Here is a 144,179-nt window from a genome sequence, read left to right on the forward strand (position 1 = left end):
GACATGATGAGACATGTGATGAGACGTGTGATGAGACATTTGATGAGACGTGATGAGACATGTGATGAGACGTGATGAGACGTGATGAGACGTGATGAGACGTGTGATGTGACATGTGATGAGACATGTGATGAGTTATGAGACGTGTGATAAGACGTGATGAGACGTGATGAGACATGTGATGAGACATTTGATGAGACATGTGATGAGACATGTGATGAGACGTGATGAGACGTGTGATGAGACATTTGATGAGACGTGTGATGAGACGTGTGATGAGACATGTGATGAGACGTGGGATGAGACGTGATGAGACATGTGATGAGACGTGTGATGTGACATGTGATGAGACATGTGATGAGTTATGAGACGTTTGATGAGACATGTGATGAGACGAGATGAGACATGTGATGACACATTTGATGAGACATGTGATGAGACATTTGATGAGACGTGATGAGACGTGTGATGAGACATGTGATGAGACATTTGATGAGACGTGTGATGAGACGTGATGAGACGTGTGATGAGACCTGATGAGACGTGATGAGACATTTGATGAGACATGTGATGAGACGTGATGAGACGTGTGATGAGACGCGTGATGAGACATGTGATGAGACGCGTGATGAGACATGTGATGAGACATGTGATAAGACGTGATGAGACATGTGATGAGACATGTGATGAGACATGTGATCAGGTGTCGTCCTCTGAGGTCTGTTTACTGCAGCTTCAGTGTGTTCGTCTCATATTTCCTTTGACAAAGACTCGTCGGGCCCAGCAGTGATCTGACGGAGCCAAAACAAGCAGAGCTGCAACACATAATTACTGTCCTCATCCAGAAATGTCTCAGTTATTTACTTGATTAATAATCGGTCGGTCCAAAACATGTCAAACAGAGAATAATAACAAAAGTCTCTTCAAATACTTTACTAAGATTTAACATCAAACCAGCAAATATTCATCTGAGAAGCTGAAAGTAATGAGTTTTAATTTTAAAAATGACGACGCGATAAATTAAAAAAGATGGAACATTTCTGTGTTTATGTGTACGTTTATTCAGGTGAGGTTAATATTAGTCATTGTCTTTATCTCCAGAGCATCATGTCTGATTCGGTTATGAAAGAAAGAAATATACTCAGCTCTCACAGGAGGATCAATAATCTTTGGATCAATTATCAGAATTTAATGAGTTTAAAAATTAATTCCAGAGATGCAGAACTGTGAGCTGTGACTCCTGAGAGGCCACGAACAGCAGGTCCTGGTTTTCAAACCAGAAACACACGAAGAAGAGACTGAAGCCAAAGAGAGGAGGAGTAGCGATGCAGTCTGAGGCAGTGAGGAAGGCTCAGCGCAGGTCAGCAGGTATCAGCTGACTCCAACTGCTCTAACGACGCTACAGCCGGCAGCGCTGACGACCCAGGTGATGTCAACGAGGTTCAGTACCTGAGAGTCCCCCACTGTCAGCCCTCCTTGGAAAACCAGGTCCTGGATCATTGAGGGTCTCAGATATTTTCTAACAGTCGTTCTGATGATGTAACTGGAGAGTTTTGTGTCCATCAGAGACTGAAGACACTGAATTAAACAACGTCCATGGAGGACATGAATGAGACTGTTAGAGAATCCGTCCTCCCACACGACTCCATAGAACCACTGAACGGTCCAAACCTTTATTGATCTTCACTTATTACTGAAAGACTTTGATGAATGCAGGAGACACTGAGACATAAAACACAGGTAGAAATGATGTTTCCTTACAGAACAAACAGCGTCTGACGAGACAAACTAGAATAGAATATATTAATTGAGACGGAGCTGCAATTAAAAGCTGCTGCTGCTCGACAGCCCGGACGCTGCGAGCGCACATCACGGCGATCTGACAGCTGGAATTAGACGCGTGTTTGTTAATGTGCCGCCGTTTTCTGACGGCCGGGAAAACATTTGTACGAGCGCGTCCTGTATTAATATCCTCTCCTGCCTCTGTGCTGCTTTGTGAGGGAGAAAAAGAGCCTGAGTGCACAGAATGTGTGTATTAACTGTTCGGGTGTTGGTCCACAGAGACTTCAGGTCAGGAGCAACATTCATCTCTCAGCCATTTTTCTGCTGAGCTGTAACATCGCCTGGAAAACACACACGCGCACACACACACACACACACACACACACACACACACACGCTCTCACATACAGGCACTGGCTCACTGAAATCCAGCGTCAAACAGCAGCTGTAGAAGCTGTATTAATACCTGATGTCATCCAGGAAGTCACTGTTGAGTTTTCCTGTTTTTAAAAAAGACGGCCATCTTTCTCTGAGCACACACACAGATTCACACACACACACACACACACACACACTGTCACATTGTCAGTTAACATTTTTCCACCGTGCACAAAAGTTCATTAACATGTTTGTAACTGAAAAAAACGACGTTCAGCGAACATCACATTTCTCTGGACACGTATCAGCTTTCAAATCAGAGAAATAAAATGTGCAAACGGTCGGAGGCGGAGCTGTGGAATCAGTTTTATTCCCTCATCGCTTCCCGCCGGTCTGATACTGTGAAATATGTCATTACCGAGTGAATTTCAGCCTCAGCCCGACCGCGGGGGTTCGGGTTGACCTCCGCGCCGGCAGACACTGAACTGGAAGCTCATATCTGGAAATGACCCAGTCTGGATGGATCTGAACGTCATCATGTGCAGAGCGAGCGGAGCCGCAGTAATCAGGAGGAGGCAGGTCTACCTGTCCGCACGTCTACCTGTCGCTCCAAACCTCATTCCAACCTCGTCTCATTTACATTTTAATGTTTATCTCAGAAGATTTAGACCGCTGAGAAGAAACTGAAGACAGGAATGATCTAATGTGGAAAAATCTCACAGCAGAGACGTAAAAACTGAGGTTTTACTGCACGGAGAGAAGAGTACTGCAGTACTTTAACTGCACAGAGAGAAGAGTACTGCAGTACTTTAACTGCACAAGAGAAGAGTACTGCAGTACTTTAACTGCACAGAGAGAAGAGTACTGCAGTACTTTAACTGCACAGAGAGGAGTACTGCAGTACTTTAACTGCACAGAGAGAAGAGTACTGCAGTACTTTAACTGCATGGAGACAAGAGTACTGCAGTACTTTAACTGCACGGAGAGAAGAGTACTGCAGTACTTTAACTTCACAAAGCTCAGAGTACTGCTGTACTTCTACTGCAGATACTTTAACTGCACGAAGCTGGGAGTACTGCTCTACTTCTACTGCAGATACTTTAACTACAAGAAGCTGATAATAGTTTTGTACTTTTACTTAATTTTAATTGCAGGACTCTTGTAATAGAGTACTTCTACATTGCTATATCAGTACTCTTAATGAAGTACAGGGTTTGAGGCAACCACAGTACTAATACACAGACATGCAGTTCTCACCAGTAAATCATTTTTATTCATAAACGTCTTCCACTAATTAACAGTGTTTGCTGACTTAATTTCCCAGGGTGCCGCTCTGCAGATGGTCAGCATAAACCGTTCGGTAGTCTCAGCTGTTCGCCGTCATTATCTCGCTGTGTGTAAACACACACTCGCAGGTCAGCGTACGGGAACAAATCAGGAAAATATTTTCCTCCTCAGATCCTTCACTGAAGTAAAAGTACTAATGCAACACGGTAAACACACTTCAGTTCAAGTGAGAGTCAAATATTGCAGTTTTTTTATTTGACAGTGTAAAAGAAAAACAAAATGAGATTATTTGTTTTATATGCAGTTAGTTAGTTTAGTCCAGTGGTGTCCAACCTGGGGGTCCGGCCCCTCCAGAGGGTCGCCAGATAAATCTGAGGGGTCGCAGACTTTTCTCTATATCGACCCTTCGAGTACATTAACGGTGAGCACTCCACTTAAATTCAGTGCAATTCTTATATATTAGCAGGAAACAGCAGCCTGTGATCCTGCAGCCCCCGCAGGCTGATTCCAGAGCAGCTCTCGCCACCACGTCTCCAACTGCACTGACGAGCAGCCTCCGCAGTTACCCTGACGATAGGTGTGATTTATTTGATTATTTCAGAGAGGAACACCGTGTTACCAGATAAAACCATTTATAGCAACAAATGGGCGCACGCGGCCGCGTTTCTCATCGCGTGGCTCCGCACCAAGCCGCCACCGCCGCCACCGCCGCCGCCTGCAGCGAGACTGCTGAAGGAGTCAATCTCCTCCGGTGATACATACAGAGCAGAGCCAGGGCAGCGGCTCCGTGCCACACGATCACTTTAACAGCCATGGCAATCTCAACAGATCCTGTTAGAGCAGGTGGGGGCTTGGCAGATCGCACATTTCAGCAGTTGGAGCAAAAAATCGGAGGATTCAGAGGATGCAAGCTTCTTAATGGAGGTCACTGAGCTAATCTGAGCTGCTGTTGACCTCTGTGGTTTAATCCCTGCAGGTTCTCCTGAATAAAACTTCACGAGCAGTAAAACAGGACGTCCAGCTGCAGCCACCGCGGACAAAGCTTCCTGCGTTTCACCAGCGGGGGTGCTGTGGGACGCTGTGAAGCCTGCTGCCTGCTGATATTCTGCTTCCCACCGCGCATAAAAGTTTCAAAATGTTCAGCTTCCTGGTCCGGGGGAGCCGAGCGGCGTCTCCGTCACCTTCAGGTCGCACGAGGACGGTGGAACTTTTAGGTTCCTGCCGGAGGACGCTTGTGCTCGCCGGAGAGGTCGCGGCCGGCGAGCTGCTCGCATTCTGCTGAAATCTGATCCGACTGCAGATGATGAGCACTTGGGCTGTCGGCCAGCATCCACGATTTACATAAATTATGTCACACAGCATCTTTGTCTGACTTCACACACTGAGTGTGTTTGAGGGACGAGTCTGACCCAGAGCAGCCACACACACACACACACACACACACACGCACACACGCATGCACAGACACACACACACACACACACACACACAGACACACACGCACACACACACACACACGCACGCAAGCATGCACACACACACACACACGCACGCAAGCATGCACACACACGCACACACACACACACGCACGCACACACACAGACACACACACATACACACGCGCACGCACACACACACACACACACACACACACTCAGAGCGTCATATTTCTGGCTAACGTGTGAAAAATGTGTCGTTCAACGTTTGTTGAGACAAAACAAGACATTTAAAGACGTCAGAGACGAATCTGAGAAATAAAACATTGCTCACGCTGCAGCCAGCTCCTCTGATCCTCTCATGTTTTTAGGATAATCCTCTGACTTTTCATCTAGCGCCACCATCAGGTGCATGGATTCATGATGCAGGTGTGCAGGCAGCCTGTGGATCGCGGCGCCTCCCTCAGGAGGAGGCCCAGCGGAGAGGAGGTGGTCGGCGGGTGGAGGTTCACCTGGGCTCCTCGTCCCTCCTGCTCTCAGCTGTGTTTGCACAGATTGTTTAGTTTCAGGCTGTCAGACTCCTTCAAAGGATCCTCAAACAGAGAAAATCAGACATCAGACGGTGCTTTCACTTACCGTCAGGTTTATTCGTTAATTAATTATTTGTGTGTATATGTGTGTGTGTGTATGTATATGTGTGTGTGTGACAGTTTTGGAGTCTGGTCTTTGACAGAATGATTTATAACTTCTTCTCTTCACGTCTTCCTCTCTCTAACTCCGGCGCCCCCCCCCCCTCGTCCTGCTCGGGCTTGGCTGAACATCAGCTGCGACTGTTTCTCGCCTGGATCTCCTGTCTCGTTAGCGAAGCTTCAGTATCTTTTATGCTAAGCAGAAAGCTAACCTTTGAAAAACAACCAGCACTCTTAATGTCTCTGACGTTTGCTTTTCCTGGCAGACGGCGCTCTGACGCCGAGCCTCAGAGGCACAACACAACCACTTATATTTGAACATTTACGAGGGGGGGTCTGCACCAAAACCCACCACTGGGAAGGGCTTTCAAACTCCTCTCTAATTCCTCCCCTCTCCTCCCCGCTAACCACACTCCCTCCCGTCTCTGTCCTCGGGGCAACATGCTGCATCACTGCTCTGTTTCTGGGCTATTTCAGGAACAGCGGCGTCGTGTTACTGCGCTTTTATTTCCCAGCAGCAGCCTTCAATAGGACACACGCTTTATTTGAGGCACACTGAGTATTTAATAGGACGGCGGGCACAGCGGGCTGGTAATCTGGCCCCGCAGCACCGCGATCCAGCTCTGATCACGCTGATATGTGCAGCAGTCGTCTCAAAGGGCCGCGCTGCACCGACACCACGTCAACAGCCTTTAACACAGTTTGGAGTTTCATTTCACACCGATTAGCATAGAGCTGCGTTTTAAACAACACCCTCCGCAACAAATAAGGAGAAATTCAGTCAGGATTCAGCCAGTGTAAAACACACACACACACGCACACACACGATGGCAGAAACTGGTAAATTCAATTCACTCACTGTCATGACTAAGTGAGGTTTGTTGTGCTGAATACAGAAGAGATGTTAGCGGCGCCTCTCAGCCTCCGCAACACCATCAGCAGAATACAGACGCATTAATCACTTTTTACACCGAAGCGTCCAGTTCAGCGGGTTCGCTGTGCTGCAGGTTGTATACAATGTTTACAATATTTAGCATCCAAAGGTTCCAACAAGACCGAGACTGATGGCGTCTTCAGACAGAACGCGGACTGAATGTTCGAGGCCGTGCGAGTGGACGGTCTGCAGATTAAACGAAAGACGAGATCGAGCGCGGCTGCAAATGTTGATGCGGTGTCGTTTTTTCAACGTGAAGGTCCTGCAGGGATTACACACGCACCGTGTCCATCAGCTGCTAGCGTGCTCACAGCTAACATGCTCACGGTAAACGGGCGGTTTGGGGTGACAGCTAAGCTGGCAGCTCTGTGAGGCCATAAAGCTGTTAGCATCAGCATGCTAACATGCGCACAATGACAGTGCTGATATTTAGCAGGTATACTCTTTACCATGTTTGGCATCTTAGCTTAGTTTGTTAGCATGCTAACATTACTGATTAGCACTAAACACAAAGTACAGCTGAGGCTGACGGGAATGTCATGAGTTTCAGATTAGCACGGCGGCCATGTTCCTCGCGCTGTTAGCCTGATGTCGCAGTGCTGTGCTCCAGGTTGCTAGCTTGATAACGTCCAGTCTGTTGCAGATGTGCAGTGACATTTCAGAATTAATTAACCTTTCCTATCGTGTAACACTTATCAAACGGTACCGTTAGCTAGGAAGTGGCTGAATGCTAACGTTAGCTCTAAAAGTAACAGCAGCAGTATTATCTGAGCTTCCCACCCCATCAAAGAACATTACCATCTCCTGAGCTAGCGGCGTGGCTACTGTGCTAACTTTAAGGCCATAAACCAGACACATACAGGAAATTAAAACACACAAAGCAGCAACATACAAAGCAGAAGCTAAAAAACACAACACGAGGTCAAGGTTGGTTTTACACAGCCAGTACAAAGTGTGTGTTTGTGTGTGTCTGTGCGTGTGTGTGTGTGTGTGTGTGTGTGATGCAACAGAGTCTGTTTAAGTGAAGAAAATAAATGGGCAGCAGCAGGAAAACAGACAGCGGGTGAAGAGGGAGCTGAGGCACACTGTAATCTGTACAAAATAAATTGCTCGTGTCTTTACCTGAACGCTGAGATCGTCTGACACCGTGACACCGGTAAGTAGGTCGCTCTAAAACCGACGGGCCCTGAAGGAAAACAGCTCCGCTCCCCGCCGTCCTCCGTCTGACGGAGGAAACGAAGGAGGTCCGCGGAGACCGCCGAGGAGCCGCGGAGCCTAATTGGCCGACTGGTAGTTTTTATAACAGAACTGAGAAAGCTCAGGTGTGAACCGAGACAGAACGCAAGCTGATCAGACGTAACTGGGCCTTCTTCCCTCCTCACAAGTTAATATTATAATAATCATATATATGCAGAAACCTGCTCTCTGCAGAGACATTTCATCATCAGCACGACGGTCCGTGTTGTCTGATGTGGGATCAGCTCAGACCTGAGGAGTCCTCAGGGAGCAATTAAGGCAAGGAGGTCTGAAACAGTGTGGAGGTGAGCTCTCCTCAGCGGGCAGGTGTTTCCACATGGAGAGCTTCAAGTCACACATCTGTAATTTCAAACTAGCAACTAGAAATATTGAGGAATGTAAATGTTTCCTGCAGTACTCCACCTGACCACCAGGGTGACACACATGGCGAGAGGTGATTGGTCAGCACCTGAGCAGCGTGTTAGCGTAACCGTGCTCAGTCACACTCTGTCATTGGCTGGTTCAAACTCACTCGACTCTGCGTTGCGTATATATTTTTTAAAGGAGTCGAGAAGCTGAAGTGTCTTTTTTTCGTGCAGTTTATCGGGCTCTGGCGTCTCGTGCACAGCACACTACAACAGGAGCAGCACATTCATTTACGCTAATGCTACTGGATAGCTAGCATACAGAGTATCTCAAACCTCAAACTCCTCGGTAACATCCTTAATGGAGTCGTATTAAATATCCCCTCACACAGCCTACCTCAAGCACGCCTCTCGGGAACTGACAGTGCTACACCGATCCGGTGGCACACTATAGCTCCCGAGGGGGGCGCTATTGAGCCAATAACAATAAAATAAATAAAAACCAAATTACAGCAGGTGGAATAATTTAACATTTATACCCTGTTACATTAGGCAAAGACGAGAGGAAGGGGGGGCAGTAATTGTGATAGCAGCCATGCAGCTCTGGCTGAGCCAATCACCGTGGAGCACAGCGCAAACAGCTGAGGTCCAGCAGCCAATAGGAGCATGAGCAGTGGCGTGCACAGACTTTTTGAAGGGCAGGGGCGGAAAAAAGGAAAAAAAGGGCACATATAGCGTGTCCTCGCCACTGAAGAGGGCACTTTAGCACGCATTTTGGCGTCCAAGAGGGCACTTTAGAGCGCGTTTTGGCGTCCAAGAGGGCACTTTAGCACACGTTTTGCCTCCATGCCTCCAGCGAGTTACAAATCCCCGTCTTCCCCTCATGAAGCCCCCTGAAAGAGTCACAAGAGGACTGAGGGGCTTCTTCATCTGGTTTAGGATGAGACATCGTCTGAGGAAGAGGAGCAGCGTGGAGAATAACCAGCAGAGGTTTGAGTGACAGTTTACCAAGAGGCAGAAAATCCATCGTTATGGATACGGCGTGACCCGCAGAGACCGCTGCCATGGCAGCTTTCAGGTCTTGTGACGAGTTAAAGGTCCTGAAAATGTATTTTCTCCTTCAGCGTCTGACTCTGAGGATGAGGATCCTGCGTGAAGTCACGATTTCTGCCGGGAAGAAGAGCGTCTGTTGGGACTATTTTCAGCGGCGGATGAATCCACATTGTGTGCTATGAGTGTTTATGGCAGCAGGATGGTGTGTGTGTGTGTGTGTGTTCATGGTGATGAAGGAACATGTCAGTCAGAGTAACACTGATGGGTTTTAATGGAGCTCAGAGGAAGAAGATCCATCAACCTGTGATACAGAGAACTGTTAGCGGTTAGCAGTTAGCATCCACATGGGACCACTGCAGTGCTTTGTATGACTGCATGTCCTGCAGCAGATCTACGGCCGTCTGGATCCGGATGGTCTGGGTGGACGGGAGATGCTGCTGCTGTTTGTGTGTTTGACGGAGGAGGAGTGTTAGTTTACAGCAGACACTTAAACACGTCAACCAACCGATGAAGAGATCCATCAATCCATCAATCCATCAATCCCTAATGATGTTTCACACTGAGACCAGGAAGTACTCAGAGCCTTTACTGAAGAAAACTACTGGTACCACAGTAAAATACTCTGTTTCTGCTAAACGTGTGTGTGTGTGTGTGTGTGTTTGGGGTGGGGGGGTGTCTGTGTGTGTGTGTGTGTGTGTGTGTGCCTATGTGTGTGTTTGTGTGTGTGTGTGTGTGTGTGCCTGTGTCTGTGTGCCTGTGTGTATGTGTGTGTTTGTCTGTGTGTGTGTTTGTGTATGTGTGTGTGTCTGTGTGCCTGTGTGTGTGTGTGTGTGTGTGTGTGTGTGTGCCTGTGTGTGGGTGGATGTGGGTGGATGTGGGGGGGATCAGATAGAGTGGCGTAGATGAATTGTTCCCTCTGTTCATTTCCTGACTCAGGATCAGGAGCCTCGTGTTGTTCTCAGAGTAAACACACTCTGTTACAACCTCTCGTCTCGTCTTTCTTTGCTCTTCACCTCCACTTCTGTCTCGTCTCTCTCTCACATCTTCCCTCCGCCTTTTCTCCGACACTTGTAGCGAAACACTCCAATGTTTTTCTGCCGGTAGCACAACAGGAAGTGAAACGTTAGTGATGTACTCAGCAATCGTCTGCGTGCTAAACGCGTGCTAAAGTGCCCTCTTGGACATCAAAACACGTGCTTAAGTGCCCCCCTGGGAGCCAAAATGTGTGCTAAAGTGCCCTCTTGGTGCCAAAACACGTGCTAAAGTGCCCTCTTGGGGCCACAACACGTGCTTAAGTGCCCTCTTTGACACCAAAATGCGTGCTAAAGTGCCCTCTTGGACACCAAAACGCGCTCTAAAGTGCCCCCTGGGAGCCAAAACGCGTGCTAAAGTGCCCTCTTGGACACCAAAACGCGTGCTTAAGTGCCCCCTGGGAGCCAAAACGCGTGCTAAAGTGCCCTCTTGGACACCAAAACGCATGCTAAAGTGCCCTCTTGGACACCAAAACGCGTGCTAAAGTGCCCCCTGGGAGCCACAACGCGTGCTAAAGTGCCCTCTTGGTGCCAAAACACGTGCTAAAGTGCCCTCTTGGGGCCACAACGCGTGCTAAAGTGCCCTCTTGGACGCCAAAACGTGTGCTCAAGTGAAGTCCTTTTCGCCCCTGCCCTTCAAAAAGTCTGTGCGCGCCACTGTTTTTGGCAGTACGTTTTTATGGCAATTTTTCTTACAGTTGTATAAAATGTACATAAATATAGCCTGCTTTTATTTTGTATTTTGTATTTCTCTATTTCTGTTGCAATTTTTTTTTGAACTGTCAGTACCTGCTGCTGTAACAGCTGAATTTCCCCAGCAGGGGATTAATAAAGTCTATCTTATCTTATCTTATCTGATTTCGTCTTTGGATAAAACCTGTGCTCACTGGAAGGACATTTGTCGTTTTGTTTTGCAGCACAAACGAGGAGGAAACCTTCTGTTCTCTCAAGGTAAAGGAAGTTAAAAAGCTTGAGCAGCGACAGTCGGCGTTGGAGCGGAAAAAAAACATCGTTTTTTCTCAACCAAAGAGAAAAGTGCCACCTGGAGAGGGGGGGCCGGGACGATATTCTCATTAAAACAGGAAGTGGTGAAGAAATCAGCTGCCTCGAACACTCACACATTTTTTCATTGTAGATTTTGTATTTTTAGTCTAAATTACCACCTTTTGTCTCCCCTCCTGGGAGTTTTCCCTCCCCGTCGCAGCTTCTTCATCCAGCAGATATGTATCACGCGGGTGACGGATGCTCTTATTCTTTCCTCCAGTGCTTGAGATTTAGCTGATACGACGCCTTTAAACACAGTAACTTATCACGCTGATAACGCCTCTCAAAGAGCAACAAGCTGCACTTTGAACGTGCAAAGAGAGCGAGCAGACAGTCAAAGCGATGGCGCTTCTCTTCTTCTGCTTTGTAGAAAACGCGGAAAATGTCACCTTTAAACAACACGCGGAGATGTTTACCTGTCCTGAAGCGAAGGCGGCGTACGGCCCGGCCTTGATGTTTCCAGCCAGGGAGGAGAGAAAATTAAACAGCGAGGAAGATGAAACAGAACAAAGAGGAGCGAAATGAAAATGAAGACATTCAGCTCAGCTGGTGGTGATAGCGAGCGAGCCACAAAATCCACGCTTCTCTGCAGTAATGACGGCGCTCAGTGAGTATCGATGCAGAGAGGGAAGCATTGGATTTATTACCTCCACACACTCGCAGCTCTGATCAATGACCAGCAGAAACACGCAGATCACACACACACGAACAGCAGATTTAGTCTTCCTCCTGATCTGAAACCAAAGCCAAGAAAATCAGCTGAATGTACGGATTAAAGCTGCAGCTGGAGCCCAAACACGATCCCTTCACACCTGCAGGATCACAGGTGTCAGGGCAAGTCTTCATGTCTCCAGGTCAACACGTTCATGCGTCCAAAATACCTGCAGGACTAATGACATCAGCCTCAGCTGGACTTCGACTTTACTGCTAATTAGCAAACATTAGCATGCTAACATGCTAAGATGTAACATCTGCATTTTAGCACTGTAATTGTGACCACATTAGCATGCTGATATTAGCAATTAGCAGCGTAAAAAAAGCAGCTAGCATTGCTTTCGATTCCTGGAGTAACATCCTGGAGTCTCTGCTGGTTGCCTGGCAACTGCTCCCTGACAAGAAAGAGTCCAGCACGAATAACAAAACCTCTTTCCGAAACAACTGCAAAAGATGTCAATCATATGAAACGATACCACTGAGGTGATGCTAGTTTGGGAGCAGGATTTAAGTTTTCAATTTTCTGTCAAAGAACTTTAAACCACAGATATTGTAATGACCCCGCAATGTTTTCGCTGTTTAGTGTTCCAGTTTCCTACCGTCAGTGAACGCCTCAGGTATGGATGCGTGCATATTGGTTGGATGAGGAGGAGTGGGCGGGGCGAGAGTGAGGAAGTGTGCCTGTGTGTGTGTGTGGATGGGAGCAAATAGCTCGTTTAATGATTGTTTGTTCGCCGTTTATCCTGCAATAAAAAGCAGGTGAGACCAACTCTCCGTCCGTTTCCTGGATCCAGTGGGACGCTACAATATATAACTTCAGGAAAAAGTGGGGGGTATGAAATCATCTGGTGGTAAATCCCCCACGGGTGCGACGCCCGTGGGCTAACTGTTTCCAGAGTGAAACAGACAGACGAGCAGCCTGTGTCAGCCGCGGCTAACGCTAACGCTAACGCTAATAATGTCCGACTTTGTCTCTCTAATGTGGTTTAGCTCCTCGTCTGTGACTCTGGCTCGAATAAATTCGTTCGACCATCAAAGTGAATGACTCTCCTCCTAACTGTCCTTCGAGGGTTTTGAGTTTCCTGAGGTGTCACCAAGCATCCAGTGTGCTGGGGGAATGTGGAGGGTGTTCAGGAGATCACATGGTAGAAACATGCTCAGCCTCTCTTCTCCTCTGCAGCTCTCTGTGTTCCAGCTTCATACCCTGCAGACGGAGGATCTGGACCCGGCTCTCCACGTCCAGGCCACCTCCTGAGGACCCCGGTCTGTCTCAGGACCTCGGCCTCTGCCACAGCGCGCCGTCCTCAGCAGTGATCACAGCTTCCTGTCTGAAACACTGGAGCCGGCGCTGCGTTCGCGTACCACAAACGTTTCATTGATTGGGCTTATTTTGAGGCGCTGCTGCTGACGTTTCACTCCGTGGTCACCCTCGCACACATCCTCACTGGAGCTCTGTCGAATATATAAATGACGACCTCCCGTCAGCCACGTTTCGCCTTTGGCGTGATGAGTGGCGTGGTGACGCGGTGTGTGTGAATGTGTCACTGCGGCCGTGGTGATGGATGCTGACATCCTTAGACTGCTTTCACAGCCCTGTCGCCTCGCCTGTGTGTGTGTGTGTGTGTGAGAATATCTGCATACAGTAAACATCTCCCACACTGCCTCACTTCCCATGATGCAAACTGAATTTCTCCATTCTGATCGTCAGCATGTGTCGCCATGTCGACAGCTCTCTGTTCGATGTGCTCGTCTCCGCTCAGGTCATCGGCCTCTGTGCTTTCCTGTTTGGATGTGTGATTTAATGTTGGGGAATATTTCCACCAGCCATCACCTCCTTCCCGTCTAGGTGCTATTTCCAACCTTTTAATCCCCCCTGCCACCTCTCACTTCCTCCCTTCCAATTTCACAGTGTCAACAGCAGCCTGGTGTGTCGCAACACAAACACACGTCCTCAAAGGTAAAACACACCAACGATAGACCTGCAGAGTGATAACCTGCTCATTAGACGTGAAATTTAAAATCACTTGATTTCGAGGTCGTCACAGATCAAAAGCTCTGGTCAAGTGGAAACTTTGGCCTGAAGGTGGCGCTACAGGTCAGAATTGAATCTCCAGTGATATTTCAATGTCATGTGTGTGAAGTCCAGCCTGCAGGTGGCTTGAACACGTCCATCTTTTCACTAAACTTCCTGGAGTTTGAAGGATTTCCAGCTTTCCTGAACACATAGAATCCAGCAGACCCTCAGAAAAGGTTTCGGGTCCGGGTCCTCATTTAATCGTCTCAGGTTTAACGTGGACAAAACTTGATTCCTCGACATCCATCGACTAGCAGGACATAAATCTTTGCTTCAGGACATTCAGCATGCCTTCATGTGTCTGTGTGATACGTGTGTTTGAGCAGTCCTGCAGGAGGTTTATCACTTCTTCATTCTGCACGTTAGCATTCCGGCGGCTGCCTGCGATTGGCTCGTCTCACCGCGTGGAACACAGATGGACGGACTGAACCGTCGGACTGAGCATTAATGAGCCGCTGAAGAAGGACGTTTAAATATTCTCTCTCCTCGCCTGCCGTGTTGCTCTCCTCCTTCTGAATCCTGTCTGCACCTCTGCCCTCCCTCTCTCTCTCTCGTTTCATAATCACACCCCCCCACACACACACTTGTTGCTATAGTGACAGGCAGAGAAAGAGTGTCCCTTTAGTCACAGACATTACATACATACCGTTACCAGCGCGTCTTACACAATCGCCTCTTTCGCTGCATTTGTCTTTAAAGGACGGTTCCACCAACACCAAGCTCCAGACCCCCTTTAAGGCCCCTGAAAACCTACACACACACATATCATGTACACCTCCCATATTTACTCCAAATGTGTGTAAGTATAGAAACTGTGTCTGCGACCACGTCTCCTATAAAATATTCTGTCACAGAGGAGGTTTGGTGTGGAGGTGGATTCTCAGCAGCACAGACAGAATGATCATAGACATACTACTGAAATACTACAGGAAAACTGCAGGGCAACTACTTAAATACTACAGGAAAACTGCAGGGCAACTGCAGGAATACTGCAGGAATACTACAGGAATACTACAGAGCAACTGCAGGAAAACTGCAGGGCAACTACAGGAATACTACAGGAAAACTGTAGGAATACTATACGAAAACTACAGGAAAACTACAAGAAACTGCAGGAATACTACAGGAATACTCCAGGAATACAACAGGAATACTGCAGGGATACTGCAGGAAAACTACAGGAATACTACAGGAGAACTGCAGGAAAACTACAGGAATCCTACAGGAAAACTGCAGGAATACTATACGTAAACTATAGGAATACTACAAGAAAACTGCAGGAATACTACAGGAATACCACAGGAAAACTGCAGGAATGCTATACGAAAAGTACAGGAATACTACAAGAAAACTGCAGGAATACTACAGGAATACTACAGGAATACTACAGGAAAACTGCAGGAAAACTGCAGGGCAACTACAGGAATACTACAGGAAAACTGCAGGAAAACTGTAGAGCAACTGCAGGAATACTGCAGGAATGCTACAGGAAAACTACAGGAAAACTGCAGGAATACTACAGGAAAACTGCAGGAATACTACAGGAATACTACAGGAATACGGCAGGAATACTGCAGGAATACTACAGGAATACTGCAGGCAGTGGTGTGTCTATATGATCCTCTCACTCTTCTGTGACCTTGATCGTGAAGGCGACTCTCCACTTCCACTTCCTGGTGTGATCAGGCCACGAGTGACGACTGTCCTGAGTGTGATACTACAGAGTCATGTATGATCCCACAGACAGCACGCACAAGAGTGTGACTGCAGAGGCACGCTGATGTTTTAAACTGGGACCTGCCTCTTCCACATACACATACACACACACACACACACACATTAACATGGTTAAATATGTCGCAGCTAAAGGCTACGAGTCGGGCTGCAGGGCTCAGGTAGTCACTTCATGAGTCAGTGGGCAGATCTTTACCTCTATTTTCACACAAATTTAAACTTCATTATTCTGATTGGAGGTGGTTTGTCGGTGTGTCAGCTCTCGTTAAGCACAGCCCAGACTCCCCCCCACCCCCGCAGCCACGCCCGCACTCACCTCACCTCATCTGGTGGCTGATTATGGCCTCTTCCCCGGTCCCTCTCCAGCCACCCTGTCCTGACGGAAACGAGGTGGAGCAGTAACTCTGTCGCTGCGAGCCCATCTGACATGAATCATTACAGTAAACGTCCCACACAGTTAGACTCTCACCTCGCTCACCGCCAGCCTGCTGTGTGCAGTGAAGACGAGGGCAGAGCGAGGAAAAGCAAAACACAAGAACAGAAACAAAAAGGAAAAGAGGAGATCTCTCCATCTTTTACTGAGAGTCGCAGAAGGGAAAATGTTTTAGATGGATGGAAAAAGCAAAGAAGAGAGACGGTGAGATGCTTATTATTTTTAGTTATCGACATATTTGTATTTGTATTTCATCGTCTCCAGGTGGTCCTCAGAGAAACACCTGAACCACATGAGAACTCTTCAGTTCGTAATCCTCCTGCTTCTTCTATAAAACAGATTAAAACAACATAATCAACACTGACACTGGAATTCTGAGAGGAAAAGGCAGAATTTAGACACAAACTAAAGCTATAAACACTCATAAATGAATAAAAATAACAGACAAAAACCGTACAAGGGACTCTGACGTGAGCATGTTGGATTGTTTTGTTCTGTTTCACTTCAGGTTTTCTGGGTCTTTAACTTTTAATTCGGCTCTGATGGGAAAAAGTTAATGATCAATTTAATGAAGCTGTCACACCGCGGTGAGGTTGTCTCGTTTTGGGTTTGTTGTCTTGTCATTTCCTGTTTTATTTTGAAGGTCTCCTCTCGTGTCAGAGCACTTGCCCTTCCTCATGGGTCACCTGTGCGTCCGCCCCGATCACCTGTTGTCTCCACCTGTTCCTCGTTACCCTCCACGTGTTAAATAGTCGGCGTCCCCCTTGTCTTGTGCCAGAGTGTCTTTGTCCTTTGGTCGATTCACCCGTGCTTCCCTTGTCTACCGCCACAGCCACAGTATCGTTGGCTTCGTGTTTATTGATCCTCTTTGTGAGTGTTCTTGTAAGTTCTATAGTCTAGTTTTGTTATATTGTTCTCGCTAGTTTTAGCCGATTTGGAGCGATTTTTGTTACTTTATTGTGTTTATAATCCTGTTAATATAGTTCTAGAATAAGTTTCATAGCCACTTTGATTTCACTCTGTGAAGAGATCTCTGAACCGTGTGAAATAAATCTGTGGAACTTGCGATCTCTGCATCTGAGTCCTCACTCACAGTGTCGGCCTGACAGAAGCTACATTGTTTAAATAGTGTTTGTGTTCGACTTCCTGTTAGAGAGACAGCAGAAAGACAAAGTGAGTCAGGAGAGAGTGATCGGCAGGATGGACGGAGAGGTTCAAACAGGTTGATCACAGAAATGAAGATGTGAAGGAGGACGAAGCAGATGTGACGGAGACAGATGGAGAGAGTCAGATTTCACACGACCTGCTATCAGTGTCGTCTGAATCCAACTGAGAGAGTAAGAGCTGGGATTAGGCAGAGCGAGGCTGAGGAGGAGAGGAAGAGGAGTGAGAGGAGTGACAGAGCTGTGTGAAACAGAGAGATAAGAGCTGTGAAACACACACACACACACACATACCAGCACACACACACACACGCACACACACATACGCACACTCACACACACACACACATACGCACACACACACACATACGCACACACACACACGCACACACACACACACGCACACACACATATGCACACTCACACACACACTCACACACACACACACACACTCACACACACACACGCACACACACACACACACGCACACACACACATACGCACACTCACACACACACACACACGCTCGGTCAGCAGATTGTTTTATTCACTGTATTTAATCGTCCGTTTGATGTCCGATGGTCGAAAGCGGCGCAGCCTGTCAACACGTCCCGCCGCCTGTCTTTCAGTGTGTCCACTAATCTGTGTGAGTTCACGCAGGTTTTAATCGGCGCGACAGCGTATCATCGTCTTCATCGGCGGCTCGTCTCCTGGCTGCTGCTCAGCGCTGATGACGGGACGGGACGCGAGCGGTCGAGTCAGAGGTCACGTTTTTAAAAGCCCCTCACTCGGCCCTCTGGGCACGCTGCTGGAGGAGGAAGCATCGCTCGAGGGCCCGACTTAAAGCAGAGCGGAGCCGAGAGAAGACAATAAGAGTCGAATCTGACAAAAACACATAAAGAGTAAAGAGTAAAGAAAATATCTGTGACTGTAACAGACAGACAAAGGTGGAGTGTCAGTACTGTCAGTACTACTGAAGTAAAAGATCTGAGTTCCATAAAGAGAACAAACACAAGTGTGTCTCTCATCACTGGCTGCTCGCTGGCTAATTTGTTTAAAATGTCATAATTAAAGCCAATTAAGGCAAAACTTCTATTCTAAGCATCTATGAGCCCGGAGGTGAAGCGGGAGCTGAATAATCGCTGGATGCTCGGTGGATGACAGGCCCGCTGTCAGAGTCTGAGTCTCTGATCTGTGAGCCGGATGAGCACAGTGACGAACCGCTGCGGCGACTTGTCACCAGACGTTTGTTCATGCCATCTGTGTGATAGCTGTGATAGCAGAAGAAGACAGTCATCTGAGTCTCCCAGGGGGCACTTTAGCACGCGTTTTAGCGTCCAAGAGGGCACTTTAGGCGCGTTTTGGTTCCCAAGAGGGCACTTTAGGCGCGTTTTGGTTCCCAAGAGGGCACTTTAGGCGCGTTTTGGCATCCAAGAGGGCACTTTAGCACGTGTTTTGGTTCCCAAGAGGGCACTTTAGCATGCATTTTGGAGTCCAAGAGGGCACTTTAGAGCACGTTTTGGCTCCCAGGGGGCACTTTAGTGCGCGTTTTTCAAAAACTGGGCCACGGGGGGGGCGGTCTTCTTCCGTGAGCTTGACTTGCATCTTGTCGCCTGCTGGCTGAGAGTGCGCCCTCTGCTGGCACCCTAATTTGGTGGCACCTGATTTTGACCACCCACCTGCAGGAGAACACGACCCTTCAGCGCGCTTCATCCTGCACTGCCGAGGGTCAGCGGGAGTCGTTGTGTGAACGGGGTCCTTACCTTTCTTTCCCCGCACATGATGCTGTCACAGCACACACAGGCAGGACACAGCTGTTGTTACAGATGTTACTTTTATTAGATCTCCAGACACATATTTCAGTTACACTGCTGTAGCGCTGTTAAAGTTTACAAAGATATCAGCAAATTTACAACCTCACTTTCACCTTTTTCCTCCACTCGTCTGCTCATTCTTCTTTCCCTCCACATCGGAACGCGTGAAGCCCCGCCAGCGGCCCCTACATGCTGCAATGCTCATTACAGCCACCAGTGTAATCGTTCAGGTCAGAAGAATATTCTGATCGTTTAGCTTTTCTTTAGGACATCACCAGTAGTTGGAATTTAAAATGGACAGTTTATCCTGAGGCGCTTCTCAACCGCTGATTTTGCATACGAAGTTATCACATTATGGCTTCAAAGAAACTGACTGACATCATCAAACTACATCACCGCTCAGAAACTAATGTAAATGTTCTCATTTGGCACAAATTACTTGAGGTGTTCCACAGGGATCAGCTGTTGGACCCTTTTATTTCCCTTCCATTAACGTCTGATCACTGAATCATTGGCTGCTGTTATTTTTGGCTGATGGTGGGGTCGGGGTCAGGGTTTGGTGCCCATCGATCAAACACGTCGTACTTCTTCATGCTGCTAAATTAATTCAGATAAATCAACCTGAGAGGGAAATTTTCTTGTTTGGCTAACTGAAACCTAGGGGGCCAATCCACCAAAGAGCCTGAGCAGAAGACTCGCGGCATCCTCACGTTAGAAATATCTTTTGTACAAAGCTGAAATTTGGCCTCAATATGATGTTTGAGGAAAGCTGGACCAGAGAAGCCTCATCACTCATCAGCTGTCACATTCGATCTTTACATTTCTTACATACAAGTGAAAATATTTGTTTTCTGGTGGAACCGGTCCAAACGGGAGGAGGAAACAAAAACATCCAGAGGGGACCACGAATATCTACAGCAACACTCACTGAAAAGCAGACAGAGATCCTGACTCGTGTCCAAACTTCGTATGCTAGCCAGCTGATGACGGAGGTGCAGCTATCCTCTGGGGACGATGAATATCTACAGCAAACGTCGTGGAAGTCCAACAGTTACAGTAGATGATTTGGTCACGTTAGCCAACTTGAGATTTTATCCAACAGGTGGTGCAAAGGTGCGTTTATTGAGTGTCGAAATGGAAGGGGTTCATTCTCTGGGGAGTATGAATGAGTCATTTTAGCTTTTTATGTTTCCGTCATGTGATCCTGCACAGGGTCGATCACTTTTATTCTTTTCATTTATAGAATGAAATTTAAAATTTAACTCGGTGATGGAGCGAGAGGAAACATTTCGATTTCTCCTTCGGGGGACAATGAACATCATAACGATCAATTGGGTTTGTTTAGCCTGGAGGTGGTGCTACAGCTGGGATTCATCCTCTGGGGCGCTTGGATCCTCCTGAACTGTGCTGAACTGAACAGAACGGCGGTCTGGTTTGGACGACCTCGCTCTGGACCAAAGCGTTGGACCTTGCGAGTCCTTTTCCCGGCCGCCAGCGGGGCAACAGTAATCACTCTCCACTTTCAAGTATGTAAGAAAGACAGTAAAGTAAGGCCACACCATAGTCACAGAAACTGATCTCTCTTTTACTTCCAGCTGATGGGGGGGGCAGGAGGTGACGAGCCACCCGACACCCTGACCTGGTCTTACAGAACGCCAGACCTGTGTTCGTGTTCCACATCCTGGTAACTTCTATGAAACATAAAAAACACCCCACAGAGTGGCCGGAGATAAACACACACACACACACACACACACACACACACACACACACAGGTTGATGGAAGCAAAAGAAGAGCATCATGACTGAATCCTACGTGTGAAACTGAATCTCTGCTGAACGCTTCACGTTGAACTGGGAATTTAGACCAGTAAAGATTTAACTCTTTACTGGAGTCTGACCAGTCTTGACTTTCTTTGACCACGAACCTGATTGGACAGAAGTCTGATTGATTCATGATCATCTTCCAACAATCGTAAATATGGATCCCAGTGCTAATCTTGACACAGCTGGGATGGAAAATTCGTGTTCGTGCACAGCTTCGTCATCATCACGGGAACAGACGAGAGTCCAGGTGTGAAGAATGCACGGGAGTCACGTTTCTACTGTTTGCAATCACGTATCAGATCGATGAATGATCGAGTATTGAACAGAAAGTCGTTTGTGTCTGTCTCAGACATCAATCACCACAGCAGGAGACCGGTCAGCGATCACTTACCTTAACAGGTGAACCCTGATTTGGGCTGCTTCCTGCACAGTTTGGCAGTGAGCTCAGTAGACTCAGGTCACGTCCCCTTTAACGTTCGACATGTCCTCCATGAGATCTGCTGCAGGTACCTTTTCAGTAACTGTGGTTTTGGGAAGGAGGAGCCTCTCCTGAATGGACAGCGTTCATGGAGGTTTAAAACTCTGATTGAGCTACTTGGTGTCACACCTGGCGACACTGAGGTTAGTAAAAAACTGTTAAATCCAAACTTAAACTACAGATTAAGTATGAGAACTGCTCAGACCAGTGGCGTGCAGAGACTTTTTGAAGGGCAGGGGCAGAAAGGAAAAAGAGGGCACATATAGCATGTCCTCGCCACTGAAGAGGGCACTTTAGCACGCGTTTTGGCGTCCAAGAGGGCACTTTAACACGCGTTTTGGCTCCCAGGGGGCACTTTAGAGCGCGTTTTGGCGTCCAAGAGGGCACTTTAGAGTGCGTTTTGGCGTCCAAGAGGGCACTTTAGAGTGCGTTTTGGCGTCAAAGAGGGCACTTTACCACGCGTTTTGGCGTCCAAGAGGGCACTTTAACACGTGATTTGGCTCCCAGGGGGCACTTTAGAGCGCGTTTTGGCGTCCAAGAGGGCACTTTAGCACGCGTTTTGGCGTCCAAGAGGGCACTTTAACACGCAATTTGGCTCCCAGGGGGCACTTTAGAGCGCGTTTTGGCGTCCAAGAGGGCACTTTAGAGTGCGTTTTGGCGTCCAAGAGGGCACTTTAGCGTGCGTTTTGGCTCCCAAGAGGGCACTTTAGCACGCCTTTTGGAGTCCAAGAGCCCGCGTTTTTAAAAAACTGGGCCACGAGGGGGGCGCCACTGGCTCAGACCCTATCGGAGGGGAAACCGACGCCCTTCGGAGTTGAGTTTAAAGTTTTGTTCAAAATGATCCTGTTCACGCTCATTTCTGTGTTTTTCTGGGGTTCGGGTCTACGAAGTCCACGAAGGTGACCGGCCTTTTACAAACCGAACTGCGATCACCGCTCACTCGCAGGGACTTTTTTCAGACCCGGCGACGCGATTTTCATAAAATGTGAGATCTCTCGCTCGTAGCTGCGTCTGAATCGCCGCGCCGGACGCCGCACGACAGAGCGTGATGTCAAGTCATCAGAAGGAAACGCTGCAGACGGACGGATGACCACGAACACGAGCGCGTTGATGAGCGGCCTCTTTTAGCTCGCTCGTGCACGACATCAACAACGTGGACGATTCAGAGGTGACGCAGTTTCACACGTCTGAGATCAGCTGCTCATAAGATCCTTACAGCCTTCCTTTGCTGCCACACACACTGAGCATCCACACACACTCCCCAACAGACACACACGTAAATAAAGACACACACCTGCTCACACAACTATACACCGACAGCATGTGAAATACACACGCTTCACTTTTTTCATATTCCACGTCAAATGAAGTTTGTACAGGATGTCGACAACAGAAAGCACACTGGTGTACAGCACGAGTGTTTGTGTCCGTGAGGGGACCCTGTTTGCCCGCTAACGAGGTGAGGGGGGAGTGTGTGTGTGTGTGTGTGTGTGTGTGTGTGTGTGCGGTATAGATTCTCGCCCCCACAGAGGTCCAGGGAGTGGAAGGATCTGCCCCAAATGTCGGGGCGTCTCTCTCTCTCTGCTGCTGATTTTAAGACTCGTTGTCCGAGTGTGTGTGTGTGTGTGTGTGTGTGGTTCTGTCCCTGTGTTTCCAGCCCAGCTGTCTCAGATCCAGAAAAGCTGGAGGGGGGGGGGAGTCAGAGCCAGAGCTGCACACAAAGCACACAAAACCCCTCCAGACACAGAGCATTGGAAACGAAGTCCGTGTGATCCAAAATCCCCCGAGTGTCTCTGTCTCTGGCTTTGTTGTCTCCCGCCCTCTCTCAGTCCAGCCTCTTCTTCTTCATCTTCCTCCATTCTGCTGCTTCATCGCCTGCGTGTGGCCGAGAGAGACGGCTCGTCTGAACGTCCTCGCTGTCCCTCCTCCGACGGCCGCCGTCGATGTTTGGACGCCCGTTGGTTGACATCTTCCCGCAGCGGAGGGCGGCGAGTCACTGTTGCCGTTTATGAGTGTGTGTGTGTGCGTGCGAGTGTGTGTGCGGGTGTGTGTGCAGTATGTGTGTGTGGGTTTGTGTTTATGAGACGAGGAGCAGAAACGCCGGCAGGACGGACGCGCACACGGTCACGGAGAGGCGGCGCGGGGGCGGAGCCGATTGCCGGCCGCTGCTCTTCGGCTCGCCGGAGTCCTGAGAGTCTATCGACCCCTGAGCCAACAGAGCCTGGAGGGGGGGGGGGGGGGGGGGGGGGGGGGGGGTGGAGTGATGGAGGGGTAAAAGCATCAGTGGAAAAGAAACACAACCGTTGCTCTGGTGCAGCGAACACGTGAAGGTGCGAGAAAAGTAACCCAGCAAACATTTGACGGGTGTTTTAATGCTGGGGAGGGAAACAAACTGCTTCCCGTGGTGCTCAGCAAACGGATGCTATCAAGTAAAGTTTGTGCATCTATGAGAATTATGTACCTCTGATCCTACCAGAGAGGAAAATCCTGGTTTATTTCGGAAGTCAGCACATTCAACCCCGACAGGAAGTGCAGAGAAATTTTCAAACTAAAACGCCCTGCGCAGACTGATTGTACATCAACAATAAACAGACAAAAAAATAAACCGTTTAACTATGAAGCCCTCTCAAAAATACACGCCTGGTGGGATCTCAGGTAGGATTTCCACCGTCCTCCACGTGGCTCCACCTCCCGCTTTACCTGCCGAGCTCATTTGGTCATTTTTCCTTCATATTTGTGCTTCATTTCTTTTTTTGTCTGTTTTAACAGCAACCAGTGCTCGTCTCTGCTTCTGTCAGTCACCTCAGGACCACGAGTCTGCCCCTCACACCAGCTGCTCCGTCCCTGCACCGTCTCCTGTCCGTCCAGACCTTCAGACTTCACTCTGGAGCGGCTGTTTCGAAGCCTTTCTGTGCAGAATTACAGGTCTGATGGTTCTGGAGGAGGTCTAACCCGTGCTGAACGTTCTAGTTAAAACGAGTCGAACTGAAAAAGCCAAAGCTTCGTGTTGTTGGCAGGACGTGTTTAACTCACACCTGCCCCCCCCCCCCTGCACATTAAATCCACACACAGTCTTCTCTGCTGGTCAGTCAGTAATGAGAAATCTGTTTCTATACATTCCTGTTATTTCCTCTCATATTTTTTGCCTCCAAACAAGAAGAAAAACACAAACTGCATGTCGGCGTCCATCAAATGGTTGCTGGGAAAACCCCCCCACAACAGATGAAGGATGACAGGGTGTGTGTGTGTGTTTGTGTGAGATGAAGATGGCGGAGCTGCTCACCTCCTCGCACTCAAACTCGTCGGAGGAGACGCACTTCTGACCTCCGTCCTGGAAGACAAGAACTCGTTAGCAGAGAGAAAGGAACGCGCTACCTGCTCCTCATCGTCGGCCCGCGAGGCGCCGCACGAGGACGAGGAACTCGTTAGACCAGGCTGCTTCTGACTGTCGGCCGTTCACAACGCTGTCTGTGATTGGCCGAACACGTAAACTCAGTAAATCAGCTACGACTGAACTTCTGTCCACATTTACACAAGAATGCCCGAAATGTGTTGCTCCGCCCATTTTACCCAGCATGCTTTGGGAGCTGAATCCTATAATAACAACGTTAATAACTAAAAGTATGTGCAGACAGAGAGCTGAGATGATCATTCGGCCATATTTATTGGACAAACTGCGGCAGAGTTGTGTCTCATAAAATGACAATGTGAGGACAACAGGAAGCGTCTCCATGGAAACTGTTCCATGCCTCACATCTGGGATGGAGAAGAAAGTCTCCTGATGTTCCAACATTCCAACAATTTCTGGTCCTCCCAGGGTGCATTGCAGTCAGAAACATCCAATCACAGAGCGTCACATTTAGCTTCAGTGAATTATTTCAGACTCTGGATGATTTCAGGAGCTGTGACGGTCTGTGCAGGTCCTCAGTCATCCAGGTCACCGTTATCCAACGAGGGTCCAATCCAGGCCTAGACTGGACCGTAGAAACCCGACAACTTTTAACAGATCGTTGTTCCAACACACAAAGACAGAAACCTCGACGCCTATCTGCAGTTCAAAGCAGCGAGGATGCAAAACACAAGGCTCAACACCAGTGGCGTGCACAGAGGGGGGGCAGGGGGGGCGACCACCCCCCCTCGTGGCCCAATTGTTGAAAAACGCGTGCTAAAGTGCCACCTTGGAGCCAAAACGCGCGCTAAAGTACCCTCTTGGACACCAAAATGCGCGCTTAAGTGCCCCCTGGGAGTAAAAACGCGCATTAAAGTGCCCCCTGGGAGCCATACGCGTGCTAAAGTGCCCCCTGGGGTCCAAAACGCGCATTAAAGTGCCCTCTTGGGGCCAAAACACGTGCTAAAGTGCCCTCTTGGACGCCAAAACGCGTGCTCGAGTGAAGTCCTTTTCGCCCCTGCCCTTCAAAAAGTCTGTGCACGCCACTGCTCAACACTGGACGGCCGACCACTCAGGTCCAGACTCAGCTCACCTCCGCCAACTTCAACACACCTGGCCTCAGGTGAGTCTAACGACTACCGCTACAGCCAGAAACCACCCAGGTGGCATCAATGACCTTGATGACCCACAGAGGTTAAAAACCTGAGACTCCTGAGTCAGTCAGAACTGAAGCTTCTTGGTTTAGAGGTGAAATCTTTTTAAGTCCAGCTGACTCTGATTCAACCCCGCTTGACTGACACCTCTCAGCAACAGCAGCAAAGGCTCATGGGTAATGTGCTATTTAGAGCTTTGTCAGAATGACAGAAAAACTCAAGACTCCTGAGGAGAGAGGCTGAAATAATTAAAAGTGACGGCTGTCACATAAATCTATATGATCGTCATCCAGCAGAGTCTCTATACGTTTATTCTGAGTGACATCATTAGAGAGGAAGTTCAGAGAGAAACCCAGCACGTCTCCGCCGAGGACGCCGCGGCTGTCTCACAGAGACCAGCGAGCCTCGCCGTCATTCAAATGCAGAGCAATAATATCAACGTGAACAAAGACACACACACACACAGCATGACTTATCTCCGTTCTCCATCAGCCTCTTTGTCAGCCCCCTCATTAGCATATCTCCTCCCGGTACCTGGGTGGGAGAGCCAATCAGATCTTATCGGTCGACGGAGCGAAGAAAGCTCTTTTCAGTGACGGGAAATCATCAAGAACAGGAAGAGAAGCTGGAAACGCCGCACGCCGGATCATTATCGTTTCCTCCAAAACACACGTCCACAAATCTGCATCCGTGCGCGAGCGGCAGGTTGTCACGGCGATCATTAACCCGCGCGGGTGAATCATTATCATATTGACTGTTGCCGCAGTAACCTCCGCTGACACCGAACGCCTCTGCAGATCCGTTTCCTGTAAACCGACTGCTCAGCGCTCAGATTTGGGAAAATGGTAGAAATCAGGAGAGAGATTGACGGCAGCGTGCACGAGGCGGCGCGCAGCGTCCAGAGGGACGCGGCGTCTCGCATCATATCTCTGTCTCTATCTGTCTGGTCGCACATGAAACTCCATCCCTGCTGCTGTGGGAGCTTCACGTTTACTGGAAGCACGCAGGCGGATATTCCAGGCATTCAGAAACGGTTTTTGAGTGCCGGCAGATAGCGGCCTGCAGGTGCTGCTTCACGGACCTGATGGAGGGCTGGTGGGGGGGGGTTCAGGGTGGAGGTTAAACTGTATGCAGGAGTAGTCATTAAAGTGGGTCGCGGAGCCTTTTTCTGAGGTTGTTCTTGTTTTCGCAGACTTCACGTAGCTCCTGGAGTCAAAGGTTTGCTTCCTAGCAGCTGCCAGCTGCGAGCTTCTCTCTTCGTCTTTCTCCACTTTTCTCCTCCTCCTCCTCCTCCTCCTCCTCCTCTCTTTTCACTCCTCTCCTCTGGACCATCTCCCTCCCTCCGGGGACCTTCTCTCTCCTGGCTGCTGGTGCCTCATCCAGATGTTTGGCTCTGGATCATCGTCCTCCAGGAGATTCAGCCTCCCCCTTCTCCCCCAGTCTGTCTGTCTCTGTCTGTCTCTGTCTGTCTGTCTCCCCCTCTGCATGTCTCTCTGTCTGTCTCCCCCCTCTGCATGTCTCTCTGTCTGTCTCTGTGTGTGGTCTGCCCTCCTTCCAGGTGATTTCCATGATGAAGAGGAGGTCATGTGATGCAGGTTCTACCTGTGTGAGGCTTCTCAGCAGCCTGCTGGATCCACACTGTTCTCTACACACATCTGTGTTTTTCTCATCAGTGTTTGTGTATATTCTGGTGGTGGGGGGGTCAGGTTTTCTTCAGTATCACAGTGATCCATGGGTACAAACAGGAGCTGCTAACAGATAATTCAGCAGACGGTTAATGGAGACAAAATGTGAAAGAAAACCCACAGCTAACGTTAACTCACTGTCTCCATAGCAACGTGTACTTCCTGTTTACAGCCCAAAATGAACAGGAAGATGATTTCCCCCCAAATAAAAGCGAGAAAAATCATTTTAAAATCCACAAATATTAACTCAAAACCATTTGGCTGCAGGCGAGCATGTGCCAACCCCTCCGTCTCCGCCGGGTCGGCCACGTCAGCTGAACGGAGGACGGCCAAATGTCCAAAACCCCCCGCAGTGGATCGAGGCTCCGTCCCCGTACTACCGGGACGTCCGCAGGCTCGACCCCGAGGCACGGCCGAGTTCAGAGAAGCATCACAGTGAGCCGACAGGAGACACGAGCTGACGGAGGGGGAAGAGGGTTTTTCAGTTTTCTCATCAGCTCTCTCTCTCATGTTGTCATGACAGCGTTTTAAGCTCAATGATTGGATGTTGCCAAAATGCACCTTGGGAGTCGTAGTTAACTTCTACTTTGACTGTTTGTATGCACGCAGGCTTTTGCGCAGGTGATCCGACCTGCAGAGTTTCATGCCGATGGTGAAATTCGATCCTCCACCTCGAGTCACGTCATGTTGTTCACGCAAAGTCAACTCCAGAGACAGGAAGGACGCACCAGAACCAGGGCCCCGGAATAGCGGTGCAGCACCTAGTAGTGGTTTTGGTCTCTTATATTCTATATGCTTCTACACAAGCCCGTCAACAGGGGGGGGCAACCGGGTATGTTGTCCCGGGCCTCAGGACCATAGGGGCCCCTGAATGACCCTTAATTTATTTTACTTTACATTCACATATTTCTTTTTAATTAAATCATTGCCTGAAGAATTAAATATTATTTTCTACTCAACATATACTTAAAAACTTAAACGTATTAAATATTTCAAATATATATATATATATACATCCCTACCCCCCGTCTTAGCAGAGAATGGTTTGACCCCACTCTGGCGCACTTAAGGCTACGCTACATACGAGCCCTGAAGCGGGAAATTTACGTAAATCTGTCATTGTTATAAACTCTAAACATGCTGGGGGGGCCCTATGATGGTCTCTTTTCCCGGGGCCCCAGCAAGTCTGTTGACAGCCCTGCTTCTATATATACATATTATATCTTTAGAATTTATTATGAATATGAACGACTTGAGTAACTTAATCTCTGCAACAAAAATATAAAATAGTGAAGAACAGTCCCGTCATGTGTTGGCGCTCTATAATTCATGCTTTAAATCTCTTACATAATGGATAAGCATTTCGACTGGCCTTTGACCTCCAGCCTTACACCTCCTCCCTGTACATAATGGATGGGGTTCCACTTTGCCTGGATGCAGACAGGATGATGCTAATGTGTGCGAAGGTCAGTCCGCACGCTCCTCGTCCTCAGTTTCCAATAAATACGAGACAAAACCGGAGCGTTTTATTGGTGTTCGGCCTTCAGGAGCAGTGAAATGAGGAGAACTGGTTTCCAGGCTGTCAGGAGGTTGTGATGCTTTGGTTTAGCTTCATTATTTTACCCAAAGAAACGTGTTGAAATACACCTACACCTGCCTTCTTCTAACTGAAGACAGCACTCTGATTCTGGACAGTGATGATGTTTTTCAGCTTTCTTCTTTTTGTTATTTACAGTTGTTAGTTAATTTAAACACAAGATACTTGTGCTCAAAAAGAGGATTCATTCTCAGTGAAGAACCTTGGAGCTCTAATCTGCCTCTATACCTGCCAAAGAGCAGTGATTCCTAACACGTCTCTGGGGGTCATCAGGTGGAAACCTCCCTTCAACAGTGTTTCGCCTACTTAGTCCCACTACACCTCCAGGAGGTTAGGCAGTGAACTCCGGCGTCCCAGAGTCACCCCCCCTAGTGCCAGTTCACACTGCTCCTACACAATCCAAACAGCACCGCCACGTTCAACTGACCCAGAGATGCTCCAGGTAGTGGCCAGTACCGATGCTACCATTTAACTATTGCTAATGCTACTGCTAACCACTAGGAAGAACAGAAGAAGACAATACAGTTCCGATGCTACCATTTAGCTAATGTTATGTGCTAACCGCTACCTGCTAAGAGGAACAAAAGAAGACAATAACGCTAGATTCACCTATACTGTTAATGTTAATTGCTAGCTACCAATACTAACTGCTAAGATACTATCATACTCTCACCGCTTTAGCTATTGTTAGCTGCTACAATGCTACCACAGGCCTAGATGCCACATGTAACTGCCGATTGCCACACTACCATCATCTACCCCTGCCTCTCACCAACTGCACCAAGAAAAAGCGGGGTGGGAATACAAACCCTGGTTCGGGTAGGGGATAGAAAATAAAGAGGTAGAGTCAAAAGATGAAAGTAGGGATTGGATACAGACCCTTGTTCGGGTAGGGGGTGGAAAATTTAGAAGGTGCTGAAGGTGGAGGCCTAAACCACAGACTAGATTTAACAGCCTCTTCTAACATTTCCTTCAAGAAGCAGCAAACCCTACCATTTCCTTCAAAAAGCAAACAGAGCAGGAAAACAAACCCTAACATTTCCTTCAAGAAGCAGACAAAACAGGAAAACAACCAAAAAGATCAAAAAACAAGCCAACTCTGTGTCTTACCACGCAAACTCACCTGAACAGGCCGCATGGTCCCAAAGAGAGACTCTAGCTGGCCACACCCCCACCTTATCTAAACTTCCTGGTTCTCTTCCTATTGGCAGAGCGAGAAGATGGGGCGGGGAAAGCAGAGCAGAGGAGAGGTGTCTTGTTCAGACTTTAACCTCTTCTCTTGCCGGGTTAGGCATGCATGTCCTCTGCCTGCCCCCCCACTGTCCCTATTTCACCCCCCAACTACTATTATTTCTCCTGATCCATATCCACTGACTAGACCTAGCAGCCTCATCTGACATCTCCCTCACTGTCTTTCTTAAATTTTGCCCATGCACTCCCAGCTCCCTCAACAGTGAAACAGCTGACCCTGCAACAAAACCTCTACACCCCACTTCAACCGGACAGACCCTGGTCTTCCATCCCCTCTGCTCAGATTCTGTCTTTAAATCTGCATACTTAGTCTTCTTCCTTTCATAAGCTGCCTCCACTGAATTTTCCCAAGGGACTGTTAACTCAATAAAATACACAGTCTTTTTACTCATGGACCATAAGACAATGTCTGGCCTCAGATTACTATAAACTATTTCCTGGGGCACAACTAGCTGTCCTCCCAAGTCGACCTGCATTTGCCAATCATCAGCCCCTACCAGGCAGCCACCTCCCTGCTTTCTCCCTGACTTAGCAGCTTTATTTTTCTCCCCCTCTCGAACAAACTGCACATCTAACCTCTCCTTTCTAGAACTTCCAGAATTCACCTGCTTCCTTCTCTCCTCAATGCCTGCGGCTAAGCTTCTCAGCACCTGATTATGCCGCCATGTATACCGGCCTTGTGATAAGCTAATTCTACAACCTGACAAAATGTGCTTTAAACTTGCTGTACCTGAGCAGAGTGGGCACGATTGATCGCCCTGTACCCAGAGACTTAGGTTCTGCGGGGTTGGCAACACATCGTATGTCGCCCCTATCAGAAATTTAATACGGCCTTCCTCCATATTCCACAGGTCCCTCCAACTAAGTTTCCTCTTCTCAACACCTTCCCAATTCAACCATTGTCCCTGTTTGGCTTGACCAACTGCTTTTGCCCCTCTTAACAACTCCTCCTGCCTACGCACCTGTTCCACTACAAGCTTTCTTTTCTCCTTTAGACCTGCTTTATTCCACACTGGTTTGCCTGGGCCAAGCCCCAAGCCTCCCCGGCCAAATTGAACATTTCCTACTATTTCTGCATGCCTAAGAGCTGCCTCTGCCTCCTGCACTGCTGCCCTTGGGTTCCATTTCCTCCCCCAGAAGGATTCGGAACCACATTGCTAACTAACATGTCCTTACTCCCAGATAATAAAAGTTCTGTCCTAACCTTAGTGCATTTAAACTCCTCTGTTAGACTGGATACTGGCAGCTGAAGCATTCCTTTCCCATACAAAGCTACATTGCTTAAGCACCTGGGAGCACCCAACCATTTTCTAATATAAGAGCTAACTAGCCTTTCCATTCTCTCTGCTACAGATAATGGGACTTCATATACTGACATTGGCCACATTAACCTAGGATACAAGCCAAACTGCAAGCACCACAACCTCAGTTTTCCTGGGAGCCCTGATTTATCTATTCTCTCCAGCCCTTCTGCAACATCCTTTCTAAATTGCACAACCTGTTCAACATCATTCAGGTCCACATTGTACCACCGTCCTAGACTCTTAACTGATTTCTCCCTAATTGTTGGGATTTCCTCACCATCTATAGCAAACTTTCTATCACTTACTTTCCCTCTGTATATTGAAATACTCCTTGACTTACTAGGCTTAATCTTCATACTAGCCCACTTGAGATTCTGATTGACTTTATCTAACAACCTCCTTGTACATGGCACTGTTGAAGTTAGCAGTGTCATATCATCCATATAAGCCCTAATTGGTGGAAGACGCATTCCATTCTGCCGTCTCTCTCCACCTACGACCCACTTGGAAGCCCTAATAATTACCTCCATAGCCATTGTGAAAGCTAGCGGGGACACTGTACATCCTGCCATAATACCAACCTCCAATCTTTGCCAGCCTGTTGTGAGCTCTGCGATACTTGCACACAGTCTGATGTCTTGGAAATATGCTTTCACCAAGTTAACAACTATCTCCGGCACTTTAAAGTAGTCAAAGGAACTCCAAATAAGGTTATGTGGCACTGACCCAAACGCATTAGCCAGATCTAAAAATACAACATTCAAGTCTCTTTTCTCCCTCTTAGCTGTCTGAATCTGATGCCAAATCATGCTAGTATGCTCTAAGCATCCCGCAAATCCTGGTATCTCTGCTTTTTGCACTGTCGTATCTATCATACCATTCCTTTCTAAGTATTTAGCCAGCCTCTGTGCTACGATACTAAAGAAAATCTTTCCCTCAACATTTAGGAGAGAAATCATCCGAAACTGGCTAAGGTCCGATGACTCCTTCTCCTTAGGGATGAAGACACCTCCTGCCCTGCGCCATGCTCTTGGAATACTTTGTTTCTCCCAAACTATTCTCAGGTATCTCCATAGTGTCCTTAAGATGCCAGGTGCACTCTTATAGACACGGTAGGGGACTCCATTAGGCCCTGGGGCCGAAGAAGCCTTTGCACGCCTAACCACCTCCACCACTTCTCTCCACCTAGGTGGGCTCACATCCATCTCCTGCTCCACTTCCCCTAATGGTGGCATGTCAGGTGGAAGACCTATGTTCCTATTCTCCTTTGAATCTGAATACGTCGACTTCAAATACTGTTCAATCTCTGATTTCGTTGCCTTAAGTTGCCCTCCTTTTTCTTGATTAAACAAGCCTTTCACAAAATTAAAGGGGTTCCTAAAAAATGCTGACCTTGCACGTTCCTTCTTCTTTCTCTTCTCCCTAAGGTGTTCTGCCCTTCTGAGTACTGCTAACCTGCTTCTCAGTTCCTCCTGCAACACCTTAATTCCCTCCCTTTCTTCTTCTGTCGCCTTCCTCCACTGCTTTCTTAACTGCCTCCTTTCCTTTACTAACTTCTCTATTTCTCTTTGCCGCCTAGACTTGCCGACCTGCACCCTCTCGCCTTTCCTTTTGACAAGCACCCCAAATCTCTCTCGACCATAGGAGTAGATCACATCTCCAATTTTATCCAATTTCTCCACTACATCTCCTCTAAGCCTGCTTAATATGACTGATAAATCTCTATCAACTGCCTCCCACTCTTTGCTATCATTAGCCCTCGGCCACTTAACTCTAGCTTTCTGCTCCATGCTTCTCTCCTTGGCTGGCCTGTTGCCCTCAACACCAACTGCATCCCCTCTCCGTACCTCCTCCTCTCCAGGGATCGTGTTACTGATATCCTGCGAACTGTGGTTTTCTACCTGTCGCTGGACTTCATCCGACTGATTCGACTGACTTCTCAAGAAATACTGGTCGATGCGGCCACTCTGCCCTTCCACCGCTAAACACTTCCTCCTTCCCTGATGAGTTCTAAGGCCTCGGATTGATGTTATTTTCTGCCAGCCACATGGGCAAACTTGAAGCTTCTTATCCTCTGCTGCACAACTTTTGCTCTCCTTAGTTGCCTTCCCTGTCACCTGAGTACTGCTACCTCTGGCCCTAAGAGATGGGTCCGTGCCCCCATCCCTCACTGAGTCATGTATTCAAGGCATAGTCATATCCGTTTTCCTGTTCGTTACCATGCAATCCACCTGTGAGTCATCTTCCACCCCTGCTCTCGCTGACTCTTGGGGTATTTTCCTTATATTGGTTGTAGCTAAGTCTGGTTGTAGCAAGGTTAAGGCATGCCACTGCTGCCATGGGTTGCTAGCCCATACCAGCACCTGTGGGGTCTTTTCCCTCCTGTCAGCTGTCTTTCCAAGCAGTCACATGGTCTTTCCCATGTTGTCAGCTGCTCTATTCACAACAGTCACTAGCCAAGCTAGTGGTGAGTTAATTTAAACACAAGATACTTGTGCTCAAAAAGAGGATTCATTCTCAGTGAAGAACCTTGGAGCTCTAATCTGCCTCTATACCTGCCAAAGAGCAGTGATTCCTAACACGTCTCTGGGGGTCATCAGGTGGAAACCTCCCTTCAACAGTGTTTCGCCTACTTAGTCCCACTACACCTCCAGGAGGTTAGGCAGTGAACTCCGGCGTCCCAGAGTCACCCCCCCTAGTGCCAGTTCACACTGCTCCTACACAATCCAAACAGCACCGCCACGTTCAACTGACCCAGAGATGCTCCAGGTAGTGGCCAGTACCGATGCTACCATTTAACTATTGCTAATGCTACTGCTAACCACTAGGAAGAACAGAAGAAGACAATACAGTTCCGATGCTACCATTTAGCTAATGTTATGTGCTAACCGCTACCTGCTAAGAGGAACAAAAGAAGACAATAACGCTAGATTCACCTATACTGTTAATGTTAATTGCTAGCTACCAATACTAACTGCTAAGATACTATCATACTCTCACCGCTTTAGCTATTGTTAGCTGCTACAATGCTACCACAGGCCTAGATGCCACATGTAACTGCCGATTGCCACACTACCATCATCTACCCCTGCCTCTCACCAACTGCACCAAGAAAAAGCGGGGTGGGAATACAAACCCTGGTTCGGGTAGGGGATAGAAAATAAAGAGGTAGAGTCAAAAGATGAAAGTAGGGATTGGATACAGACCCTTGTTCGGGTAGGGGGTGGAAAATTTAGAAGGTGCTGAAGGTGGAGGCCTAAACCACAGACTAGATTTAACAGCCTCTTCTAACATTTCCTTCAAGAAGCAGCAAACCCTACCATTTCCTTCAAAAAGCAAACAGAGCAGGAAAACAAACCCTAACATTTCCTTCAAGAAGCAGACAAAACAGGAAAACAACCAAAAAGATCAAAAAACAAGCCAACTCTGTGTCTTACCACGCAAACTCACCTGAACAGGCCGCATGGTCCCAAAGAGAGACTCTAGCTGGCCACACCCCCACCTTATCTAAACTTCCGGGTTCTCTTCCTATTGGCAGAGCGAGAAGATGGGGCGGGGAAAGCAGAGCAGAGGAGAGGTGTCTTGTTCAGACTTTAACCTCTTCTCTTGCCGGGTTAGGCATGCATGTCCTCTGCCTGCCCCCCCACTGTCCCTATTTCACCCCCCAACTACTATTATTTCTCCTGATCCATATCCACTGACTAGACCTAGCAGCCTCATCTGACATCTCCCTCACTGTCTTTCTTAAATTTTGCCCATGCACTCCCAGCTCCCTCAACAGTGAAACAGCTGACCCTGCAACAAAACCTCTACTGAACTTCTGAATGAATGAATCTATGAAAATGAACATAATGTATGAATGCAGGTTTCAGTACATTTAAATTATTTAAAGGTATCTTGAGATCAGGTCGCAGTCTTTAGTCTTGTAAACGGCTTTAGCATAAATCAAGCTAACCTCTGCGTTTCTCGTGTTTTTCTACAGTCAAATTTAAGAGATTTCTGTTAAATACAGCATTTTTTCATACATTTTCTTCTTTAAATCATGTGATAGTGCTGCTAGCTAGCATCTTCTACATGAATCAGCAGCCATTTTTTTTTTTTTTTTACCTGGGACCTGTTAGCTTTAGCCTCAGCCTGTAGCCATAATAATATATATATCTTATAATGTATGTATCCATCAAGTCCAAAACATGTTCAGATGTGTCAGCAGGGACAGTGTCGTCCTCTAACTTATGGAGTAAGCAGTGGCGTGCACGGGGGGGGCAACCCCCCCCCTCGTGGCCCCAAAAACGCGTGCTAAAGTGCCCCCTGGGAGCCAAAACGCGTGCTCAAGTGAAGTCCTTTTCGCCCCTGCCCTTCAAAAAGTCTGTGCACACCACTGGGAGTAAGTGTTATAATTAGCTAGCTACAGCTAATAAAACCTGCTAGCGACAGTTGTCATTCGTTGTCTTGCCTTCGTTATGACTGTAAATGAAATCAGAGGGTGTTTAAGGGGCCTCCCTGACGACCACCTGAGAAAACTCACCTGCAGGTTAGCACACGTGGAAAACACACAAGCGCTGTCCATGGGTTTGATTGCGTTGCCGTGTAGCGAGGGGGCCGGCTTGGAGATGATTGGCGGCTGAGCGGGCGGCAAGAAGGTGGACGTCGGCTCGGTTACCGGAAGAGCTCCTCCCTCGGAGCCGTAACCGAACGACTGGATGGCGTTTTCTGTGGCGAGGGATAAAGAAAGCAGAGCTGACAGTAAACATGGGAAATATGCAAAGAGAGAGAGCAGCGGGGGGGTGGGGGGGGTGGGTGGGGTATCAATATTAGACCCTCTTTACACCTACCATTATCCAAATTACACAGTGACAACTAAATTGTTGTTTGCTCACCGAGCCACCGTCACTCATTTCACTTCCTGTCCTTATTTTTGCTGGGGGTGTAATCTGTGTCTGAATCACTTTATTATTTCAAAGTGCAGAAAGCTTCTGCTCACAGATCAGTTCCAACCATACACCTGCAGTAATCAATGAAAAAGAAGCAGGTGGAGCTGAATGAACACAATAAAAGTAGGTTTGAAGAGTGGAGACACGAGTCGGACTGCGTGTCCTCGGTTCAGGAACTGGAGCTGGTGTTTGTGACGGGAGGAGGTGAAGGTGAACGTACGGCCGCTCTGAAGTGTCTTTGATAGAACATGTGAGCTCAGTGAGTGTGTTAATCTACATGAAAGAAGGACGTGTGTGCAGCGGGCAGAGGTGGAGGTGAAGATAAAGCCGGTCTGAAGCGTCTGTGACACAGCCTCATTTCAAAACTCCGTCCCCGTCTCTCCCTCCCGGCAGCAGAACAACTGGTCCGTGCCTTCATCTCCACGAGGCTGGACTACTGTAACGGGCTCTTCGTCGGGACGCCTGGCAAAACCATCCAGAAGCTGCAGTACATCCAAAACAGCGCTGCCAGGGTCCTGATGACAGGCCGTAAATACGAGCACATCGCCCCCATCCTCAAATCACTGCACCGGCTCCCCGTTTCATCCCGGATCAATTATAAAATCTTGCTGCTCACCTATAAATGCATCCGTGGACTTGCACCCACATACCTCCAAGAACTCATGACCCTACAGTCCACCACTCGCACTCTCAGATCCACTAACACCCTGCTCCTCCAAGTCCACCAGGCTCTCCATGGCGCCTCTGGAACAGCCTCCCAACCCAGCTGAGGGCTATTCAGACCCTAGACTCTTTTAAATCAGGCCTCAAAACGAATTATTTTATTCAGAAAGACCGATGAATGTTGATTATGAACTGATTTTAGCCTGATAATAATAATAATAATAATAATAATAATAATAATAATAATAATAATAATTATTATTATTATTATTATTATTATTATTATTATTATTGTTATTATTATTATTATTATTATTATTATTGTTGTTATTACTATAATTGTTGTTTTGTTGTTGTTGTTGTTGTTGTTGTTGTTATTATCTCTCCAGCATGTTGTGGGTCTGAAGCTGAAGCTCCTCCGGAGGAGGCTGCCCCGGAGGACCTCACCTGGCTCCTGTCAACATGAAGGAGCACCGGGTCCACTTCGAGTTCCCCCCAGATCCTGAGCGACGCGTTCAAGTGTTTTCAGAAAACGGGTGTTAAAATTCAGTGGGTCACTGTCTTCTACATAAAACAAAGAGATGCTGGCTCTGCATGTGGACCTGGAAAAGACCACTTTGTGGAAGCTAACGAGGATCTGAATAAAGAACCGGCGAGGCCTCCTCATGCAGCACATTTCCGTCTGAAACGGGAGACAAACAACAACCAAGCTTTGAAGTGAACAGTCAAACACACGCCAGCGCGGTCGTTTATCTGCGCGTGGTTTCATCCACTCAGCGTTCGGTGAATGATTGATGAACACAGTCCACTCGACGCGAAGCGAAGGCCGCTCCTCTGCCTCTGCAGAGAGCTTCGTCTTCACGTGGAACCAACTGACCGAGGCTCGTCACATCACGAAACCTGCTCGTCCAGCTCTCGTTAGCTCCGAGCTGTCGGTTTCTGTCTGCGCCTCCTGGTCGGATGTGATCGCACGCAGCAAAATCAAGCTGCAGCTTCCCGTGTGTGACACGTTTTCACCTTCAGCCTCAACCAATTCTCACCTCAAACACTGCGACACCTGAACGAGACTTTCTGGCAGAACGGTTCAACCAAATGAAGTCTGGGTACGTAACCCCGGATTCTACGAGTACAGCCGGTTCATTCACTCTGATTCTGATTGGTGCGCGATGCTTGTAGTGTTGTCTTTGTGTGTGTGTGTCTGTTTGTGCGTAAGTATGCGATGGTCATTCGTCTAATTTTAATAATTGAATTTTTTAAATTATTATTACTCAAGCTCGCTGGAACACGCTGGCGCGGAAACAACGCTCTCTCGATCCACGGTCGAGCTAGCGAAGACAAACACGCCACATCCGGTCGCACAGATTCTACATTCAAATACACGAAGAACGACTCAAAGGTCCAGTGTGGAGGATTTAGTGCCATCTAGTGGTGAAGTTGGAAAAAGGCCAATCTTTGCACACTCTGTGGTGTGAATGATTAGATTACAGTCATGTTTGATACAAGATTAAATAAAGCTTTGCATATGTACAGGATATTATGCAGGCACTGATTGGTTGTTCTCTGCCAGAGGCTCGTTTCACACGTGAACATGCATCTATATGTTGACATTAAGACGGAGGAGGAGAAGCTGTTCGTCGACGGAGGAGGTGCGGAGGTGATATCTGGGTCACTGTTATTTAAAGACGGTATCAGGGGATCTTCAGCACATTTTCTCACAGTCTTCCTCCTCCACCTAACCTTTTATCTCCCTCGCTCACACTTTCTTCTCCTCCACCACAACACACACCTTCAGGTTACTGTCCCGTCTCTTACTCAGCTTCGACTCTGGACGTAACACAGGAAGTGAGGACTCACTGAGGCAGGTGTTGTGTGTGAAGTCCCGGTGGAAAGCCTCACACTCTGGCTCCTGATTGGCTGTTCCCCTGCAGGTGCACCACAGGCTGATGGTGATGTTGGAAGGACTGCTGTCGCTGTAGTTAGGCGTTACATCCGAACCTGAGAGACAGACAGACGGAGAGAGAGACGGAGAGAGACAGAGACAGAGAGAGGGAGAGAGAGACAGACAGAGAGAGAGAGAGACAGAAAGACAGACAGAGAGAGGGAGAGACAGAAAGACAGACAGAGAGAGGGAGAGAGAGGGAGAGAGACAGAGAGAGAGAGAGAGAGGGAGAGAGACAGAGAGAGACAGACAGAGAGAGAGAGGGAGAGAGAGGGAGAGAGACAGAGAGAGACAGACAGAGAGAGAGAGATTTTTTTTTTATTTTTAAGAGTTACTTTATTCCATCAATTCTTTAACGGGCTATTTACAAAAAAAGAATAAAATGACAAACAAAAACAACAACAACAACAAACATCCTCAAAACACAAATAAATGAATAAAAACTCAAACTACAAGAATAAATAAATCAGTTCAGCTCCTCAGAGAAGAAAACCTGGTTTTCTCTCACAGAGCACAAAACATCACTGTGAGTCCATCTTTCACTGAACTGATCGACATCTTTCATTTGTTTGTAATAATTGAAGTCAATCATTATTCTGGCTTTCACCATCCTGGTGAACAGCAACGTCACATCAACGTCCACTGAATCCTCAGTTTTCCTCTTCCTGCTGACATAAATCGCCATCTTTGACTGTCCCAAGATGAAATTCATCAGTTGGCATTTATGTTTTTCAGACTTTCTGTATTTTACACCAAGAATAAAGTTTTGCTTGGAGAAAACTTCTCTTAACTTTCTGAATAAACGCTCCAACAACATGAACAGAGGACTGAGACGAGAACACTCTGAGTAGCAGTGGAAGACAGTTTCTCTGTGAGGACAGAAAGGACATGTATCACTCACACTTTGATCAATAAGAGACAGAAAAGCATTGACAGCTACGATCCCGTGTAACACTCTCCACTGTAAGTCGGCCACCTTCTTTGTCAGTGGAGGTTTGTATAAAACCCTCCAGGCCGGTTTGACATCGTCTGGCAGGGCCAGATGACGTCGCCAAGGCGTGTCAACCCGATCCTGGAGTTTGGTTTTGTTGAGACATTTAACCATCATTTTGTACAAATCTTTACTTTTTGTCTCTTCCAAGTTCAAAAAAATGTGACTTTTGTCACCTAAAAAACAACCAGTACAACCATCAAACCTGGGACGAACACCTAAAACAGGAAAAGGATCATCAGTGTGAGGCACAGTCACACCTTCACCATAGTCCTTCAGCAGAGTCCACTTGTGTCCTGTCAGACGGTGTCTCCAGTGTTCCAGCAGCCTGTTGACGGTCCTCACAGATCTGACTCCCAGGCCGGCTGCCAGAGCAGCTCCATCGTCCAGTTTTGGTCCAGCAAAGTTCAAAACAGACCCAAAGGTCAGAATCCCTGCTCTGCAGAACAAGTCTGTAACCGCTGGCCCGGCCCAGGAGGGGGTGTCCAACCGTTCGCCATGCACCACTGGTTCCTGCAGCAACCAGTGCAGAGAGTTGTTTTCTGCTGTCCTGTCCTTTACCAGCTTGTTCCACACAGTGAAGACGCCACGGTAGAAGGGAGGCAGAGTCTGGAACTTCAGAGTCCTCAAATCCATCAGGAACAGCGAGTCATGAAGTCCCAGACCACTACACTCCTTCAGCAGTACCCGGGCCAGTGGTCTCCACACCAAGTCTTTTGGACCGTACAGCAGTCTCTGCACATACTGGAGGCGGAAAGTAGCACCCCTGCTGGCCAGATGTGGCAGCCCTTGTCCTCCTTCCTCTTTTGGAAGATGGAGAATGGCCTGAGGGATCCAATGCAGTTTATCCCAAAAGAAATTAATTAAAATCGCTTGAAGCTGTGAGAGCAGGTTTGAGGGAGGATCTACGCAAGCGAGTCTGTGCCATAACGAGGAGGACACTAGATTATTGATCACCAGTGTCCTCCCCCTGTAGGACATGCTTGGTACGAGCCATTCCCACTTTTTAAGACGGCCCTTTATTTTTTCCAGCACATTGTCCCAGTTTGTTCTTAGCACAGACTCTTCACCTAAAAACATTCCCAAGTATTTTATCCCCCCTTTTTTCCATGTCAGCCCTCCTGGTAAAACTAAACTGTCCAGCAGTTTATTTCCCACCATCACAGCTTCACTTTTTCCCCAGTTCACCTTAGCAGAGGAGATTTTGTTAAAAAGCCCCACATTCTTTTCCAGAATGTCAATGTCTTTTTGCGTGCTGGTGATAATCATGACATCATCTGCATAGGCCGACATTTTAACAGCTGAAGCACAACCTGGAAAACAAACACCTGAGAGTTCCTGTCTGAGTCTGTGCAACAGAGGTTCAATGGCGAGTGAATATAACATGCCAGAGAGAGAGCATCCCTGCCGGACCCCCCTCTGCACACTAAAAGGTGCAGCCAAACCACCATTTATTTTTAGTATACTCGCAATATCACGGTACAGAACCTGGATCTTGGCTATAAAACCTGGGCTGAACCCAAAAGCACTCATCGTCTGCCACAGATACTGGTGTTCAACCCGGTCAAAAGCCTTTTCCTGGTCTATGGAAATAAGACCAGCATCAATGCCCAATAAGCCAGAGACGTCCAAAACATGCCGAATTAAAGTGATATTATCACTTATTGACCTGCCGGGCACACAGTAGGTCTGGTCCACATGGATGACCCTACTCATCTCCTCTCTCAGTCTGGAGGCCAGAGCCTTGGAGAGGATTTTATAGTCCCCACACAGCAGATAGACAGGCCTCCAGTTCTTTAGGTCCTGTAGATCTCCTTTTTTTGGCAGCAGGGTGATAAGTGCCCTCCTGCAGCTCAGTGGCAGCCGTCCTTTTTCCAAGCTGTTCTTGAAGACCTCCAACAGATCTTCACCCATCACTGACCAAAAGGACTTGTAGAACTCCACAGGTAACCCGTCGATGCCAGGTGCTTTGCTGTTTCCCAGGCCCATGAGAGCAGTGTGCAGTTCGTTCAGTGAGAGTTCTGTTTCCAACACTGCATTGCTGTCAGCATCCACCTGAGGCAGACCAGCATAGAAATCATCAGCCAACTCTGCATCCTCCACATACTCCTTTTTAAAGAGTTCTTTGTAGAAGCAGGTGGCATGTCTGCGAATCTCTGGGGTTTCTGTTATGGTGGATCCGTTTTCAGCACGTAGGGAGTGGATGATCTTCCTCTGGCCGTTCTTCCGCTCCAGACTGAAGAAAAACTGAGAGGGGGCATCCATTTCGGATGAGGTCATGAAGCGTGAGCGGACCAGAGCGCCCTGTGCTGTCAGGCCCAACAGGTTGGCTAAGGCAGCCCTTTTGGATTTAAGGGCTTCAACATGCCCTTGATTTCCTGTAGACTCCACTAGACTCTGTAGTTCTACTACTTCAGTCTCCAGGTCTTGAAGAGATCTGGAAATGTGCTTGGTGACATTGCGAGTGTACTGCTGACAGAAATGCTTGATCTGGATTTTTCCCACATCCCACCATTGCTGCACTGAAGAAAAAGCAGTTTTGCTTTTTCTGTGTAAAAACCATAAAACCTCAAAAGCAGCTCTAAAAGATTTGTCCTGTAAAAGTGCAGTATTAAAATGCCAGTATGCACTGCGTACCCTCACCCTCTGAATATAAAAGGAGCACTGAACAAGACAATGATCGGAGAAGCCAACAGGAACTATTCGACACGATTTAAAAATACTGAAGTGATGTTTAAAACAGTAAAAACGATCGAGTCTGGCCAAAGACAGCAGATTGTCTCTGCAGTGACTCCAGGTGTACTGCCGCTCGGTCCTGTTAAAACCTCTCCAAACATCTTTCAGATCGTGGCTTTCAATCAGCTGCTTTAGTCTGGCAGATGAAGCAGGATGGGGCTCCAGGTGATTCCTATCGAGTTTAGCATTTTCTGTACAGTTAAAATCGCCGCCCAGGAACAGAAACTCATCAGAACAATTATTAAGAACGTCGATCAGAATATTTAAGAAGCTCATTCTGTCAATGTGTGAAACTGGAGCATAAACAACCACAAAAACCATTTTGACATTTTCATGTTGTGCTTCAACTTTTAAAATGTGACCACACATTATGTCCTCCACCTGTACAGCACAGGGACTGAAGCCCTTTGAAAAAAGCAGGCCGACTCCACCACTGTTGGACGTTTTGTGGCTTAGGAAGACGTCCCCAGGCCACTCTGTCCTCCACTGTCTTTCATTATCAGTGTCACTGTGAGTCTCCTGGACAAAAGCCACATCTAGCTTTTTAATTTCTATAAGTTTGAACAGACAAGCTCTTTTCTCATCACTTCTGGCTCCATTTACATTTAAAGAGCCTATTTTTAAGTCACACATGAGAAAAGAAGAAAATGTCACTGCAACCAAAAAACATACGTGTAGTATGTGGACAGACATTTCAGATTTAATCATCATCTTCGATCAACTGGGCTCTGACTTTGGTCACAAGTTTTTTAAGACGGTAAACCTCCTGTTCACTGAACACATCGCTCTCCTTCCTCAGCTGAGTCACAGATTTGACAAAACCTCTCAGATCAGGGAACTAAAGTTCAGGTTTAACGGCTCTCTGGCCTTTAGTTTCCTGCAGAAACTTTCTCACTTTTTCAACTGGATAAAAAGTGAACTCATTCTCTTGTGATGGCGTCCACTCACATTCCTCCTCATTATCTGACAGGTCCTCTGTCACTCTTTTAGCTCGAGCTCCACTCTGTTCTTTGTCACTGCTGTTTTTTCTTTTTCCAGGTTTATTTGTTAGACTTACATCATCTGACATATGTTCATCCATCAGCACCTCACTGATCACACTATCAACCACCTGACAACTGTTTCCACTATTTCTGTTACTTTTCTGTTTCTCTGATTTCTCAAATGTCTGAACGTTTCTTCTCTTTTCAGTGTTGTCAGTCTCAGTTTGATCCTGATCTACACTCTGCTCCTTGTCCTGCATTTCTGCCTCTGTTTCCCGTCTTTTCTCAACAGACTGACACACACCGAGCGAGTCTGACCCGGGCCGCGGCGCATCAACTGACTCCGAGCTGCCCGCGGGGCGGGCCGCGGGTCGGGTGGCCGAGCCCGCGGCCGCCCCGGCCGCCGGACCCGCGGGCCGCACCGGCCCGCTCCGCGGCCGCCCCAGCCGCCGGACCCGGAGCCGCATCGGCCCGCTCCGCGGCCTCAGGGCAAGACCGAATCAAATGTCCCTCCGCACCACAACCGAAACATTTCATCGTCTCTGAGGTAGCAAACACGATGTAATTAAAACCTTCAACCCTAAAACTGAAGGTCAGGTTCAGGTCTTTGGAGCTGTCTTTGAGGACCATGAACACCTGTCTCCTGTGACAGACTACGTGCTTCAGTTTTGGAGACTTACAGCCGAGCAGAAGCATCTTGATGGGGGAAACCAGCTGTCCGTAACGCGCCAGCTCTTTCGCCAGCTCTTAATTTTTAATAAAAGGGGGGACGTTAGAAATCATTATCTTTTTTGCTGGGTTCACCAGCGGCAGGACGGGGGTGAAACTTTCACTTATTACCACGCCAGATTCAACCACTTTTTCCACCTTTGCCACGTCATCCAAAAAGATGACGATGGCGCCGTTCATACGAGACGCGGACTTTATGCTTTCAAAGCCCACCACCTCTCCAACCGCACAGCTGGCCTCCTCCACCGAACAGCCGACATTCGGGATTAATTTCACCGTCAGCTTCTCCAGCTCAACCTCACTGCTGACAACGGGCATAATGCCCGACTGCCAAAAAACCCCACCACCTAACCAACCCCACCGACCCACCACCAACTAACACCAAAAACCTACACCAGCACACTAACACATCCAAAAACCACAAAACAGATAGAAAAAAGAGTAAAGTTTGCACAATCACTCACAACGTCCGACACTCACTTCCACGCTCACTCCAACCTCACGCATGCGCTCAGAGAGAGACAGAGAGAGAGAGAGAGAGAGAGAGACAGACAGAGAGAGAGAGAGAGACAGAGAGACAGAGACTGAGAGAGAGAGAGAGACAGACAGAGAGAGAGACAGACAGAGACAGACAGAGAGAGACAGAGAGAGACAGATAGAGACACAGACAGACGGAGAGAGACAGACATTGAGACAGAGACGGGGGGGGGGGGCAGCAGTCAGTGTTGGGGAGGAATAAGAATTAGGATGAGATTATCCAGGGAGGAAGGTAAAGAGGATTTTTGTAAATTGGGAATTGAATCACTCAGTGATTTCCAGCGAGGACGTGAGTCACACATGCTGCCGACAGAAGAGCAGCTTCTACTGTAAACTGTCAGAGCAAATAACTCTCGACTCGCAGTGGGAGGTGTGAAGGCCGGTCCCCGCTGAAAAACCACGGCAACGGGGACGCGTTCGTCTCATTGTTAACAAATAAAGTCTGTGTTCATTCATGGGGGCTTCACAGGAACATAGTTTTCATTCATTATTCGATTGATTGAACCTCCTCCAGGCAGGGACTGTCAAATCACAGCATAGCAACCGTAACTAGGCACAGCTAGATTAGGTGTTTTTCCACCAAACCGGACCTCTGTTATCTCCCAGGGCGAGTAAAAACCGGTTTCGGTAGCTCGTGATGATTTGGGCTAATCGCAGCATCGATTTCCCCTGATGGAAATTCATAAATCAATAACCAGTTCCTGTGACTGACAGCCAAGCCCGTCGACAGGGGGGGGCAACCGGGTATGTTGTCCCGGGCCTCAGGACCATAGGGGCCCCTGAATGACCCTTACTTTATTTTACTTTACATTCACATATTTCTTTTTAATTAAATCATTGCCTGAAGAATTAAATATTATTTTCTACTCAACATATACTGAAAAACTTTAACATATTAAATATTTCAAATATATATATATATATACATCCCTACCCCCCCGTCTTAGCAGAGAACTCTGGCGCACTTAAGGCTACGCTACATACGAGCCCTGAAGCGGGAAATTTCTGTAAATCTGTCATATGTTATAAACTCTAAACATGCTGGGGGGGCCCTATGATGGTCTCTTGTCCCCGGGCCCCAGCAAGTCTGTTGACAGCCCTGCTGACAGCATCACTCAAATGATCAATCAGTCACAGAATCGCAGCTCTGTGATGAAGCTTCAGAGTAAAACTGAGTGATGATGTGATACAAAAGACTTGAAATGTTCACTGTGTTGTAAACAGGGACCGCTGGATCACAGGCCTGTTTCAAATAAAGGCCTGATTCGCGGCTTCAGAAACAAATGCGCAGAGAAGCTGATGGACTCACCGATGAGGCCGACGTAGGACATCAGGCAGCCGTGGTAGTTGTCGTGGGGGCAGCTGGTGACGGCGTGAGACGTCATCTGGCAGTTCATGTGGAAATCTGCGAGTCGAGACCTGCGGCGACACAACAGAAACACACCTGTTAGCATTAGCATCGCATCTGAAGGCGCATTGTGGGTAATTTTGTGGGTTGTGATACGCTGATGCTGAACATGGTTGAAACATTTGATTTTGAGGGTTTCAGGGTTTGACTGAGCATTTATTTCCACTTTTTATTACATATTTTCATATTTCTTTTCATTTATGTCCTCACTTCTCCTCCTCCTGCGCCGCCACGTTGCGTTATGGTTGAATAAAATCCTTCTGAAATGCAGTAAGACAAGTAAAATGATCTAAGGCAGATCAAACAGCTGCGCAGGAGCTCTCCTGAAAGCTGACGATCCTCGTGGAAAGGAAAGGCTGATTCACGCAGTAGTTTGGGAGATTATCTCTGCGTCTCCAGCATGCGTGTCCTGCAGTCTCTCCACCGCATCAAGCATATGTTAATGCACGGGAAGCTGTCACAGGCAATAACTGCGCAGCAGCCGAGCTTAATCTACCGCCTGTCCTAGTTCTGTGTTTCGCCATCCCGTCTCTCTTTGTCTCTCTTTGTCTCCGTCTCCTCTCTCGCCGCCTCGTCTCCTCTTCCTCTCGCCTTGACGAATGTTGTGTTGGGTCGGAGGGACGGGGGGAGGAGACGAGGGGAAGGAAAGTGAAGTGCGTCGTATGGTCGAATCAGCGGGGTGACAAGAACGTGTGATCCTGTCGCTATTTGATGCCACATGATAGACGCGGTCCAACTGTGTGTGTGTGTGTGTGTGTGAGTGTGTGTTTGTGTGTGAGTGTGTGTGTGCACGAGTGCTTCACACACACGCAGCTCTCACATGTGAAAGTGTTTGTGTTTGCTCGTCTGTCGGCTGCAGAGGATGATGTGGTTTGACAGGTCTGACTGCTGCGCATTTGACTTTCACGCAGAGGTCAGTGTGTGTTTCTGTGTGTGTGTTTCTGTGTGTGTGTGTGTTTCTGTGTGTGTGTGTGTGTGTGTGTGCTTAAGTAATCCTGTCAACGATGTCAGCTCTAGACAAAAGACACAAACATGATCCACACTGACAAACACACACTTTCCTCTCTGACTGTGTTTCTCTACATGACAAACACACACACACACACACACTCAGTGACACCTTCATCCTTGGCTTGTCAGGGCAGATTGCAGCGTGAGGGACGACCGCTGTGGACACGCGAGCGGAGCGTCTTCACACATGTGACGAGGATTTTAAAGGACGATCCCACCACGTTTGCTTTCTCAAACTTCGTTAATTTTGCGTTAATTCCAGCCATCGTCTCTTCACCTGCCCGTCCTCAGAGACTCGTCTCGTAGAGCGTCACGTCTGAGGGCTCGGGTGTTGCTGCCGTGGTGCGTTCGAGTGCTGCTGACCTCAACATGTGACTCGACTGTCGAGTCAGGCATTAAAGAGGGAGTCCAGTGGTTTCCAGGTGTTTTACTGCACATGTGATTAAATCTGTATAAAGTCTTCAGTGTGTGTGGAGCTAAACGACCTTGAGTGATGTCACTTGAGTCAGCGAGTTAGAAACACATGTGTGGAGTCAGAAAGACGCGAGGTGAGAAGTGATTTGTGTTTCTTCAGTCGCTGTTGTTGTCAGTGGCGTGCACAGACTTTTTGAAGGGCAGGGGCGAAAAGGAAAAAAAGGGCACATATATTGTGTCCTCGCCACTGAAGAGGGCACTTTAGCACGCGTTTTGGTGTCCAAGAGGGCACTTTAGCACGTGTTTTGGCGTCCAAGAGGGCACTTTAGCGCGCGTTTTGACGTCCAGAGGGCACTTTAGCACGTGTTTTGGCGTCCAAGAGGGCACTTTAGCGCGCGTTTTGACGTCCAAGAGGGCACTTGAGCATGCGTTTTGGCTCCCAATCGCTTTAATGCGCATTTTGGCTCCCAGGGGGCACTTTAGCACGGATTTTGGCTTCCAAGAGGGCACTTTAGCGAACTATTTGGCCCCTAAGAGGGCACTTTAGTGCGCGTTTTGGCGTTTAAGAGGGCACTTTAGCACACGTTTTTCAACAATTGGGCCATGCACAACCGTGTACGCCACTGGTTGTTGTCACACTTCACTGTGACTGGCTCAGCCTCCTCAGAGTTGTGACATGATTGGCTGAAAGTGTCTTTTAATCACCACCCCCTGTGATCTCTTTCCCTCCCCGGCAGCACTTTTACACTTCGCACATTCGTGGAATAAAACCTCATGTGGAGACTCGCTGTGGACTCCGTGGACCTGGTGGACAAACGGTGTCCTCTGGTGTTCCAGTCTCTTTCTGTCCGTTTCAGCGACAGCAGTTAAAAACGAGCGACTCGTTCGTGGAGGTGCGAATCTCCTCGTCTCCTCGTCTTCGTTTCAAACCACGGAGCTGTTACTTTAAAACCTCACTCCATCGACCGGCCTCACGTTCCCGCTGCTGACTCTGCAGCCACATTCAGTCAAGCTTTTATCCCCGTTACAACACTTCCACAAAATCTGGATGAATTATTCAACTCCTCCCGTCCCCGGCACGTCGCTCTGATGGAGCCCAGAAATCAAACACCCTCCTCTGGCTAAATGATCGCGCTCGATCCCTGGAACGACAGTTTGAACTAAATGAAATGAACTGCGGTTATTTGCGACACTCACTCTTCTTTCAGGTTATCAGCTCTGAACGGACCAATCAGCACAGCTCTTCAGCCTCGCAGTGATTGGACAGAGAAACCTCGACCTGTGTTTCAGACGTGGTCCTGACGAAGTCTGTGAAGAGGGCTTTCCACACGTTTGGCTCTTTATTTCATTTTATTAAGGAGTTTTATTAACACTCGTCCGACATCTTTCCACATTATTTAAATCAAGTATTCGCCTGCTGCGGCTGAAGCTTGAGCCGGATCCTCGACCCGTTTCTAAAATGATCATTGTTATCAAAGGTGCTGCAGAGAATGTCAGCCAGATCAATAAAACAGTAGAGCTGTCCAGACCTGATCTCAGATCAGTCTCAATCAAAGCCTTTTCTAACTGATCCGTATTGTTGTAATGAGCAGAATCTCTGCGTCAGCTGTCACACAGGACGGAGAGCTCGGCTTTTAGCTGCGGTGAAAAAAAAGAGACGTGCTAACGATGCTGTCAATCAAGACGTGGAGAAGATGATTTTTTAATGTTCCGCTCAGCATCAGATAAACCGAGCAGACAAAACCACCACCAGCTCTAAAACATGCACATGTACGTTTATTTTCCTGCAGTTAGATTCTGACTGGCCGCTCTCGTTCTGAGCTTCTCATAAATAAAATGAAATGTATTAAAAAACACGAGCCGACAGTGAACGCTGCGCAGCATGTTTTCAGTCGGTGGAGACGTCCTGAATTCAGCGGCTGTTTTAGGCGATGTGGCTGCGTGGACAGACCACGTCAGGTCCGGGTGATGTTGTGACTTGAGGTGTCTGAGGTGGTTCCCTGTCTCCCCTGCGGTCCCGCCAGTCATGAGCTGGGCGGAGTTCCTCTGCTCCTTCTCCAATCAGCTGCTTGGTTTTTCTGGCGTGCAGCTAGAGGCCGAGTGTCAGGTTCTCCTTCTCCTCCCAGCTGGCGCTCATCCTGACCCGAGATCAGGTGCAAACAGTGGCATGCACAGACTTTTTGAAGGGCAGGGGCGAAAAGGAAAAAAGGGCACATATAGCGTGTCCTCACCACTGAAGAGGGCACTTTAGCACGTGTTTTGGCTCCCAGGGGGCACTTTAACAGGCGTTTTGGCTCCCAGGGGGCACTTTAGAGCGCGTTTTGGCTCCCAGGGGGCACTTTAGAGCGCGTTTTGGCGTCCAAGAGGGCACTTAAGAGCATGTTTTGGCTCCCAGGGGGCACTTTAAAGCGTGTTTTTGTTCAATCAAGGAGATTAAGATTATGTCTGTAAACTGATCACAGTTCACCATCATCTGGGCAAATAATAGGTTCAGACCAGCCTCCAATCGGCTACACCCCCACAATTGTCAGGAGGGCCAATCAGATCCATCCTGTGGTGTGTGATGAATCCTGCAGCTATCATATGCATAAATTAATGTCCTCCATGTGTTCACACTTGCTCTGCACTCTAAACTTCTTCTTCAGGGAAATAATCCCAGAGTCATGTCTTATTTAAACGTGTTTATTTTTTCATGTAGTTTTGGTCCAAAGTCCTCTTTCTATTACAGCTCAGAATCTGATTCAGAGGAAGAATCTCGGGTCAGAGAAAGTACAGTACGCTCTCTGTCCCGGCTGATGATTAGCTGAGATGAATCTTTAACGAGCCCTGAGGGAAACGACGAGGCTCAGGCAGGATCTGATCAGGCGGTTTCAGGCGATCTCTCTGCTGTGGCTCTCCGGGCCGTCTGACCTTCATTTGTCACCGGCGCTAACATCTTCTCAGACAGTTAAAGTGCATCGTTTAAAGATCAATTAGCATCTTGTGTTTTCATTAGTGCTAATATTAGCTGTTGTATGAGCCTCTGTCACCAAAACTCCAACAGTGAAGACACACACACACGATACCAGTCTGGTATCGTGTGTGTGTGTGTCTTCACTGGTCTGGACTGTTTTGAGCTCCTGCTAGCAGCTCCTGCTTGTAGCTCCTGTTAGCAGCTCCTATTAGCATAGCAGCAGACGAACAGACAGCTATCACTGGATCACTGTGCATACTACAATTAATATTCAATTAATCTAATTGGATAATAATTTTAGTATTATCAATAACTCCTTCCTTCATCATTCTGTCTTCTCTCTGCCCTCTCCTGTCAAGTCTGCCCCGGCAACAGATTGTTCATGTACCTGATTGGTCAGCAGTATGTTTTTATTTCTTGGGCTGTGTTAAACTGTTTGTTAAAGGTCGTTAATGCTTCTATGGATTTGTCTGTTTAAGTAAAAAATAAGATCCTGTTTTTGATTCTTTGTGACCTCAAAACCCTCAGCTGGAGGTGAACTCAGCCCAAAACTCCAGACCTGCAGCTCGTCGCACGCAGGTGACAGCACCTGGACCCTGACTACTGGACAACGTGACGTTCAGTCGAGCGGCAACGTTTCCTGTAAGAGCAACTGAAAACAAAGGGTCACCTCAGTTTACATTTCTAAAGAGGAGGTGAAGCAGCGACGTGATAAAAAGGATTTTCCTCCCACGCTGAACTCCTGGCTCTGCTGACACTTCCATTCCTCATTTATGTGTGTGTGTGGTCGCTGTGTGTGCAGGAGAAGGTGAGGAATATTAAAATGAAATTACAGCGAGGCTGAGCGAGTCCGAACGGCCTCATTACTGACTGTTTGGCGGCGCCGCGGCCTGAGAGTGACAGGGACACATACATGCAGCCAGAACGAACACGTGCAATTGTCTCCGATGTTAGCGCGCTTTGAAACCTTATATTATCCTTTATAATAGCTCCTGTCCACTCACACGTCTGTATGCATGAGGAGTGTTTCCTGTCAGGCTCAGACCCCCCCTGTGTCATTCAGCCATCACGTGTGCAGTAACAGGACAGAAAAACACACATCCTGTCTAATGCTCTCTTCAGTTTTTTAACCCGTCTCTGCAGCCATAAAATGACATTTGGCATTTGCACGCTGAAGTAGTGTCGGGGCATTTGAGTGTCTGGCTGCCTCTAAATGCATCAAGCATTTCCAGTTGCAGTGGCGTGCACGGGGGGGACAATAAAAATAAAAATAAAAGCACACATGTATACATGCATACATACATAGTACCTATATAAATAATAATCATCATAAGTAATCATAAGGAAATAAGTGCACATTCAAAAAACAAAAAACAAAAATAACCCACAAAACAGTAACATCTCATCAGCAACGTAGTTACTAATAATGTAATAATAATAATAATTAATATAATAATTAATTTTCATAACACTATGTATCATTTCCTGCCACATTTTCATTTAAATAGCAAGCAAACACCTTGTGTAAATTATTCAGTGTACCTCTGGAGAATCATTTCTTTCTGTCTTTTTTTAAACAGAATTGTTCTCAAACTGTTTTTGATTTCAGTGCTCAAATTATTCCACAGTTTTACTCCACAGATGGTGATACAGAAACTTGTCTTTGTTGAGCGAGCTCTGCCAACCTTTAGATTTGATTTCCCTCTTAAATCGTAACCTTGCTCTCTTTCATGAAACCTTCTTGGTAGCAGATAGTTCCTTGCTTTATATAAAACTTGGGCTGTTTTATGCTCCACCAAATCAAACAGTTTTAAAGTTTTATCGTCCCAAACTATGAAGCTATGAGCTACATAAAGCTGATAACTGGCTAAATGTGTGCTATTTTTTATAACAATCAAAATGCAAAACATGATGAAGACTAACAGTCAAAAAAGCTGTAACTATCAACCAAACTGCAGCAGTGAGTCTCACCAGAGTCTGCAGACAGCAGGATTAGATCCACAAACTAAAAAGCTAACAGGCTAACGAGCTAACAGGCTAACGAGCTAGACTGTGGTGCATGAATGAATGACTGAGCTCTGACACCCTGACGCGGACTCTCTGATGTTCTCTGGCGTGCTCAGAAGTGCGGGTCGGTATCAGCAGCAGCAGCAGAGTCGAGTCCGGTCACGTCACGTTTGCAGGTGTGAACGGTCTCAGCGGTGAGATCATACAGCTACAGCGAGCCTAAAACTTTAGATTTCTGAATGATTGTTATTTACTGTTAAAGAAACGCACTCAGTCGATGTTCACTTCCTGTCCGGTGATGTTCACCTTCTGTCTGTGTAGTTTTTGTAACACGCTTCTTATGTTTTTATTGTTTTATAAGTTACTTCCTGTTTGCACTTTGGATCTCCGCTCGTTATAAATAAAGTTTCCTGACTTCAGGCGGGACGCGTCGGGCTACATTTGCTCACAAAACAACCACGATCTCAGACTTCCTGCAGCCCGGGTGCATTGTGGGTAATGCAGGTGCTGGGTTTTTCTTTAGAAATCGGCCCATCGTAAGTGTGACGGTGTTACAGGACGCATGTGGAGAACTTTCTTTCGGATCCAGATCTCATTGATTCCAGCTGAAGCAGTGAAATCAGCGTCACTTCTCGAAGTCGCGTTTGTGGAGATAAATTGTCTGCGGGGCTCAGATCTCATTATATCGTGCAAATACAGCACAGAGAGGTTCTGTTTGTTCTAAATCTGAACATGAGCAGCAGCCGGCGGGCTGCTGTGAACCTCTGCTCTGATTTATACTTTGTGTTCTGTTGTAAACGATATGAAAAATGACGCTGCTGCGCGGCTGCTGCTGCGCGGCTGCTGCTGCGCGGCTGCTGCTGGAGCTACATGTCGAGACGTCTTTAACCTCGGTGCACCTGTCCCGAGTTTATTCATCTTAATTCATTTCTCTCCCTGTGTGTGTGTGTGCATCTGTCTGTGTTTAATGATTAGCTACTTTGTTTTGTCTTGATGTTCTCCTTAATTAACAGTCCCTAAGTGGGACTGCTCATTTGCATATTTACATATTTGCATAGCTGACGAGCTGCTGCTCTCCATCAGCCCCGGCAGAGATTGCCTTCGGTCACACCTCTGGTTATATTGCTTTCTGCTCCATCTCCTGAGGGTTTGCTTGCCTTATTTCCCCTCGAAGACTCATCCCTCGCTCCTCGTCGCTCCTGTAAACCAATCGGACGCGTTCGGACGAGCGCAGAGGAAATGAGATGAAGCCTTTGTGTAAACTCGCACACACACACGCACGCAGGGAGAGTAAGTGAGAGGGCCTGTTGCGTTGCCGGCGTCCTCTGTGACCTCCAGAAAAGAGGCAGCTATTTCCATCACGCCACCACCTCACCTCACTGACCGTGTAATGGAGCGATGCAGTCGCTAGATTGGCTTGCACGCCTTAAAACACCACTCAGCTGCTGCTGGCGGCTTTGGAAAAGCAGTTCAGCTCCTCATGCCTCAGTGCACGGCGTGCGTGTTTGCATACATACCACTGTCATTAGTGGAAGCGTTCTCAGTTTGATGGGGGTCATAAGGAACCCGATACACATAAATCTTCACATCCACCAGATGTGTCCTGATGGAAACCTCCGACAAGTCTATTAGAAGTCAGGCTGTGTGTTCTCTGTCTGACCCTGTCGGAGGTCAGGAAGGGTCAGTTCACACAAATCTCACATGTGTACATTTCTCCTGGAGTGGGTGGATTGCAGTGGTGTGCACGGGGGGGGGGGCAGGGGGGCCCAAATGTTGAAAAACGCGTACTAAAGTGCCCTCTTGGACACCAAAACGCATGCTAAAGTGCCCCCTGGGAGCCAAAATGCGCGCTTAAGTGCCCTCTTGGACGCCAAAAGGCGTGCTAAAGTGATGTCCTTTTCGCCCCTGCCCTTCAAAAAGTCTGTGCACGCCACTGGTGGATTGGTATGATGTTTGACTGGTATCTAAAACCTGAGCACATAAAACTGAACCTGCAGGACCAGGTATCTCTGGAGGTTTACTGGAGAACGAACCCTGAACATCTGTTGAAACCACGACACAGGAAACGCTCCTGCGCCACCTCACAGGGATTAGCGACGTGAATAAAATGAAAATACATTTAATAAACTCACACGATTCTTTACTTCTCTCTTAGACACTTAAAGTATCAATCTGGAGATATTTTATACTTATCAACATGTTCAGACTCAAACCAGCAGTGAATGCTAACTGCTAACTGCTAACAGTTCTGTGTATCACAGGCTGATGGATTTTCTTCCTCTGAGCTCCATTAAACTCCATCAATGAGCCTCACTATTACTCTGACTGAAATGTTTCTTCATCACCATGAACACACACACTGTTGTTTATTCTGACTCACACACACACTCACTACATCACCAAGTGTGGTGTGGATTCATCCGCCGCTGAAAATAGTCCCCAACAGACGCTCTATTTCCTACAGTGAGCAGCTGTTTGAGGAAATGACTGAACCTTTTTTTAACAAAACTAAAAAAGTCCCACTAAATGTTTAGAATATTCACTTTAGTTTAGCTTGTTAGCATGCTAACACAGGCTATTTGGGACTAAACACAAGAAAATATAAGAATTGGTTGAAGAATATGACATTAATTAGCTGTGGGGTTATTTCAGTCTGGACTGTAGGCAGATTTTAAACTGAAATTTAACATCAATTTTAAAGCAATTTCTAGAAAATCAGCCAAAGAAAATGATGCTTCCACAGCTCGGATACATGATGTGATGTGTGAGTGTTCATGCTCAGGCGTGTTTCAGTGCAGGTCGAAGCACATGAATGAACATAGAAAGAAAATCCTTTCATGTTAACAGAAAGTCTCAAGACTTCACTTTTCAACTTTCGATTTTCAGCACGAAACTTTAGTCACTGCTCGTGAAGTCCAGACAGGAAGTTTTACAGGAGGAGGTGAAATTATTCAAATGTTACTGGAGCATCCCTGTGATTTTAATACCACCCGCATCAGTCAAACCAGTATTTTTTTTTACAGATTGCATGCAGCAAACTTTCTTTCATCTTTTACATCCTGTCAGATTTCCAGTGAAACTAACCTCAGGCAATAAGCCCCATAGGAATTCAAATTCTTGGTAGTTTTTATTAACTTTGCAGTATAGACGAGCTCAAAAACTCTGCTGCTGCTACGTCAGTCAACTTTCCATTTCAGCACATAAACAGTTTACATTGACAACCTTCATCAAGCAGGGCTCTGGATTCAGAAGCAGTTTCTCACCTCCAGCCAGCGACCATCGGAACAGCTGTCGAATATTAGCAGCAGTCGCTAGCATGCTAATATGACGTCAGTGAGTTGGCTGAAAACCTGACTCCCTTTCAAACAAGAACGTATGCAAATGTAAAATATGCAGATCAGTGGCGTGCACAGACTTTTTGAAGGGCAGGGGCGGAAAGGAAAAAAAGGGCACATATAGCGTGTTCTTCGCCACTGAAGAGGGCACTTTAGCGCGCGTTTTGGCGTCCAAGAGGGCACTTTAGAGCACGTTTTGGCTCCCAGGGGACACTTTAGTAAGCGTTTTTCAAAAACTGGGCCACGAGGGGGGGCGGTCGCCCCTCTGCCCCCCCCCTGTGCACGCCACTGATGCAGATGATGGTGACATGACGTGATATCGTGCTAACAGACTGCGGCTAAAGCTCATAGGGCGTCATCCTCACCAGAAGACGTGGAGGTAATGATGCTGATCTCACGCCATTTTATTATTTCTAACGTAACCTCCTCCAGCCTCATATAATAACGTATTTAGCTAATGGTACGCTAACTCTTGGCTTTGGAAGCCGAAGAAGAAGTCTCGTATACGAGCTACTGTAAGCTAGCTACCTGGGCATGCTAACGCTAGCAGCTTACATTAGAGCAGAGGAGCAGGAGGGTGTCTCCGTGACAACAGCTCCACGAATGCCACCTGAGCATGTGGAGACACACGACACACCTGCCGAACAATACTTTACTTTCGCGAGTTTCTGACTGACGAGTGAAACCAGGCAGTGAACCGGACGTTTGCAGTTAGCCGATAACTTGCTCATCACATCTCCTCCTCATAGGTCTCTGACAGTCTGACTCATGGCGGCAGCGAGTGGTTTTAAATCCTGGATAACTGCACTGAAGGTCTCTGAGTTGGATCGCACACAGTCTGTTAATGCTGCACATTTACCAGCTCGGCTCAGAGACACAATCTCATTAGCGGCTGTTTTCACACCTGCGTTAGTAGCAGTTTGTTCTCCCTTTGAATCGTCAGTGCAAACAGCAGATTGACCTTTTGCACAGTGAACATGATGAAACATGACCTGCTCTCTTGTTCTGCTGCTGCAGCTGCAGGTTTAGAAACCAGGACACGGTGTCAGTTCAGAACACGGAGGAGGCTCATAGAGCATCTGGATTAGTTTAAAGCTTTTTTTGTTTGTTTTTGCAGCAAAACTTAAAAACATGATTGAAAAATCCCTGCGAAGGTTGTTATTGTTACGTATATTCAAAGAATCTACTGCCACGCTAGCAGCTCTGTGAGGCTGTAAATGCTAGCACCAGCATGCTAACATGCTTACGATGACAATGCTAAGATGCTGTAATATAATGTGAAAAGTGGTTGAAAAGTGTTTGGCATGCAGCAGTGGCGTGCACAGACTTTTTGAAGGGCACTTTAACACGCGTTTTGGCGTCCAAGAGGGCACTTTAGCGCGCGTTTTGGCTCCCAAGAGGGCACTTTAACACGCATTTTGGCTCCCAGGGGGCGCTTTAGAGAGCGTTTTTGGCGTCCAAGAGGGCACTTTAGAGTGCGTTATGGTGTTCAAGAGGCCACTTTAACTCGCGTTTTGGCTCCCAGGGGGCGCTTTAGAGCGCATTTTGGTGTCCAAGAGGGCACTTTAGCGCATGTTTTGGCTCCCAGGGGGCACTTTAGCACACGTTTTGGAGTCTAAGAGGGCACTTTAACGCGCGTTTTTCAAAAACTGGGCCCCGAGGGCGGGGGGTCGCCCCCCCTGCCCCCCCCCCGCACGACACTGGCATGCAGCATCTGTTTCACCTCATTGTGTTGCAGCAAGCAGTGACTGCTCACTACTGCACCCAGAGGCCGGAGGGCCTTACTGGGTCTCGTGTGTGTCCAACAGTTGAAAACATACGTTGACGAGTGAAGCAAAGATGAGATTTAGGTTTTATCAGTGTTATTGTTCGTTTAACTGGAGAAGAGGTTTTCAGGATGAAGACTGACGGCTTGGTTTGGTGAATATTCGCTCCCGCTTCAGTTAAAGAGCAGCAGCATCTGCTTCACGAGACTTTCCACTGGGAACCATCTGAGAGCGTCTACCATGAGACGCCCCAGCCTGAATGCAGACTGCTTCACATTCATAACAACGCTCGTGATCATACCTGTGATACCGACTGACTAACTCGACATCCGGCCTCCTGTGCTGGTTTGATTACAACTAACTATTGTTCACATCACATCTTAATTCTGGTGTCGGACGACATCTCAGACACGCTGTTATACACAACTATTCAATTTGTTCTCAACCCACTAACAAGTAAACAGACTGAGATAATTGTGGGTCAAACACAAAATCAGCCTCTCTCACACGCTGCGTAACACTAAATTACTTTCAGTAATTTATGAGCAACAATGTTCGTTCCAGCAGAGCTCGAAGCGGGAGCAGTTATCAATCAGCAGCCGAGGAAACGTCTCTCTGATAATTAATGGACAGCGGCAGAAATGCATCTAAAGTAATCAGCAACACTTTCTCCTGTTGCATCCTGCAGCTGCATCCAGTTCCAGCTTGTCCAGGTCTACCTGAGCAGGTCACCTCTACCTGAAGCTGTGCCCTCTGCAGCACGGACAACTTCATGCTTCTTTCTTAGTCATTCTGGCGTTGTGACACGTCTTCACATTGAAGCGACTGAAAACGACGTGAACATTACATCATTGTATCAGCAGCAGCAGTGGCGTGCACAGAGGGGGGGCAGGGGGGGCGACCGCTCCCCCCATGGCCCAATTGTTGAAAAACGTGTGCCACCTGGGAGCCAAAACACACGCTAAAGTGCCCTCTTGGACACCAAAACGCGTGCTAAAGTGCCCTCTTGGGCACCAAAACGTGTGCTAAAGTGCCCTCTTGGACACCAAAATGCGTGCTAAAGTGCCCTCTTGGGCACCAAAACGCATGCTAAAGTGCCCTCTTGGACGCCAAAACACGTGCTAAAGTGCCCTCTTGGACGCCAAAACACGTGCTAAAGTGCCCTCTTTGACGCCAAAACGCGTGCTCAAGTGAAGTCCTTTTCGCCCCTGCCCTTCAAAAAGTCTGTGCACGCCACTGAGCAGCAGTACCTGTGCAGGTGTAGCAGACCTTCAGCGAGGTGGTTAAAGATGGTTAAAGTAAGTTAATTCCATCACATACGTGACGTAAGTTATGTCCGTTGGCCCTCAAAGGATTTGGTTTCACACAAAACAAACTGGTTCTACTGGTGCTTTTAATAATGGTCCCAGTAAGGACACGTACATTAGAAACTGCTGAATTCTAATAAACTGACTTAATAATCACCGATAACCTTGTTGATGGGGACCCGATAACTGATTGATTGAATAGTTAAAGAGAGGAGTGGGAACCGTGGGACCTGAGTATTGTCTGCAGGTCTTCCTCCGAGCTGCACACAGCCCTGTGAAACGACTGCGCTGCATTCAGTGTTTGCTGAGTTCTTCTGTTAATATGGACGTTCAGCGTCGAGGCTTCAGCCTTGTTGTCGTACAGCAGCTCACACTTAAAGCCCCCCCCCCCCACCCGCGGAGTCTCATGTAAACAAGCATTCGTAACAGATGCTGCATCCTCGAGCTCTGACGACTGTGGTGAATGTTTTTCCTTCCTCAGAAAACATTTCCACTCCTCTTCCTCACCTTTTACCCGCGGCAAGTCTTTTATCACACGAATTACTTCGCATTTATTCACTGTGTGAACAAAAGAAACTAAATATTTGAATAAAAGTTAATAAATGAAACTTTAGGATTTGTTGCTTTTAAAAGCAGAAACAGCTCTGAGGTCAGCCGAAGAAGTTAAACAACAGAAGATGCAGAACGCTGATTAAAACTTTCCTCCTCTGAGTCTGCTGGACTTGAACTGGACTTGAACTGGACTTGAACTGGACTCTCTAATCCTCTTCTAGCTTTGCTGTTTGCTGGTGTGAACGTCCTCCGATCAGCTCAGGTGAACGTCTCTTCTGAGCTTCTCATTGGAGATGACCTGTGAATTAAAGGTGTGACTTCGCCTTCATCTCTCATTTGAAATGCGACGAAATCGACTTTTTTATTTTTAAATAAAACCCTCTCAGAGCTCTCTGTAGGTTTCTCATGAATTACTTGTGGCAACGACCACATTTAATTACTCTTTCTGTCAGTCAGCGCGGTCCCCGAGCAGCCGCTTCCTCCTGCCCGCTCACATCCTCAGTGGGAGATGAGACCCCCGCCGAGGCTGTCGGGACCCAAAGGACCTGCGGGATCCCCGTGATTATGCAGCTCTCTGGCCTCCATCTGAGGGTAATGGCAGCTAAAATGAAAAGTCTGCTTTACATTCCTTTTCACAGGCGGTCGAACGTGATCCGCGCCGCATGCGTGAAGCTGGAGGCGGGATGTAAGCCGTGTGGGTGTCCGGGGGAATCTGGGCCAGAGCTCGTTAGGACTGACGGGTTTGTTTGTGGTGGTCTGGAGGCTGTTCTGTGTGAAGGAACACTGAAACATCACACGAAGAACAAACAACACCAGCAAATCACAGACAAGGTGTGTGTGTGTGTGTGTGTGCGTGTGTGTGTGTGTGTGTGTGTGTGTGTGTGTGCCCTCTGATGAGACAGGGAGGGACAAACTGGGGTCCACAGATTTCAGACTCAGTTTGGGAACAGAAACCAGAAAACCTGCCTGAACGGGCTGTTAGCATGCTGATGTTAGCATGTAGCCTCTCAGAGCTGCTAGCACGCGTGTAAATGTGGGTGTAAAGCAGAGGAAACGTGAACCAGCTGCTCACAGTCTTCTTCTGTTGGGGGGGGGGGAGCTTTTTTCAGCCTCGACTCGGCCTGAAAACCGTCTGCAGTCGATGTCGTGAATTATACAAGCAGGTTAAAAATTAAATGTACAAATCTGTGATGGAAAAAATCTGGATGAGAATCAGATTTTAAAAATGAAAAACTGGACCGTTAGTTGTTTTTTGGAGGGCTTTCAGCTGCTCTGGTGCATAACGAGCAGCTCGTTTTCTTCTTCTCTCTTTGACTTCCTGAGCTGTTGTTTACTGCGAGCCTCCGACAGCTGCTGCTGCTGTGGGGATTATTAATAATAAACCATAATGAATAAAATAAAGAGGATGATAATAAATGTTGAGCTTCTTTGACAGATCTGGTCAGAATGTGTGAGAGCTGAAAATGCTGAGCTGTACATGTACTACGTGTACGACGTGTACTACGTGTACTACGTGTACCATGTGTATTTGTACACAGGGCCTTCAGGGGCTTCACACCACTAACCCTCCCCTCAGTGTCTGCAGCCTGAACCAGAGGAGGCTCGCCGTTTGAGCTCGACACGCCGGACGACAGAGAACAAATACAGAAAACACACACACACACACACACACACACACACACACGGCTTTACTGTTCGTTCACCTTCACCCTAAACGAGCCCGACACACCTCGAGCTTTCCAAACCACCTCTTCTAATTTAAATCTCAGATATTAACCTGCCGAGTGCAGCTATTACTGACAGATAGCTGCTATTAGCATAACACACCTCACTCTCACACGTTGCATTGTGGGTAATGTAGGTGCTCAGGAAGGAAGAAGACGATTGTAATCCCTTAAACTGAAAAAGTGATCTCGCTGCTCAATGCTGGTCTGACTGATGGAAATGAAAATGAGACTCTGGAGGAAGAGGAGACCTGGATGTGTTTTACCGGCTTTAACATCGCCGTGGAGACGCCTGCTGACGTTACATTAAGTCTGGACGACGCGTCAAGTTAGCTTGATAATAACATCAATGTCAAATCTCCCCGTTCGGTTCTGCGTGAGTCCGGGTCCCGGCTGTCAGATGGGGTCCGGCTCCGGTCTGGGTGGTGCAGCCACGCATCCACATGCCGATGAAGATCTGAGGTGAGAGGGGGAAGGGACTCGTTCATATTTAGCTCTGTAACTGCTGAAGGTGCTCGCGATGGCAACGGATGAAAGTACTGCAAGTGTGCAGCAGAATAGCGACCTGTTAGCTTTAGCTGCAGTCTGTTAGCACGATATCACATCATGTCACCATCATCTGCATATTTTACATTTACATACGTTATTGTTTGAAAGGGAGTCAGCTTTTCAGCCAACTCGCTGACATCATATTAGCATGCTAGCTACTGCTGCTAATATTCGATAGCTGATGGTCGCTGGCTGGAGGTGAGAAACTGCTTCTTAATCCAGCGATCCGACCTGCTGCTGTTTCCATGCGTTTCCTGCTCGGTCGTCTTCCGCAGGGCGAGAAACATCCAGAATCCAGAAACAACAATAATTATCACCTGCGTTCTTTTCCTAACGAATCAGGAATCATGTCGGTTAAATGTCGGACGGCGGTCAGAGAGTCCCGTCTATAATATCAGATGTTCTTCGGATGTGTTCATCAGTGAGCTCTACAGGTGCTCCCAGGTGGAGTCTTTATGCTAAGCTAAGCTAACAGCTGCTGGATGTAGCTTCATATTTACCACTAATTTCTCCTTGAAATCAGAAAGATCAGAATAATTAGTGTAATGTGATGTGGCCTCAGATAGCAGCAACAAACTAAGTTAGCTTAGCATTAGCTAACTGATGTTGTAATGTGGCTCCTGTTCCGCCTCCTTTAAATAAAAAGGTGAAGTACTGATGAGCCTCAGAGCTTTTCGTCGCTTCAGCAGGATCAAGTATCTTGTTATGCTGCTATATGCTATCCCTCACTTTATGTTAGCCACAGTTTCTTAGCAGAAGGTGTGACGGTCTGTGTTCCCACATTATTTCTGACAGGTGAAGCTCTCGCACAGCTCAGCTGCAGCAGCCCGGCACGCTGACAGTCCTGCACCTGTGCTGCTCGTCACCTGTCAGGACCTGGACCCCTTCATTCCTGAGGTTCCAGGTGTTCTTCAGCCTCTTCGCTGCCTGCAGAAACCCTCATCTGATCCCACCCCCCTGTGCTTTTCCAAGCGCCGCTCCTTTCTCAAGGGCACCTCGACTGCACTCACCGAGGGAGGGGGATGAGTGCTCGCTCACTTCCCCACTTCAAGCTTCTCTAACCTTTAAAGCCAGCAGTTATCAATCAAACGTGCAATTTAGGCCCAAGAGCGAGCTGCACTTCTTCCCAATTAAACCCTCCAGCAGCTGATTTCACTGATTAGTTCCCCCCCCCCCCCCCGTTTGATAATAATCAGTGAAACGAGCCGCATCAAGCTGAGAACTCCTCCAGAGCTGCGTGCGAATGCATCAACCGGCAGGTCACGATCGCACCCGATCGGCCAGCGGCAGCCACGCGTCTTACCTGCAGAGAGCGTCGGAGCGGCAGGTGCGTCTGAGCTCCAGGCAGGTGGGTTTGTGCCTCTCCTGGTGGGAGCAGGAAGGAACGATGGTGCGGCGGCGGCGTTCGGCGCACGCCTGATCCGGGCACGAGCAGAACAGCAGCGGGTAGCTCAGCTCCCACGAGACGCGCTCGAAGAACTGACGCAGGGCCTGCGAGACAGACGGCGTGCACACAGTCAGTCCTCATGTCTCACACTCCTTTAAATGTCTCCACAGTTAAGCTAAATGGGGGGGGGGGGTTGTGTGCAATTGATCCTAAATTAAGGTAGGATGCAAATTAGCGACAACAGGCGTTAATGCTGCATTCAAGCATTCATGTAGCTAATTTGCATAAAAATACTTTTTTTTTAAATTCATAAATGTGCATCATAAAAGCTACAAAATTGGCTCACAACCGTTACATTGTAGCAACAATTAGAACAGGGGTTCTCTCACTTTGACCGGTCCGACGAGAAACCAGTGCTTGCTAAAGGTTCCCAGGTGTGTGTTGAATATGCACAAACCGCAACTCGGCTGCGATGTGGATTAAAGCGGTTTGATGCGAATTCGCCACAATTGGCATTAAAGGATAACTTTGGTTTTTTACAACCTGGACCTTATTTCTAGCATTAAATACGACCATTTACTCCCCCAGACAACTTTGGTGGCATTTGGAGTCGTTTTGAAGAAATTAGCCCCAGAGGAGCGGCGCGTATATCCGTATAATGCGAGTACTCGAGGCATCCATGCGCAGCCTCTATAAACGCATAATCTGCAGAAACTCGTTCATATTCCAATATTTTGTTATGATATGCTGCTGCTATTCCCCTCTGAGCCCGTGGTGGCATGTTATCAACATCCGGCGTCTCTAGACAACTACCTCTGACGTGGATGATGTCATTACCGAACGCTGCGCGCTGCGAGCAGCCGGCCACAACACGGCTGACTCTGCGGCGGTCGGCTACGAATACGCAATAACGAACCACAGCTGTGCCAAACTACAGCTAAACTAGCCGACCGCCGGCTCAGAGGGGAATAGCACCAGCATATCAGAACAAAATATTGGAATATGAACGAGTTTCTGCAGATTATGCGTTATATAGAGGCTGCGCATGGATGCCCCGAGTACTCGCATTATACGGATATACGCGCCGCTCCTCTGGGGCTAATTTCTTCAAAACGACTCCAAATGCCACCAAAGTTGTCTGGGGGAGTAAATGGTCGTATTTAATGCTACAAATAAGGTCCAGGTTGTAAAAAACCAAAGTTATCCTATATGTTTGTCCTGTGAGAACCTCGTATCTCAGAAAAACAGCCTGTTTTCAGCTCTGTGACGATGAATTTTCAGCTGATCCGAGAGGCTTTTTATTTATTTAGCTGAAGAAGACATGAAGGAAAACCTCATCCTTCAGTTTATCACGAACATCTGGAGATACATGCTTTTCACTGGGCGGGGAGGAATCTGAAGAGTAACTAAAGCTGTCAGACAAATGTAATGGAGTAGAAGTATAAAGATACATAAAATGGAAATACTTGGATTTGGTGATGGTGAATTTTGTGTCTTTTTCATTTTTAATGAAGCACTTTGTGATTTCTTTCTTTCTTCGAGCTGCATTTCTTGTATGCAAAGGTGCTGCACAAATAAATTATTTATGACTATTATTATTTATTCAAATTGTCTTGATTGCATTGGATTACAGAGCTAATATTTGCACCGAGGATGAAGAAGTGAGCTGCAGACGTTTGGAAGCTGGACAGATTTCTGACGATGATTCTGTTTCCTCAGCTGACTTTTTTCTTCTTCACACTTATTTGATTTATTTAATCTCGTTACAGCAGCGATCTTGCCAGAGGAGGAAAACACGTGTTTCCAAATTTATCAACATTTCCTCACATCGAATCTTCACTCTCGTGTCAAAGATGAGCTCTGGAGTACTTTTAAAACCAGTTCGGTGCAGAAACACGTAAATACGACCGTGCACCCACCTTCTGACATCTTTTCCGACTGCACGGCTCCTGATTGGCCAGAGAGGGCTGCGGGGGCGTGGCCTTGCTGCAGATAGAGTTGTAGGCCGATCGCAGACGTTTACACGTCTCGTTGAGGTTACAGGCCTTGGCTGCGTCCAGACAGGGGTTACAGGGTTTCCCTGCTTCAGAGCAGGGGCTCGTCTTCGACAGGGACGAATCTGAACAAAGAGAAGAAGAAGAAGACTGAGCTGAGCGTCCCGGACAGAAAACACCACACTGCTGCCCTCTAATAAATAAAGTCTTCCTCAGTTTAATGGAATCTGAGCGAACAGACTGAAGAATATTTACAGAAACGAGCAGAGTCTGATAATAACTGGGGGGGGGGGGGGGGGGGGGGGGGGGGACAGTCCTGGACGCTCTGCAGCCGCCGAGCAGCTGCCTGCAGTTTTTAACTCATCCATTTTTTACAAGCTCCAGTTGTTGGTGAACACAAAGAGACGCACGACGGCCATTAAGAGACCAGAAGACCAACAAAGAGACAGGTAAGGACTGCAGTCACAAAGGGACAACAAAGAGACTTAAAGAGACGTAAAGAGACATAAAGGGACAACAAAGAGACTTAAAGGGACAACAAAGAGACTTAGAGGGACAACAAAGAGACATAAAGGGACAACCAAGAGACTTAGAGGGACAACAAAGAGACTTAGAGGGACAACAAAGAGACTTAGAGGGACAACAAAGAGGCGCAAAGGGACAACAAAGAGACATAAAGGGACAACCAAGAGACGTAAAGAGACTTCAGACGCTTCCACATCTGGTCTGAGCTTAGATGAGAGATCATTCTGTGGCCTCACAGGTGTGGGGGGCGATTTACAGGTGCTGCCTTCGCTGTCTGCTTCGTTAACAGTCCTGCTCCTCGTTAGAGGGGCAGGTCACGTCAGTTGTTACATGTGGAACACAGTTATGACCTCATGATGACCTCACATTATGTCAATATGTTAAAGCATGAAGCAGGATGTGACCTCACTATTGTTAAATATATGTCACCAACGATAGCATGGAGTGGCTGAGAGGAGACCCTGCCAGACTAGCTGATCCTGAGTCAGTGAAGCTGTCTGTAACATCTGAAGTGGAGCTTAACTGGGCCGTAATAAACCGACAGAGAGCAGATGAAAGTGTGGGACAGATCTCTGCTCATTGGCTAAAATACCTCACAGGGACAGAGGGTCACTTCCTGTGACGTGGAGGTGTGTGAAGGATTAACGTCTCAAACGTCTCTATGTCTCTAGAAACTGAAGAATGATTGTTTATTAGTCAGAGTTATTGATCTGACTGTGACCTCTCATCCACAGAGAAGATGTCTCACTCTGCTGGAGCTACAGAAACCGTTTCTGAGTGGAGCTTCTTCCCTCACAGATGATCTTTGTTTTCTTCTCACTGAATAAACGCTACCAGCTGATCATCGTTCACCTTTGTTCACTGATCGCCATCCATGCTGCTAACGTGGTAAACATTAAAGCCTGTTAGCATCGTCATCGTGTTAGCATGCTGATGTTAGCATTTAGCTCAAAGCGCAGCCGTGTGACAGTGCAGCCTCACAGAGCTGCTAGCAGTGAACGAAACGAGTGAAGAGCGGCAGCCGTGATGAACGTTCAGCAGCGGATACGCTGACCCATCCTTTACACCCGGAGGGGGGGCGTGAACATTTGAAGCGACGCACCATTCAGTCGTGCACAAACTCAAACAACATGTCACATGACACATCCGCAGCCTGTATCAGCAACTTTAAAGCACATCATGTTTGAGTTGTGGTCTGAAGCCATTATACGCACGGACTCATAATCAGACCTGAATCTGCGTATTAACCGTAACACAGTCTGTCTGTGAAGAGGAGGGGGTCTGACACGCGTTTAAATCAGCATGATGAAGAGGGATGATGTGAACCGAAGTGGATCTGTAGGCTCCTCTCCTCCTACAATCAAACTGATGTGAGAAGGTTTCTCAGTCCAGCAGACAGCAGACTCGAACTGCAACAGACCGTTTGTCAAAGCAGCCGCAGCAGGAACTAATGATGAAGAGGAGGGGCGGCGCCGGGGCCAGGCTGGAGGTCATGTGACCCCCGAGCAGTTCATCGTAGTCTGTAATGAAGCAGCTAAGCGACGAGTGAGCCGAGCGAAGCCTCAATGTGGATCTTTGTGTGAGTTTGTTTCACTGATGAACTGCAGAGGAACATCAGTCTGTCCTGGTTTGAGGGGGTCCTGCAGCCCCCTCACCCCCCCCCCGACCACCTGCATCCAAACCTGTATTCACGTTGTTTGTTGTTATTACGATCCCATCATTTGGTAATGAAGTAACATTACTATTTTCTATAATATCATATTGTCCCTGCGGTTTCCACATGAGACGACGTCCACAGCCTTCACAGATCCAGACACAGGCTACAGAGAGGAAGAGGGTCTCTGCTGGGGGGGTCCTGCAGACAGATCACATGTGATGTGAACGTCACGTCATGGTGTCAATCATCACAACACATCCAATTACACATGTCTAATGGAAGAGACAAGTGTAACCTCGACCTATGGAAAAGCTGCCGTGATGACATTTGAGGAGTCAAAGCTGCATTATTACATCTGCACCCTGGAGAGAAATGTCTTCTGTCGGGGGGGGGGGGGCAGAGACATTAAAGGATTCCTGGTCAGAGAAAGCTCAGAATGGAACCTGGAGTTACTGTGCGTCAGTTGATTTTATGTAATTTGATTAACTGTAAATTTGTTCTGAACGTGCGCCGCTGAAGCACAACGTGAAGAACGAGAGTCCGGGATTATGTTTGTTTTACGGTTCTCTTCTGGCTGTTCCTGCTGTCGTATTCTATCTCTGACTGTTCTCCACGGCAACAGCTGCTTCCTCCTCGACCGTCTCTACTCTTTAATCAGCTCACAGTGAAATCTGAGTCAAACTGTCTCCATTAACAGTCTGCTGGGTTAGCTGCTAGCTGCTCCTGCTAGCTGCTCCTGCTAGCAGCTCCTGTTAGCAGCTCCTGCTAGCAGCTCCTGTTAGCAACTCCTGTTAGCAGCTCCTGTTAGCAGCTCCTTTTAGCAGCTCCTGCTAGCAGCTCCTGTTAGCTGCTCCTGTTAGCAACTCCTGTTAGCAGCTCCTGCTAGCTGCTCCTGTAAGCAGCTCCTGTTAGCTGCTCCTGTTAGCAGCTCCTGCTAGCTGCTCCTGTTAGCAGCTCCTGTTAGCAGCTCCTGTTAGCGGCTCCTTTTAGCAGTGAGTTCCTGGCTGTTCAGACAAACATCACATCAGACATGGGGGGGGGGGGGCAGACACAGAGAGAGAGAGGCAGAGTGAGGTGACAGAGAGGCCACCGCTGTGAGCTGTCATCACCTCCGTCTGTCATGTCAGATATTTTTAAATTTGAAAATGGCCACAATTAACGTGTGTGTGTGTGTGTGTGTGTGTGTGTGTGCGTGCGGGCATCATGGTGTTTGTTTGCAGTATCAGTGTGTTCACTTCGAGCTTCACACCATGTCGCTTCCCCTGCAGATAACCTCGGTGCCTGTCTGACTGAATGCAAACACTGACAACACACACACACACACACACACACACACAGTCTGTCTGTGTACATCATATGACTGAGTTTATCAGACGGGACATACTGTAGTGCTTTGGAGTATTTTATTATCACTGACAAAGTCTCCTCTGGTGGAACAGATTTTTCTTCAACTTCAAACATCTACTGGCAGCTTGACACACACACACACACACACACACACACACACACACACACACACACACACACTCACACACACCCCTGGCGACTGAATGGAAGACTGGCCGACACGTCCAGCCTCGTGAAGACGTTCGTTACAGACGAGTCTTCATCATCGCTGTCAGTTCAACAAGCTTTTCAAACCTGCCGTCATCAGCTCGACGCTACCTGACAAAGCGCCGACTCCAACGGTGCCAGTAGAGGGCGCACTATTAGTGATGGTGTCCACTTCAGCGTGCGGCCTTCTGCTGCTGACATGATTCAACGGCATCATGTGACCATGTGTGACAGGTGTGTGATGAGTCAGGTGTGTCTTCGATTCCATGAACTAACCACAGAGCTCAGCTGTCCTGCTGTTATTACAGACAGTGAACTAACCACTGACGCTCAGCTGTCCTGTTGTCATTACAGACAGTGAACTACCCACAGACGCTCAGCTGTCCTGTTGTTATTACAGACAGTGAACTAACCACTGACGCTCAGTTGTCCTGTTGTTATTACAGACAGTGAACTAACCACAGAGCTCAGCTGTCCTGTTGTTATTACAGACAGTGAACTAACCACAGAGCTCAGCTGTCCTGTTGTTATTACAGACAGTGAACTAACCACAGACGTGGTGTGTCTTCGATTCTTCGTTCACGCTCCCGGATGGATTAGTTTTTGTTATTGTGGTCTTTGCTCACCCTGAATGTTGCACATGAACGTCTCAGTCTGTCTCCATGGCGGCGTTGGACGTGGACAGGTGAGTCTTCTCACATCGTGTCATGTTTTACACATAATGCTGAGTGTGCATGTGTTCACTGCCTCTGCTGGGACGCCTGACTGTGATCAGCTGCGACCAACCGTCTCCAGGCGACACATAATGAGTCGAATAGAGTCCACCTGTGTGCAATTTAATCTCAATATAAATACACCTGTTCCCTGAAGGCCTCAGGCTTTGTTAGAGAATGTTACCAAAGCCTGCTGTAAGGGTCCAGTTCCATCATTTCTATTCATAAAGGTCTCCTACAGAAGCTGCCTCACATTTAAAACCAGAGCTGATCTCAGGCCTGTTTGACACCATAATGAACATTCACACCTCAGAGCTGGAATGAACGACAGGGGAGCTGAGCACTTGAACGTGTCGTCCCACTGGCTGATTTTAAAGGGATGCTTGAGTTGAGATCTTGACCTCGGTGAGATTTCCCGATTAAATAAAGGTTGTTTGAATGAAGATTCAACAAACTTTCAGGCTTCTGACGTAAAAAGTCAAAAAGCCAAAGTAAGAACGGGCTCGTTTTCTTCTCCTCCACGTCCAAACAGAGCAGACTTTGAAGTCGACAGAGAGGAGAGCGAGGATTTAACTGCGTCCGTCCACAAAGCTAAATGAAGGAGTTTGTACCGCTGAGGCTCATGAAGAACTTGTTATGCAGAGCATTTGACGATGCGTTCAGAGGCGGATGGGAAACAAGCGCTTCACGCTCATAAATAAATTCTCCAGCCACTTCAGTGTTTCCTGCCTTCATGCAGTCACTTAAATGAGCATGCATGGTCTCCGAGGAGCAGCGCACACCTCCTCACACCTCATCTTATTGATTGTGTGAACTGAAACACACCCGGCTTAATGCTCTGAGCAGTTCTGCAGAGTTACAGTGTGAGGCAGGTCTTAATGACTGCAGATTAAAGACCTCGCAGCAGCTCCAGCTGTTCTCGCCCGTGCGGGTTAACGCGAGTACATCAGGCTCAGATCGCATTTTGTTTAATGTTCCTGCCTCCTGTTGAAACCTGACATGAAATACTTCATTAACAGAAATAAATCAAGACATCCAAACACATTATTCAACAAAGCTGAGCCACAAGCTAATATCCACACTGAGTTACCAGATGTTTGAATATAAAATCCTGTCTGTCCTTTAACACGTGCTTGTTTTCCTCTCTGGAGCAGTTTCACCACCAGCCACAATTTATTTAAAGTTCACATTTGTTGGATGTTTGCTGTTAGATATGAATAAAGTTCCAATTAAAACTCAAAATGAGTTGAATTCCACCTGTGGAGCTTTATTGGATATTTATTGCCTCCTCTTCCTTTGCATGAACACACATCTTATGACTCTGAATAAGCACAAGAAAAACAAGAAAATATGCGACTAATTTCTCCTTTAAAGCTTTTGCTTTTGTGTTTGTGATCATTTATCCATTTATGACATTTTAATTAGAATTGCTGCATGCCATTCCAATTTCACAGTTTCATTTCATGTCCATTCAGTGCACAAACTTTCATCAGTCAGAATCACGCTGACCAGCATATTACAGACAGTGAACTAACCACAGATGCTCAGCTGTCCTGTTGCTATTACAGACAGTGAACTAACCACAGACGCTCAGCTGTCCCGTTGTTATTACAGACAGTAAACTAACCACAGATGCTCAGCTGTACTGTTGTTATTACAGACAGTGAACTAACCACAGACGCTCAGCTGTCCTGTTGTTATTACAGACAGTGAACTAACCACAGACAGACGTGTGAAACCATCCAGACAACATTCAAATCTTCACTCTTCCTCGTTGTGAAACGCTTCACACATCAGCTCACTGAAACCTCGCTGCTCACAGACTGGATCCAAACGGTCTTCAAACAGACTCGATTCCTTTTTCACAGCGGTGTTTTCATTAGTGCCGCCCTCGCTGTTTAACCCTCGCAACCTGAGGCACCTCCTCTCATCTCCCCCCCACCCCCCTTAATGCATCGCCTGGCTCGCACTACCTCACCGCAGATAGTAGAAGAAGAAGCAGCAGCGTTTGAAAGGGAACAGATAAATATAGAGAGAAAGAGAGCGAGTATCCGGGGCAGGAGTGCAGGCCAATTAGAGAGTTGCCCTGGGTTGTCCTGTTATCTTCCTCACACACAACCTCAACAGGATCCACACACAAAGCCCTGCCCTGGGGTGTGCGCACACACACACACACACACACACACACACACCACTCACTCACATGATGTTTTATTAAAACACTGTGTGCTCCGTTCTCCATCACACACACACACACACAGATACTGTATACACACCGCTGAGACATGATCTAACAAGGTCAAAAGCAGAACTGGAGGGAGGAAGTGGGCGGGGGGGGGGGGAGGAAAAGAGGCCGGGTTGTGACGGAGAGAGAGCAAATGAAAAGAATGAGGAAAGACGTGAAGAAGAAGCGAAGGCAGCGAAGGCCTCCAGACGTTCTCTCCACTTAGCAACACGCTGGAAACTGGAGCAGCGGTCCAGCAGGACTCGTCCAGACCAACACGAACCGGCTTTCTGTGAGCTCCTGCTCTCACAACGTGGACCGACACAGATTCTCCACCTCAGGGTGTGTTTGTCGATAACCCTGCACACCTCAAACCATCCTGCCTTTACAAGAGGGCACTTTAGCATGCGTTTTGGCATCCAAGAGGGCACTTTAGCACGTGTTTTGGCTCCCAGGGGGCACTTTAATGCGCGTTTTGGCTCCCAGGGGGCACTTTAGCACGCGTTTTGGCTCCCAAGGGGCACTTTAGCATGCGTTTTGGCGTCCTAGAGGGCACATTAGCACGGATTTTGGCGTCCAAGAGGGCACTTTAGCATGCGTTTTGGCGTCCAAGAGGGCACTTTAATGCGCATTTTGGTGTCCAAGAGGGCACTTTAGCACGCATTTTGGTGTCCAAGAGGGCACTTTAGCACGCGTTTGGGCTCCCAGGTAGCACTTTAGCACACGTTTTTCAATAATTGCCCCCCCTCTGTGCACGCCACTGGGTCCTGCTGATCTGGCAACCCATCCTCTAACTGCTGCACTGACAGTCAGAGCAATGACGAATGCACCGCTGATCAGTACAGCACGATCAGGTATTAAAGCGCCTTCACCTGATAAAAATATCATCATCGTAGACGTGAGCTGTAGTTTGTCAAACAGCTTCATCACTGGGCAGAAATGCCCCCACAGCCAGTTTAAAGTGTCACAAACAGCTGCAAGCAAACATTTATTATCTGTGACATCAGTAACGTGCAGGATTAATATTTAATGAAAGCAACACTGCACCAAGTTAAATCACCTAAAATCAAAAAAACAAATGCTGTCAAACGCATCAACATTCAGATTTATTCTGAAAACCTCGTTTATGGTTTTTAATGAGACGGACTCCTGAGAAGACTCCATTCAGGATGCATCATGTAGCATCAGGCTAATCCTAATCCAAATACTAATCCAAATCCTAATCCAACAGTTAATCCTAATCTAGCCCATTAAAATCAAAACCGTACGGCTTTACACGTATTTTGCATTAAGTTTGTATTGTTGTGTTCGGTCTGACAGTAAATATGGAAACGCGTCATCGTCGAGGACGTTTCAGCTTTGGAAACCCGGAGTCATGAAAGATGTTTAAAGGTGGAGACTCCCAGCACCTCTTTGTCTTCTCTCACACTGCATTGGTACGGGCGTCCCGTCTCCACAGAGAGCCAGAAGCTGCTGCCGGGAACGTTCAGGATTGACGTACCGTTTTAACTCGCGTTAATCCCGAAGAGCCCGAAGTCTGCTCTCACACATTAGCATGATTGAAAGTAATGTTTTAATTTCATTGTGACTTTGAAGAAGAGCGCAGCAGAAAATGCACTGCTGTACGTCGGTCTGTCTTCACCGGAACACCGTCTGCACGCATCATCATCGGAGGACGACCCGCATCAGCTTATTGCTGGGCGGTGACCTCTAGAAAGGAACTGAAGCGTCAGTCGAAGTGCTGCTGAAAGCAAATGTAAGTAAAGAACGCTGTAACAGACGGCAGCGGTTGAACAAAGCTGATGTAGGAACTGCTGAAGGAAGTTGAAGTGGCAGCTAAAGTGAAAGTGTTTTTTACTGTCGGCACTGAATGAAGCTGAAGTGGCCTGAGTCCTCGAGGTGCATAAAGTGCCACTTCAGTCTAAGTAATGGATGGAAGTGATGTGTCAGTTGAAGTGTCAGTAATCAATGAAAGCAGTGGAAGAATTACAGATGAAAGGAAGCGTCGTTTGACGTGCAGGCACTGAAAGGAAATGAATTGTCAGGTGGGGAGTAAGAGATGAAAGCGACTGAAATGTCGGGTGGGGAGAAAGTTGAGCAGCGTGACATGAAAGCAGTCTGAACGTCATGTGAAGAGCAGCAGATGAAAGCAGTGGAAGTGTCACTTTAAGTGGTGAAAGTACGCTAATTGAAACTTACTGAGGTTATTTTCAGGACATTAAATAGACTCATGCTGATGTGGCCCCCCCTCGTGGCTCAGTTTTTGAAAAACGCGTGCTAAAGTGCCCTCTTGGACTCCAAAATGCGTGCTAAAGTGCCCTCTTGGGAGCCAAACACATGCTAAAATGCCCCCTGGGAGCCAAAACACATGCTAAAATGCCCCCTGGGAGCCAAAACGCGCGCTAAAGTGCCCTCTTGGGCGCCAAAACGCGCTCTCAAGTGCCCTCTTGGACGCCAAAACGCGCTCTAAAGTGCCCCCTGGGAGCCAAAACGCGTGCTAAAGTGCCCTCTTCAGTGGCGAGGACACACTATATGTGCCCTTTTTTTTCTTTCCGCCCCTGCCCTTCAAAAAGTCTGTGCACGCCACTGCAAAGATAACTGCCAGACCGGCTGGATCATCAGATAGTGAGACTCTAAGGTGTTTAGGGTACTATAACTTCAGTTTTGTCCAAATTTTCGGGGCAGAAACTGTCAGTCGTCCAGGTCTTTATGTCCTCAGACACACGTGAAGTTTAGTTAACTGACTGGTTTCACCTGCTTCTTTGATAAATAACTGTACATCATCTGGTGTTTATATTTAGTGTCGGAGCTGAAGTTGCTCCAACAATAAGAACGTCGGCCTCACGTATGTTCAGCTGCAGGATGTTTTGTGACCAGAATTCAGTGGAGCAGAAAAATCAACGTGTTTTTTGAACATGCAGAGATCATATTTTAATGTAAAAACACAGCCGTGTATCATCTGCACACATTAAAATCTGTTCCATGGGCCTTAAGTCCAAACAGCAGAGGACCCAGGACGGAGCCGTGCGGGATGCCAAGATTATACCTGATAGCAGCAGATGAATGTTCTGCCGGGCAGATGAGCACCTTCATCTTCTCTGTGAGTGACAGTTGGCCTGTTTGTGTTGTATTTATCGACCTAATGCTGTTTTCAGGCCGCTTTCTTGTCCAGATCCCTCTTCTAAAACATAGTTAAAGAAGTGAAAAAGGAAACTTTTTTGTTTTTCAGATTAATTTGCAGTGACCTCACGGCATCCTCGGTTTCTTTGAATCACATGAGGATGATTTGCTCGTCCGTTCACCTGCGTGACATCATGTCTCGACGCTCTTCCTCGCTCCACTTGCCAGTCTTGCTTTTTTTGCCTCCGGTGTTTTTTGATGCCAGCTCACACTCGTGTTTTTGCTGTCTGACGCAGACGACCTCGTGGCATTCACCTTTCCGGATCTCCTGCCGTAAGCTGGCCAGCTCTCTTTGCCTCGCCTGTTTGTCCTCAACCCGCCCGGCTCAACACTTCTGGATCTGACTATTTTTAAACTCCACGCACAGTTTTTAGGTCCTGTATTGCCTCGGCTGTGACCGAACGTCTGTATTCCTACGCGTAGCCGTGCCATGTCACGTCTAACACTGCGGTTCGTCTTTTGTTCCGATGATTCAACCAGAAGAGTTTCACGTCCACCAGAGACATAACTGTGACAATGTAACAAAGAACGGGAGAAGGCTGCTCGCTAGTAAACCTGGACGTACAGGAAGAAATGCATTAAATGCATTAGTGAGAAATGTGTTTTGTTCACGCGGCACCTTTAAAGCTGCACTAACTGACGTTTCCAGCAGAAACGGGCAGTGAACACCATGCTGTCAGTCCAGTACTCTCTCTCTTTCAGCTCTGGTTTTGGTCTCCTCCAGCTCCTGAGGGAAAAATCTTTAGCTCTTTAGCTGCTAAATGCTGCGCTATGTTCAGCGGCTGGTCTCTGACTGAGTCTGTCTGCAGAACACAGACGTCGTGTCCGACCGATGAAAGTGTCGATAAAGCTGCTGAAGCTGAAGGTCGTCGCTAATAGAGACGCCAACATACTCTGATTTCATACATCGTTATCGCAGAAACATTGATTGTAGCTGCTTTAACTATTCAACACGAGTTAAATCTCATAATTCAGCTTCTATATGATGCTAATTATTATTTGCTAACACACGTTTTGCACTCCCCGATAAGTTAGATATTCTGCCTGCTGCTGCTTTCAAGTCTGTGCAGTTCATTACTTTTGGAACTCCCTGTGTCACACACACACACACACACTCCATATTCACAAACACTCTGTCACGCCTCGACTTCCCCTCCAATCAATTTGTGACACTCTTGTCTGAAACATACTTTAATGTTCCAGCGCTCTTTCTTCTGCCACTGCTATTTAACACACTTCTGTATTATCCTCTTATCTCTCTCTCCCTCCTCTCTCCCTCCCCCTTGCTCCCTCTTTATCTTCTTTGAGCATTCGGGGGGGGGCTCTCCGGCTGCGGATCTTCACATCGTGCTCTCGGATTGCAGCAGACAGGTGATTTGAGAGACGGCGACACGCTGCAAAACGGCTTTAACAAACAGACTGGCTGCTGGAAGCCGCGTGCGCGATGACACGCACACTTCCTGTTCCGCCGCACGAGTCCTGCACATGTGTCAGAATACGTGTGGAGATCGATGTCATGTTCTCCAGCGATGTTATAGGTCAGACATTGGAAATAATTGAAATGTTGCACACTACCTGCACTGCTGCATGCTCTGCTGGTGTGTGTGTGTGTGTGTGCGTGCGTGTGTGTGTGTGTGTGTGTGTGTGTATGTGAATGATAGGGGGGGAGAGTGAGGGAAGGAAAGTGCTTTTGAAGTTGCATTGGTTGCAGCTCTCCTGCTTTGACCATGTTTGTACTTGTGTTAATCTGAGAGAGCAGAACCCAATTTACAGAGCTGCGAGTCTATTTCACAGCTGTTTGACCACACACACACACACACACACACACACACACACACACACACACAGAAAGTGTAAATGACGATGTATTGCTCGGGGCTTCTGACATTTAAACACTCCTCAGAATCGTGTGTGTAGCGGACACACATTCAGAGAACGAGCGTGTGCCGTGCGGCGGGTGGTTCGGCCAATCACGGCCCCGCTGATGGAGTGATGGGGGCCGAGGACGAGGCGTTTGAGGCGACACATCGTTTCAGAATTTGCATGTTTCGCCTCCCCTGAAGCCCTCGTTCATATCGAAGGAACATTTCTGCTCGTGTGTTTCGTGCATGTTTAAAAAAAAGTGGCCGTAACTGAGGTCGTAATCTGAGGACGTGTGGTTTAAAACACTTCGTGTGTTCGCTGTGCGAAGGTTTTCTCCTCCAGCAACCGCACGTTTTTAGGATTCACAACTTTAGGGCAGGTGACCGGCTGCTCTGGTCGCTCACTTTAATCCCGTCCTCACTGTGAAATTTGACTTCTGTGTGAAAATGAAGGAGCGCTAAATGTTGCTGCTAATCTGAAAGTTGCTAACATGCTAACAACAACATATAAAACAGAAACAGTTAAAGTGTCACATCAGTTTTTAGCTTATATTTGTCTCCATTAACAGTCTGCTGAATCAGTGGCGTGCACAGAGGGGGGCGACCGCCCCCCCTCGTGGCCCAATTATTGAAAAACGCATGCTAAAGTGCCCTCTTGGGCACCAAAGCGCGTGCTAAAGTGCCCCCTGGGAGCCAAAACGCGTGCTGAAGTGCCCTCTTGGACACCAAAACATGTGCTAAAGTGCCCCCTGGGAGCCAAAACGCGCATTAAAGTGCCCTCTTGGATGCCAAAATGTGCATTAAAGTGCCCTATTGGACGCCAAAACACATGCTAAAGTGCCCTCTTGGACAACAAAATGCGTGCTAAAGTGCCCCCTGGGAGCCAAAACGCGCATTAAAGTGCCCTCTTGGATGCCAAAACGCGTGCTAAAGTGCCCTCTTGGACACCAAAACGTGTGCTAAAGTGCCCCCTGGGAGCCAAAACGCGTGCTTGAGTGCCCCCTGGGAGCCAAAACGCGTGCTAAAGTGCCCTCTTGGACACCAAAACGTGTGCTAAAGTGCCCCTGGGAGCCAAAACGCGTGCTAAAGTGCCCCCTGGGAGCCAAAACGCGCATTAAAGTGCCCTCTTGGACGCCAAAACGTGTGCTAAAGTGCCCCCTGGGAGCCAAAACGCGTGCTAAAGTGCCCCCTGGGAGCCAAAACGCGCATTAAAGTGCCCCCTGGGAGCCAAAACGCATGCTAAAGTGCCCTCTTGGACGCCAAAACGCGTGCTAAAGTGCCCTCTTGGACGCCAAAACGCGTGCTAAAGTGCCCTCTTGGACGCCAAAACGCGTGCTAAAGTGCCCTCTTGGACGCCAAAACGCGTGATCAAGTGAAGTCTTTTTCCCCCCTGTCCTTCAAAAAGTCTGTGCACGCCACTGTGCTGAATTAGCTCTGAGCAGCAAACAGACTTAAGACGGACTTCCTGTCAGTCAAATCACAACAACGACGAATCCTACATTTCCCATAATGCACATCTGCAGCATCTGTTCAGGAGGACCACCCTGCCTCCTACATGACGCAGTAACCCCACGACATCACGAAGACAGAAACCGTGACGCGCACACACGTTCACTTCCTGATTGGGTCACGTCAGGTCCTTCCCTGATTCGCCACGCCCCTATCATGTGACTATTCTGGAAGAAAGGGAGCGACATCAGCCTGTATTGATCTACGACCCTCGACCGCCAGTTGATTGGCAGATTGATCCCACGTGGACAACAAATGGCAGGCTTTGCCGGGCGCGTCGTCCGTGCTCGCCGCAGCTGTGCAGTGAAATTCTGCATTTAATCGCGCTGCATGTGCAGGAGCACACACCTGTGTAGGTGAGCGGTCATGTGATGTATGTTTCCAGGTGTGATCGTTTCTGCTCTCCGGTGCTAAAATGAACGAGCAATGTGGCACATGAGAATTTTGGAAGGATTTCATGAAAGGACCCCTCAGTGTGAGTCTCACACACACACACTCACTCACTCACACACACACACACACACACACACACACACTTGTTATTACAAAGACATGCATTCATTCGCAGGCTGAGCGAGCCGCTCACTTTATCAGCAGGGGAGTCGTGCAGATTTGTATTCTTCTTGGTAATCACCCCCCCCCCCCAGCTGATCCCAGCGACATCACTGCTGCTGCGGCCTCGATAAGTGTGTGTCGGCCTGTTCAGTCTGCTCGAAAACACACACGACGGCGTTACCTGAGATGATGGAGGCGTGCCGGAACTCCTCTGAGAAGCTGATCGGCTCGTACGGAGACGTCTCGTAAAACTCCTCCCCTGAAAAACAGCAGAGAGCGGAGAGGTGTTCAGCTGGTGAACACACACGCACACGCACACACACACACACACACCTGAACACTGCCTCCACCTGGAAACTGCTTTAAAAGTCAAACCCTCCAGCATCATTCAGTTTAATTCCACGTCTGAAACACATCAGGGACTGTACACAAATATTACAGTGGGCGAGGGGGGGGGGGGTGTAACCCCCCCTCAAGACAACATTTATTGTGACAAACACCTACTCAGGAAGTAAGGAGCAGCGAGGGGTGCAGGGGGAGAGGCGTGAAGCCTGAGGTGAGAGCGACAGATGGATGGCGGCGTACAAACAGGAAGTTCGCTGAATTCGTGATTCCGCTGAGAAACCATCGAGACGACGCTCGTTATTGATCCAGTCCCAGTGATCCACTGAGGGCTACATTCACGAGCTCGCTGCTAACAGGAGCTGCTAACAGCTAATTCACCAGACTGCTAATGGAGACAGTTTGACTGAATGTAAATACACACACACACACACACACACACGTCGTTTACAGATCTTTGTCTGTGTGCAGGGCAGCATGAACAGATATGACCAAAGAGAGTCTCATATTCTCTTATACCATGGTCTGGGTGAATACTCGATTCTGATTGGCTGCAGGGTGTCCGTTAAAAGAAGTTCCGCTCAAATAGCCTGATTGTTCTAAATTATTGCGCTGGCTCAAACGCTAGTTGGTAACCGTGGCAACAGAAGCTCAGAACATATGTTAACATACGTTATTTATCACGACGGCAAGACAGGAGACAAAACATGATTTTATAGTTTCATTGAACCTATTTGGTGAATTTGATCATTTTGAAGACTGGGACGCAGCAGAAGAGAATATAAGAAGGAGGTGACACCGGAGGAACTGAACAATTTAGAGGATGAAAAGGACGAAGAAAACCACGAAATGGGCAGTTAAAACATCGAGAGACTTCCTAGCTCAGAAAAACATGGACATCAACTTTGAGAGCGACTCTGCCACTGCTCTCAATGACATTGGACTTTGATTCTCTGAAACAAATTTTCGCATCATCCTCTGGACAAACACGAGCGGTAAGAGGTGCACTTGTCCTCTGAAATGATACTTTGTAACGTAGCATAACGTTAATCAATCACCTCACTTCCCTCCACTGATCAGGCCTCATATAAGAGCTGCGGCCGACTGAGCTGCAGGTTCTGTGGCCAGAGCTGGTTACCTTGGCAACGAGAGATATTAAATAGTCCGCTCAGCCGCTTCTTGTGAAAAACTTTTAACGGTAAAAAACAACATTAAGCTATTCATTCAATTCAATTGATGATTTTTTTTCGTAAGTGACCATGGTATAAGCGGGATAATGCCCTTCGAGGCGTCCATTATCAGAAATGAATGGACGACGCGGAGGCGTGAACCGTCTGAAGGGCATTATCCCTTACATATTACATCCTGACAGACATGAAACTTCACATAAACTCAGTAGAAAAGCAAACATACATTCACATGATCGATGTTCAGACCAGGTGTGATGTGAAGCAGCACTCCAAGATAAATACGTCCAGCTAGACGTCTAAAAGCTTCCTGCTAAAGGTGAGTTTGAAGCCGGAGCAAAAGATGAGATCAAATGTTTAAATATTCATACTTTGCCATATTTGACCCAGAAAAGAAATTTGTTGTTTTAACACAAAATGATGTGCCATCAGGGACCAGAGAGATGATCTGATGTGACAGCGTGTTGTGACAGCTGCAGACAGGTGTATGAAAAGAGAGAAAAGGTGTCACCGCGTGACAGTTTTGATCATGTCGACGCCGTGATTTCAAAAAGATTTCCGGTGCGATCGTTCGACAAATTCACCAACACTGAGCCAAGACCTGCGTGAGACCTGGCTGTCACCGCTTCTCGTGTTTTAAAAGGCTGAAACTTTGTGTTCGACTGCCAGGAAACACTGTGTGCTCTCTGCTGCGATGCATCAAGGACAACAAACAGAAGCCGCTGAGAGCTGCGACTGTAAATCACAGAGAAACGCAGCTGAAAGCCAGAAGAGTGAAAGAGTCACGAGAATTACACGAGTTCAATTTGGCTGATTCTGAGACACCGCGCATCACTTCATACCAACAGCTTTCTGTCGTATTAAACTCGGCCTGAGCTGTGCCTTTCTTCTATTTCTGTACAGGTGTGTTGTGATGGCGACAGCTCGCTGAAGTGTTTCAGGTGATTCACTTCAGTCCGATCTGTTCTGATCGTCCAACAGTAAAATGATAGAGAGGAAACAATCTGTGAACATGAGCCGCAGTCAGAATTAGCTGAGCAGCGTTTAGATGAGGCACAAACAGACGGAGACTCGAGGGGATATAAAAGACGTATAAACAGGAAGTAAAGAGGAATCAGAGGGATTAAATGCATTTAATAAAAGGGATGAAAGCGACAGCGCGGTGACAGATTAATGAAGGAATGCTCCGAAGTTTTAAAAGGTAAACACAAACGTTTTCAGCTTCAATTTAAAGGAAGTGGATGTTGAAGACTTGCAGTTTTCTGGTCCAGGATCAGATCTCAGTCCCTCAGAACCGAGTGGACACATGAAGACGTGCACATGAAACAAATACTCTTCTCGTTATCCTGTTAAAGACGTAGAGGCGGTACAAGAATATCAGAACAAAATGAGCCAGATGTGCAGATGCCAGATGTGCAGATGCCTGATGTACAGATGCCAGATGTGCAGGGCCAGATGTACAGATGCCAGATATGCAGATGCCAGATATGCAGATGCCAGATGTGCAGGGCCCGGCTTTAGTCCTGCACACTGCGTTCTGCAGCAGTGCACTCAGAGTCCGTCAGTCGGTGTCATGCTTTCGGCGCTCGCTGTCGTTGTGCAGTGAGGAGACAGACTTGACACAGAAATGGCTGAATGTCTCTTCAGGACAGACGTCAGGGAGCGAATCATCGCTTCACTCTGAGCGTCGGCCGCAGCGACGCGAACAACGAACGAGAGCAGAGTCATCGCTCGGCCCACAAAGTCAAAAAACAACAAAGAATTTTTTGATGTTTCGTTCTTTCATCGAGTTATTTCACGTCATTTTATGGATCTGAATGTTGCGTTCAGGGTCTCAGGTTCAGGCACTTGTGGTGTTGTTGGATGTGGCACAAGTCTTCAGACGTTACTGAAATCCATCCAGAGGCAGAAAACTGTGTGTGTGTGGGTCGCCTCTGACATATTATGGGATGTTGACATCATCAAGTCCGGCTTGTCTTCCTGTGATAGGAGCTGATTGGCTGTTCACCTCACCGCTGAACTTCATTAGGACAGAAGTGTGATGATTACTCCTGCACTTGTTGTTTGAAAGGTTTCCTGTGGAGTGTGTGTGTGTGTGTGTGTGTGTGTGTGTCTGGGGGCTTCACATGTGCACATATCTTGAGTTCTTCACTATATCAGCCTGATTCTTGCATCCTTCCTCCCCCCAGCCTGTTCATTCATTCTAACTGCAGTTTTTTCAGACCCTGCAATCACCTGTTCCAGCCGTCACCTGACTGCCCCGCCCACCTGCTCACCTGTTCCCACTTCCCTCACTACCCCTGCAGTATTTAGAGTGGCCCAGCTCCACCTGTTCACTGTCTTACATCTGGTCCACATGCAGCTTTTTCTATCCCTCCACACACAAACGCAGCTTTAGCTCAGTGAAAACGGAGCTTTTGGAAAGAAAAGAAAGATTCAGGTTGACGAGTGGACAGAAAAACGGCTTTTCTGGCTTCTGACCACAGAGTTTGCCTCATTACCTCTGTTGTTTACATGGGGACATTTTGTGCGATGGAGGACGAGGCCAAAACACAGCAGGTGCTAACGTTGCTAACAGGACTTTTACACATTCACACATACATGCACAGTTACTCGTACCGGCGTCAGAATGCAGCACAGAGGGTTCTGCCACAGAACCCAACAATCCAAGAACGTTTCTATACGCTTCAAACTTGCTGACCTGGTAGCAGAGAGATAATGTGTCCTCCATCAAACGTGACGGATGACAGGACCTGCGAACCTAAGAGTGTTTGACGATAAGATGCAAAGTGAACCCAGTCCCCCAAGAATAACTTTACACCGTAATCACTTTTCTCAGTTAAACAGAGTCACTTTATTCAGCTTTCTGTTGATAAGATAAGATAAGGTAAGACTTTAAGCTCACAATGGAGAATTTCACTCTTACAGGGGGGGGGGCTGCAAACAGCCAATGATGCAAATAAGAACAATAAATTACAACTATGCAAACAACAACAAGAATTTAAAAAATAAATAAAAAATACGGTATCATAAGGTGTATCATGAAATAAGGTGCAGTGGGTGAGACAGCCTCCTCTCACCCGCCCCCTCAACAGAGTCCAGTGGGCAGCCCAGGACACAGCTGGCTCTCCTGACCAGTGTAACCACATTAAAATTAATCTTTATTTTTATGTTGAAACTTTACCAAATCCTGATAAATATTGAATAACTTTTGTTTTTAGCACATTTATGATGCTTTTTGTTACCTGTTCATACCTGTACTGTCACTTTAAGAAGTCAAACTTTTTTGATGTCAACACAGCGCCACCCTCAGTCCGTACTCTGCTCACTGAGAGAGGTGTGTATTATTTTCCTGGTCATGACTGAACATTTATTTTGCTCTGCAGTTATCATAAACGTGGTAGTAAGCACTTCTAAATGTTAGTCTTAAGACTGCGAACATGCAGCAGCTGCGTCGTTTGAATATAAACTTCGTAAATGCACTTCTTAAAGTTTAATTGTAGACACGTGCTTCCAAGTGCTGAAGGGTTTCCCTGTGTTTTTATCTGCTAACAGGGGAGCGATGACCCGTGTGTGACCAAGAGACTGCAATAGTTAGATATATAGATAGAGTAAATGTACTTTGGGTGGGTACCACTGACACAAGCAGCGTCGCACCACCTTCATCCAGCACTGTGCACTGCAGCTCATCACCAGTGGGGTGCATGGGGGGGCAGGATGGGCGGCTGCCCCCCCTCGTGGCCCAGTTTTTGAAAAACGTGCGCTAAAGTGCCCTCTTTGGAGCCAAAACACGTGCTAAAGTGCCCTCTTGGACTCCAAAAGACGCACTAAAGTGCCCCCTGGGAGCCAAAACGCGTGCTAAAGTGCCCCCTGGGAGCCAAAACACGCGCTAAAGTGCCCCCTGGGAGCCAAACGCGCTCTAAAGTGCCCTCTTGGACTCCAAAACGCATGCTAAAGTGCCCTCTTTGGAGCCAAAACACGTGCTAAAGTGCCCTCTTGGACTCCAAAAGACGCACTAAAGTGCCCCCTGGGAGCCAAAACGCGTGCTAAAGTGCCCCCTGGGAGCCAAAACACGCACTAAAGTGCCCCCTGGGAGCCAAACGCGCTCTAAAGTGCCCCCTGGGAGCCAAAACGTGTGTTAAAGTGCCCTCTTGAACGCCAAACGCGTGCTACAGTGCCCCCTGGGTGCCAAAACGCGCTCTAAAGTGCCCCCTGGGAGCCAAAACGCGCGCTAAAGTGCCCTCTTCAGTGGCGAGGACACGCTATATGTGTCCTTTTTTTCCTTTTCGCCCCTGCCCTTCAAAAAGTCTGTGCACGTCACTGCTCATCATAGTGTGCTCGTCCATAACAACAGTTTGTTCCTGACTTGTATAATAATCTAAGATCGATGGTGCACTTACTGGCTTTCATAGCTTTCAGCCTCACCTCATGGTCTTCAGTGAGATGTGTGTAAAGCTCTCTACAGCAGGATGTGTGTTAGAAACCGTTTCTACGTGGTTCTATGTGGCCTTCCGATGCTGGAAGGTGCTTGTTGTTGTTTATTCTGACAAAAACCCACTTTTCTAATTGCGTTCACGACTCTGCAGAGCGACTCCAGAAACACTGACGCTCGAGCTTAGCATCGCCTCAGCAGCAGCTGATCAAAGAGCCTGCTCTCTTTTTGCGTTTAGCAGCAACTGGACGGAGGATTACGGTAGATTGCTCCCAACAGCCGACGCTCCCTTTATCCTCCAGGTAAACACTCAGCAGAGAGGAGCTAAGTCCCGGTGCATTCAGAGGCAGCTTGACATTTTCATCGGCGTCTCCGGGAACACTCCGTGCTCTGCCAGCATCTCCAAACTAACGACTTCTGTTCGCTCGGTGTTTCCTTTGTAGTCTTTGTACCACACGATCGCCTGCCAGCAAACTCAGCTGCTCATTTATTGCAGTCCTGTTTCAGCACGGCTCGATTTTTTTTTCTGAAATCGTTTGCCACCCCTGAGCATTTGTCTGGCATTTAGCGGCGACATGCCCCCCCGCTGCTCGACTGGCGCCGCTCCCGCCTGTAGTTACAGAGCCGAGAGCGTCGTATCCTGCGGAGCTGCGGCGCATTTACCCTCACGGAGTGAAATAATACTTCACGAGAGACGAACAAGGCCGCGGCGACAAATAAACAGATCAGCGCGAGGAGACGCACACGCGAGCGAGCGACCTGTCGTCGCGTGCTGCAGCAGACGTTCAGGCGTCCGTAGAGGAAGGATTTAAAGTGGCAACCTCTCTGAATAAATGCTGCATACGAGTGCAGGCTGCTTGTGTCTATTTTGGGAGTCGGGCTAATGTCCATAGATCGGTGCTGAGGGGAGATGAAAGGAATACTCCAAAAAAAAAAAAGAGTGCTTCTGTGTGTGCGGAGTTACCGGCAGCAGCCGCACTGCATGACTCTGCACTTCACCATCTACAGCCAGAGGTGCAGGTGTGGAGGTGGGGGAGGGGGATGGAGGTGAAGGAAGTCTGACCTGGCAGGTCTGGAATCAGGCTACGCTAAGCTAAGCTAACCCCCCTGCTTTCAATAGACAGGTTTGACTTTCATGCAGGAGACCAGAGCTCAGAGCTGCAGACACAGCCCGCTAACGTCAAACTGAAATTAAACGAAGCGGCATTTATTGATCTTTGGCGTTTCTTGTGTATTAATTTAGTGCAATTAACAAGAATATAAAACATTTGAATAGACTCCAGCTCTCTGATGGGTGAGATTTGTTGTGGCTTGTATCTTCTGGTGCATTTATTGTGAAGGTCCATTTCCTGTTTTCGTTGTGTTGTGCGGCTAACCTTACTTCCTGTCTCCAGAGGCACCCTCCCCCCGCTGCGTCGAGGAGCGATTGGGCACACCTGGATCCACTTCCTTAATCAAGACGCCTATTTCTAGCTTGCTGAGACGCTCCTCGACGCCGGAGTTTACTCGTGGTGCCAGTCGGCTCAAATTCCACCTCGTGGTAACTTATTCATCGTGTGTTTGTAAACTTTCATGTGGAGTAATTTTGCGTCTCCTCTCTTTTTGTTTCAGTGCCTCCCGCGCCCGCACAGCCCACCACTCTCTGGACCCCTTTTTGACCAACAGGATTAAACTGACTTTGAGGAGAGCACAGGAAACAAACGCAGCGCCGACACCTCATCTGACTCATTTCCATTTCCTGCTCCGCCACGCGGTTAATGATAGCACGCTCGCTGTTCCGCCTGAAGGTTAATTATCTGACGTGTTCTTCAATGACGAGCCAACCATGAGAGAGTGTGTGTGTGTGTGTGTGTGTGATCACAACAAATTAAAATGTGAAGGACGTCATTAATAAAACTAGTCCTCGGATCATAATGCTAGCACCGCGCTGTAGTAGCTAGCAGCTGCAGGACGCAGAAGTCAAAGTCCAGCTCGACCTGTCGGCCACGTCCGTGCAGCTTCGTGCCGCCGGGCTGGAAACGCTGCAGGGAAAAACGCGTCCTCCTTCCTCCAACACCTCCGGCAGAACGAATCAGGACGGTATGAATGTGTTTGTGCCGAGAGCAGATGTTTCCAATCACCTCGAGCGTGTTTGGAATCATGTCGATTGTGTCACAATCAGCTGTTTTCAGATTCACACTCGTTTAATTGCTGTTACAGCACCTATCCTGCGCCGCCGCCGGGCCGCGCCGCGCCGCGCTAAGCCGCGCTGCGTGCATACGGTCGGCCCGCCTGCATGTGGGAAAGTGTGTGTAACAAGCTGAATTTGAGGGATCACAAAGTGCTTACTTGCACTCCTCCCCGGTGCTCCTCTCAGCTTTCACTCCCTTTTAATTATTCCTGACGGAGGACAGAAGGAGCGCGTCGACCCCCCCTGGAACACTGCGGCGTCTCCGACACACGTCTTCTTCTGCTTTAAATATCCTGTAGTAACAGTGCAGGAACTCTACCACCTGTTCACTTCTCTCTGATCCTGTGTGTGTGTGTGTGTGCGTGCGCGTGTGTGCGTGTGTGTGTGTGTGTGTGTGCGTGCGTGCGTGTGTGTGTGCGTGTGTGTGTGCGTGCGTGTGTGTGTGTGCATGCGTGTGTGTGCGCGCACACTTCAGGGTGTTGAGTGACGGAGGGAAAAATGATTTGTTTTCTTTATCCTTAATGAGTACACACACGCAAAGAAGAAACTGGGAATAATTTCAGCCCTAATCACTGTAATTAGTGTGTGTGTGTGTGTGTGTGTGTGCGTGTGTGTGTGTGTGTGTGTGTGTGTGAGGACTCGTTACATAAACGTGCTTCTCATCCACACAGATGTCGTCATGAAGTTCAGAAACTCATCATCGTCTCCACTTTTTTCACGTCCTGGAGGCAGATTGAGGAGCTGAAGGTGGTTTTAGTTTCATTTGTTGTCTCTCTGACTTCCTGTGGTTTGAATAAAAAATAAAAAAGGTTTAAAGTTTTAGGTTTCCTGGTGAAACTTCAGGAGTTCAGTCTTAAAAAACGTCCATCAGCTCAGATTCAACATTCTCAGGTCGACTTACAACAACTGCAGCTTTCAGAAGTTCATATTAAAACATCTGGAGCTGATCAGACTCTGTCCAATCAGGTTCCACTCTGTCGGTCACATGGTCCGACCAGCTGGTTCGGTGTTTGCTGTGTTTTAACACAACAAGAAGCCAACAGGTTCAGAGTGCTAACACAGGAAGAGGAAGAGGAAGACGAAGAAGAAGACGAAGAAGAAGAAGACGAACAAGAAGCCAACAGGTTCAAACATTCAGAAAGCACTGAGCGCAGAGTGCTAACACAGGAAGAGGAAGAGGAAGACGAAGAAGAAGAAGATGATGAAGATGAAGAAGACGAAGAAGAAGAAGACGAAGAAGACGAAGAAGACGAAGAAGACGAAGATAAAGACGAAGAAGACAAAGACGACCACTAACCAGCGAACATTTAAAGTCTGCTGTGAGTGTCTGAGTGAAACAAACACTGATTACAGGATCATCATCATCTTCATCATCATCTACTGACACACCGACACGCCATGTGTGATCATCTTCTAAACCATGTGTGAGTCATGTGGAGCTAATTGAAACACGCGCACACACACACACACACACACACACACACACACACACAGTATTCGCAGTAGTCAGCAGAATCCAAAATGAACCGATAAACAGGAATGTGTGTGTGTGTGTGTGTGTGTGTGTTTGTGTGTGTGCAGCACAGCAGCATTAGCAGCGGTCTCATTAAGCGCTCATTTTTTAAACGACCCTGCCTCTCACATTTAAAGGTCCACTAAACATTATCATTATTCAAACTTCCTGTTTGTGAACAGCCTCCAGGTTGTCATGACTCCACCCCCCCCCCCACCCCCATGTACAGCTGTGGGCAGCACTCGACCAGGTTAGCAGACAGCCAGGTGTGATGGAGCGACATGAACCATAAGAGAGCAGCATCCGTAACTACATCAGCTCGTCATCATTTAGAAAAACTGGAAATAAAAGTGGACCCCAGCAGCTCCCCTGTGGGACGCCGCAGCATATTAACACTGACCGTGTTCTGCCAGAGAGGGCGCTCTTCACGTGGAGGCTGAGGAGCCGTTTGATGAAGAAAATAATGCGACGTTGTGTTATTTTCTTATTGCAGCACAGAGAGGGACTGTTGAAACTGCTTTCATCCGCCCTCTGCAGCCGAGGCCCGAGAGTCAGCACGTGTCTGCGTTCAGCCAGACGGGCGCCAAGGGGGAGGCGGCAAAGTGTGAACACACACACACACACTCACACTGACACAAACAAAGACACACACTCACACTGTCACACACTCATCTAATTGTGGCCATACTCGTATTTAAATGTGTGTGACATCACAGACGGCGTGATGACAGCTCACAGCGGTGGCCTCGCTCCCTCTCTGTGCTGTAATAACAAACAGAACGTCAGTCTGAGGGACATAAAGTCTGACTGCTCGTCGATCGTCGTCTTTAAAATAAAGTATATATGAAACACATACAGTAAGATAAGATAAGATAAGATAAGAGAAAACTTTATTGATCCCCAGTTACAGGCAGCAGCAGTAGGAGATAAGATGAGATAAGATATAACTTTCTATATTTATATATAACTTTATTGATCCCAGGGAAATTAAGATGTTACAGACGGCAATAATAGCTAGAATAAAAAAAGGAGACACAGAAAAAGAAGAAATGGACAATAATCAACTATATATATATATATATATATATATGTACATTATACTGGTTTCACTTCCAGAGGAGATCATAATCTGTGATGATCCAGAACAAACCTCCAGAAATCCACTGAGAAACCAGAGAACTCTGCAGAACCTCCCTGAGAACCTTCCTGTTTGTAACTTTTCTTCAGTGTCACAGAGATCCAGTGATGATGGTCTGGACATCCACGAACTCACTGCTAACAGGAGCAGCTAAGAGGAGCTGCTAAGAGGAGCAGCTAACAGGAGCCACTAACAGGAGCAGCTACCAGGAGCTGCTAACAGGACCCACTAACAGGAGCAGCTAACAGGAGCTGCTAACAGGGGCAGCTAGCAGGAGCCGCTAACAGGAACAGCTAGCAGGAGCAGCTAACAGGAGCAGCTAACAGGAGCAGCTAACAGAAGCAGCTAGCAGGAGCAGCTAAGAGGAGCTGCTAACAGGAGCAGCTAACAGGAGCAGCTAAGAGGAGCTGCTAACAGGAGCAGCTAGCAGGAGCAGCTAACACGAGTTGCTAACAGGAGCAGCTAAGAGGAGCTGCTAACAGGAGCCCCTAACAGGAGCCGCTAACAGGAGCCGCTAACAGGAGCAGCTAACAGGAGCTGCTAATAGGAGCCGCTAACAGGAGCAGCTAACATGAGCTGCTAAAAGGAGCAGCTAACAGGAACAGCTAACACGAGTTGCTAACAGGAGCTGCTAACAGGAGCAGCTAACAGAAGCAGCTAGCAGATTGACTCCATGTAAACGACTACAGGCTCCAGTTATTATACTTATACATTATACTTCCTGTTTACATCTACCAAAGCCCAAACAGAAGCAGACAAAGACCAATAAGAGGAGAGGAGCTACAACATCCGCTCACCTGAACCTTCCAGATGTCTCGATCAATATCTGTGGACATTACTGAAGCTCAAAGGTCCAATCAACACGACTCTTCTGTTCCCGCAGCTCTGACTCTCTATCCAACTGTATCCTGTGCAAATACAAATATTCACTCTGAGATGCAAATCTATGGACACATAGACAAAAAATGATTGAAAGATATACCCGGGGGGGTCGGGGCGCAGTAGTTGAAATAGCCTCTGAAAACAGCTCCTCTCCTGCTAAACTCACGTTCTCTCCTGAGACAGCAAAGAACTTTCTGCATGTGATTCAAGACGTTTATCCACAGAGGAGAGGAGAGAAAGTCCTTCTAGCTTCCAGCTGGAGAGAAATAAATGGGCCGTGGCAGTACCAGATCTGATTCTGAGTGTTGTTTTCCTGGAGTTGTCTCCTACAGACGCTCATATTCGCTAAAAACCAGGCGCCGTCCATTCGTGATGCCGCTCTGCTGACGCTCGTCACGTCTCCACACAGCCGAGAACGAGATGAGCAAACAGCCAACAGTGGCGTCTCTCTGAGGACGAATACTAATCAGCCTCCAGTTCGCTCATTAGCCCGCATGCTAAATACCTCGCTCATTAGCCCGCATGCTAAACACATCAGTCATTAGTCAGGCTCGTAAATTAGCCATTTATTTGACTGCATGCTAAATGCCAATGTCAGTGTTAAATGTGTAATTTAGCAGGCTGAACTCTAAGCACCTCTGTGATTAGGTGCTCGCACGGGCCAGTTACTGGACAGAATACTTAAAGCCTGAAATATTAGCATGCATGCTAAACAGCTTCGGTCAATACTAAGTGCCCTGAGCTATTAGCTGAAGGATTTGGAAATCGAGTCTGAGCAATTACTTAAGCACTGACTGGTCATTGTGTGCCTGAACCGCAGTTTATAAATTCTGCACTTTCAGCAGCTCACTTCTAAGCTGTGGGAGGGAGAGGGTGGAGGTCCTGCACCACCCCCAGGCACCAGAGGGATGCTGGAAGCCTGGTCTCGCTGTCGCATTACAGCCAGTGTTATAATAACAAAAAGCCACCTATGCAGGTGTGTTAAGAGACATAATCACTGATTAGTGGATCATGTAGATTCTGACACCTGATGAGGGTACTCTCATTCCTTTAACCATGCTGCTGTCATGTTGTTTGGCTGGCGTGTCACATGGTGCTTACAGTGTATTATGGACCCCATGCTGTGTTGTTTGGATATTATATGCAGCTACCAGTCGACAGCGCAGAACCCCCTGCTGAAACAAACGAGCTCCAGCAGCTGTGGCTGAGCCTGTCGATGTGTGAGCCTTCATCAGTGTCCATGACAGCCACAACGCGCCGCAGACCTGACTGGAAGCTGCCTCCTCGGCCACGTCGCTGTTAGCGCGCTGCAGCTGGAGGCACCGTCAGTGAGCAGAGCTAAAGGCACTGCACCACAATGCCAGTTCATCCTGAAAAAAAGTTAGCCTGATGCTAAAGCTGCGTCCATGTTTGGTCACACCACAGAGAGAGATCTTAACAGACCGCTAAAAGTAGCTAACGTTGATGACCAAACAACGACAAAGCGTACAGCCTCATGATTGGGTGACAACTATACAACCTTAACATACAGCTAGCACAAAACACATTAGAAATTTGAACTCTATACATTTGCTTGCCAACACTTTAACATCTGTGTCTCATGTCACGTTTAGCCAAGTTGCCAGCTTTGCTAGCCTATAATGTTGTGTAAATGCTTTGAGGTTAGAACACATCCCAGAAGCTTAACAGTTAGTATAACTCGCTGCTCCGCGTCCTCCCAAGTTAGCCCACCTTCTAAAACGACTCCTAAGATTCAAGATTCTTAGAAAGATAAGAAAGATTAGAAAGAATAAAATTAAGATAACTACAATAAAATAAACCAACATGCAATAAAAATATTTGTCAATGCAATTAAAAATATACCAGAATGAAAATATACTAAGGCGATAAAAATATACTAAATATACCAGTGAAATGTGCCAACAGAATAAGATATACAAACAGAATAAAAACACCTCCTAAGGACTACGTTCCTGATTTAGTTTGAGAAGATTTTACAGTCCAGCAGGCAGCAATTACCACCCTTTTTCATCAGTTGATGCTTTTCATAATGTCTGATTTTAGGGGGGGGGGGCTGCAGCCCCTCAGCAGCTCCACTTCCTGAGTCTGCAGCTTTCAGTAAAATATTTCAGTTAAAGTAAAATGTGTGTGCCTCCTGGAACAAACCTTGTGCCCCCCCCCCCCCCCCCCCCCCCCCCCCCCGATATCTGTGCTAGCTCCGACTGCTTTTAGCCAATCAGGCCTTGTTTTTGTTTTTTTTTTGGCTCGTCCTAAACACAAATATGTGACTGTGAATCTATGTTTTTCTAATCAAATCTTTCCTCCCAGGGAAACTGCAGAGGCCCCCTGGAGTAAACCCCCCCCTTCCAGCACTCCAGCTCAGAACAGCATTGTAATCCTGAATATCATTATCTGTTGGAGGCAGAGGTGCAACAACCTGAATGCAGTTTATTCTTATCGTGGAATGAAATTCAGGAAATGTAAAAGCTCCAACTCTTTATCTGAAATGATTTAAAGCGGACGACGCCGATGTTTTATTCAACGCTCCAACACTTGGCTCACGTGGATTCGTCGGTCTCTGCTTTGTGGCCTTTTCTGTTAATCCCCCACACGACCTGATTATTTAAACGATGATGTTTTCCTTCGACACTGTGAGGAAACGTTTTAACAAATGTATCAAATGTATCCATGTACGAAACGTCTGATTATTTAAACGGGTGTCTGTCGAGGAAACTCTGAACTCCACGCGTCTGCTCATGTTTGCTCCACTTCAGTCGATCACATTTACATAATTGCAGTGTGTTGTTTACTTGAGCTCTGACTCTCCCACATTATCGTCTTAATCGCTTTATAATTGCACTTCGACGCAAACTTGGACGGTCGCAGTCGTGAAGTTCAAAAACTCGAAAAACGAGCGCCGTGACGCTAGGAAACATTTTCTGAGTCGTAACAGCAGATCAAAGATTTCTCGGAGGACGCGTTCAGCAGCTGAGGTCCATTAAACAACTGTAATGAGCAGCACAGAAAAAACGATGAAGACGAGGTTCCGTTCATCATCATGAACTGAGGATTAGAAAGGCGGATCTCACTTCCTCCTGTCACGTCACGTCACTGTCAGGAAAGGGGGGACTGAGGGATAGAACCCAAATGCAGACACACAAGGGGGCGCTTGATTCTAATGAATTAATAAATTTATTAAACACAAGGAGAACTCAAGACAACCAAAATTGAGTGGACTAAAGACTAACGACACACCAGGGTAACAGAACGAATAACTGATAATAAGGGCTATGGAAAACGGCACTGACTACTGAAAGATCTAGATAAGAAAAACCAACAACTCAAAATACATTCATAGAAAACAGAGAAACAAGAATCTAAGTAACAAAAGTAATCAAACAGAAAATCACTCTTTAACGAGGAGAACAATTCGGCTATGCTGAGAACTGAGAACGGAAAACAGAAGCTAGGTTATAAATCTACCAACAGAAAAACACTCACAAAAGGTCTACGGCGTGGAATCTCAAACAGTAAGGGAAACGCAGACAACACTAAGGACGGTGGAACACTGACAGAGAACAAAGCCTGGACATGAACAAGGATAACGCAACAAGAAACACGATTCGGACATGACAAAGGAATCACAACGACAAACACTCACTTACACGGCTGTGGCGAGAGCTATGACTATGGCAAGGTGACGCAGACAACGACCCGACAAAGACAGTGGAGAAGACACGGACTTAAATACACAAGGACGGAACACTAATGACACACAGGTGGAACACATCAGACAATCACAAGGGCGGGAAAACACAGGAAGTAAACAAAAACACATAACATGAACCTTCAAAATAAAACAGGATGTAAGAAAACCCAGACAAAGACAGCACACAATGGGAAACTTAAAAACCGGCGTGCAGAGCACGGGTCATGACAGTCACGCCACGGAAACCAGTCGTGAAGTTTATGACATCATCATGAAGTTATTACGTGAATATCTGAACCACATTTCATGTCAATTCATCCAACAGAATTCACCCAAAATGTAAATTATCTGACATTTTTTAGTTATTTGCATATTAAATTAAACATATTAACATTACTTGAGTTTTTTTTAAAGTTGTATGAATTTTTGGACTTTTCATTGAGAAAACAGGTTCTATCTGCAAAGTCAGCGTGGTTCTATGAGGTTCTATCTGTGAACCAGTCAGCACACCCTTGGTTTGTGTTGAGGTGGAGTTTAGTAAACCATCTGATATCAAACAAAACCGAACGCTGACTTCCCGCTGACCTCCGTCACTTCCTGTAGGTGATGAACCCAACACACATTTAACATTCCTGAGACTCTTCTTCTTCAGCTGCCTCGCTTTCTGTGGAGTGAAGTGCTGCTCGGCTTCATCGCAGCAGCCGTTTGCTGTCCGACCCAAAGCAAATTTAAACCAAAGCGTTTAATGACCATCGTTTTCCTGCTGAAAGCCGACCTCTTTAACGCCGACCTTCATACTGAACCTGCAGATTTTTCTCATGCAACACAGATTTTATGTTTTAATACAGATGATAAATAAACCGTCTGTGTTCCTTAAAATTTGTCCTTTTCCTTCATGTTTTGTGAGACAGAAAGTGATTTCTTAAAGTTAGAAAGTTCTATCTGCATTTGACCTTTTCCAAAAACCCATTATTGTACATCGTACATTTATTCCAGGCTACATTTAGACTGTCTGTCTTTTTTTTTTTGCGTTGCTTTCAAGTGCACAGCCCGAGACACTGACAGTCAAAACGGTGTAAGAGGACGCACGCTGATGGTTGTTCGGCTGTAATTCTGCATCTGAGCAGAAACACCGGAGCGTCTCTGTGAGAAAGGTGTTCTGGGTAACTGTAAGCGACATGCACGCCTCCCAAATCTCTGCTCAGCGCTGCGCAGACCTGCCTGTCAAGCTACTTGATTGGTTAATTCTGCTCCTGTCGGGAGGCGGGGCTAAGGAGACAAAACCAAACATAAAGATGTTACACACAAATCCAAAGGAAAGAGGACAGCAGTCAAACTGAGCGACCCCCCCCCCCCCCAGCCTGTAGCTTTCACCTGCATTACCACACGCAATGCTAGCTGTGTGGCTTTGCTAAAGTTAGCATGCTACATCCCACAGAAAGGAGCTTGTAGTTGTCCAAAGATGTTGAACGCATCATTATTAGCAGAACAGAACAACAGCACCAGCTGTCAGCGTTCCCATTCTGGCCAATCAGGAACCTCCTCAGCTGCTGCGGTGGCTCATAATTACAACCAACACGGCATCCACAGGTAGAGTCACCTGACCCGGTCTGCTCCCTCTGCGTGCTGAGTTCAGTGTCCACAACAGGAGCAGCAGCAGCAGGTAACAGACGTCTCGCCGTGCTTTGGTCCCAGAGCGGAGCGCAGAAACCAGCTCGCCGTGCAGAGAGCTACCCGTGACTAACGCCGCCGCCTGCAGCCTGCCCTCTCCTGCACGACTCCCTCCAGGGACAGCTTAGACCAATCCCTGTGCAGATCACTCCAAAGCCTCCGCACTCCATCCTCCCCGGAGCCACAGCCAGACTCATTCAGATAAACCAGTAATTATAGAGTTTGTACAGCGCGGCCTCAGAGCCTCGCACACACGTTCTGTCTCTGAGAACAAACGTGTGCCGTCTGATCATGTGTCAGGCTGTAATGGAGCGAACAGCTTCTGGTTTTGTCCCAGCTGATCAGGATGATGCATCTCTATAAAGGCGACGGCTTTGCCACGAACGTCTCTGAGGAGCGAGATGACTCAGGGAAGAAGCCATTTGTCTAAAATGTCTCCTCGTTTCCTGTTTCGTTCCTCTTTTCCTCCCACAGACCTGAGCGACAGCAGCCGTGATTAAAGAACCCGTGCCGCCTTTATTCACAGCAACATGTTGTTTCTGAGCGATGAATGACGGCCGATGTGCAGCTTCATGTGTTGCTGAACGGAAAAACGACACCTGTAGACGTTTCAAATCTGTTCATCGCTGAAATATTTACGAAATAAAGTCCAGAGACAGACCAGAAATGCAGTGAAAGACTCTGGCAAGCTAGCGGCTAACGTGCTAGCCAGCCGCGCTCTCTCTCCCTGGGAGATCCTTTCAGTAAAAAAAAGAAAAGCTCTCTGTGCTAATTGGTTTGCTAACGGTTCGTTAGCTCGTTTGCTAACACGGCAAAAAGATTGCACATTTGAATTCATGTCTCCCATCATTTCCTGTTTGCTAAACACACCGTGGACGAGTCTGATCTGTAAAAAGAAAAGTAGAAATGCATCAAGAAGCATTAAAGACTCTGTAATCTGCTGGATTGAGACTCGTCCCAGCCAGATGTTGAAAAGGTGCAAAAATACCATTCATTCATCTGTTTCAGTTAGCTAAAGGCTAACTGTTAGCGTGCTGCTTAACTGTCATTGCTGTAACCAAACTGCCGCAGTGCGAGTCTTGAACCTCATCTGGATTTTATCTGGACACGAAACAGCTGACAGGTGTTTGAAAAGTCCTGAACCTGAAGCTTCAGCGTCTCTGACCCTCGGTCGATTTTAATGAAATAATAACGACGTATAAAGTGTGACGTCCTGTCTGTCCCTCTGTGATTTGGACGCTTTCCTTCTCCTTTAACCCTCTATGGTACCCACTATGATCCCAGTTGGTAAAAAAAATGTTTGGGGTGATTTTTTGTCTTAAAATAGACCGAGTAAACATAATGAAGAGACATTTTATTATATTCTATTTATTTTTAGTAGTTTTTAGGGTCTGTTGTGGCAACACCGTACCATAATGGAAAGTAATGAAAACAAGAGAGTTTTGTTTAAAATTGTGTATAACCTTTATTTAAATCTCATGTTACAGTATAAACGATCCCCAGCGGCCTGAACAACAACATTTAATTGAATTACATGTGCAGTACTTTTTGAGTAACTGATTTGGCTTGTTGATGGCCATCTTTGCCTTACCGCTTGCACCGGCCCTTTTTCAGTTGGCATGACGACAGGCCAGTGATCTGTGTTGTCCTGATGCACAGCTGCTGGTGGCACTGGTGAATGGGACCTCTGTTCCTCTTCCTGGCCTCAATATGCTGGGACGGTCTTCCCCTCTTCTTCAGGGCTTCCCTCTCCAACATGCCAGGCTAGCAATCCATAATGGTCCGGTGTTGCCATGTGGCAACATTCACATTTTTAACTTTTTCTATTATTTATTGATGGAGTACAGTGCATGAAACTACACATTAATGAACTTAGCTCACCTATTGTTGAGTGTATATTTTTCCCCGTTGAAAAACTTAAAAAAACACTTTTTTTGTTGAATTTTTAGTCAAATGGTGAGGCTCCTCCCGTCGATGATGTCTGCAGAAAAGGGTTTTAAAACGGCCTCCAAAAAGTCGTTTGACAAATTTAAACACTGCTGTTGGTTTCCTTAGAACCCCCCCTCGTTTTTAATGCATTGCATCATAATTTGGGATGTATCATCTGTGTGTAAAACGCTTAAAAGGGGGTTGTTGCCATGTGGCAACGCTGTACCATAGAGGGTTAAGAAATAACTGGTCTTTATTTCTGTTGTCCCGGCTTGTCTCTCTGTGAGTGGCTGAGGCACGCACACACACACACACACACACACACACACACAGTTAACGGGGTAATGATCGCCATTCTCGAGCGTGATTTAATGAACCGGCAAACAGCAAACATCACAGCATACAGCGGGCACACATCGCCCATCAATGATAGATCATTCGGGGATAATCAAAAATCAAATCTGGTGTTCGGCAGCGCGCCGACGGGCCGTAATGAAACAGTCAGACGGTGATTCATTGACCGTTTCACCGTTTCTGCCTCCAAACAGACGCCAAAACTTCACAATCAAAAGCCAAAACTTTTTCCAGACGGAGTTCAAACCTCCAAATAATCTTCACATGGCTCTCCTCTGTCCCCCGTCCTTTAATACACAGAACGTGTGTCAGAAAATAGATAAATGGAGGTTTGATCCTGTGCCCCCCCCAAGTCTATCTGATCTCATCTTTCTCATCTCCCCCCGCTGCACCCCATTTCCTCCCTTTTCTGTTCCGCGTCCTCAAATTGCTTCTTCCTCCGTCATCTGCCTCCATCACGCTTTCATCTGATTCACTGGACTTCACTCTTTTATGTGCGCTGGTCCTCCTCCGTCCTCCTCCGTCCTCCCTCGTCCTCCTTCGTCCTCCTCCGTCCTCCCTCGTCCTCCTCCGTCCTCCTCCGTCCCTCGTCCACACAAACAGTGACGTTTAATCAGCAGCTGCTTTCTCTCATTCTTTAAAATGAAGGTCGACTGAGGAGATTTAACTGGTTATCTCAACCAACCAGCGATTTAGCATCTCTAATTAGCATGTTAGCAATTCATTAATGCTTTATAATGTAGATGAAGCATGTGTGAGGATGTGAACTGATGGACTGTGTGCATTCAGAACTGTGTAAGAGGTCATCCTGGACTCGACGCTCTCATTCAGGAAACGCATTAAAAATGTTTCTAATTCGGTTAAACACCACCTGGCAAACTTCAGACGGATAAGGAGCTCATTAACTAATACTGCTGCATGATCTTCTCACACATTGACTATTGTTTCACTAGCTGGGCGCTGGCATGTTAAACAGCCCCCCAACCAATAGAATCCCTTTATAAAAAAGCTTTAAAGACACTGGACAGAAAACCTTACTCGTATCACATCTGTATCATCCTTAAAAAGTATAGTTTTCTAAGTTTTCATAGTTATATATACAAAAGTCTGAATGAATGTATAAAAAACAGGACTGTGAGGGGTTTGAACACCAGGGCCTGCGACAGAGGAGACGTAGAGATCCCTTCCAGACGCACCACCTTTGGTAGAAATGTGTTGTCTGTCTTGGGGGGGGTTAAAGGATGACCAGAAGTGTGTCCATGAAGTAGACTGAGACCACTGGATCTGGTTAAGTTGGACTGTATTAAATTGCGTGCTTGTGAATGTAATTTTAAAATGTGTATTTTGTAATTGTATTTTAATGTAATGTGTACTTCCATGTTGTTTTATTAGGCAACTAGCATTCTGCCCAAGGACTGCAGTTGCAAATTAGCTAATCAGCTATAAACTGGCACATTTACAGCAATGTTCATCAATGTGCACTGTCCTAAATCAATCAATCAATCAATCAATAAATTAAATAAATGATAATGCAGTCTAACAGTGATCTGGAATGAAGAAACATGAAAAACAACAAATGAGAGACACAAAAAACATATATAATTATGAGCATCTATAAATGTATTGATGAAGTGTAATCAATAAGTCACGCTCACTAACGGTTGTTAGGATACGTGACAATGACGGTCCATCCACCACTGTGGTTCTGAAGGTGTAGCTGCTGAACTGTTCAGTTTAAATCTGATCCCCAGTCAGTGACTCTCAGCTCCACCTTGTTGCTCTCTGACTCAGTGGTGTGCACAGACTTTTTGAAGGGCAGGGGCGAAAAGGAAAAAAAGGGCACATATAGTGTGTCCTCGCCACTGAAGAGGGCACTTTAGCACGCGTTTTGGCTCCCAGGGGGCACTTGAGCACGCGTTTTGGCGTCAAAGAGGGCACTTTACCGCGCGTTTTGGCTCCCAGGGGGCACTTGAGCACGCGTTTTGGCGTCCAAAAGGGCACTTTAGCACGCGTTTTGGCGTCCAAAAGGGCACTTTAGCATGCGTTTTGGCGTCCAAAAGGGCACTTTAGCGCGTGTTTTGGCTCCCAGGGGGCACTTTAACGCGCGTTTGGCATCCCAGAGGGCACTTTAGCACGCATTTTGGTGTCAAAGAGGGCACTTTAGCGCGCGTTTTGGCTCCTAAGAGGGCACTTTAACACGCATTTTGGTGTCTGTGGGCGGTGTGTATTTGCAGGCGTTACATGCTGAAATGATGAATAACATAACATCAGTGGATTGTGTAGAATACAGCCCTCCTCCTTCTCTCGGTTTCTGCTCTCACGGTCATCTGCAGGTGAGGTTTGACATCGTTGTGATGAAGCCTGCAAACGCCACAGAAATTAGGATGGCTGGCAGGCTTTCTCACATCAGGGCGTGAAGCTGGATGAGACAGGATTTCTATTTAAAAAGTAGCGTATCGGGTGTAAAGTAGGGCAGCAGAGAAGAGAGCCAGCGTCTCACGCCTCCTAATCGAGACTCCGTAGATTCTCCCTGTTTACCTGAATGAAAGTGTGCTGCTGAGGAGGTTCTGGTTCTGCACAGGGTGGAGAATCTTTGTGGCACAAATCCAGAATTGAATCCAGTTCAACACCTTCACCTTCAGGCCTGCTTTCTGTCTCTCTGCTGCTGATCCAGTCTCTTGAGTTTTCATGGTTAATATGCCAGCTGACGTTTGTGTGCATGCAGTCAAAGTGAACCCTCCAGTTCTGACTGCAGTCTTTGACGCCACCCATCCCTCCGTTTTACCTACAACAGCTTTAAGTTGTGTTGGACTTCATGGTCCAGCTTTAAAATGGTTTCACTCCTGTTTGACAAGCAGATCTGTGAATGTCTCAGTGTGTCCTCCTCAGCTTCCTGCTGTGTGGTGTCCCTCAGGGGTCTGTCCTTGGACCGGTCCGGTTTTCATCTGACCGTCCTCCTCTGGGTCGCTTGTTCAGCTGCTTTCGGGAAGAATCGCATCACTGTTACGCCGATGATCCACAGATCTATTCCTCTGTTGAACACGAAAACCTGAACCAGCTGTCCGTCCTCCATGATCACTTAGCTGCTACCGAAGGATGGATGTCTCCTAACGTCCTCCACCCTGACTAAACAGAAACTCTTTTAATTGATCCTGACCTTTCCTCTGCAGTCGATCTGTACACTATAATTTTGTTTGTTCAGTCCTGTTTTCTTCAGCTGAGAAATATCACGTCAGATGTCTGTCGTCGTCTCCAGAAGCTGAACTATTGACCTTGATTATATTAATTCAGTGAAGCTGCTGTGAACCGCTCGCAGGCAGCCGTGAACGCAGCCGTCAGACTGTTAACCAGCCGATGGTCCCGCGTTACCCCTGTTCTCACTTCCCTCCGCTGACTTCCTGTAAGATTCAGAATAAACTACAAGATCCCGTTGATCAGCTATAAGCCTCTGCAGGACTCTGCCCTCGGTCACAGTTCTGATCTCCTCATCACGTATTCCACTCCTCCACCTCTCTGATCCTCTAATCTCAGTCTTACATCCATCTGCTGCTCCGGCTGTAAAACAGGAGGCGATGGCGCTTCACAGTTTTAACCCCGAATCTTTGGAATCCTCCTCTTCCTCATCTATCAGATCTGCTGAACCTTTGGACTCTGGGCTTCAAGCAGCTCCTGAACACAGTTTTATACAGAAGTCTTTTAATAGATCTCCACTCTGGACTCTGGACTGGAGTCTGAGTTGTTTTTCTTGTCTGGTCCGTCTCTCATTCTGCTTTAATGGATTTTATTTTTCCCTTGTTTGTTTAGTCGTTTTCATCTAAAGTGGAGCGCTTTGTAACTGTGTTTTAAAAGTGCTGTTTAAATAAAGCTTTACTTACTTACTTAAATTCCAAGTTTTCATTGCTGCCAATTTGTTCCTCTTCATCGCTTTTGCGAAGCATCTGTTTGGATAAACCTCTTGTGCATTCTCTTCTTTAAAAGTGGCAGCTTTGTGCACGTGAAAACAGGTGCTTAACGAGTCCGACTGCGTTTCCTCTGCTCAAAGAAAGAATAATAAAAGAAAGAAAGACCAAAAGGTTGCAAGAACGACACCGGTTCTCCGTCTCCAGACTCAGCTCTCTCCACCCACAACCAATTTCCTGTCCCTCAGCTCATTAGTCATCTCCACCCTCCCCCTTCAACACCATGGCAACCGCTCTCTGAGGATCTGCTGGGTAATCACAGTTTCTGAGGAAACTCCAGTGTGAAACCTGTCAGTCAGGATTCCCTTCATTAACCTGCTGATTCATTTAAATGACACATCAAACAAACTGTAGCTACGGCTAATGGCTAATGTAGCTACGGCTGTTACTGCTCCGAATGAAACCTTGACCGTCCAACCAGCTGTCTATGTGTTTAAACGTCAGCACAGCTGAGGTTGGAGGTCTTTCTGCAGCATGAAGCTGTTGGCATGTCCTCAGGTCATCTCCAGTATCTCTCAATTATCGTTGTAGTTAGAAGCTAAATGCAAACCGGGCAGCTGTGGACTGTGGAAGCTGGACGGACGCAGCAGGCCGATGACGATCCTGCATCATTTTCTTAGACTGAAAACATAAAAGGTGATATTTTACACCTCTCAACTCTTAGTTTCATTTTATTTAACTACTTCAGAAGAATACATGATGAATGCTGAATTACAAGCTACTGTTTAGTGTTTTCATTGTCTTTAGTTATTGTCCTCTCTTTCATGAGGTTTTAATTGAAGTCACATTCCAGCCTAATGAGACATGATGAGACATTAATTAGCACAATTTCCTTCTTCAGCACAGAGTTTTATGTAACGAAAGACCAGTTTCCAAACGTCTCTTTTTAGACAAGCTGGACCATTTCATCACAGCCTCTGGAAGCCGTGTCAGATAATCACGTCCATCACGTCCTTCCATTTTCATAACAAATGGTCTTTTAATGGATGCAGAAACTGGACGTTCTCATTTTACTAGACTTAAGTGCAGCCTGTCAGACGCTGGATCGGAGCATGTTGGTAAGCAGACCTCGTCGGCCGGTTGGTATTTTTGACACCTGTTTGTCAGCTCGTAGGTTTTTTATTTAGACTGATGACAGTGCCTCTTCTTTAGCTCCAGTCACGTTTGGGGTGCCTCAGGGTTCCATTCAAGGACCCATCTTATTTCCTTTAAACAGTAGATGTTTCTCTCTGTCACATTACAGGCAGGCACGATGACGTATTTCATTGTTACGCAGATGATACTCAACTATATCTCACATGAACCTTGATAGCCTCTCTGATCTCTGTCTGGTTAAATGTCAGCAGATACTAAAGATTTATATAAATATATAAATTCAGAAAAACCCAGAAGTTCTGATCATTGGCGAGAAAACCACACCAGGTAATCTTACTGCAGCGACAACATAAAGCCTATGGCGACAAACTGTTGAGTACTTTTAAGGGTTCAGATTATATTTGAGAGTTGCTCTTGACTAACTAACCTGTGTTCAACCTGAGATCATCAGAACAGAACCAGAACTGTTCCTCTGTCTGGATTTAAGACTTGATTTAAGAGTAGTTGAGCCTTTGCTCACCATTAACACAGCATGCAGATTAGATTTTTATTTTATTTGTGTTTCACTGGTTTTTGTCCTTCTGTCTTTCATATTTTATGTCTCTGCACTGTTGGTTTAGTATAAATCACTGTGTAACATTGGTTTTAAGTCTTAAATAAATAGTCTGTACTGTTACTCACAGCACAGACTTTTTGAAGGGCAGGGGCGAAAAGGACTTCACTTGAGCACGCGTTTTGGCGTCCAAGAGGGCACTTTAGCACGTGTTTTGGCCCCAAGAGGGCACTTTAGCACGTGTTTTGGCCCCAAGAGGGCACTTTAATGCACGTTTTGGCCCCAAGAGGGCACTTTAATGCGCGTTTTGGCTCCCAGGGGGCACTTTAGCACGCGTTTTGGCTCCCAGGGGGCACTTTAGCACGCGTTTTGGCGTCCAAGAGGGCACTTGAGCACGCTTTTTTAGCGTCCAAGAGGGCACTTTAGCACGCGTTTTGGCCCCAAGAGGGCACTTTAGCACGCGTTTTGGCCCCAAGAGGGCACTTTAGCACACGTTTTGGTGTCCAAGAGGGCACTTTAGCACGTGTTTTGGCGTCCAAGAGGGCACTTTAGCAAGCGTTTTGGCCACAAGAGGGCACTTTAATGCGCATTTTGGCTCCCAGGGGGCACTTTAGCACGCATTTTGGCTCCCAGGGGTCACTTTAGCACGCATTTTGGCTCCCAGGGGTCACTTTAGCACACGTTTTGGTGTCCAAGAGGGCATTTTAGCACGCGTTTTTCAACAATTGGGCCACGAGGGGGGGGCGGTCGCCCCCCCTGCCCCCCCCTCTGTGTACGCCACTGCTGTTACTGCTGCAAGTCTCTAAAACTGACCATAACTTTGTTCTTCCTGAATTTTTAATCCCTCCTCTAAATCCAGACTAACCTTGGTCGTAGAGAAACTTGTGAATTATTCCGCTCTCACCTGTTCGTCCTCTCTGGATTCTATTATAAGTTTTAAGCTGAAAAGTCAACAAATCCTCTTCTGCCTCGTTAAATATTCATGCATGAACGAGAGACAGAAGAAAAGCCGAGCAGGGAAAAACTCTTTTGTTCTTTGCCGCATGAAAGAAAAAATATAGCTGGAAATTAAAACTGCAAGAGCACAAGTTCTATCGGTCGTATGTGAAATCATTTCTAATGTAATTAACTATGCAGCAGATGAACCTTCCTCTGAGAAATAATCATTTGAAGTGTCTGCGTAATCGCGCTGGTGTTAGAGAACACACATCTGCACACAGATTGCTGCCACGTTCGAATCGTTTGTTTGATGTGTAAAGATTCGTGACTCAAGGCCGTATCCAGCGTAAACCCACTCACCTGTGCCCTCGCAATCCTGCCCTCCAAACTGCTCAGAAAAAAAGTGTTCAGCCCACTGCTGCTATTGTCCACGCCGTCATTTTAGATCTGACCGATGTCTGATCACCCTGTCCAAGGCTTTGGAGCAAGAAGCAGCCGTCCGATTAGAGCTGCAGCTCATGATTAACATGTTGATTATGTTCTCAATTCAGGGATTCATCGTTTAGTCAATAAAACGTCCAGAATGTCCACAGTGAAGTCAAATGTCTTATTCTGTCCAAGCAACAGTCTAAAACTCCCAAATACTTAATTTAAAGAAAATATTCACATTTTAGAGGCAACAGTGATAAAACCATACTGAGCCAGTGGACACTTTACTGTTCCTCCTCGTAGTCTGTGTTCATGATGTAATCTTAATGGTATCATCCTGCGGTAAACTGATAATCAGCATCTGCAGCCTGCAGGCCTCCCCCCAAAACTGATGAACTAATACCAAAATAACAAAAAGGAAAACAAAACTTCTAATAGAGTGAGCTCACATCAGGAGGTCTTCACAGCGCCCTGTCGTGTACAGAGTTAATGAGCCAAAACGCTCAAGACGTCCTCGAACGCATCGCTCTTCTCTCCCCGAAACACCTCAGACTCCACAGATCAGCTCCTCTGTCTCACCGCTGTGACGGCAGTCCAGAGACACACGAATGCACCACAGACACATCACAGTCCTGAGTCACAAGAACATACCGCTGTACTGAGACACACGAACGCACCACAGACTCACCACAGTACTGACACCCAAACGCACCACAGTAGTATTACAGAGGTCTGAGATAATGTGCTTTGTGTTTCTGTCCATTGCAACTCTGGTTTAAATGTATGTCCCGTGTGAGTGTGTGTGAGTGTGTGTGTGTGTGTGTGTGTGTGTGAGTGTGTGTGTGTGTGTGAGTGTGTGTGTGTGTGTGTGTGTGATGCAGGAGCTTTGCGAGCATTGCTGGCACTACAGAGACATCCTTAGTGGAATGGAGAACAAAGAGAGAGGCTCTTAATGAGCTCTGCCACTGCTGAGACCCAAACTAGGCCAGCCAACAGGCCGTGTGTGTGTGTGTGTGTGTGTGTGTGTGTGTGTGTGTGTGTGTGTGTGAGTGCAGCTCATTGCTGGTGCTGACACACACAGAACACAGTGCAGGACCAGCAGTGGGACCTGGACCAACCACAGACATTAGCCAGGTGACTCAGAACACAGCAGCTCTGCAGTGAGAGAATGTTTCATGTGATGTCGCTTGTTTGTTCTGTTAAAATTCCTGAAGCACACCTGAGCAGCGGCGCGGCGCAGACCTTTACGCTGTCACACTCAGTTTAAAGAGAGATGCAGAAGAACCGATCGTCTTATTTATTCCACGCAAAACTGGGCGCGTGCACTACCCACAATGCAACTGGACCACACACGGACACACGGTTGTTTTGCTGCAGACCTCTGGTCAGCTCGCTTCTTTCTGACTCCACGCCAGCAGGTTCGTCCCAGCTTCAAACTCACGGTCTTCGACATCACTCGAGGACATTGACGCAGCTCCGTCTGAGACCCTGAAGGCTTTACACGGCTTCGAACACACATGCAGCGAAACTCCCCAACACCTGGGAACACCTGGAAAAACACACGGATCTGACTCATCTTTAAACAACAGCAGAAACAACAGCGACACATTCCCTCTTCTGCGCTCGTCCCTCCGGACGCTTCAGGCAGAATTCAAACCCACGCCGCAGTGGATGCGGAGCCGTCTCCGATCCCTGCATGTGTGAAGTTCTCACAAAAACACAGAGAAGACGTTCTGTTTCATCTGCCGGCTGAAAACACTGAGGAGGAATCAACAGGCAGCAGGAGGCTTAATTAACTCTCAGCACGGCTCCGTGTTGGCGGCTTACCCTCAGTCAGACCCATGTGGATGCTCCAGTAGTTCTGCAGACACTGCAGCTCTTTCTTCATGCCCCTCTTGCAGCGGCAGTCGTACAGCGGCGAGTCCTGCAGCACCTCCAGCGCCCCCTGGCACTCCTTGGAGGCCAGCATGGCGCTGCGCTCCTTGTCTCCACCGGAGAGGCACTGGCGCATGATCCGGTAACGCGAGCTGCACTGGCTGTTCTGGTTGCACAGTTCGGAGGCCCGGACGCAGTCCAGAGGTTCCCTCCAGCCGGGGGGCGCCAGCTCGGAGTCGCACACACACACATCTGGAGGAGGAAAGACAGACAGGGGTGAGCTTGTGGCATCGTTCACATGCGAGAGGTCGCTGCGGCGTCAACGTGCAAAACATCTAAATCACATCAGCTGATACCTGAAGCATCAACACTGAACATGTTGAGCAGAAGCATTAAATAATAAACAATTTCCTGTGGGTTTAACAGACTTTTATTTTGAAAAGCACAGCTTAACATTTCCAGTGTTGCTGTGGAATAAAATGTTTCTGTGTATCTGTGTGTGTTTTCTCTGTTATAAACAGGATGTTCTGACATCCCAAAGCTTCACTTCCTCTTTTAATTCAGACTTTTGTCTCGGCTTTGTGTTAAATATGCATGTTTTTGTGTTTAAGAGTGTTAAAGAGAAGTTTGTGGAGTCGGACTCACAACAACACAATAATAACAGTAATTATTCTCATCACAGCAGCGTCTGCAGGCATCATTTCATCACCATCGTTGTTGTTATTATTATTATTCAGTATTTCTGTATCTGAACTGATGTCGAGTAGAAAAACCTTTGAAAACATTAATTTATTTTTTTGAACCAAGTATTTATTAATCTTCACATGTATTAGTACATACAAGACATTCAGAAGATGTATTACGGACAGAACAATTAAATCAACAACAGTTTGGCAAACAGTTCCGGCCCACTGGATTGTCTCTGATAGATCGCTGCTCAAGATTTCACATATCACAGGACAGTTCTCCTGAAACAGCACAGTTTCACATTGTTTCACATTGATAGATTTAAGTACGCGCTTATGGGGGCCCATCTTGTTCTGAAAATGTCCATCTTAAGATGAAGGTGTGCAGTTATCTTTTCCATCGTATATACCTTCTTCACTCTTTCTTGCCATTGAGGTATAGTAGGAGGAAGCGGTTTCAGCCATGAAAGAGTTATCCTCTTCCTGGCTATTAATATTAAAACATGTAATAAATACAGCTTCTTTTTTTCCCATCTCCCCTTGGGAAGTGCTCCAATGATATAAAATTGTGGGGTTAAAGGTAAATCAATGTTCAATATAGAGATTAATTCCTTCCGGATCCCTCCCCAATAATTTTTCAACTTAGGGCAGTCCCAGAATATGTGTGTGTGGTCTCCTATCTGTTGACATTCCCTCCAACACAAATTGGTTCTACTACAATCAAATTTAGAAGTTATTGTGGGGGTTCGAAAATATCTCATTTTTAATTTCCAATTGAATTCCTTCCACATTGGACTGCTGGTTATTTTATGTCCCTCCTCACACACATCTTCCCAGCATGTATCTTCAATAATAATATTCATTTCCATCTCCCACTTGCCTTTTACATCCAGAGCACTTCCTGACATCAACAAATTTAAGCATTAATTTATTAAATGTGTTGTTTTACTGCAAACGAACAGATGAACTGACTCTTTCTGTTCTGTGTCAAACACAGAGTGGAAAAAAACTTCACAGTACACATATACATCATATCTATATATACAACTGTAATATTAGCGTATATGCTGTATCATACAACCTTTTTATATCATGATATTATTAGATTAGCCTTTTACACACATTATTATTACTGTTGTTATTATTATTATTATTATTATTGTTATTATTATTGGTATTACAAATTTTATTATTGTTGTTATTATTATTGTTATTATTAGTGTTATTATTATTATTGTTGTTATTATTACTATTATTATTATTATTGTTATTATTATTATTATTATTATTACACAAGTGTTTAAAAGTTTGGAATCACCTGCCACAAAGGTTTGATTCAGTCCAGTGATTGAGGAGAGAGCGAGACACAGAACAAACCGAATATCAGCTGAACCTGCTGAGGAGGCTGCAGAGGCTCCGATATGGCCCTGAGCCACTTTCACTGTTCTGGACTGGAAACCAGATTCCAGATCTGAGGCTATTTGTGTCTCTGTGCGGACCCCAATAAATTCAAGTTTCAGTTATTTCATTCTTCTTCTTTACGGGCTAAAAAATAATCTGAGCGATGCTGTTTTTCTCTATGTTGAAACAGCCGTTAATGTGAGAAAGAAGAAAACCATCAATGCAGCAGGTGTTCCTGTGCCTGCAGGTGTTCCAGAGCCTGCAGGTGTTCCTGTCAGGCTGCTCGCAGCACATCAACCTTCAGGCCAGCCTGGCTGTAGCCTGAGAGGCGAAACTCAGGACAAACAGGTCCCGTTTGGCGTGCAGAGTAAACAGAGACGCACATCAACATGTCAGAGAGCCATCAGACATTAACATCACCCGTCACCTCCACCATCTGCATCAAGCCGCTCAGAGTGACTCAACAGAAGCAGCCGAAGTCCGCGGCGGCGATGTTCAGTAACAAACATGGAGGATAACGTGAGATCGTATCCACGAAACCCCCCGAGGCCGAGAGCAGCCGCTGACAGGACGACTCTGTGTTTGTGTCGTGAGAGGTTTCAGCTGGAAATGATCTGTTGAGTCTGAGAGAAGCTGGAGGTCCAGAGGGCTGTCGGTCCGTCGGCCGCCGCAGGTCATGTGACTCATCATACGAGTGCTGTCCAAACCGCCTGTTAACGGCGGCCGTTTAATCAGGAGTCACCTGAGCTGGTCTCAGCCTGGACTAAAGTCAGTCCTCAGACTCGGTTCGTCTTCGTTTAAATCACATGACCTCACAGCGGATGATGCTGACGGCGTGTGATGTCAGACGCAGGCGACCAGAGATGTCACACAGTTTATCAAAGATCTTTAATGAAGTCGAATTGATTTTGTTCCTCCTGTTTTGTTTTGTTTCACAGTCACAGAGCGTTCAGCTGTCAACCAATCACTGCAAACCGTTCACTCGTGACACATGATGTCACCATGATGTCACCATGATGTCACCATGATGTCACCATGATGTCATCATGATGTCACCATGATGTCATCATGATGTCACCATGATGTCACCATGATGTCACCATGATGTCATCAGCAGCCCAGAGTCAATAGAAACTGTGAGCAGAGTTCTGGTGCTGAGATAAGATCGTCCTAGGACTCTGAGCTCTGAACCATCATCAGGCTGCTTTCAGCTGCAAAGACGAAAGATGGCCGCTCGTCACGCCATCACGCGAAGAAGAAATTCATCATGATGTCACGGGTTGAACCAAGTACAGGGGCGGGGTGGGGGTGTGTTAGCTGATGCTGGTTTGTTTCTGTGTTGGTGACACAGTTTGTGTGCTGTTGTGTGATGATGATGATGATGATGATGATGATGGTGGTGGTGGTGTGTGCTGGTCTGTGCTGGTCTCTCAGACCCCCGTCAGGAACGTGGTTCCGTCCACAGTGACTGAACGGGCAGGTGCAGGTGTGTTTCCTCTGCAGGTCACGTGTCTTCTTCTGCTGTTTATGGTGAGCCATGAAGAAAACCAATCAGGCTCTGCACTCGAGGTCGACCTTCGTCTTAACGTGAGACCAGCAGACGCCGTCAGGAAACCGGTCTGGGTCTGATCTGAATGTTTACCTGCAGCTCAGGTACGCCTCCTGGCTGCTGGCTGGGATTCGGATGTTTTACTTTAAATTCTGTGAAATATATTAAATACTTCAGAAGACTTACATTAAAAAAATAGAGCCAATCAACAATTAGTTGATTAATCAGTTAGTCAACAGACAATTAATTGGATTGTTAATTAATTATTAATCATTTCAGTCATTCTTTTAACCGGGCCGATAGTTATCGGGCCGATAACAGGAAATTTTGACGTCATTCCGATAAGTCCGATATCATGACGAACAGCCCCGATAACATACGTGTTTTTGTCAGCGCGGCGGTGCCTCGCTCCCACTATGAGACCTGAATGGCCTGCAGTGAATGCTGCGTTCAGGTGACGTTGGCATAATCAGAAAAACTCTTTCTCACTGGGAAAAATCAAGAATACCCCCTCATGCCAGAAAACAACTCGTTAACTCGGTCATAATTTTGCTAGTTGCTGACTTGAATTAACATTCGCAGCATTTTTACACGTTACACAAAAAATAGAAACATGAAGTTAAAAAGGCCGAAAGAACGACTGGCAAACGAGGGAACGGGGGAATGTACGTTACACCTTGAATGCAGCATGCGGCACAGCGTGCTTATGAAAACAGAGTTCAGACTTCTTCAAAGTTTCCGAAGGAGACAGTTCGCTGGTTATTCGTAACAAATGTTCCAGGCGAGTTCCACGAGGAGCGAGAAACGGCACGAGCTTTAATACCTGATCAGTCACCTGAAACATAACCACCGCTTTGACGGAGTTTGGAAAGCGTATGAGGACACCCGGCCTGCTAAAGACGCTAACGTTAGCAAGCCAGCCGCAAAGAAGCCACCGGGACTGACACACGTCGGCGAGGCTTTCGAAAAGTCCAAGAAATTTGCCAAAGATGACCCACGGGCTGAGGTTATTGAAGATTTAATCATGGACGTGATGGTGCTTGTCTTACTATGGACTGCCCTTCTTCAGTTTGTTTACATAGATCAGTCTAAGTAAGGGATGTATCTTCCTTCAGAATGACACAGAAGCCGGACACGAAGCGGGGGGGTTTATTTCTCCGTAGGAACCTGCTCACTACACGTTATCCCGCTTAGAACAAGGCTCACTACTAAAGCATTCAATAATGTGACATAAAATAGTGATTAAAACATATTTTATTGATTTAAAATGAGTCTACTCGTCTGTCACCGCTCTCACTGCGCAGCGGCTCTGAAAGTAAACACGTATGTTGCCTAGCAACCGCCTCTCACTGTGCGCCGCTGTTTTCGGTTTTGTTCGTGGTATTGATGTCATGATGTCAGGTGTATGTGTGTGTTATCGGTTATCGGTATCGGTTTTAAAAAACAGTTATCGTGCATCCCTACATGTTAGTGTAAAAAATGGAAAATCACTGATCACAACAGTAGTTCATTAATTTTCTGTTCATCAATCAAATAGTTCACGCTCAGCTTTAATCAAGGAAGCAGTTTGATGACTGGATGATGAAATGAATCATTAGCTGCAGCTCTTAAACACGGTTCATCACTTCCTCACCTAATATATCTCCAAATGTGGTGATTTGAACATTTTCAGCTAAATTTAGGGACAGCAGGGACTGTTCCTTGATGGGATTAAAACTTAAACCCTTTAAAAACCCACTGGATTAAATAAAGAAAAGTCAGAAACCTTAAAACAGGACTGATTCTGAGGGCTCATTAAACCCGAGAGCCTCATTTACAGACGATATAACAGTGAACTGAACGCATCAAACACAGGGAATATTTAGAGTTTCGCCCCCTTTCGCCTAGAGTGCCCCCAAGTGGCCAAAAATATATTGGAAAAAAGTCACTGAAACTATTTGTGGCCTTGAATGAGGCGAGTCTCTTCTCTTCGACACCGTCAGACTTCTTATGTTCAGTTTAAAAAATTAAATTAAAAACAAAACATGGTGCTTACATTACCCATGATGCAACTCTTCCTCTGACATTTGGGTGGCAGATTGGAGTGTGTTATGCTAGTTGTGGCTAATGTAGCCTGCAGCAGCTACAGAGGTCTGGTCAGCTCACCAGACCAGACTCCACACCAACAGACCTGTTTCGGTTTCAGACTTTAACCAACAGTGACATCACAGTGACATCACAGTGACATCACTGACAAAACCTGGAAACACACACTGATGTGATGTCTGTGAACCAGATGATGATGCCGGTAAATCAGTTTCATAAAAGACATTTAAAGAAGTCTGACTCTGTTACCGTGGAAACAGATTCCTCCAGACTGACCTGGTCCTGCTGGTTTAGTTCTCTCAGGTTGAACCAGTGTTACAGTGAATCTGTCAGACTGACACACAGCGTCCTGTCAAAGGTTCCTCGAGTCGTCTGCAGGCTGTTTGTGAAGTTCACGACTCTGAGCTCGTCTTCATCACTGACTAATATCTGCAGTGTGTTCTGGTCCATATATCTGCTTTGAATGCAGTCGAGAGGGACGCAATAACCGGCTCTGCCTCTTCTTTCTCTGAATGCCATTAAATCAAAGTGAGGGACCATGCAGACACACGGTAATCATCATCATCATCATCATCAGTGAGCAGGAAGAGGAGGCTGTGGATCTGAAGGTCTGCTGGCTGCATGTTTGTGCTTTAACTTACAGAGAAACATGATGGCGCGTCACATGTCAGCACATATCACACAAAGAAAGTTCACGTCACTCGAGCTGCCCGAGCTCAGATCAGCTGATCTGAGCTCAGATTTACTTCTGACCTTCAACCAGACGTCCTCTCTGTCTGTTTGTGGTGTCTCACATCAGCTGCTTTTTGAGCCCTCTCAATGAAACCCCCCAGTGGGCAGGCTGAGGTACAAACCAGGGGCTCCCTCTGGTTTCTGGACCAAGCACAGACCAGAACTGAAGCCTCCACAGCAGTGGCGTGCACAGACTTTTTGAAGGGCAGGGGCGAAAAGGAAAAAAAGGGCACATATATTGTGTCCTCGCCACTGAAGAGGGCACTTTAGCACGCGTTTTGGCGTCTAAGAGGGCACTTTAACTTGCGTTTTGGCATCCAAGAGGGCACTTGAGCATGCGTTTTGGCTCCCAAGCGCTTTAATGCGCATTTTGGCTCCCAAGAGGACACTTTAGCATGGATTTTGGCTTCCAAGAGGGCACTTTAGCACACGTTTTGGCTCCCAGGGGGCACTTTAGCACGGATTTTGGCTTCCAAGAGGGCACTTTAGCACGGATTTTGGCTTCCAAGAGGGCACTTTAGCACGCGTCTTGGCTCCCAGGGGGCACTTTAGCACGCGTTTTGGCTCCAAGGGGGCACTTCAGCACACGTTTTTCAACAATTGGGCCACGAGGGGGGTATGCCCCCCTTGCCCCCCCCCCCCCCCCCCCCCCCCCCCCGTGCACGCCACTGCTCTGTGAGCACACACAGGTTTTATTGTTCACAGCACAAATCGACGAAAACAACCAAACTCCACCCGAAACAGCTGCAACAGCAGAACTCCACCCATCGACCGCTCACATGATCACATTCAGGTTTATTGATATCAGCAGACAAATGAGCAGAAACTCGAGTCCAGGTGTCAGAGACCACCTGTTAAAACCGTTATTCTGCAGTTTGTCCACCAGAGAGCAGCGATGAGTTTATTCCTCAGCTGTAAAACATCCAGACAAAAAAACAACTGGAGAGAGAAAAACCCAACATGTTTACTCAATATCTGATCACGATCAGATTCTCTACACTCTAATATCAACATCAGTATCGGCCTCTGTCCTCCTGCATCAGTCAGGCTGCTACGCGCGCATACACACACATCCAGTCAAACAGGACTGGAGCCACAAGTACTTTGATACTTTCAGCACATTTAACTGCGAAGCTTGTGTCATTTATTTTGGAATACGTGTGAGCGTGCGCGTGCATGTGTATGTGCGCGCGTTTAAATACACGTGAGCACATTTAAATAGCGGGAATTTGTGTCTGTCTGTCACCGGAAACTGAAACGAGACCCACACCTGAAACGGGTTTTAATCGGACTCGTGCAGCCTCACCGGACTGATGGAAGGGGGGGGGCACATGACGGAGGTCCAGTGGTGGTGGGGGAACATCTCAGACCCTCCCACATGGCCCGCCTGTGCACCCTCTGCCCTCCACCTGCGGGTGTGTGTGTGTGTGTGTGTGTGTGTGTGCAGTGAGTGTGCGCGCGCACGTCGGTGTGCGGGTGGGCGCGTGACACGCTGAGGGTTTACTCACCCAACACAAACACCAAAGTGATGAAATGAATCAGGATCATCTCGCGTCCGGCCGGTTTCCCACAAGTCATGAAGGCGGACCGCAGGGTCGGTCTCCCGCGCTGCCCGGTCCGGTTCAGCCCGGCTCTCTCTCTCTCGCTCTCTCCCGGTGTCTCTCACTCACTGTCTCTCTCTTCCTGCGCTGGAAACCGGTAAAGCTGTCGCCGACATGGTGGAGCGAGCAAATACCCCTGGAGACGGTCTTAACGGGGAGCCCGGACCCCCCTCGGTAGACTCACAGCAACACGACGGGAGAAGTGCCCTCAGAGTCCGTTAAGGACCGCATATTCCGGCGAGGCAGCGCGTGGCGGAGGGTCCTCGGTTGATCCGGAGAGGTCGGTCCATGAACACCTGCCGCTGTTCTGCCGGCTGTCACACCTCAGACACCAGGTGCTCCGACTCACTCCGTCCGCACGCGCTACTCCAACTTTCCCCGGTGGTCGGTGAGACCGTGGCTGCAGGTTGGACTCAGGAACGAGACGCTTCCGCTGCGCTCACACTGATAACAACAAGAATAATAATTTATACTACAATAATTTATAAACTAATCATAATAATGGGTCCGCTTCATCGATTTGATCCACAGCGGAGCAGCCTGATGCGTAATGGCACGCGCGTCTCCCTCTATTGCTCTAAATCCACTCCAGCTGCCTCGTGCGTCCGCTCGTGTCTCCTTCAGCAAGCCTAGCGCGTGCAACCACTGAGGAAAACCTAGAAACCGCCCCCCCCTTCCCCCAACACACACACACAAACACACACACACACACAAACACACACACACACACAGAGAGAGAGAGAGATACACACTCAAGGCGCGTGCCAGTCTCTCTCTCTCTCTCTCTCTCTCTCTCTACCTGCCTCTCACCAGGTGTCTAACGAGCACCCCCCTCGCTCGCGTGCACGGACTGCGCGCGTTGACCCGGGGTGAGGCAGCGCGTGGCTTCAAAGCGAACAACCCGCGGCGATGCGCGCGCGCTGCCTCGTTGTCGAGGGGCGTAGTTTCACTTTAACGCTGAATTAAACCCAGAATGAGACACTGTGGTCAGCTTAACAATAACAGAAATGTTTTTAAAAATGTTTTAAATCATCTTTACTTTCATTTATAGACATTTAAATCTGATTTTACTCTTTGAACAATAAATTAAAGGAAATAATTCTTCTCAGTAGCCACACAACAGATTTAGCCCTGAGTGCTGTCTGTCAGGCTGCATGCAGCATGAACAACACTAACCACCTGAGAGGCGACACCCAGGGCAGAGTGTGTATGTTGTGTTGTTGTGTTGTGTTGTTGTGCAGTCCAGGCATTAAACTCATCACTGTTACTGTCCGCAGGTTATTTTATCAGTTCGTCTGAAGCTGTTTATGAAGTTTACGTGCGGAGCAGCTTCAAAGAGCTTCACACAAAAGAAACATGAGAGTTTCTAAAAGGGTGAAATAGACCAAAAAAAAGAGCTAAAATTAAGTTAATGGAAATCCAAAATGAGAGAATTAATGGATTATTCAATCAGAAAATTAATCAACTATTTTGATAATTAATTCTTATTTTTTCAAGTCGATCTTTTTCTTTGTCTGTGACAATAAACTCGATGTGTTTTCGGACTAAACGAGCAGTTTCAACACAAAATCTGACAAACTCGTTTCACCATTTTCAGACTTTTAAAATGAATCTAGAGCTGCTCGCAGTTATTTCCCCTGTCGGCTACGCTGCTCAGTATTTTCTCAATTAATTGTTTAATCATTTGATCTGTAAATATCAGAAAATGCCCACAACAATCTCCCATCAAAGGTCAAGTCTTCAGTTGTCTTGTTTTGTCCGACCAACAACAGGTCAGAAATCAAATATATTCAGACAGACATATATATATAATTGTTTATTCTTTTTTTTTATTTAATTGGGCATCAATAAATTTGAACATTTTCAATTTGTGCTTCATCACTACATGAGTCATAAATCACCTCCGCTCCTTCTGAAAATGAATATTGATGGTTTAGTATTGTTGCTGTCATGTGATCAGTTTATGGCCAATTAATTAATTAATTAACTAATTAATTTCTACAATATCCTTCAGCAGACGAGTCACAGTCAGATCGAACTTGTCCAGCGACACAGAGACTAAACCCGCTGATTCTCTGGACGTATTTCTAGCTTTAATTAGCAGCTCATTTAGCCGTTAGATACCTGCGAGGTGACAGCAGGTGAACCTGGACTCGACACGAGCTGCTCGTTCAACAGACGCGACACAGAGAGGCTGAATCTGTCTCCTGCTCTCTCACATCAGGACGCTAAAAGCCTTCGCCGGCACAAAGAGCGAATGTCAATCAAACCGGCATCAGTTCAGAGAAACATGTGACCTCGCGTGAATGATCCTCATGTGGTTTAATACTCAGGTTTTTATTTAAGAAGAAATGCTGCAGAGTGAACAGGCTGAAGCTGTGCATTCAGAATGAATATTCTTTTTCACATATGGGATTATTCTAGTAGCTGCAGGAAGTGAAGCTACTATTAAAAACTGCAGTTTAACAGCAGAAAAGTCACAATATTACACAGTGTAAAACATCTCACGTCAGCGTGTTAGCATGCTAACATGTTCACACAGTGCTAACATGCTCATGCTTATCAGGTGGAAGGTTTACCATGTTCACCATCTCACGTCAGCGTGTTAGCATGCTAACATGTTCACAAACACAATGCTCACATGTTCATGCTTATCAGGTGGAAGGTTTACCATGGTCACAATCTCACGTCAGCGTGTTAGCATGCTAACATGTTCACACAGTGCTAACATGCTCATGCTTATCAGGTGGAAGGTTTACCATGTTCAACACCTCACGTCAGCGTGTTAGCATGCTAACATGTTCACACAGTGCTAACATGCCCATGCTTATCAGGTGGAAGATTTACCATGTTCACCAACTCACGTCAGCGTGTTAGCATGCTAACATGTTCACACAGTGCTAACATGCTCATGCTTATCAGGTGGAAGGTCTACCATGTTCACCACCTCACGTCAGCGTGTTAGCATGCTAACATGTTCACACAGTGCTAACATGCTCATGCTTATCAGGTGGAAGGTTTACCATGTTCACCATCTCACGTCAGCGTGTTAGCATGCTAACATGTTCACACAGTGCTCACGTCAGCTTGTTAGCATGCTAACATGTTCACACAGTGCTAACATGCTCATGCTTATCAGGTGGAAGGTCTACCATGTTCACCACCTCACGTCAGCGTGTTAGCATGCTAACATGTTCACACAGTGCTAACATGCTCGTGCTTATCAGGTGGACGGTTTACCATGTTCACCATCTCACGTCAGCTTGTTAGCATGCTCAGGTGGAAGGTTTACCATGTTCACCATCTCACGTCAGCGTGTTTGCAAGCTAACATGTTCACACAGTGCTAACATGCTCATGCTTATCAGGAGGAAGGTTTACCATGTTCACCATCTCACGTCAGCGTGTTAGCATGCTCACATGTTCACAAAGTGCTCACGTCAGCTTGTTAGCATGCTAACATGTTCACACCGTGCTAACATGCTCATGCTTATCAAGTGGAAGGTTTACCATGTTCACCATCTCACATCAGCGTGTTAGCATGCTAACATGTTCACACAGTGCTAACATGCTCATGCTTATCAAGTGGAAGGTTTACCATGTTCACCATCTCACATCAGCGTGTTAGCATGCTAACATGTTCACACATCAACGGACCATCCTGATCTCCTGTGAGACTGTGAACATTCAGGCTGCTTTGGTTTCAGGCGCTAACTTGCTGTCGGATCTGTGTGGCGGGAACAGAACAGAAGGGGGACAGAATGTTGCAGGTGTTTAAACTCTTCTTCCATCCTGGTTTTTGGCTGGTGGTCTTTCAGGAAGTCAGAGGGTTCATGAAACAGTCAGATGAAGGAAAACAGGTTTCTCAGAGCGGAGCCTTAATGCACCTCACTACGAACCGTGTGTAAACGTAGACGCGCTCGCCGTGACCCAGCCGGCCCTCCCTGCTTCTAATAAACTGGATGATACCTTCAATTTGAGACGTGTTTATCCGACCAGCAGGCAGTAACAAAGGCCAGAGCGCCCCCCCCTCATTATGTAAAATTTACCAACAGAGATCAAAGGAGTTGAAGCGGCCGTCACAGAGCTGAGCGTCAGCTGCAGCGAAAATACCAGACAGACAGGAGCGAGACCGAGACACGTCCTCACACTGCACCACAAAACCTGTCCACCTGTCTGTCTGTCTGACTGACTGTCTGACTGTCTGTCTGTCTGTCTGCCTGTCTGTCCATGTCAACTGTCTGTCTGTCTGACTGACTGTCTGACTGTCTGTCTGTCTGTCTGCCTGTCTGTCCATGTCAACTGTCTGTCTGTCTGACTGACTGTCTGACTGTCTGTCTGTCTGTCTGCCTGTCTGTCCATGTCAACTGTCTGTCTGTCTGACTGACTGTCTGACTGTCTGTCTGTCTGTCTGTCTGTCCATGTCAACTGTCTGTCTGTCTGTCTGACTGTCTGTCTGTCTGTCTGTCTGTCTGTCTGTTTCTCCATGTCAACTGTCTGTCTGTCTGTCTGTTTCTCCATGTCAACTGTCTGTCTGTCTGTCTGACTGTCTGTCTGTCTGTCTGTCTTTTTCTCCATGTCAACTGTCTGTCTGTCTTTTTGGCCATGCCAACTGTCTGTCTGTCAGTCTGTCTGTCTCTCTGCAGCAAAAATACCATTCAGACAGACAGGAACGAGACCAAGGAGACACGTCCTCACACCACAAAACCTGTCCACCCTGTCTTTCTGTCTGACTGACTGTCTGTCTGTCCATGCCAACTGTCTGTCTGTCTGATTGTCTGTCTGTCTGTGTGTCCATGTCAACTGTCTGTCTGTCTGTCTGTCTGTGTGTCCATGTCAACTGTCTGTCTGACCCTCTGTCTGTCCATGTCAACTGTCTGTCTGTCCAACCTGCCGTACTCTGCCTCTGATTGGCTCAGACCTGCAGAATGTGGGCGGGACAGAAACCATAAGGCTGCTGGAGCTTGGATGCTAAACGACGGCGGAGCAGCTCGCTAAGAAAGCTAAAGTAAAGGTTTGAGTGTTCCGGTCCAGGTGGACAGAAGACTGAGGCTTCACGTTTGAGCAGATGTTGAGCGTCAAACGCAGAGTCTTATACACGATTCAGAGACTAGAAACGGAAACGGCTCAGTCCATCATCACGCATGGGACGCGAGCTAACACCCTCAAAGTCGCTGCTAAATGCTACAGACGTAAGCTACCGCGCCGTAGCGCCTGTGAACCGTGGACGCCATTCACTGATGGTGAACATATTAAAGAATTATGTCTGTCGCTCAGACGTTTGGTTTTGCGGCTCATCGAACAAAGAAACTGGAAAGTGGAGGACAGAAGACGTCGGAAGGTGATGAAGCAGAACGTCGAACTCTTAAAAAGTGATAATTACAATGAAACAGTGAAATCTGAAGGGATGCTCGACTCCAGCTGATGTGATCATGTTTCCATTCTTTCACTGGTTGATGATGTCGTGATGATTAAAGTGACGCTGTGGTGGAGGGTGGGTGTGGTTAATGGTGTCATCTCAGAGAAGGGAATGTGTATCTAACCCTAACTGTCTTTTTGTAAAGACACTCGTTAACTTCCTGTTACACAAACGTGACTCTGGTCATGGGAAGTGATTTGTGACAGAGGACGGAGTGATTGGTCCTGGCGGAGGCAGCAAGGAAAAGGTGGAAGATTCACCTGAAGAGAGATAAGCAGCCAGATTCTTCAGTGTTATTGTGAACTTGTTCAATAAAGCTTCATGGAAGGGTTTTATTGTTGTGAACATCCTCTGAAAGGAATGATGAGACGTCACGCAGAGACATCGAGCACTGTGATTGGTCCGTTTGTGTTCGTCGCTTGTTTTTTCACTCGCAGGTGGAGATGGTTGAGAGACAACATGAAGCAGGTTGAAAACTCAGTCATGTAATCAAAGCCATGTGCTCATCTTCATCCTACATCCTCAAATCAGTACATCAGTGTTAATAAATGCAAGAGAACTGAGGAGTTAGATCAGTGGCGTGCACAGGGGGGGGCGACCGCTCCCCCCTCATGGCCCAGTTTTTGAAAAACGCGTGCTAAAGTGCCCTCTTGGACTCCAAAACGCGCTCTAAAGTGCCCCCTGGGAGCCAAAACGCATGCTAAAGTGCCCTCTTGGATGCCAAAATGCGCTCTAAAGTGCCCCCTGGGAGCCAAAACGTGCGCTAAAGTGCCCTCTTGGGAGCCAAAACGCGCGCTAAAGTGCCCTCTTGGACGCCAAAACGCGCTCTAAAGTGACCCCTGGGAGCCAAAACGCGCTCTAAAGTGCCCCCTGGGAGCCAAAACGTGCGCTAAAGTGCCCTCTTGGGAGCCAAAACGCGCGCTAAAGTGCCCTCTTGGACGTCAAAACGCGCTCTAAAGTGACCCCTGGGAGCCAAAACGCGCTCTAAAGTGCCCCCTGGGAGCCAAAACGCGTGCTAAAGTGCCCTCTTGGACGCCAAAACGCGTGCTATAGTGCCCTCTTGGACGCCAAAACGCGCTCTAAAGTGACCCCTGGGAGCCAAAACGCGCTCTAAAGTGCCCCCTGGGAGCCAAAACGCGCTCTAAAGTGCCCCCTGGGAGCCAAAACACGCGCTAAAGTGCCCTCTTGGACGCCAAAACGCACTCTAAAGTGCCCTCTTGAGTGGCGAGGACACGCTTTATGTGCCCTTTTTTTCCTTTCCACCCCTTCCCTTCAAAAAGTCTTTGCACGCCACTGAGTTAGATCACAGATCTACAGTAGTCACCTGAGTCAGTGCCTTCCAGGAAACACACCTGAGGAAGCCTGAAGACAGCCGGAATATGTATAATGAGGAAAATGTACTTCAAGTATTAAAGTATTGAGTGCAGTAAAATGTCCCTGTGACTCTTCAAACATTTGAGAAGCTGAAACATCAAATGATTTTACAGCTAAAATCACTTTCGTTAATCGAGTCTCAGCTGTATTTCTACTGTATGTGTTTGTAACCTGAACACTGAACACTGTCACCACTACATGCTTTATTTCTAATGAAAAACTTCACATTATTCTTCTTTACGAGGGTTTTGTTCTACTAAAGACGTGAACACATCATCTAAAGTGAAAGAATATTGAACACCTCTTTAATTTCCTGCAGTTTTATGTTTAAGATCAAACATCAATTAATGTTAATGAGCCACAAAGTGTCATATATTTCCTGAGAGTCATTATTTAAAGCACAGGAAGCCTTCAGGCCGAATGAATGCACGTTAACGGTTTCTTAGTGTGATTCCTTTTAATGAAGTTATTATCCTGCTGACCTTTGTTCATGTCTCTCTGTCAACACTGTCCAAACTCAAAAAACAGACAAACAGAGTTTATTCACAGTAAATCTTGTTTATTTCGGGAGGCACATCGCTAATAACAGATAAATAAAATAACAGTTTTTCTCTTTTAACATTCAAACAAGCAGAACGTGCGTGAAGGTTTGTGCCGTTTCCCTCCAGCGTTTCCAAGATCCAGACAAACTATCTGTGATTTATTTATTTCTTCTTCTGTATCTTCAGCCGTTTTCTCTGCATGTGCGAAGCTTCTCCTGTTGATCGCCGTCAGCATTTGAAAATCTTTCACTTTGTTTACGAGCACAGTGATGCGACTCGCAGCGTTTCCATCGCTCGCCGACACACCGACGTGTTTTTCAGGTGACTCGCAGAGAGCGAAGACGTCGAGCTGTGATGTTTTACCTCACTCATCAACAAGTCGCTGCAGTGTGATCGAGTCGCTCGTTCACAGCGAGGCGAGTAAACTGCTCGTCGTTACCTGTTGAACGCACAGACGGCGTTTATTCTGATGTCATCATACAGGCCAGTGGCGTGCACAGACTTTTTGAAGGGCAGGGGCAGAAAGGAAAAAAAGGGCACATCTAGCGTGTCCTTGCCACTGAAGAGGGCACTTTAGCACGCGTTTTGGCTCCCAGGGGGCACTTTAGCGCGCGTTTTTCAAAAACTGGGCCACGAGGGGGGGCGGTTGCCCGCCCCGCACCCCCCCCCCCCCCCACCCCCCCCACCCCCCCCACCCCCCCCGGCACGCCACTGATACAGGCCGACTCTCTGCTCTGAATCTAAAAAGACGGACTCCGACTTTGGTCGAAATTCAAGCGAGAAGCACGAGGATGAACTCCGGGAGGACGAGGACATCTTGTTTTGCTAAAGAGAAAAATGTTCCGGAGTGTGAAAATAAAGTGTGACAGGCCAAAGCAGATGCAGTCTGCTGGGAAATCACTTTCACAACACAATGAACAGCAAACTGTCAGACAGCTGCAGGATTAGTCCGTCATCACCCTCCCCGTTACATGTCCTCCACACGACCACTCGTTCACCGCCGCTCCTCCTCTCCCGCTCCCCTCCGTCTCTAACCTGAACCTCCACCGGCGCTGACCTCTTTTACCTCGCTCTCTCGGCGCTAATTCGATTACAGCCGCCACTCGAAAAGGCAATTATAATTAACGCTGATTAATGAGGTGAAGTCGGAGGATGCATCGGCGATAGAGTGATTGGACGACATTAGAGGGGACAATTAGGGAGCTGCAGGACGAACCGAATCACACCTGCCGTCGTTAGAGGAGGAAAGTTAGGCCAGAGGTTAATATTCTGCTAAACGGCGCTCACAATCAAATCACCATTCTCCTGTCCGTCTGAGTGTGTGTGTGTGTGTGTGTGTGTGTGTGTGTGTGTGTTTTCTACAGAAGGTGCTTCACATCAGTGAGAGGAAGACCCCAGAACAAACATCCCACTGAAGAACACGTCTGAAACAGCGACCTGCAGCCTCACGTCTTCCCTCCAGAGGAAATACTGCAAACATACTTCAAGTAAAAGTACTCATCATACGGAGTAATACCTCGGGATTGTTTGTGTGTCGTCGCTTTAACGACGCAGCTGTTGAAGGTGGAGCTCATTTCAAACTTTTGTTATTTCCTGTTTTATGTTGAAAGGCTGTTCCTCGTGTGTCATCCTCTGTTCACTTCCTGTGTTTTCCCGCCTTTGAGAGCGCCGATTTGTCTCGGCCGTCCCTCAGTCGTCTCAAAGTGTGCGTTTGCATCACAGCTGTGAACACCCCACCGTGAACACATTATTAGCGATAACGACAGAAGTGATGTGAAAAGTCGCTCACAGTGTTTTCCGCTCTCTGTAGTTGTTCAGAGTCTACGCAGCTTTTATTGAGGCGCTGCTTTGTTCACACTCAGCAGCACAGACGTCAACAATCCATGTTTGAAGTGTCTCTTATATATAATCAGATCTACGTATGAAACATGACCCCCGCCCTCACTCAGAGCTGCTGACATGTTTCTATACACTTTGGTTCTAACCTGAGTCTTCAGATGTCTGATTTCCCTCGAACTGCTCCTCCCGTCTGTTCCTGTTCACACAGCTGGAACAGGAAACAGGTGTGTCCAGGACAGGTAAACGCCATGACAACCATTCAACATTTCATTCACAAACAGAAGGCTTTATCTGGAGATTATTAGCAGGAAAACTCAGCATGAAGCCACAGACACTGAATATTAGAAAACAGTGGCATGCATTGGGGGGGGGGGGGTGGGGGGGGCATGTCCCAGTTTGAAAAACACGTGCTAAAGTGCCCGCTTGGATGGCAAAACACGCTGTAAAGTGCTCCCTGGGAGCCGAAACGCATGCTAAAGCTCTTGAGTGGCGAGGACAAGCTTTATGTGCCCTTTTTTTCCTTTCCGCCCCTTCCCTTCAAAAAGTCTGTGCGCGCCACTGTTAGAAAACATCTGGATGTATAAAGATGGTTTTTCTCTTGGTGTCTACGTGTTCTCTTACAAAGGGACGTTCATTATATTTAGATTAATATCTATATTTCTATTCAGGAAGTCTATTATCGATGTCCCTGTTGGCTCTGAATTCATCGATTTAGCTGGAAATCACCACTGAAGCGGCGTCTCCTCTTTCTGGAATTTGATTGGCTACATGAGGCGCCACTCATCTGCACACAGCTTTGTTCATTTGATGAAGCTGTGATTCTATCTGAGGACAGTCTGGTCGGGGGTCAGGAGCGATCGTGTTCCCTTCAGGATGAACTGGAATCCCATCAGCCTCCGCTGTGGTCAGCACTCGTTAGCAAACATTTAGCATGGCTGAACGTGGCAAACAGTGTACCTGACGTGTTAGCATTGAGCTCACAGAGCTGCTAGCCGGGCTGCATCATTCTAGTGATCGTTGCTATGGCTACAATTACATCACAGGCCGAAATGATTCCGGTCAATTTAGCAGCGGCGGATCCAGTCAGAGGAAATCCACCTGCTCGACACAGAAACCCTGCTGTCACGATCATGATCACACCCATCCTAAATGCTCTGCAGGGGCTGTGACCTGTGTGGGCGGGCGGGGGGTCCGGTGACCGGCGGTAAACAGGGGTCATCGGCGCTGATCAATCATCAGTCACAGCTGCCGATGAGAACTGAGAACTGCTCGATACACTGCTTACACACAGCATGGACCTCTGCACACACACACCACACACACCACACACACACACACACATGTACGCACACACAAAGGCACACACACACACAGACACGCACGCATGCACACACACACCACACGCACACACACACACACACAACACACACACCACACGCATGCACGCACACACACACGACACACACACCACACGTATGCACACACACACCACACACACACACACGTACGCACACACACAGGCACACACACCACACATGCATATACACACACATATGCACACCCATGCACGCACGCACACACACACACACGTACGCACACACACACCACACAGGCACACACACAGACACACAGGCACACATCACACATGCATATACACACACACACACACACACACACACCACACAGACACGACACACACACACGTACGCACACACAGACACACATGCACGCACCACACACACACACATCACACATGCACATACACACACACATGCACACACAGGCACACACACACACACACATTTTCCATAGTAATGTGTGAGCGATGACAGTTTCTCCACACAGAAAAAAGCTTTTTCTTCTCGACATGCTGACTGATTATACTTCTTCCCTGCTTCTGCTTTCTGTTTCATAATGTTCACACACACACACACACACACACCTGTGCAGCAGTATCACTGTGAGACGTGTTCGTCAGCTCACAGCTCTAAGCTGTAAACGGGGACTCTCTCGCCGAGCACACACTGATTTAATTTAATTTAATTTCAGCTCTCCTCCATGGGGACGTTCAGATAACATTAATTAGGTTTTCTCTTTTAACTTTTTTAACGTCACCTTGTGTTCCTGCGGCTTTTATGCAAAACGAGACCCTCCATCTATCTACCCGTCTGTCCGTCCGTCTTCTTGATTGATGGTCCGTCTGCCCACCTATCCGTGGCGTCCTCACCTGCACATTATTTTTCACCTTTATCTCGACCCGCCGTCCTGACAGGAGCTATTTCACTCTCAGGCAGAAGTGCTTCTGACACCAGCAGCCTGGGTGGTCGTTATGGATACGGTCCAGCTTTTAAATGTGTTTGTGAGAGGCTGCGATTGATGCTTTGATAGCTGTGTAATTATAGTTGGGGGGGGCTGGAAGAGAATAAAAGCAACTTGTGTTGCTTTTATCTATGAATACTTCATACGTCAACTCGGCCGGTGGACAGACCCCCCCGAGACTCCGGCCCCGAGCTCTCACGCCGCCATTCAGTTCACTCAATATGGTCGTTTAGTCCAATTACACCTGAGCTCAGAGTCTGTATCTGCACCGCGTCCTGCTGGAAAGGTTGGCGGTCTGTTCGGCAAGACACACGAAGCTCTGACACCGCCGGCGAGGAAGATGAAGAAATGCCAAAATAAAAAAGACAAACAGGAAACGGCTCTGATCTTTATCTTTTCAATCTTTTCAAATTAAATGACATGTTTTTCACAGCTGTGGCCGAGAAATCTGCTCTGTGCACCACATTCTGTGTGGAAGGAAGGAAGGAAGGAAGGAAAGGAGGGAAGGAAGGAAAAACAAAATAAAGAAAGGAAGGAAGGAAGGATGGAAGAACAAAATAATGAAAGGAAGGAAGGAAGAAAGGAAGAACAAAATAATGAAAGGAAGGAAGAAAGGAAGGAAGAACAAATAATGAATGGAAGGAAGGAAGGTGAACAAAATAAAGAAAGAAAGGAAGGATGCAAGAACAAAATAAGGAAAGGAAGGAACGAAGGAAGGAAGAACAAAATAAGGAAAGGAAGGAAGGAAGAAAGGAAGGAAGGAAGGAAGAACAAAATACAGAAAGGAAGGAAGGAAGGAAGGAAGGAAGGAAGAACAAAATACAGAAAGGAGCGAAGGAAGGAAGGAAGGAAGGAAGGAAGGAAAGGAAGGAAGGAAGGAAGAACAAAATAAGGAAAGGAAGGAAGGAAGAACAAAATAAAGAAAGGAAGGAAGAAAAGGAAGGAAGGATGGAAGAACAAAATAATGAAAGGATGGAAGGAAGGAAGAACAAAATAATGAAGTAAGGTAGAAAAGGAAGGAAAGACAAAATAAGGAAGGAAGGAAGGAAGGAAGGAAGAACAAAATAAGGAAAGGAAGGAAGAAAAGGAAGGAAGGAAGGAAGGAAGAACAAAATAAGGAAAGGAAGGAAGGAAGGAAGGAAGAAAAGGAAGGAAGGAAGGAAGAACAAAATAAGGAAAGGAAGGAAGGAAGGAAGAAAAGGAAGGAAGGAAGGAAGGAAGAACAAAATAAAGAAAGGAAGGAAGAAAAGGAAGGAAGGATGGAAGAACAAAATATTGAAGTAAGGAAGAAAAGGAAGGAAGAAAGGAAGGAAGGAAGGAAGAGCAAAATAAGGAAAGGAAGGAAGGAAGGAAGGATGGAAGAACAAAATAAAGAAAGTAAGGAAGAAAAGGAAGGAAGGATGGAAGAACAAAATAAAGAAAGGAAGGAAGAACAAAATAAGCAAGGAAGGAAGAAAAGGAAGGAAAGAAGGAAGAACAAAATAAGGAAAGGAAGGAAGAAAAGGAAGGAAGGAAGGAAGGAAGAAAAAAATAAGGAAAGGAAGGAAGGAAGGAAGGAAGAACAAAATAAGGAAAGGAAGGAAGGAAGGAAGAAAAGGAAGGAAGGAAGGAAGGAAGAACAAAATAAAGAAAGGAAGGAAGAAAAGGAAGGAAGAAAAGAAGGAAGGAAGGAAGAGCAAAATAAGGAAAGGAAGGAAGAAAAGGAAGGAAGGAAGGAAGGAAGAACAAAATAAGGAAAGGAAGGAAGGAAGGAAGGAAGAAAAGGAAGGAAGGAAGGAAGAACAAAATAAGGAAAGGAAGGAAGGAAGGAAGAAAAGGAAGGAAGGAAGGAAGGAAGAACAAAATAAAGAAAGGAAGGAAGAAAAGGAAGGAAGGATGGAAGAACAAAATATTGAAGTAAGGAAGAAAAGGAAGGAAGAAAGGAAGGAAGGAAGGAAGAGCAAAATAAGGAAAGGAAGGAAGGAAGGAAGGATGGAAGAACAAAATAAAGAAAGTAAGGAAGAAAAGGAAGGAAGGATGGAAGAACAAAATAAAGAAAGGAAGGAAGAACAAAATAAGCAAGGAAGGAAGAAAAGGAAGGAAAGAAGGAAGAACAAAATAAGGAAAGGAAGGAAGAAAAGGAAGGAAGGAAGGAAGGAAGAAAAAAATAAGGAAAGGAAGGAAGGAAGGAAGGAAGAACAAAATAAGGAAAGGAAGGAAGGAAGGAAGAAAAGGAAGGAAGGAAGGAAGGAAGAACAAAATAAAGAAAGGAAGGAAGAAAAGGAAGGAAGAAAAGAAGGAAGGAAGGAAGAGCAAAATAAGGAAAGGAAGGAAGGAAGGAAGGATGGAAGAACAAAATAAAGAAAGGAAGGAAGAAAAGGAAGGAAGGATGGAAGAACAAAATAAAGAAAGGAAGGAAGAACAAAATAAGCAAGGAAGGAAGAAAAGGAAGGAAAGAAGGAAGAACAAAATAAGGAAAGGAAGGAAGAAAAGGAAGGAAGGAAGGAAGAACAAAATAAGGAAAGGAAGGAAGAAAAGGAAGGAAGGAAGGAAGGAAGGAAGGAAGGAAGGAAGGAAGGAAGAACAAAATAAGGAAAGGAAGGAAGAAAAGGAAGGAAGGATGGAAGAACAAAATAATGAAGTAAGGTAGAAAAGGAAGGAAGGAAGGAAAGACAAAATAAGGAAGGAAGGAAGGAAGGAAGGAAGAACAAAATAAGGAAAGGAAGGAAGAAAAGGAAGGAAGGAAGGAAGGAAGAACAAAATAAGGAAAGAAAGGAAGAAAAGGAAGGAAGGAAGGAAGGAAGTTTCTTGTTTCTTGTTTCTTGTTTGATTTTTAGTTTTAGTTTGCATGTCACTTCCTGTGTTGTGAGTGCTGTGAGGTCACGGCTGTTGCCGTGGTAACAGGTGTTGGTCTGTGCTGTGGGGAGGGAAAAAGGCCGTTAACCCAAATTTAACCAAAGTCAAATACCGGAAACTCAATCAGAGCCTCCAACCGTCCCACCGCCAGCAAACCTCCACCTGTGACGTAGAAACATCGCTCTCACGCTTTTCCGCTTTAATTATAAAAACTTTATTACCCTGCTGTTCGCTAACAGGAAGTGGCTGACGAGGCTCAGAGTGTCCCACCACGGAGCTGCGTCTCATCCGTCCAACCAGCCTCCTGCTGCTGTGTGAAGGGGCTTCACCGGCTGATGGAGATAAACATCTGGAGGAGCTAATTCTCCCGTCAGTACCGTTAAACCACCACAGAAGAAGAGACGCGACGACTGTGTCCCACCACAGCGCCAACATGAATCTGATTACTGCACCCAAAGAATGACGCTCACATCCAATATACCTTAGAATCAGCCCGGTGCCTCCACCTGCCTCAGTGTCATCACACACACACACACACACACACACACACACACACACACACACACACACACGCGCAGCGGGCCTCTCCACCCCCTGCTGTGATCACTGAGCTCGCTGCACATCAAACACTGAGCACGCTGTCATCTCTGTACACACACAACCAATCAGAGCATCGCTCCGTGTTGCACCGCACGCTTCAACACATCGTCTGTGAATTTAATGTATGTCGGCCATGCCTGTGTGTGTGTGCGTGTGTGTGTGTGTGTGTGCGTGTGTGTGTGTGTGTGTGCGTGTGTGTGTGTGCGTGTGCGTGTGTGTGTGTGTGTGTGCGTGTGTGTGCATCTGAGCGCCACACACAGGAAGTGTGACCGAGCTGAAACGACAGCGGCTGCCAGCCCACCGACCAAAGTTCTGAAGCGACTGCGACTGAATACCAAAGATCAGCTCTCACTGTGTGTAAACACAGGGGCACGGAGGGGGGGGGGCGTGACAGATGATGGAGGCGCCGCTGCTATAAACACATCCCGCTCTCAGATGCTAAACGTCAGCAGAGGGGAGATAATCACAGGCAGAAGGTGCAGGAGAAGAAAATATGGAGGCTGAGAGGGGCGGGGTGAGGCGCGGGGCAGTGGAGCGAGTGAGAGGAAGGCATTCGAAGAAGCCGTGAGCGCTCTAACAGCCTCGCCGCAGGACGCCGACCTCCTCTGCCTCCGTGCATCAGGAATCCACTGCAGAGTGCGATCACAGCTCAGGGAAACACGGCCGCCGCCCGGGTGAGAGCAGAGCCGCGCCGCTGTCCTGCCTCACCTGTGGTCGGCCTCCGCAGGTGTGGCGTGTCTCATACTCGTGATCAGTGATCGTTTGTGTGTCCATGCTGAGCAGCCCCTCCTTTCTCTCAGCTGGACAATAAGAGGACGACCTTCAGGGAGGTTTCAGGCGAGAATTAACTCGAGACTGTAAAAGCGCGCCGGCGCCCAGGCAGCGGCGTTTGAGTTCATGCATGTGGAAATTTGACAGCTGACAAACGTTTATTTCCCTTCTCGTGGATGTGGCTTTTAGCGAGCGGCGTCCTTGCAGCCATTCATGATTACAGTGTCTCACACACACATTAACAAACCTCCCGACTGTGTGGGTCTTTGTCGGGCTGATAAGTGGAGCTGAGTCCCTGGTGTCTGAGCTGAAGGTCTGCAGGAGACTCTCTGACATGTCGGTGAACTGATTTCCATTAACCAGAGCAGATCTCCTATTAGTCTAATCACTGCACTCATTAGAGGACTTCAGGTCCGCCGCTACCTCGCTCTCCCTCGGCCGCTCGCTCTCTTTCCATCCTTAAACGCGCTGAACGTGTTTCCTGTCTCATCTCATCCGATCAGGTCCTGCACTGAAGCACATGGACGAATGTAACTAAGTGCATTTAGAAAGTATGATGTGTTATTATAGACGGGGGGGGTGAACGTCACGGGGACACGTGTGAATAAATCAGACATGCAGTATCGTCAGTTGTAAAACACGTCTTTGTGTACCAGCCAGCAGCTGATGTCATCAGTCGGGCAGTGGCGTGCACGGGGGGGGGCGACTGCCCCCCTTCGTGGCCCAATTTTTGAAAAACGCACGCTAAAGTGCCCTCTTGGACTCCAAAACACGTGCTAAAGTGCCCTCTTGGGAGCCAAAACACACTCTAAAGTGCCCTCTTGGACTCCAAAATGCGTGCTAAAGTGCCCTCTTGGACTCCAAAATGCGTGCTAAAGTGCCCTCTTGGGAGCCAAAACACGCTCTAAAGTGCCCTCTTGGGAGCCAAAACACGCTCTAAAGTGCCCTCTTGGACGCCAAAATGCGTGCTAAAGTGCCCTCTTGGACTCCAAAATGCGTGCTAAAGTGCCCTCTTGGACTCCAAAACACACACTAAAGTGCCCTCTTGGACGCCAAAACGCGCTCTAAAGTGCCCTCTTGGATGCCAAAACGCGCTCTAAAGTGCCCTCTTGGACGCCAAAACGCGCTCTAAAGTGCCCTCTTGGATGCCAAAACACGCTCTAAAGTGCCCTTTTTTTCCTTTCCGCCCCTGCCCTTCAAAAAGTCTGTGCACGCCACTGCAGTCCGGGATGCACATGTGACGTCTGCACGTTTGACCCAGCGTTGAGTTTCCAGTCAGCTGCTCTACTTCCTGCTGTCAGGAAGTAGAGCAGCTGTTCTGCTCTACTTCCTGTTCAGTTCATTTCTATTAAAATCAGCTGGCGGAGACTTGAAACAAAGCTAATGTGTCATGAAGCAAACGTTTTTTTGTTTTCACGGCCACAGGATGTTCCGTGAATCCGTCCTGGTGGTGCATTCATGTGCTGAAGTGAAGGTCGGACACCAGAGTTTCGCCGTTCAGCTGCCACATGTCATTACAATAATGATGTTTGGAGACTCAACAGCCAATAGAAATAGTTATCGGTAACACTGTGACATCAGTGTGGGACGTACGGGGGTCTGCTGAAGTACCGGACCCCGACGAGCTCCCAAAACCCACACAATCATTTTTTAATAGTCTAAAAAATAAAGCTGACTCTTCTCTGTTGGTTTCTGCATCTATCCGGGATCAGTGTTATGCAAGCATCTTTTGCCCCAGGACACCTGAACATCTGATGGAGGAAGAAGAAACAGAAGGAGCTCTGTGCGTTCCTCAGAGACAGGCAGACGAGATGAGAGGAGGAGGAGGAGGAGGAGGAGGAAGAGGAAATCTTTTTCAGGCTGAGTGACGACAGCAGCTCTGTCGGGGGGAGCTGAGACCTTGAACACGTCCAGGAAATGGAGGCGCTGTCTGTTCCATCCTCACTGGGATGAGGGTGAAGTGAACATGCCTGCCGTCGTCTCGTTCTGTTTGTTCGGGTTGACGGAGAACAGCTGCTCCGAACGTCCACGCCGAGGCTGTGAAAGGACGTCACAGTCACGTCCCGGGGACAGCCAATGGGAGTCTTCACTGTGATCCTCAGTAACTGAACTCGTCGTGTTCTGATATTAACACGAACAGAACAGAAGAGAACATCAGAAGCGTCCTGTCGCGACATCACAACAAGCCTCTGCAGGATCAGTCTTCTGTCCTCACAGTGGTCCCCACAGAGGCCTGGAGTTAGCATGTTAGCATGTTTTATACCTTTGATTTTCTTTACACCTTCTCCCACTTGGGTCCATTCTCAGGAAGCATGGCATTTTATTTCATTGTTATGCGGATGACAGCCAGATTTATGTCCCCCTTAAAAAGGCTGACTCCTCTGCACTTGAGCCACTTTTAAACTGTCTGGATGATGTCAAAGCTTGGATGTCTCGAAACTTTTTACATTTTAATGAGAACAACACTGAAGTGATTGTCTTCGGTGGTACTTCTGCGACCTCCCCAGTCGACCTGGGTTCCCTGGCGCAGTTTGCCAAACCCATAGTTAGCAATCTGGGGGTAAAAGTGGACGCGGAGCTTAAGTTCGACAGCCAGATTAAAGCTGTGGTAAAAACCAGCTTCTTCCAGCTCAGACAGCACTTTGAAACAGTCATACATGCCTTTGTAACCACTCGGCTTGATTACTGCAATGCACTCTACATGGGGGTCAGCGGGTCCTCCATTGCACGTCTGCAACTCGTGCAGAATGCACTGAAGCTAATCTGAAGCAGGAACTGGTTCAGACAGCCTGACACTGACCTTTCCGTGTCGAACGCTTCCGACATTTCTCACATTTCTCAGAACGACGAGTCCGAACACAGAAGCTCTGATGGACATTAACGCAGTTATTACATGACTGCAGAGTGTCTCTGCAGAGCAGTGAGCTGGACCAGGGTCAGCCGCAGTCTGACGCTGCCTTCACGGCCCAAAAACCACCGTTCTTCAACCGTTTGGAGGACGTGCATGGTGGATGGATGCATTGTTCTGGTCTCTGCTGAAAGACTCTGAATCTTTATCCCCAGCAGTCAGAAGGTTTTTACAGCAAACAGATGCCTGCAGATGACTTTATCTGAGCCTCGTTAGCTGGAAAACACAGCATGAAGCCCAACACCAGTCCAAGTACAATAAAACGGATAATACCACAGAAACTGAATATTTTATATATTTTCTCTCATGGTATATAAAGGCATCCTGAAAAAAAGCTAATTTATTATATATATGTGTGTGTGTGTGTGTGTGTTCATGAAATCTAAATTTTGTCCATCTGGATTTATATTTAAGTATTTAAACCTATATTTTGGCTATATATCTTTATATTGAGGCCATTTCTTATATTTATCACTTCAAATCGTGTGTAATATCCCTGTTACAGCTGAAATGACGCACTGAAGTGGCATATCAGCCTGTTCAGTGTTCTCATTGGCTGTTTGAAACATCTGTCATCCACAGAAAATGGTTGTGATTGGTTATATCTTCACACAGAAGAAGAGTGGGAGGCCCTTCTTTCAACTCAGACTGTTATTGGCTTCTCTGGTTGCTAGGCTTCATATGGCAGCTCGTGATTGGTCAAGTGAGGTGTCATGTGAAACCCGAGACTCCACAAAGAAACTGGAGCCAAGATGGCGCCCGTCTGTGTCTGTGTCAGGAAGTTATAACCAGGAAAACACAGGAGACAAGCTGAAGACCCAAACAGCCAAAGTACCAACGTTAGCTCAAGCTAGCTAGCAACCGATGCACCGACACCACACGTGAGTGTTTGCGTGCTCAGACTGATCTCAGAACAGCTGCTCTTTCTCTATCCTGCTTCCTCTTTCAGTGAAGCTGAAACATGACGAACACATGATTACATCTTCACGTCAGACTGTGGGTCAAATAACATTTCAGCGAGACGGCTGTGATGAAATGCGTTCGTGTTCCCCTCAGGATGAACCAGAATAACTTTATTGATCCTCTGACTGCTCATCAGTCGTCACTTCAACATGTCGATGTGTTCAGTACTTTGGTTATTGACTAAATACCTGCAGAACTGATGACATTCACATGAGACTCAGCTGGACTCAGCTGTGTTTACTGCTAATTAGCAAATGTTAGCATGCTAAGGTACGGGTGTAATACACTCTGTGAATATTCCTGCCGACAGTAACGATGTGCAGGCTGCTCTCAGGTCAGTGAAGGAGGGCGCGGACTGGCGCTGAGCTTCATCCTCAGACTAATGCCAGGTAATTTTCTGTTTTGATCTGAGCTGTCGCACAGCTGTTCTGACATCTGAAGCCAGATCACAGGAGGTCAGACTGTACGAGCGAGAGCTGCTTCCTCTTTATTCGTGTTTCCCGAGACCGTCGACTGACTGCCGGAGACTCAGAAATATCACATCATCGCTGCTTTCTGTGCACATGAATCCTTGACCTCAACCACGTGCCATGAATGCACCACGAGTGTAAACACGGTGCCATGAACGCACCACGAGTGTAAACACGGTGCCATGAACGCACCACGAGTGTAAACACGGTGCCATGAACGCACCACGAGTGTAAACACGGTGCCATGAACGCACCACGAGTGTAATCACGGTGACATGAACGCACCCCGAGTGTAATCACGGTGCCATGAACGCACCACGAGTGTAATCACGGTGCCTTGAACGCACCACGAGTGTAATCACGGTGACATGAACGCACCACGAGTGTAATCACGGTGCCATGAACGCACCACGAGTGTAATCACGGTGCCATGACAGTGGCGTGCACGGGGGGCAGGGGGCCACCATGACAGATCAGCTCATGCACACGGACCACTGATCTGAAGTCTGTCGCTTTGACGCCTGTTATAGGAACTCTGATATAAAATGTAAGACATGTGCAAAGTGTTGACTGGACAGAAAACGCCGGAACGATCTGGGACTTTTAGAGGACTCGTCAGAGGAAACACCAGCGAGGACCAGAATCAGCTCCTGGTCTTTGGACAGGTTCTGCAGAATATCAACGCTGTTCACATCATTTTTTCCAAACTTCACTTCAGTTTCTTGTGCTGCACCTAATTTCCCTCCACAGTCTCTCAGTTATCTTCTCCTGTCACCACCCCCCACTGAATATTATTAGAAGCTGATTCACAAAGTGAAATGACTGTGACAGATATTTCTCCTGTGAGGCCCGTTCAGAGCAGTAACACACAAACCGTCCACAGCGTCTCTGACTCCGGAGAACAACAAACATTCAGTCTTAGATTCAAATCCAGCAGCGTCAGACTCTTTGCTGCACGATGTCGGAGCTGTTGTGTTACAGCCGGACGTGAACGTTTTGACCCTCTTGGCTGCTGGTAATTACGGCGTGACGCGAACACGTTTATCTGCAGCCGGCGCTCCGTCTGATTGAACGATACAGAAATCGCTCGTTGATTGTATTTGAATACTTCGCCTTGGCTCTCTCCAGCTGAAGAGTCCGTCTGTAATTTGTTTGCGTCTGTGAATGTCAGCCGCCGTCTGCGGCCGGGTGCGATCGTGCTGGCGTCTTTAAAAGCTCGGCCTGACGAGTAAATAGCTGAAAATTGCCTGAGAAGAGATTTGTTTTGGCTTTCGTTTTGATTCCTGCAGAAATTACACTCCTTTTAGGAAATGGCAGGCAGATAGCTGCCGCTGGAGCCCGCCGGTGCGAGGCGACCCCCGTTTAAACCCGGGACATTTCAACACGGCGTCTTTGTCTTTGGCATAATGTCAGCCATTCCCTTCCCTCCGGACGCACAGATAGAGGTCTGAGGATGATGATGATGGCGCCTCAGAATATGCTGAGAGGCCGTCCATCCAGAAAGTATTGTTTTATATTCCACATTGTTGGGGCTGTTTTCTCCGCCTGGGGGTGTTAATCTGCTGCACCAGCGTGTCCACACACCTGTGGCTGTTTTCTAAGATGTGATTTACTGCAGCGGGAGGTAAACACGTCAGTCGCAGAGACAGGAAGACGGTTCAGCCCCTATAACGAGCGCATGAACGTCACATCGGTTAAACCAACCGCGCGAAACAGCGAGCCAATCACTGTGAAGCATTTCGCTGTGCTTCACACCTGCAGTGTTTGACTCACCTGAGCTCAGGTGAGAAAGCAGATTAGGAGAACGTGCTGTGAAACAACCGACGGACGAACACGTGACGCTGTCATTGTCCTAATACTGAGGCGTCACTGACGCGGGTGGTGGCTAGCCTGACGCGCTAGATGTTACCTGAGGCTATTAGCTAACCACACTGTTGACTTACTGCAATCTGAAAGAAAACGACTGTACGTTGAGTCAATGGTGATCCATTTATTCCACGAAGAGGGCACTTTAGCGCGCGTTTTGGCTCCCAGGCGGCACTTTAGCACGCGCTTTGGCGTCCAAGAGGGCACTTCAGCACACGTTTTGGAGTCCAAGAGGGCACTTTAGCACGCTTTTTTCAAAAACTGGGCCACAAGGGGGGGCAGTCCCCCCCCGTGCACGCCACTGGTCACAAGCCAGAATCAACAACAGTGAGCCAACGTAGCATTTAGCGTTTGCCGTAGCGTAGCGTAGCAGTCAAAACCCTTTGCCCTTCCGGGTATAGGACGCCTGACCAACAACACATAGCTCCTACCTATATACCTGGCAAAAGGTTAATTAACATGCGCCACCCGGTGGACAAAAAATAAATCACACTCATAAAGAACCCATACACAGAAACAAAATGACAACAATACAAGTGTCCTTTATTTAAAAGTCCATTCAACATTCAGCTTTCAGCTTAAACACACTGATCTCACGTCAGTTTAGTTATGTTGTATACTTTAATAAAGATCATGTTTGATTGTTGCTGTCCGTCTTTTATTTTAGCACTACGGACGTATATTTATTTTATATACGAGCGGCAGATATTAATCCTGACGGCGGGCTCTGACTGCAGCCGTATAAGCAAACTGTAACAGCTCCCCCGATTCAAAGCAGCTTTGATCACGCCGCTGTGTAAACACTGCGAGCGTTCAGCCCTCAGCCTGCAAACCGACGCTGAAATAAAGAGACACAGAAACAGAAAATCAACTCCGGAGTCTGCGATCCTTTCAGCCGAGCACGCGCACTTTGTGCTTTGTCATGTCGAGATCTCTGCATGAGGAGGAAATTGGAAGCAGCACTCTGCTTTCATCTTTCCACCTCCCCACTGACTCAAATTAGGAACACACACACACTCACACACACACACACAGTTACCTACACAAGGCTGGTCTTTATCCGTCCACATCAAGACGTCCGTCCTCAAGCAGAAGACGGTCCCAGCTGAACCTGAAGCTCTCTGATGCAGGTGTGTTCATACTCATAAATACTGATGCAGCACTTAAAGCCAGCAGACACAAACCTCACAGGTCTCACACATAAAACAAATGACCAGTGTGTGTGTGCAGAAGGTGTGTGTGTGTGTGTGTGTGTGTGTGTGTGTGTGTGTGTGTGTGCATGTGTGTGTGTGTGTGTGTGCGCGCGTGTGTGTGTGTGCGTGTGTGTGTGTGTGTGTGCATTTGTGTGTGTGTGTGTGTGCGTGTGTGTGTGTGCATTTGTGTGTGTGTGTGTGCGGGTGTGTGCGTGTGTGTGTGTGTGTGTGTGGGTGTGTGCGTGTGTGTGTGTTTGTCTCTGCGTGTGTGTGTGCATGTGTGTGTGCGAGTGTGCGTGTGTGTGTGCGGGTGTGTGTGTGTATGTGTGCATGTGTGTGTGTGCGTGTGTGTGCGTGTATGTGTATGTGTGCATGTGTGTGTGTATGTGTGCATGTGTGTGTGTGTATGTGTGCATGTGTGTGTGTGTATGTGTGCGTGTGTGTCTGCGTGTGTGTGTGTGTGTGTGTTCAAAGCAGCCCCCCTTCAGCAGCCTGTCAGAGTCGAGGCAGGGGGATTTGCAGGTAGGCGTTCCTCACTTCATAAAAGTGTAACTTGAGGCGACGCACACCAAACAATGAAGAACCCCCCCCCCCCTGCGAGGAGACTCAGCAGAAATCAAAGCACAAAACAAAGACGTCGACAGCCTGCTGAATTTTAACGGGATCTGAGTCAGCAGCTTTTCACACTTCCTGTTCTTCCTCACTGTCACCGACGGACAGACGCAGCGAGGAAGGTCATCGTGTTAGCATGTTAGCCTGCAGGAGCGACGGCTGCCATTAGCTGGCACCGCTCATGTTCGCTAACTTTACAGTCACGATTCTCTGAAAGCGCGTCATTCATCACCAAATTATTTCCATACTTATATTTACACACACATATAGTTTGTTTATCGGTGTTTTTGAGGTTCGCACAGTCGTGATAGATGTTCAATAACTCCGCAGGATTAAAATTAATCCAGACTGAAGGGCAAAACAAAACAAAATTAGAAAGGAGTCAGACAGAACATCCGTCTGCCAGAGAGGCCAAATCCTCCAAACTCCTTTCATGAAAGGAAGCTTTCAGATTTTAACACGCTGCCTGATGACGTGTCTGCATTCGCTGATTACAGAGGTGGAAAGTAACTAAGTACTTTTACTCAGGTACTTTAAACAGGTGTTTGCTTTTGATTCTGTTCTGTTCGACCACGTGTGACGGCTGCAGTTATCGGAGGAACATGAGACAGACACGAGTCAGTTTAGATCTGATGCCACTGATGAGACTAACGACAGGTGAACTCGTTAAGATCGACTCTTCTCGAGCCGCGGCAGCTTTAAAACGCGCTGACGTCTCCTCTTTGTGCGGGGGGAGGAGCTCCTGAGACTCTGAGAGCCGCGATGGCGGCAGCTCCAAGCAGGTCCCGTCAGGTTGTACGAGCTCAGGTGAGGGGTCGGACCAAAGCCAGCCCGCCAGGTGAGGGAGGCTAACAGCACGGCTCTGTAAAGAGCTAAACCTGAACTCAAATACTGTTGCTATAGTGACAGAAGAGAAGTTTTTCTAATTAAAAACATTTCATATCAGATCATTGGATTCTTGCTTGCAGGCTAACTGTGAATTTCACCACAGGGTGGGGGTGTTCCAGCAGCTCCCGCCCTCTCCAGCTCTGCACAGGTGTGCTATGTCTGATTGCTGAACGAGGTGCACCTGGCCTGGCCTTCAAAGCTGCATCAGACGGGGTGGGGGGACTCTGGTCTGGCTGCCTCTCAACCTGGAAGAGTATAGATTGCCCGCAGAGTTCAGTCCTCAGCTTAGTTAAACTTAATGTTAACATCTCCTTTCAGGCTAGCATCAATGTTAGCATCTCCTTTCAGGCTAGCATCAATGCTAGCTTCTCCAACTGGATAACATCAATGTTAGCCTCTCCTGCAGGCTAACATCAATGTTACCATCTCCTTTCAGGCTAGCATCAACGTTAGCATCTCCTTTCAGGCTAGCATCAATGCTAGCTCCTCCAACAGACTAACATCAATGTTAGCTCCTTCAACAGGCTAACATCAATGTTAGCTTCTCCTGCAGGTTAACATCAATGTTAGCATCTCCTTTCAGGCTAACATCAATGTGAACTTGTCCAACTGGATAACATCAATGTTAGTCTCTCCTCCAGGCTAACATCAATGTTAGCTCCTCCAACAGACTAACATCAATGTTAGCTGCTTCAACAGGCTAGCATCAATGTTAGCATCTCCTTTCAGGCTAGCATCAATGTTAGCTTCTTGTGCAAAAATTGCAGAAGTTCACTTGCAGATTTATCCAATCTGCAGTGATTCCATTAAGGAACTCATCTTGTAATGAAATTATGTTCTTTAAAGCGCTGGTGAAATTAAACCAACAGTGGATGCTAACTGCTACCGCTAACAGTTCTGTCAATGTGGATCCATCCGCCGCTAAAACTAGTCCCAACAGATGCTCTATTTTCTGCTGTCTCGGTTGACTTTGGTCCTGGTTGATTAGCTGAGAATAATAAAATCAGAATATCACCAGATGTATGAATTTCAGGTTCAGGTACTGTCGGACTTGTTGGTTTTGGTTTCTGTTTGTTTGCCGGTGCCGGGTCTTTGTTGAGTGGAAACGATTCATGTGCACAGGAGCTCCTGGGAACCGGTTTGACGTGCTGCAGCTGAACTCAGAAGTCTTTGTGTGAACGAGTGACTTGCGTTGTGTTTGTAGTGGGATTCTGTCTGGATGAGCCACAGAGCAGCTGCAGGCACAGTAACTTCAGTGTGACGTGAACGACAGGAGACGTAATCCAGTTTAAAAGTGTTTACACTGCGTCGCGTCACATGACGGAAAACAAAGCGCCTAAAGCGGCTCCTCGCCCGACGGCACTGCAGCTGACGAAGCTTGAGTTCGCATCGTCGTGGCTCTTATGACGTTTTATGCGCAATCAGAGAGTATCACTGTTGTTCCGTCGGGTTTTATGGGAATATGTTTTGTATACCATATAAAAAAAAGGATGAATCTGTTTCCTAGCAACAGTCCCGTAGCCCAGTTAGCGAGAAAAGCTTTTAAAGATGTCACTTTAAAGTTGTTGGGGAAACGTGGAAACAGATCTGCAGTCTGTCAATCCAACATGAATCCCTCAGAGGTCTGAAGACGCTGCTCAGTAAACATTTACTTTACCTGTGATTCCTGCACCCCCCCCCCCCCCCCCCCCCCCCCCCCACACACACACACACACACACACACACACACACACACACACACAGGGAGTTAAAACCCAGCTGAGCACAGATAAACAGAGGAGAACAGGGCGTAAGACGAGCCGGAACACTTTCAGTTCCCGAAAGGGGGGGGGGGGGGGGGGGTTGGAGAGAGTGTGTGCTGGTCTTGTTTTCTGGGATAAACGTGTTTCAGGTCGTAGCAGAGCGTCCAGATCTTTTCCTGGTTTTACCTCTTCAGCCTCTAGATGACAATCATAGATGTAGGAGAAGAAGTGGATTCTGGACCGTAAAATGATCCCCATTCACCTGTTGTGGGATTTATCACCCAGCACGTAAGTCCAGGAAGATGAGGAATAACTAACCTGACTTCCTCCTCAGTCATAATGAGTCACATCATGTTTAAAAATCAAAGCGCTCGTATGTCAGTTTGTATTTATCTGTGATTTTCTGATCATTTCTTGATCAATTAGTGAGCGTAATGTTATTCTGAGGCCAGAACAGTGAAAATGACACCAAAGTTTGAGTGAACCAGGACCGATCCGCGTCAGACCAGTCCACTTGGTTCTGTCGAACACGGGCGGGATTCGTCAGCGCCTTCGTCTCTGTAAACGGGCAGAATCAGCAGCCACACAGGTGTTTCTTCTTCCTCTTCGTCTTCTTCACAGACTCCCACGCTGCTCCCAAGGTTACCGTTTCAAGCAAACACCTTGAAGTCAAAAACAGGAAGGAAGACGCCCGTCGTCGTGGCGTTTGAACACAGAGTGACGGAGGGATTCAGAGGGTTAGTCTGGATTTGAGGATGCTCTGGGAAAAAGGAGCATTTTAAGCCTTTTGTTTAGGCGTGATTGGCGGTTTCCTTGAGTTTCTTCTGGTTTTAATTAGCAGGACTTTTCAAAGGGAAGTGCGGTTCTCATGAGCCGGCCGTACATGAGTGAAATCCAAAGTAAGAGACTTTCTGAAGACTTCCCAGAATAAATGAATGGAAAGATATTCTCAGAGCTCCTCACCTTTGCTGTTTATCCGATATATTTAGAAGAACCATCGCGACTGACGGCGGCGCGCGCCCTGTGTTCGTGCTGCGGCACCGGGGCGTGAGCTGTGTGCACCGCAGGTGATTGATTCTGTTCGATAGACAAGCGGAACAATTCGGAGCTCTGCTGTGGAAATACCTGTCAGCTCCAGATAAGCTTTAAAAAAAAAAGAGAGAAAGTACATGCAGAGCCAAAGAGGAGCAGAAATAGTCAAGACAGATGCAGGCAGACGCATTCGTCATTAACAGGTACACTCATTTACAGATCAATAAATGCTCCGTGTGTTCAGCTGCTGGAAGACGGATCGTTTTAATGGACATTTATATTCGTGATCTGACATGAGCGACAAACACAAACATATCAGCCCGGTCGGATATTTTCAGAAACATATTTATCATCTCAACGGCAGAGATTGTTCCTGTCGCCTGATCTTTGTGTGTGCAGAGGTGAGACGTTTAGCTAGCTTAGCACAAAGACTGGAAGCAGGGGGAAACTGTTAGCGTGGTTCCAACAAAACACAAGACACTCTGAACAACTCACAGATGTTCGATCGACAGCTGATAGACAGCTGACCAACAGCTGATCAACAGCTGATCAAATGCTGATCAACAGCTGATCAAATGCTGATCAACAGCTGATCAAATGCTGATCAAATGCTGATCAACAGCTGATCAACAGCTGATCGGCAGCTGATCAGCAGCTGATCAACAGCTGATCAAATGCTGCACAACAGCTGATCAACAGCTGACTAACAGCTGATCAACAGCTGATCAACAGCTGACTAACAGCTGATCAACAGCTGATCAACAGCTGACCAACAGCTGACTAACAGCTGATCAACAGCTGATCAAATGCTGCACAACAGCTGATCAACAGCTGATCAACAGCTGATCGGCAGCTGATCAGCAGCTGATCAACAGCTGACCAACAGCTGACCAACAGCTGACTAACAGCTGATCAACAGCTGATCAACAGCTGACCAACAGCTGATCAACAGCTGATCAACAGCTGATCAACAGCTGACCAACAGCTGACTAACAGCTGATCAACAGCTGACCAACAGCTGATCAACAGC

The 144,179-nt window shown here is 47.3% G+C and overlaps 1 protein-coding gene across 1 annotated transcript; it reads right to left on the reverse strand.

The window, feature by feature from the left end:
• Nucleotides 1-23,297: 23,297 nt before the first annotated feature.
• On the reverse strand, nt 23,298-115,724 carry gfra2b (GDNF family receptor alpha 2b). Its single transcript, XM_041960724.1, has 11 exons — nt 115,685-115,724; nt 107,676-107,975; nt 79,728-79,805; nt 75,580-75,585; nt 65,693-65,892; nt 63,690-63,877; nt 46,670-46,779; nt 39,300-39,440; nt 36,377-36,561; nt 24,756-24,803; nt 23,298-23,441 (listed from the first exon to the last, which is right to left on the reverse strand). The coding sequence occupies exons 1-11, from the start codon at nt 115,722-115,724 to the stop codon at nt 23,298-23,300; spliced, it is 1,440 nt and encodes a 479-aa protein (XP_041816658.1).
• Nucleotides 115,725-144,179: the final 28,455 nt, after the last annotated feature.

The sequence above is a fragment of the Chelmon rostratus genome, chromosome 19 (assembly GCF_017976325.1).
Source record: "Chelmon rostratus isolate fCheRos1 chromosome 19, fCheRos1.pri, whole genome shotgun sequence".
In the NCBI taxonomy this organism is placed as follows: domain Eukaryota; kingdom Metazoa; phylum Chordata; class Actinopteri; order Chaetodontiformes; family Chaetodontidae; genus Chelmon; species Chelmon rostratus.

Excerpts from the sequence above, each read along its gene's own strand:
- gfra2b (XM_041960724.1), bottom strand. The coding sequence starts at position 115,724 with ATGATCCTGATTCATTTCATCACTTTGGTGTTTGTGTTGG. Across the intron at positions 107,976-115,684 it reads CACTTTGGTGTTTGTGTTGG|ATGTGTGTGTGTGCGACTCC; the intron begins GTGAGTAAACCC and ends TTCCTCCTCCAG. Across the intron at positions 24,804-36,376 it reads CCACGTGTGCTAACCTGCAG|GACGGAGGTCAGAAGTGCGT; the intron begins GTGAGTTTTCTC and ends CTTGTCTTCCAG.